Consider the following 144,179-nt stretch of genomic DNA (forward strand, 5'->3'; position numbering starts at 1 on the left):
GACATTGAATTGACAAGATAAAGAATATCCCATTACCATAAGTATATATCATGCTGCCATTTATAGAGTCCCTCCTGTTCTTAAACTGTCAATTATAAATCTGTTCCTTATTTCTATAATTTTAGCATTTAAATGGTGTTATGTGAATTGAATCATATGGCATTTATCTTATTTGGATAAATTATTTTACTCAACTCAGTGTGTTTCTGTGGAGAAATGTGTATATTATTACATACACCAGTACACCAGTAGTTTGTTCCTTTTATTGCTGAGTAGTATTCCATTACATGGGTGTACCACAATTTGTTTAGTCATTCACCTGTTGAAGTACACCTGTGTTTTTTTTAATTTTAGGCAATTGCAAATAAAGTTGTTGTAAACATTCATGTACAGATTTGTTCTGTGAATATAATTTTTCATACATTTAGAGAAAATATGCAGGAATGAAATTGCTGGGATTTATAGTAGTTGAATGTTTGATTTATTAATAAAGTATCAAATTGTTTTCCAAAGGGGCTACAATATTTTACATTCCCAACAATACAATATGAATCTTTGTATCTTTGTTTTCAATTACTTTTGTCTTTCTTTTTCTAGTATTTTGAAATGGGATCCTAGACTACTAGTTGAGAAAATTTTTGGCTTTTATATTTATGTATTTAGTGCTATAAATTCCCCTGTCAGTACTGTATTGACTGTATTCCACACATATTTATGTGATAGATTTCAATTTCTGTTTATTTAGTTTTTTTACAAATATGTTGTTTAGTTTTCAAGTGGTTAGATACTTTCTTGTCCTTTCTATTATTGATTTCTGGTTTCATTACATCATGAACAGAGACACTGTATTTATGACTTTGCTTCAATTTGTAGGAGACTTTTATTTTGTTTGTGACTCAGGATATGTGAGTTGTATACCAAGGACAGTTAAGAAGAAAGTATAATCTTTGGTTGTTAGGCAGAGTGTTCTGAAAATATCACTTAGACCCTATTGTTAGACAGAATTGTTGAGTTCTTCTGAATCCTTACATATTTACTTATATATTTATTTTGTCTAGCTGTTCTACCAGTTATTGAAACGGGTGTCAAGGTCTCTCTCCAGCAAGAATTGTGAATTTGTGGCTATTTCCTCTTTCAGTTTTACTGATTTTTGCTTTTCATCCTTACGACTTGGTTGTTTGGTAACCATACATTTAGTATTGCTCCAATCTATTTGGTGAATTAACCCTTTTATCATTCTGAGATGTACCTTTCTGTCTCACAGATTTGTATTTATTTCAATATTTGTTTTTCTGATATTTATATAACCTCTCTTGATTTTTTTCACTAATGTTTTTATGTTCTATCTTTTATCATCCTTTTATTTTCAACCTACCTCTATTATACTTGAAGTCAATTTCTTTTGAAAGCGTGGAATTGACTCATGGTTTTTATCCCAACTTGTCAATATCTGTCTTTATTTAGGACATATAGACAATTTGTGTTTAATGTATATAGTTATTGATATGATAAATCTAACTGCAACATTTAAGTTTTTGTATATATTTTTCTGCTTTACCTCCATTTTCTTGGGATTATCTTAAAATATTGATAATTGTTTTGATTTATCATATGTAATTTATCTACATTGACTATAAATGTAGAGTTATGGTAAATCTACAGTAGTTTTAGTGTATTTTCAGGATAGTCTTTTTAGTGTTGCTGTAGTTATTATATTATGCATGTATGTATTCACACACACACACACACACACACACACACACACACAATCACCATATTCTCCTGGAATTACCAACTAAAAAAAATACAGAGTTCTTTTCATATTCATTTCTCCTTTATTTATAATAAAATCACCTTAAATATATTGAACACTATTATCAGGATGTATAGTTTTTACTCATCAAACATAATTTAGGAACTCAAGTAGGAAAATGTTTTGTATTTACCCACAAATTACACCTCTTACTGTTCTTTCTGCTTCTGTGACTTCTAAGATTCTTTCTCAGAAATTCTTTTATTTTCCTAGTTTAGCAAACTTCCTTTAGCCCATTTTTCAGGGTCAGTTGTCTAGTGACAAATTATCCTACTTTTCCTTCAAGTGAGAGAGATTATCTTCATTCTCTTTTCCTTCCCTTCCAGAGACTTATTTTAATTGGATCAGTATTCTGAGTTTAAAGGGTTTTGTCGTTGTTGTTGTTTTTTTATTTCTTTCTTTTCTTTTTTACACTTGAAAAAATGTTTGCTTTTCCTTGCTGACATTCCTAGTTTCTAGAAAGAAACTGCCTGTCATTTAAATTATTTCCTTCCAATCTATTTGATGAAGTAACATAAAATATTCTTCCTATCATGCTTCTTTCAAGATTTCTTTTCTTTCTTTACACTGTGTGGGATTTACTCAAATTCTTAATAGATTAAAAAGAAAATAGTGGAATTTTTTGACCAATTTTTCAAGTTTTTAGTTGTTTTTTTCAAATTCTTTTTCAGCTCTGCCGTCTTTTGTTTCTTCTTCAGAACTCTGAAATTATAAATGTAAGAAACTTTTCTTAAAATCCTATAATCTGACAGCATCTTCCCCAGTCTACATTCTCTCTGCTGTTCAGATTGGGTAACTGTTATTCTAAGATTAGTTTCTCCCCACTTGCCTTTTGTTGTTGAGCTGGGTCTTGGAGTTTTCATTTTGCTTTTGTATTTTACAGTTCCAAAGAATCCCTTTAGTTCTTCATAACATTTATTTGTGGCTGAGACTTTCTGTATTCTCATTCATTTGCATCATGTTCATAATTGCTCTTGAAGCATTTTTATGATGCTTACTTTAAAATCTTAATAATTCTAACATTTTGGTCACCTTTTTTGAGTCTATTAATGATCTTGTTGGACTGAGTAGCCATTGTTCTTGATTCTTGGTTATTTCTTATTGAAATACAGACATTTTTCACTCTGTTAGGAGCATGACTCTTGAGTCCTCTGTTAATGTGGACCCTGTTGCTGCTACTGAAGACAATAGTACACATTTCCCACTAGGTCCCCTTCTTCATAGGGAAATCCCTGCATCTGAGAAAGGGTGGGAGGAGAATTCCCCTTCCCCGCTCCTAGGCATCCACAGGGGCTCGCTGGCTGGAGAGATAGTGTTGCCCTTTTTATTACCCACTTTGTAGCCTCTGATACTTTTACAGAGTGCATGGAGAGTGACCTGGTTATCACACTTCCTCTGATGTCATTCAGGAAGGGAGAGGAACCAGCTCCTCCCCTCACTATCAAGCAGGGATGGAAATCCAGGATCCCCATGAGATCTTCTCAGACATGTCAGGGAAGGAGAGGTTCATTACCACGGCTGGAAATGGGAATTCTAGCCTCCCTATTCTAAAGTCTCTGGTATTATACCAGTGGAGTTGGGGTGACGCTATAACCTGAAACATGCAGTAAGTATAGGTACCCAACTTAACCTTTGCTAACGTAGATGGGATGGGGGAGGCTACAGTTTTTTTTTTTTTTTTTTTTTGGCAGTAGTTTTTTCAGTATTTTTTGATGAGAATAACTATTATGTCAAGTTTTCTGTCATTTTAGTGCTGAAAGCTTTTCAGTCTTTTGGTTAAAGACAGTAGAATTTGGTTGTATTTTGTTTGTTCATTTGTTTGTTTGCTTTAATCAGGAAGTCCAGATTATTACCTTCTTTTTCTCTAATTCTGAAATATAATGAATCAAAGAGAAAATCCAAGAAACTCACCATGGAACCATATCTTAGTTCCAGAGTTCCCTACACTGATTTTCTCTCTCCATTTTTAACATCATTTCTTGTTTGTTTGTGTGCATGTGTTAGAGTGTGTGTGTGTGTGTGTGTGTGTGTGTGTGTGTGTGTGTGTTCAGGGGTTTCAATTGTATTCGTTTGCAAGGATAAGGAAACTGCTCTATTTTCATGAAAGCAGAGGTTCAGTATGATATTTTTATAATAATAAATTACCTTTCACTCTAAGTATACATTTTTATGAAGGTAAAGTATTCACTGCCTTTTTTCCTTAAAAATCAAGATGCCTCTTAAGTCTTACTTTGTTCCCTTCATATTTTTTTTATTGGTACTAGGGGTTGAATCAGGAGCACTTAACCATTGAGCCATATCCCCAACCCTTTTTTATATTTAGTTTTCAGATAGCATCTCTCTTAGTCGCTTTGGGCTTTGCTAAGTTGTTAAGGCTGGCTTTGAACTCATGATCCTCCTGCCTCATCTTCCTAAGCCTCTAGGATTATAGGCATGCACCACAGTGCCTGGCCCTTTATATCTGCTGACAGAACTTAGAGGAAACATACACTCTGTAGCACTACTACTTCTATTTAGATGTATTACTAAAAATGCATGTACTCAAAATATTAAATTTGATATTGAGATCTTTAGCTTTCTTGATTTGTTTTTTAAAAGCAGTTCCAAATTCGTCAACTCTCCAAAGCCTATGGGTTCTTTTTAACCAGAAATTCCAAAACGATGATTTTTTCAATATGTTAAAGCACATGCCCTTTATTGAATCACTGCTGAACCATCATTCCAAATATCAACACTAGTGATATTAATTTTAAAATGCTTATGTCATATAGTCATGTAAATAGGTGATACCGTGGTCCAATTATTCCAAATTTATTTTCTCTAAATTTATTATTTTATTATTTCATCTCAAAAAACAATCATTTATTGGTATTAATGTTATAGGCTGTAATTTGAGCTTGCAATATTTTTTAAAAATTTGAAGAAATGCTCAGCTTCCTGGAGTAATCACTGATGGCTGTCTAAACAGAGGCTTGGTCCTGTCTAAATCAAAAGTTTACTTTTCAGGAAGTAGAGGCTCAGTGTTCATTTACTTTTTAAGGTGTTTCTTCACTCTTTAGAGTGGCAGTTGAGCTAGTGAGCAGTGCATGGGCTTTGAAATCTGATAGGTCAATATATAAAACCCTTTCCTGTTATTAACTTAACACTTTATGTTTTTGTCTATAAAATGAAGGAGAACAGTATTTTTGTTGTCTAATGGAGACAGAAGCAAACTACTGAGCAGGTAATAAAAATCAGTCAGTGATTATTATTAAACTGAGATTGAAAAAAGTAGTGTGGTAAATCTATTTTATAGATTTATAGAAATTTGAGTTCTCCAAAAGAATCTCTGGCATTAAAAAAAAAAAAAAAAATTCTCTTCAATAGCAATTTATGAGGAAATATTTAAAATGCATAAATAACTATGATACATAATAGTAAATAAGTTTTATAGGAAGGTTCAAAATAATGTGCTTTAAAAGATAAAGGAAGAGGGGGACAGTTGTCAAGGTGGTACAGGCCTGTATTCCCAGCACTCTGAAGTCTGAGAGGATCCAAGTTTAAGGCCAGTCTGGGCAACTTAGTGAGACCCTGTCTCAAAATATAAAATAAAAAGGGTTAAGTTGCTGGGTGCAGTGACACATGTCTGTAATCTCAGTTTCTTGAAAGGCTGAGGCAGGAGAATTACAATTTCCAAATCAATCACAGTAATTTAGAGAGGCCCTAAGCAACTTAGTGAGACCCTGTCTCAAAAAAAAAAAAAAAAAAAAATTCAAACAGGCTGGAGATGTGACTCAGTAGTTAAGCACCCTTGGGTTCAATCCCTGGCAACAACAACAACAACCAAAAAAAAACCAGGCTGAGGGAAACTGAGTAGTAAGTGCCTACCCTAATCCCGAGTACCATGAAAATAAAATAACAGCCTAAAAATAAATAATTAAGTACATATGAAAACATAAATAGGACTGGGGATGTAGCTTACTGGTGAAATGTTCCTAGATTCCATCTCCCACACACCCAAAAAATAAATTAAGTAAAGGAAAGAAAAGAAAAGAAAGGACAAAATAAGACAGGACAAGATAAAGGAAGAAATATCACACTTCTTATTAAGCTTAGGGAGATTTCGAGAAAAAGTGACATATGAACTTGGCTTTAAAGGCTTAAAATTTTATAATGTATTCCTGACAGATGTCTTTTCCATTTCATTCTGTTAAGAATGAGAAGTTATGTGTACAAATATTTTAAGAGTATGTTCAATTAACAATGAATGCATTGACTTAATTAGAACACAAGTAACATGGATTGTTATGAAGATCTCTAACGATAAATGGGTCTAGATCATTTTACTGCTTCTTTAGTAGTTCAGGGAGACATTTTATGGATTTTATAGCAGGACTATACCTAATAATTTATGATATTTCATCTAGATTGGCATGTATTATACATTAAAAGGGTGATAAAATAGGGAGAAGGAGCTAAGATAAAACAAAACAAAACAAAAATCCCATACATAAATACATAGAATATTTCACAACCTCTGAAGAGGAATTATCAAAAAAGAGTAAAAACTAATCATAATAAAAATGTTAACTTATAAAAACAAAACAAAACTACCTTTAAGGATGAGTCTCACATCTGTATCTTTATCACTAACCTTTTTGTGGAATGTTACTCCTACATTTCTGAATGCTGAAATGCTGATGAACTTCTTGACAAAGAAATCATCTTCCTTGGCAAGCTTTTTTAGTGTTCTGTACATGGAATTACTCATTAATTAATTCATTGTTTTATTCAATAAACCATTAGTGATTCACTTTTTCTGGATATTTTGTTTGTGGATGAGAGGACAAAGATGAATAAGACATGAAACTTGTCCTCCAAAATAACATACCCTAGAAGTGTCTATGTATATGATCAAAATATAAATTAAAAATCAGCGTGAGAGGGTTAATCAAAATGTAAATTAAAAAACAGTGTGAAGGGGTTAATGAATTCTTACAAGTTGGTCAATGTCTGTATACTGCTTCTCATTCACTGCAATGTAGCAAGCCCGTAAATAATGCATATTCTTTTTCCCTAATATTTTCTTTTACAATGAGATCTAAGTTTTTTATGTTCAGAGTCTTTACTGTAAATGCAAACTAAGTGGAATAAATGTTTAAGAATATGATATATATTATTATGTTAAAGAATTACTTCTTTAATTAAAGGTGTTCAATCATAAATTGTTCACTATTAGAAATGGAGAGATGTGGGGCTGGGGAGATAGCTCAGCTGGTAGAGTGCTTGCCTTGCAAGCACAAAGCCCTGAGTTCGATCCCCAGTACTGAAAAAAAAAAAAAAAAAAAGAAATGGAGAGATGTTAAAGGAAAAATAATGGTGCATAGTATCACTGAGTATTTTTCAATCAAAATACAATGCTTGCCACTTTGTTACTTCATTCAACAAAAGTTTATTTGGTCCCTAGCCACATCAAACTTATTTTGAATAAAGCGAGGTAAAATAAGTCTTTTAAAATGATGCATTTGAAGTCTCTTGTCACACAGTCTGTGATATACTGCATCTATTTTGGAGTAGGCAGAATTCTAAGGTCTCAAGGTTCCCATGCCCTCTTAAGCAAGCCCTATAAAGTTCTTCCTTTTTAGTGTAGGTGGAGCATTAGATGTAATGGAGCATCACTTCCAGGATTAGTTTACTAATCCTAATAAATTTATTTATCCTAAATAAATTGACTTGAAGTCAACCAAAAGGAACTTAAATCTGGGTATATCAAATTTAATTGGAACAAGTCTTTAAGAACAAAATATGAGAAATATTCTGCTTTTCATATCAAAGATGAGATGAAGTGTCAGGTTTTGAGAGAAAGAAATCACATGGAAAGGACCTGAGTGTGGCCCTTGAGGGCCAAGAGCAGACCCTAGTCGAAACAAGGGCCTCAGTCAGATACCAACCAGAAAATGAGTTGTGCCAAAAACTAGTGAGGTTTGGAGAGAGATCCCTAAGCCCTAGGTAACACTGCAGCCCTGGCTGATACCTAACTAAGGTGCATCTCAGTGACATCCTCAGCAGAGGATCCAGCTAATGCATCATCTTGAAGTCACTCATGACCAGCTCAGGAGTGAGTTATAAATGAAGATTATGTTACAGGTCCTACCATCTTTGAGGGAGATGGGAAATATAAGCAGAAGGCTAGTGGGAGACTGTGGCAGGAGTTATGGGATAAATCCCCCACCCCCAAATCTGGTTTCATATGTAAAGTTTTAGTCCCCAGATCTGATTATTTGAAGATAGGGTCTCCTAAAGAAGCAATCGCATTAAAATGAAGTTATCGGGCAAACCCTAACCCACTTGACTGATGTTCTGATAAGAAGAAGGGATAGCACACAGACACAGCAGGCAGATGGAATAACACAAGGAGAAGATGACCATCCATAGGCCAAGGAAGGAAGTCTCAGAAGAAACCAACCCTCCTTACACCTTAATCTTGGACTACTAGCCTCCAAAACTCTGAAAAAATAAATTCTGTAATTAAGGGCAACTTGTCTACTCTTAAGGCAGTTCTAGAAAACAGGGAATAAGATAGATATTGATTGGACAAATATAATAGGATATAGGATTTGACACTCATAAGACCCTGAGTAAATACATCAAAACTGTCTGTCCATACTTTCACATAAGCAGAAACAACTGAAGAACTGCTCACAGCCTAAGAATAGAGGCCTCTGTGGTTCCCATTTTCTTCTGTTCTGAATTTTTGCCCATTGCAGATGAATTTTATTTTTATACTAATTTTCATGAGTCATTTATTTTGGCATTTTACTGGATGTAAGAGACTGTGTCTTGCTCCCCAGAAAGCCTATCATCATATATTATTCAAATACTGCAGCAGAACTTAGATGATTGGGTTTGGAAACAGAAAAATTCTTTGTTTGAAATATACTACAGCTACTGTTTCAGACTAGCTAAGAAAATGACATATTTCACTTCTTTCTTAAAAAAAAAAAAAGGATCCTATCATTTTAATAGTTCTTTATAAGCTTAGAGATAAGGTCTTTCAGTATCCAGTTTTTTAAATGCTCTTTCAGGATTTCATCTGGCCTACACAAGTTCTCATGCCCTTAAAAGGAAAGAGAAACTCCTTGAAATATATTTTCTACCTATGAGATTTGTATTCAAAATGGAAAATATTTTCTTGATTTATTCCTGTGGTTTGAAGCTAAAACAATGGTTCCGCTGTAAAGGAACTTAAAGAGTGAGGTCTATGTTGAGAGAAAAATAGCTGAGAAATGAAAAATCACACTCCAGGTGCAAAGTTGGGAGATTTTGAAAATCTTTTGAGGTGGGTGGATACACACATATTTCTGCTTATATGTGTACTACTGGTAATGATATTAAATGTTTCTTATATTTAACGCCATGAGACATTTAAAGTTAGAGACTCTGATATTGCAAGAGGAAGCAGATTTCTTCAATTAAAGGAAGCTCATTATCAAAATGTGCAACAGGGCCTTAAATTGGAAAGTTTAGAATAAGGCATTAATCTATAATATTTACTTCATTTCAAAGTAGGAATTCATAATTTAAAAAAAAAAAATAGAAACCAAGAACTGCTTATATGACCTCAAACCCTTTTATTATTAGCAGCAGTACATACAGAAAGGACCAAAGACCAGAGAGGATTTCTTTGGATAGAGCCATTACTGTTTCAACCTCATCCTACCTTCACACACACAGTGTTTTAGAAGTCCCCTGTAATTGCAGAGTAGAAAGTCACAGCTTAATATTTAACTGGACTTTAAGGACAAGTCAAAAGATGAATCCAAGGGAAATGACATGGGACCTGTGGTAGAAATTTCAGTCCAGAGACAATTTTTTAAGACCTAAGAGAACCTCAGGGGGCTAAGTAGTAGAACCCTGGGAATAGAGGTTGGAAATTACTAGTACTGATCAATTTAAGAAGTGATCATTCTCACATAAGGAAAGTCAACTTTGGAGACACTTAGCCAGAAAAAACTCCAGCAAATTCACAAAAGTGTTCCCATGTGATGATCAGGCTTTAAATATTTGCAAGACGCAGAGAAAGTAAAATTCCTTAACACTGATTTACTTGCTACAACAATGGAAAGATCAGAAAAAAGGATTTAAAAGCTAGGGAAGGAAGAATAATGACATGTGTGAGAGAGAAAGGACCACAGTTCTTGTCCCATTGCAAGAAGCTGTTGGTGCCAACCAGGTCTCTGATTGCAGAACAACAGAGAGAGAAAATTATTGAACTTGAAAATGTAGCTGAAGTTCTGGTTGTTACATGGAACTACATTTTTTAACCACTTCATTGAGACTGTATTTGCAGTCTTAAGTGATTGTAACCTTTTTTTTTCTGGATCAAGAATGATGAGAAAATTCACAGGACTTCCTGGGTTTGTGTGCAGAGACAGAGAAATGGTTGTGCCCACTGTCAGGGATCAAAAACTGAGCCACAAAAATCAAGTGGCTTTTATGATTTGAGTCCTGCTTCTTTTACAGGTTCATAGGAAAGTAAAGAAGAACAGGCAACAATTTAAGCAGCTACACAGTCAGGCTCCACTGAAAATCATCTGTCCTTGAGATTTCAAAATGAGCAGCAGCTCATTTTCAATTCCTGTGGTGGTTAGATGGTCAGAAGGGAATGTGCCCTGCTCAGTGACACCATGGCCCCAGATGTTCCGCTGTTGTTTCTGAACCTGCTTTCTCTCTAATGCATTTTATACTCATTCTGTTGGCTGATTCAGGGCACCTGTGTTGTCTGCTATCTTGTTTGCTCCTTCTCTGTAAGTACCTCTGTGCTGTGTACTCCGTGTTGTGAGTCAGCCTCTCTCAAACCCTCCGAAACCCAGGATTTGATGGGCAACCCAGTCACAGTCACAATTTACAGCGGCCACTGTGACAAGAATCCTCCCCCTCTAACTCAGTTTATGTGCTGCTGTTATATCCAAAGTTTCCCAAACTCATTTTAATTTTAAACTCTTTTTACTTTCTTAAACATTATGTAGGTTCTTAAAGATCTTTTGTGTACATAGGTTACATACATGGGTAGTTATTGAATTAGATAGTAAAACTGAAATTTAAAAAACATATTGAAAAGAATAATAATCTTCTGTGTGTAAACATACTAGTATGTTTTTATGAAATAGAACTATAATTTCCAGAACAACGTATTGAGAAAGAAGAGAGGCTTCATGCAATGTTTTTCAAGTCTCTGTAATTGTTTGGATTCTCATCCCACTTCTGCATTCAATCAGTTGGAATACACTGTTAGAAAATCTAGCCTCTCACAGACGTGATGTTGGAAATGTTGGAAATGAAAGGACCTCACCAACCTGTTGAAAGTGTTAAATTTAGGTCCTTGGACTAAAAATTTATCTAATCAGCTTTAGAGAGGGATCAGGACCATGTGTTTCAAAGCATAGCAATATGCATAAAGACATTTTTGGGTTCCTATCCTCATGGTGACTCTCAGAAGTTTAAAAGTCCACAGCATACAGCACATGTGTATTATGATAATTGGAGTCCAATGTACCCAGTTGTATGTATGTAACATGTACATATGTTACCTATAATAGGCATTTACATATACAAATATATTTTTGTGCACATGTAAAATACCTGTGTACACAAAAAATGTATTTGAAGACTGTCAAAGCCTACTGTATTATTACAGTGATTATATAGGATATATAATTACATTAATTGTGTACCTATATACTTATTTTTACAGTTTTAAAAATAGATATTGTACAATTATATAAACCATAGGCAACATTCACTCTGCCCTTGATAGGAGAGCAAACAGAATAGCGAACAGTTTTAGAAGACTGAAGATTTAAATTTGACTGTAGATCAATGATACGGTCCTAATGATAAAAAATGTAAGTTTTCTTGTCCTGCCCCTTCAAGTCTCATTGTCAAGTTCTTTGTCAATTTTTTAAAGTGGTAGAACTGGGGTCCACAGTACCTCAAGCTCCTATCAGTTCAAACACTTAATCACTTCATAAATCAAATAAAGAGTGTACCTCACAGAACAGGCAATTTGGGTGCAGGTTAATTTAACAGTGCTAAGTCTCCTTTCTCAGATTCTTATCTAGTGATGATGTATGATAATATATTGATTAACTCGATAAAGCTTTTTTGGTTAAAACCAATGTAATGCTTTAACCAAAAGATGTAGATCTCTCTGGAGAAACTAAAATAGTATTCTCAGTTAAGGTGTTTTATGATTCTAAAATTGCGTAAAATTTAATCTTGGGTATTCTTTCCTTGCCTGGTCATACCACAGACCTTTTGCCTAAGCATGACATGGCCTTGGCTTATGCCAGGTTTGTAGGTAACCATAGCTCTCTGCAAGCCTTGTCACCTGCTTAGAGTTGTGAGTGTTATTTTCAGACAGTGACTTCTGGTTCTGAGAAATGCTTTTTTTCTGTTCTGTTAATACTTGACAGCTTTGCTTCCTTGTGCCAGGGAACTAGTCAAGTACTTTTTTCTCTTATGTCTTTAGCATGTGACCCAGGCAACAGAGCTGCCATTCCATGCTGAAAGTTTAAGGCACCGAAATCTGATCCTGTCTGGCCTCAGGGATTTTTCAGGTAACTGTGGTATTAAGTGCCCTTCCCACTTTCCTTTCAGAAACTGACAGCCAATAAGGAAAAGGCTTAAGGGGGAAGGCTGACATTTTGGAAACAACCAATTGAACCGTCATAAAAGAGAGAACTTAAAGATAATTTTCAGCACAACTTTCTATGACAGGCAAACTTTGAGGAACTTTTCTTGCCAGATGCCAAGAAAGGAGTTTAGATTTGGTGTCATCCACATGAGGATAAGCTAGATGTCTCATAAGGAAAAAAAAAAAAAAAATGAAAACAAGATATATGTAAATCAGTGCTTGGAAAATAAATCCAGAATATGCTACTCAGTGAAACTTGTCAGACAGAGAAAAAATCACAGGGATAAGTTGTAAAGTTAACTCTAAATCGTTATACCAATGATTATTTAATTAGGTCAAGAGCATTTTTGCTTATTTTCAACATGAAATTTTTTCTATGATTGGAATTCATAATTTATTTTTAGCTTGATGCCTTTGCAAAAATATACTTCATGCTGCTTTCATTATTCTATTTTTTGATACTTGAAAAATAGAGACATTGACATCATTTTAAATGAAAAAATAAAAGGCATTTTACTCTTTGATTATGCAACTTCTCTTGTGCATTCCAAACTTGTGTTATGTATAAAACTTCTGTTTGGCACCAATGAAAGGTTCACACTTCGTATACACAATAGAGGTCAACACATCTTATACCCTTTTCGAGGTGCAGATCAGACCATTGTACTGCTTATGAGTATTTCTGAAAGAAATTCTGAAAGATCTGGAGGTTTTGTTTGGCAAAGAATTGAGCAAGAAATCTCTGGGGTTTCCTCTCAGGAGTTTTCCTGAAGGAAAACATCTCTGTTTGTGTATGTGACATTTGAAAATGGAAGTCAAACATTAAATCTTTTGTAAGGGCCACATTCTTCTTTGTCTGGATTTGACCATATTCATGACATCTGAAGAACAATATGGACATTAGGTATATTTTAGAAAAAGATCAATACCAGCGTATTGCCTTAATGTAATAAAAACATTCTTTAGGCAACATGATAATTAATGTTCTACTTTATATTAATAGAATAATAGCTATCATTTATTGAATTTTTACCATGCTCTAGTAAAAATCCTTTAATTCCCACAACAAAACCGAGGTCCCACTTTTCCATTTCTGAACCTTCTCAATTAAATAACAAGAAAAATACTCCTAACTCTTTTGGACAACCACACAAATTTAATATGTTATAGGTACAAATAACCAAGTACACAATCTCATATGATGAAAATGAAATGATACAGTGAGACTATCAACAATAACTATAATTATTGGATTATCTTGTAGTTATATTTGTACTTGAAGCTTATATGAATCATTGAACTGCTGGCTACTAGTCTCAGTATAGTCACACATCACATCAAAATAGTGATCTTAATCATTTTTACAATGAAATAAATTGCCCCATATTTCTTTCTTAGTTTAATCTTTTAGTAATTTTAATACTACTCAGATGTAGGAACTACTTTAAGGGAAGTACTTATTACCTAAATAAATTATGACATGTTGATAGAAGTGTAAGTAGAAACAGGATAGATTATTTTTACCAATGGATATTAAGCAATCGATAACTTTTGCCTATGTTTACTAAGGGTTGATAATATACAGCTAGGTATGTTGAAGACTTTTTGACATATAAATACAAATATGTACTGTGCATGTACATCCAACAAATATTTATACAGTCTCCTAAATGCAAAATAGGTCACTGCATACTTGGTTTTATATTTGACCCATGATATGAACAGTGGAGCATTCATTGAAAATCCTGCCATTATGGTTTGGAGAAACAAAGCAACTTAACACATGGTTGCCACACTCAGGGAGATAAAAAGAAACTTTCTAGTAGAGATTTACTTTAGCGCATTGTCCCATGACAGGAAACTTTGAACATTTAGAATTGCATGAATGTAGAATTAAATGCCTTTGAGGCAGCTAGCTTTTTACCACTGAATTTATTCATTCTTTGATTCATTTTGTTCTTTCAACAAAATTCCACATGAACGCCTGTAATTAGAGCACTGTCTTTTATGCCAGTGAAACCAGGAGAAACATAAACTGACGTGTCACCTTGGTCCAGCTGCTGTTCACTTTCTGGGAAAGAGTATAATGCTGTGGGAAGAACATGGCTTTGGAATCCAACAGATTTAAGTTCAAATCCTGGTTGCTCCATATTGTACCTGTGTCCTTTGACCATTTTACTCCTTGAAGTTTTATGACCTTTGCAATGAGATCATAATTTGTGGAGTTAGTGTTTTTGAGAGAGAAAACTGAGTGCCTTGTTCCCATTAAAAAAAAAAAGGACTATTGTGATGGCCAACAGGAAGTCAGGAAGTCCCACCTGTGACAAAATATGCAACCGGTACTGGGTGTACCTGCTTTCCCTTATGTCCTATTCTATTTCTTACCCACTCCTCTTTCTCATACATACTAACTTAAATAAGTCAAAAGGTTATTTTGAATTATAGAGTAACATTGGCTAAATCTCATCCCTTTTATTTCTGTTTTTTATCTTTTTAAAAAATTCTTTCCCTCTTGTGCTCATACAGACACATTCTGTGTTGTAAATCATGCAACTTCTGTTTGAGGATCTCCTTTTGATCTAGTGTACTTTAGACTATATATATATTTTATATCTATGTTTCCTACCCTACCTTTTCTTGACTTTAAGTCCTTCTTTAGTGAACTGAATATAGCAACTGACAACAATTCTGAATTTCAAATTAAACTTTTATGGAACTTGAGTTTGTAAGGAAAATTTAGAGGTCACATTCACTGTCATGTCTGTAACACATGTTTTTCTGCCTATTTGTGCAACTCTCCATGTACCAAATTTATACTTATAAGTAGAGGTGTTAAAACCATGGAATAATAAAACAGTACACGCAAATCACACAACCGTTCAATCAGTATTTGGCATACAATAAGTATCTTTAAAAACTACCTATTACTAAAAATCAACACTAATTAAACACTGACCATGACTTCACATACACAAGCATATTAATCAACTGTATATTTTATTTCAACTGTTGCAACAATTGCATGAGATAATCCTTATTTATAAACCGATTAAAGAGATTAGGAAACTGAGACCAACAAAGGTCAAGACAGTAAAACTAGTGTAAGTGGAATAAAATAATTAAATGCAGAATTCATTTTAAAAGTGAGCAAACTTTCTGCTTAGATCAGCTGCTTCTAGGCATTTTGCAAAGATTGATGTCACTCTTCTAGCTTTACTTATTGAAAAATGACATTTGATTTTGAAGTTTTAAAGAAGTCTGGTCTCAATAAGAAGTATGTTGTGTGCAAGAGTGTTCATGAATGGCTCAGAATGCTTTTCACGGCCCCTATTCCATCTAAAATTAGGACCTGGGAAACATCCAAAACATAAACTTCATGTAAGGGGTCTTTAGGCTGCTGAGACCATTCCTGCTTCCACATCCCAGTAACCCGGTAACTCTTTGTGTCTCTTTCATGTATTTGGGGAGGTTGTAAAGAAGTCTGATATGCAGCCAGCATGGCAAAGCACTCCAGGAAGACAGGTGAACTGAACCAAAATCTGGAACAGATAGTAGATAGTAAAACTCCATCATAAACTTTCAAAGTGTAGGCTCTGCTGAAGAATATTCTCCATAAAACAATCAAAACTCTCCACAAAGGGTAAATAGTATATATAAAGGAGATATTTTGCTTTCGAGCATTTCTTATAACATCAGGATTTTTTTGAACACATGGGAATATGTTTGTAATATAAATTAAAAAGCAGAGTGAGAGCCTTTCTGATCAGAACAAGCTCCAAGTCCCGGAGCCAGCGCGGCGTACTCCAGCCCGCAAGCAGCTTCAGGGACCAGGATAGGGCAGCCAGAGACTTCCCCAAGCAGCCTGGACCCCTGTGGTGGGAGGCACCTTTCAAGGCTAGCTTCTCGGAACAGACCGCCCAGTGAAAGCCTTTCTACATAGAGCCAGCAACAAGTCCCCGAGCCAACGGAGAGCTTCAATTTGCAAGCAGCCTCTGGGATCAGGGCAGGGCAGCCAGAGACCTCTCCAGGCGGCTCTGCTGACTCCAGCCACAGGCTCTTTCCACTGGGCAATCCAAGATGGCGGCCTAGAGGGTGACTGCATCTTCAGTCGCTCCAGAACCCAGGACTCAAGAAGGGGAGGCATTGAGAGACTTGGACAAAAATAGAGTGACGGAGTGAGTCTCCCCCACTGGGCGAAACTTGGCCTGGGCAGCAGGCACAGATAGGGGTGGCTTATCGGAGCAGGGCAGGGCAGCTAGAGTCTTCCCCAGGTAGCCTTCCACACTCTGGCAGTGGGCTCCTCGCACACAGCCAGCTGCACGGTGCAGGCCCCAGTGAGAGCTGTTTCGCACAGAGCCAACTCCAAACCCTGGAACCAGTAGGGGGCTAGGAGCAGCTTTCTTCGGATGCACTGCATTATCAAGTTCCTCCAAGACATCAGGCTACTGAAGGCTGGGAGGTGATACACTGGAAATCAACCGGGACACTATAAGCCAACAGAGGAAATCTGCAATATCTCAGAGTCCCACTGATATCTGACCAATATGAGAAAACAAGGCAAGAAAATGTCCCAAACAAACCTAGATACTACATCAATAAAACCCAATGACAGCACAGCAGAAGAAATGTCAGAAAGGGAGTTCAGAATGTAAATAATTAAAACAATCAGGGAGGCAAATGAGGAGATGAAAGAGCAAATGCAGACATTGAAGGAGGAGATGAAAGAGCAAATGCAGGCATTAAATGATCGCACCAATCAACAGTTAAAAGAACAAATACGGGAAGCAAGAGGTCATTTCAATAAAGAGTTAGAGATACTGAAAAAAAAAAACAAACTGAAATACTTGAAATGAAGGAAACAATAAACCAAGTTAAAAACTCCATAGAAAGCATAACCAATAGGATAGAACACCTGGAAGACAGAACCTCAGACATTGAAGACAAATTATTTAATCTTGAAAACAAAGTTGGCCAAACAGAGAAGATGGTAAGAAATCATGAACAGAATCTACAAGAATTATGGGATATCATGAAAAGGCCAAATTTAAGAATTATTGGGATTGAGGAAGGCTTAGAGAAAGAAACCAAAGGAATGAACAATCTATTCAATGAAATGATATCAGAAAATTTCCCAAATCTGAAGAATGAAATGGAAAACCAAGTACAAAAGGCTTATAGGACTCCAAATACACAAAATTACAACAGACCCACACCAAGGCACATTATTATGAAAATACCTAACATACAAAATAAAGACAGAATTTTAAAGGCTGCGAGAGAAAAGAATCAAATTACATTCAGAGGGAAACCAATAAGAATATCAGCAGTTTTCTCAATCCAGACCCTAAAAGCTAGAAGGGCCTGGAACAACATTTACCAAGCCCTGAAAGAAAATGGATGCCAACCAAGAATCTTATACCCAGCAAAACTTACCTTCAAATTTGACGATGAAATAAGATCCTTCCATGATAAACAAAAGCTAAAGGAATTTACAAAAAGAAAGCCAGAATTACAGAACATTCTCAGCAAAATATTCCATGAGGAAGAGATGAAAAACAACGATGCAAATCAGCAACAGGAGGCGCTAGCCTAAAGGAATAGCCAAATAAAGGAGAAACCAAATGATGTCAAAAAACAAATATGAGTCAATTGACTGGGAATACAAATCATATCACAATAATAACCCTGAATGTTAATGGCCTGAATTCATCAATCAAAAGACATAGACTGGCAGATTGGATTAAAAAGAAAAATCCAACATTGTTGCCTGCAAGAGACTCATCTCATAGAAAGAGATACCCATAGACTAAAGGTGAAAGGTGGGAAAAAACATACCATGCACACGGACACAGCAAAAAAACTGAAGTATCCATCCTCATTTCAGATAATGTGGACTTCAAGCCAAAACTAGTCAGAAGGGATAAAGAAGGACATTACATGCTGCTTAAGGGAAGCATAAATCAGCAAGACATAACAATCATAGATATCTAGGCCCCGAACATTGGCTCATCCACGTACATCAAACAAATCCTTCTCAATTCCAGAAATCAAATAGACCACAACACAATAATACTAGGCAATTTTAACATACCTCTCTCACCACTGGATAGATCGTCCAAACAAAAATTGAATAAAGAAACCATAGATCTCAATAACACAATCAACAATTTAGACTTAACAGACATATATAGAATATACCATCCAACAAAGAATGAATACACTTTCTTCTCAGCCGCACATGGATCCTTCTCTAAAATAGACCATATTTTAAACCACAAAGCTACTGTTAGCAAATACAAGAAGATAGAGATACTACCTTGTACTCTATTAGATCATAATGGATTGAAATTAGATAAATGACAGAATTAAAAACAGAAACTTCTCCAATACATGGAGATTAAATAATACACTATTATATGATGAATGGATAACAGAAGACATCAGGAGGGAAATAAAAAAATTCTTAGAAGTAAACGAGAACAAAGACACATCATATCAAAATCTCTGGGACACTATGAAAGCAGTACTTAGAGGAACATTTATTTCATGGGGCGCATTCAAAAAAAGAAGTAGAAATCAACAAATAAACGACTTAACTCTACAGCTCAAAGTGCTAGAAAAAGAAGAGCAGACCAATACCAAAAGTAGTAGAAGACAGGAAATAGTTAAAATCAGAGCCGAAATCAACGAAATCAAAACAAAAGAAACAACTGGAAAAATTAACAAAATAAACAGTTGGTTCTTTGAAAAAATAAATAAAATTGATAAACCCTTAGCCACACTAACAAAGAGAAAGAGGGAGAAAACTCAAATTACTAAAATTCGGAATGAACAAGGAAACATCACAACAGACACGAGTGAAATACAAAACATAATTAGAAGCTATTTCGAAAATCTATACTCCAACAAAACAGAAAACCTCGAACACATCAACAAATTTCTAGAGACATATGAATTACCTAAACTGAACGAGGAGGACATACACAACTTAAATAAACCAATTTCAAGCAATGAAATAGAAGAGGTCATCAAAAGACTACCAACAAAGAAAGTCCGGGACCAGATGGGTTCTCAGCCGAGTTCCTCAAAACCTTTAAAGAAGAGCTCATTCCAATACTCCTCAAACTATTCCATGAAATAGAAGAGAAGGGAACCCTCCCAAACTCATTCTATGAAGCCAATATCACCCTGATACCTAAACCAGACAGAGACACATCAAGGAAAGAAAATTTCAGACCAATATCCTTAATGAACATCGATGCAAATATTCTCAACAAAATGTTAGCAAATTGCATACAAATATATATTAAAAAGATAGTGCACCACGATCAAGTGGGTTTTATCCCAGGGATGCAAGGTTGGTTCAACATTCGGAAATCAATAAATGAAATTCACCATATCAACAGACTTAAAGTTAAGAATCACATGATTATTTCAATAGATGCAGAAAAAGCATTTGATAAAATACAGCATCCCTTCATGCTCAAAACTCTAGAAAAAATTGGGGTAGTGGGAACATTCCTTAATATTATAAAGGCCATCTACACTAAGCCCATGGCCAATATCATTCTAAATGGTGAAAAACTGAAAGCGTTCCCCCTAAAAACTGGAACAAGGCAGGGATGCCCTCTTTCACCACTTCTATTCAACATCGTCCTTGAGACTCTAGCCAGAGCAATTAGACAAACCAAAGAAATTAAAGGGATACGAATAGGAAAAGAACTCAAACTATCCCTGTTCGCTGATGACATGATTATATATTTAGAGGAACCTGGAAATTCCACCAGAAAACTTTTAGAACTCACAAGTGAATTCAGTAAAGTAGCAGGTTACAAGATCAATGCTCATAAATCCAATGCATTTTTATACATAAGTGATGAATCTTCAGAACGAGAAATTAGGAAATCTACACCATTCACAATAGCATCGAAAAAAATAAAATACTTGGGAATCAATCTCACAAAAGAGGTGAAGGACCTCTACAATGAGAACTACAGAACACTAAAGAAAGAAATTAAAGAAAACCTTAGAAGATGGAAAGATCTCTTATGTTCCTGGATAGGCAGAATTAATATTGTCAAAATGACCATACTATCTAAAGTGCTATACAGATTCAATGCAATTCCAATTAAAATCCCAATGATGTACCTTGCAGAAATAGAGCAAGCAATTATGAAATTCATCTGAAAGAATAAAAAACCTAGAATAGCTAAAGCAATCCTCAGTAGAAAGAGCGAAGCAGGGGGTATTGCAATACCAGATCTTCAACTCTACTACAAAGCAATAGTAACAAAAGCGGCATGGTATTGGTACCGAAATAGACAGGTAGATCAATCGTACAGAATAGAGGACATGGACACAAACCCAAATAAATACAATTTTCTCATACTAGACAAAGGTTCCAACAATATGCAATGGAGAAAAGATAGCCTCTTCAACAAATGGTGCTGGGAAAACTGGAAAACCATATCCAACAGAATGAAATTAAACCCCTATCTCTCACCCTACACAAAACTCAACTCAAAATGGATCAAGGACCTCGGAATCAGACCAGAGACCCTGCATCTTATAGAAGAAAAAGTAGGTCCAAATCTTCAACTTGTTGGCTTAGGATCAGACTTCCTTAACAAGACTCCCATAGCACAAGAAATAAAAGCAAGAATCAACAACTGGGATAGATTCAAACTAAAAAGCTTTCTCTCAGCAAAGGAAACTATCAGCAATGTGAAGAGAGAGCCTACAGAGTGGGAGAATATCTTTGCCAACCATACTTCAGATAGAGTGCTAATTTCCAGAATCTATAAAGAACTCAAAAAACTCTACACGAAGAATACAAATAATCCAATCAACAAATGGGCTAAGGAAACGAACAGACACTTCACAGAAGAAGATGTACAAGCAATCAACAGATATATGAAAAAATGTTCAACATCCCTAGTAATAAGGGAAATGCAAATCAAAACTACCCTAAGATTTCATCTCACCCCAATTAGAATGGCGATTATCAAGAACACAAGCAACAATAGGTGTTGGCGAGGATGTGGGGAAAAAGGAACACTCATACATTGCTGGTGGGTTTGCAAATTAGTGCAGCCACTCTGGAAAGCAGTGTGGAGATTCCTCAGAAAGCTTGGAATGGAAACACCATTTGACCCAGCTATCCCACTCCTTGGCCTATACCCAAAGGACTTAAAATCAGTATACTACAGAGATACAGTCACGTCAATGTTCATTGCTGCTCAATTCACCATAGCCAGATTGTGGAACCAACCTAGATGCCCTTCAGTTGATGAATGGATAAAGAAACTGTGGCATATATATACAATGGAATATTACTCCGCAATGAAGAATGATAAAATTATGGCATTTGCAGGCGAATGGATGAAATTGGAGAATATCATGCTAAGTGAGATAAGCCAATCTCAAAAAACTAAAGGACAAATGATCTCGCTGATAAGCGGATGAGTACATATAATGGGGGGTGGGAGGGGTTAGCATTAGGTTTAGGGTTAGGTTTAGGTTTAGGGATAAGGAGTGTGGTAAGAATGAAGGAAAGAAGGACTGTATAGAGGGAAAAGAGGGGTGGGAGGGTTGGGAGGGGTGGGGGGAAGGGAAAAAAAATAATGAATCAAACATCATTGCCCTATGTAAATGTATGATTACACAAATGGTATGCCTTGACTGTATGTACAAATAGAGAAACAACATGTATCCCATTTGTATATAATAATAATAAAAAAAGAGTAAAATAAATAAATAAATAAATAAAGCAAAGAGGATACCACTACAAAAGAATTATCACATATTATCACACAAGGAGAGAATTTCTAGAGAAATTCCATAAAAATTACACACTCAGACTACAAATTGGGCAGCCCTTCTCTTTCTGTGCTCTCCTCTTGTGCTCTGAAGAATCAAGAGGACATGTGATATGAATTGGGAAAAACAGCACTATGATACACCAAGATGATCAGCATAAGGACTGAGGATGATGCCCTCTGAAACTTTAAATAATGAACAAAGACAAGAACCCATAAACCTAGAATGCAAAAACTCACTCCAAGTTTCCTGTTTCCTGTTCTGATAAATATTGGAAGACTGAGCTTGAAACAAACAGTGGTACTGTAGAATAACACTGCTAATTCTATGCTGTCCCAGTGACAAGTATGACTAGACAACCAGCAAATACCAAAGAATTCAGAAAACTAAAACTGTTAAGGGGCCAATCCCTCCAATTGGACAAGGAACCCCATACTTTAACTGGTGCCCTGCATTAACATGCCCACTTATTCTGCTGAGTCCCATATTTCACTTCATACTTATCACTATGATATAATCTTTGCATTCTTATTTTTTTACTGCAAAAAAATGGGTCATAACCATTAATCATGTAATTATACTTATTGCATGGTGCAATACTGTTCCTGAGCTGGTTAAAAGGTGTGCAGAGCAGCAGTGTATTCACCAGTGGCATGTGGAAGCTCATTTGTCTTCTTGTGCACTGCCAGCAGAAGCCTAGTATTCTCACCCAGGGACATTGTCAGTGTATTCCCAAAACCAACTTGTGTGGTTTGTTTGGAGTGCTGCAATACTAAGGGTAAACACATCTTATATACATGGTGCTGTGTCCAACAGTGCAACAGATAATGAAACCAAGGGTAGAGGTGCAGAATCTTCAGACACAGAGGATTACTTTTTTCAGTTCATACTTCACAACACTGTAGTAAATCTTCTCAAGTGTAATATTTCGACTGTAATTCATAAATCAAGAACAACTGACGTGGTTTTCTTTTCCAGACTGGAAAAAATGATCACTAAACTCTCATGAAGAAAAGGTGTGCATGGATTTGGACTACTCTGTTTGAAGGTATATTCATGAGTATCCATGCATCCTAATTTTGTACCAAAAACAATTTGGTAATAAATGATTTTAAGTAATATTGTCACATTCAAAAATAAAAAGCTTTAGATAATGATAGCACCTCACATTTTTGCCAAAAAAAAGACATAAAATCTGCAATTATTATGTGGTGAAATGTGTTATTACCTATCAGGTACTCTAATGTGTCCAGGAATCTTTTGTTGTATGTCCTCAGTACAAAAGACATCTATGTCTGAGTGCCCCAACTCAAGGAAATTTTGTGGAGTTTTGCTATTAATGGCAGTGACATTTTTTTGAGGTACAGCAATAATTTAAACTAAAGAAACACTTAGTTCTGTAGAAGAGAAAAAGTAATCATCATGCCTGTTCTTTCTTTTTGAGATCATAAATGTAATAGAATCTTGTCTAAGGAAGTGTATTGCCAAGGGTCCTTTTTCTTCCTTCCCTTTGTATTCAAATTTGTGGTTCTGGAACTACTCACAAATTAGCAGGGTATGTTCAATATTTGAAGATGAGAAAAACACTTTTATGTTAAATCATTTCTATTACTATTATATTAATATTTATTTTGTTCTTGCCAATTGTGGTATGGGTACTGTGGAGTTCAATACTGATTCTATACATTGGCAACTTGCAAAATTTTGAGTGCCAGATTTCTAAATAATTTTATATTTATAAAAATTATTAAAATGTTTTAAAAAAAGTTAGAATTTCTGTTGTAATCAAATAATTTTGAACTAATAGTTTGGTTTTATTAATGATTATTTGGTTTTAATTCAATATTAAGTAATAGTTTAAAATATTTTAGATGAAAAATATATTTCTAGCAGTTTATAGAAAAGTAATGTTAATTTTCAATGTTTATTTTGATTTAAATTTTTGCCAAACACAAATTTTTACAATTAAAATGCAGTTGCATTTTAATTTTTAATTATTTAGATCTGAGACTTTCCCACAAAGGACCATACATTAAATATTTGTGGCTTTGAGAGCGACACATAGTCTCTGCTGCATATTATTTTGTATTTCATAAAGAGTGGTGGAAGCCATTCTTAGCTTACAAACACGCAGGTCATGGGTCGGCCTTGTTCTGATAGCCAGAGTCCATTGACTTCTGCTTTAGGTCATTTACCATAAATACAATGTACAATGTATGATCATCCTGATTTGAAAATAAAATCACTGGTTTTAATGAAGGCAAGGCCACTCTAAACATTACTGGTTCACAAACAAACCCAGACTTGGATACACATAGTAAAAAATATATAGTAGTCTGACATTTTTACCAACTTCAGTTACATAAAAACAGTAGAGCAACTTTTTGTAAGTTGTGTTTCTGAAGTTGTACTTGATATGGTAAAAGTATGGAATATGTAACATTTGACGGTTTGCTAAATGAAATATAACTCTTAAATATTTACATATATGGTGTGGGTCTACTTTATATCCTTGCCTTGGATATGAAAAGTAATAAGGGAGAATTGAAGCCAATGAGTTCAAGAGATAAAATGAGTATATAAGAAGAAATGTTCAATAGAGCAAATAAGTCCAAATAACAAAAGAAGTATAATTAACAGTCTCAGAGAGATTTGAGATCATATTACATCCATAATACAAGAGGCTCCTATGGAAAAATACTCAGGGCAAGTTAAAATTAATCATGAAGATTTTTAAAATGCTAAATGGATTCATAATGCTATGACCTTCCAAGCTTTTGTAAACTGAAACAATATAGAACTTCTTGCTCCTTTGATTCCCTAATACCATGTACTTAATGCTGGCTGTATTATTATTCATAATGCTTCATCAGCTATATAGCTTCCAGTGACTTTCCAAAAGCTGTTTACTATGCTTTGTTTATATTTTAGGGTACGCAGGAAAATGTGAATAATTTAAAATCTGACCTTGTTAAAAATTCCTATTTAGGATTTTGTAGTGAAAATTCACCATAGTTAGCTTATCTTTCCACCATATCTTCTCATAAACTTTTTGAGTCAGCATCATATTTCTACAATGTAATGTTTGGCCTATATGAGGGCCCTGTGGATGGAGTGAGAAGAAAGTTTCCATTCACACAAAGGATTCTTGTAACTCATCTGTTAGGGCTTAAGATTGGCTTGGGGGAGTATGACATAACCACATAGACTCAAAATGAAAGATGTCAACCAGAGTGGCCCACTGACATTGTGGAACAATGTAGAGCTGGTAGGCAAGCCCATGCCTGGAAACTGCATTACAGGTAGTGCAGGGTCTTTGGACAGGAGAGGGTCACCCTATTGGATGCCTCTGGTGGGAGTGCACAGGGTCAAGGCTACCTGTTACTACCATTGCCACTCCCAGGTGTTATAGATCAGAGATAGCACTGAGGTCAGGGCATCAATTGGTGAGAACTGTTGCACAGACCTAGAGATATGGTTGAAGTCCAAGATCCATTAGGGTACCATTATTAACCCAGAGTCCTGGATTTGTCCTGTGTCCAATGGGAGTGAGTGTCCCAAGAAGTCAGCATGGTATCACCATTCCCATTGTGCTATTTCAAACAAAGCAGTGGACTGTGATTTATCTAGTGTTCCAGATGGTGGAAGTAATCCACTCACCACCCTACCTTTCTGGAACAGAATTTGAGATTCTTTTCCACAACGAGGCTTATAAATGTCCTGGCTCAGGTTTGAGATGCTCCACCTAAGAGGAATCCACATGGACCACTTCCATGCTGGGGGAACCCAGAAATTTCAATAAATCGTGCCAATGTAACACTGTATAGAGTTTTCTAAAGTTCAGGACTGAGGGAGACAGGTCCCAACTCCTTGGGTCTAAATCCAGTATTACCTTCAAGTGATTCTCAAAGTCTTTCTTTTTTTTTTTTTTTTAAACAATCCTTGGAATGGACAATTAAAGCTCTGAACTCATAATTTATCACTGTCTCCAAGTTTTCCAAAAGAAAACCAGGCCCCCTTTTGATACTATAGTAGTTCCTATTTTCAAGGAATAAGAAATTTTGATGAAATTAAACCTCACAGAAATGTAGAAGTTGCTGGGAAAATGGTGATCTGAAATAGGGACCAGAAGGAGCAGAGAAATAGACTCTGACTAATTTTCCTCAAGTGCTAGCATAGATGGACAAATCAAAATATTTAGGAAAAGCTAATAAGCCCACCATTTCCAACTGCCACAGTGGAACCATGAAGGGGTGCCATAAAGAGTACTGTGATAACCTCTTGTCTCTAGGTCTCTGGGTCTATGTCCGAGCATGTGGTAGTGAACTTAGTGCTCTTATTAGTCATCATGACTCCCAGTCAGAAAGACTAGCTGAGCAAGGAGAAGAGAGGGAAGACAAGCTGGAATTGAAGAGGCACCACTGAGGCTGTCCAGCATCTTTGATCACAATGTCTTTCTGAGACACATGTTGCTGCCTCACCTTTACATTCCACGTGTAGTGGAAGTTCTTTTTTGACCAAATCTCACCTAGAAATTTAAAGGAAGAATATATTGGAAAATGTAGACCTGACTTAATGACATCAAAACAATGCAGTCCAGCTTCCTTGTACAGGCTGAAAGCAATGAGTATATGATTATATATATTTTTTCTCATTCTATTGCCTCTAAATGTTATCTTTTGCTTGTTCTTTTTGGAATATTATTGGAGACTTTCACCTTATATATTATCCTTCCCTGGGAAGAGAGAGTTTATTTCCTTCAAAAACTGTGAGAAAAATTTTTGCCAAAGGACTTGCAAGTGTGTCTCTGAACCAGTCACCATGTCTAACGAAGTGAAATATTCCTTTTGGACTAGAGGAATTGGTACACACTGTTGTAGGTGGCAGTAAGATCAATTGTATCCAAACATCAGGAACATCAATATGTTTGTATAGAAAGATTTTGCATTATCTATGTACTCAAATTGACTTAGAACTGAAGATAAGAAGTACTAGGTTGTGACACTAACTGAAGAAAAATTTTCAATGCTTATGAAAGATGTATTCTTCCATTCAAAGGAGAAATTAAGTAGCATGCAAGGTTAGTGTAAACAAATGAACAAAACATAAATGGATATATCTTGATGAGATTTGGGGACGTCAAACATAAAAATCAAACATAAAATTTCAAACCAGGGAAAAATAAAATGCCTATGTAGAGAAGAAGATGAGATTGTTATCAAAAGTCCAAATGACTATATCTGATGTTAGTAAAAATGGAAGCAATCTTAAAAGATTTGAGAATTTTTAGCACACTCCCTAACTAAAATTCATACACAAAGGCAATATAAAGATAATTTTGGATATGCAAGGTATGAAAAAACTACCTTCCATTGTTGTACGCAAAATGAATTACTCCAGGATGTGGTCCAGCAAGATGAAATGGATTAAAGTAAGGAGATATGGAATAAATGAAATAGTGCTGAAATGAGGTTAAATTAAAAAATTATTGAATTACTTACAAGTAATTCATTAATTATGAATAAGTAATTGGTAATTATTAAAATATATAAAAGATTTTTTGTAATAGTTCTCAGGACCTGTGTTAGATAAAATGGAGAGAATTGGTTCATTACTGTAGCCATGCTATTTGATTCAAAATAATTGTGTTACTTCCAGTGTGACATCATAAAACACAGTAGCAAAGACATCTAGAGTAGGCCTTGACTATTTTTCTCTAAAACTTCAACAAATTCATCCATTTTTCCCTGAGAAAGGAGTGGTTAAAATGGAATCCCTTACCCTAATTGTTACCTACTGCTGATTGAAAGATTATGCAAATAGAGGGTCCACACAGAGGCAATGTATGTGAAGGGGTTCTATAGCATAGTATTAGTGCTTTATTCCTTCTTAATTCACTAGTAATCAGTTAATTTTTTTTTTTAATGTAGTTAATGTTTCTTCAGTTTCCTGTAATTGGGTGTAGCAAACATTTAGAATGAATTTAACCCAGAGAGTTTAATTCTAATAAATGATCAGCCTCCCTTACCCCTTTTCTCTTATTATCTAAAAGAATGTGTTTACAGTCAAGTGGAAAAATATGGCATATAAACACAAAATGAGAAATAAAATGCAGAGTCAGGCATGGAAATGGTTAAAAGAGTGTTACAGTGTATGCTACAGGGATGGACACTTGCAAATTGTAGTTAGAGCTCTTTTTTTTAAATTCTCAATATTAACATTCATGATTTGTGAGACTCAGCAAGTGTTGACTTTAAAAGTACAATCAGGACAGGGATAGAATAAATATAATTCACTTCACTCCCTCCCTGCCCTCAGTGAATACTCAAACAAGATACTTTCATGCTTCTAAAATGGACAGCAGTGACTTATTTCTGTATTAGTAGGTTTCACATCTTCTGTATCTTTTGTCTTCATTAGGTCACAATAACTCTAGTTGTTTCAAGTAAGGCCTTTGCCAAGATCTATTGTTGCTTCAATAAAAGCAGGGAAAGTCTTCTATGTCTAATTTAAGAACATGAATTTTATGTTTTTAGTTAGTTTTCCCTGTGGTATATTCAATAAAACTAGCTAAGCTACCACCTTTAAAATTTTTCCTTAAAAAAAAAGGCAGAAAGAAAACACACACACACACACACACACACACACACACACACACACACCAAGAAATAATAAAAAAAAACCAAAAACCATTTGTATATAACTCTTCAATATAAATCTTTGGAATGAAGTTAGAAAGAGAAACAACAATGAAGAATTTTAAGTGTGTAAATATTTACAGTTAAATCTGGATCTTGGGAGATAGTACATAGGTGATATACTTTATTATATTGAAAAAATAATAATATAAACTCTTAATGATATACTTTTTGAAATGTGTTATTTTTCACATCTTATTCATGTCACCTGGAGTAAAGCAAATTTCTTCTGTTCTTTACCTTATTATGACAGTACATAAAAGAGGGTTGTTTTTTTTTTTTTCAAATGTCTACAAGAAACCATGCAGTGCCATGATTCCCACACTGTCTGCTACTTTTGGCTACAGAATTATGTTAAAAGAAAATAACTTGTTGTGTTGAATCACCAATCACTTATCATTAAAATTAAATTATGAAGTCTATTATTTTATCCATATAATACTATACATAAGCTAATTGTAGCAAACAACTGTAGTTTGTACATTATAAACCAGAAATTTTGGAGTTCTGGAGTATCATATTAAAGAATTTGATGAACTCTTTAAAAAGGAATGGATAAAGAAACTGTGGTATATATATATATATAATGGAATATTGTTCAGCCATATAGAAGAATAATATTATGGCATTTGCAGATGAATGGATGGAATTGTAGAATATCATTCTAAGTGAAATAAGACAATCCCAAAAAACCAAAAGCCAAATGTTTTCCCTGATAAGTGGATGATGATACATAATGGGGGTGGAGGAGTGGGGAGTAAGAGAAGAATGGAGGAACTTTAGATTACGTAGAGGTAAATGAGAGGGGGAAGAGAGGGTATGAAAGATGGTGGAATGAGACAGACATCATTACCCTATGTATATGTATGATTACACAAATGATATGAACCTACATCACACACAACCATAGAAATGAAAAGCTGTACCCGATTTGTGTACAATAAATCAAAATGCAGTCTGTAAAAATAAAAAAATAAAAAAGGATATGTCATATTTAAAACTAAAAAAGGAGGAGGACCTGAAATATTCATCTTCCTGAGGGACAAAATTCTGCTGGACACCTGGCAAATACCTCTTAGAACAGCAAAGCAGCTCGCTATTACATGTCACACTCTGTTGAGTTCCTAAAACAACTGTATTCTCAAGTCCGTGTTTCTCTGTCTTAGTTATCTATTGCTATGTAACAAATGGTCTCAAACTTAGTGGCTCCAAACAATGACAGTTCATTATTTCTCATAGGTCTTTGAGTTGGGTAGGTGTTCAGCTAGGTGGTCCCTCTGATGATCTCACCCAGGAACCTCCTCATATGAAGACATCAGGAAGATGTCCAGGGTTGGAGAATCTTCCTAACCCCACTGACATATCTAAGCCCTTGCTACCGGCTATTAGTTGGCTTGACTCCCTTTCCACTGTCATCATTTAGGAGTCTAGTGAGCCATTATGCATAGGCAAAGGAGGAAGCTAGGGAAAATTCTGAGGCCTAGTATTTAGAATCCATTCAGTGTCGCTTACCCCATTATATTAGTCAAAACAAGTCACACGTCCAGTTTAAGTTCAATAAATGGGAAAGTAAACACCATCTTGCAATAGAAGGAGCTACAAAATAATGCAGCAACGTATTTCAAACTACAGTCATTCTTTCTCTCTTCCTCTATTTTTTTCTTTTCAGTTTTATTTGCTTATTAACAACAGCAAAATACTGACTTTAGTGTAATGTGAGGGTTAGCAAACTTTTGAATCAAGGATTAGATAGGAAAAATTGAAATTTTAAGAAACCTTAAGGTCTTTGTTATAACTACTCAACTCTACCGCTATAGCATAAAAATTGTGTTACAATAAAAAAGTATTTATAAAAACAGTCGCTGAATTTGATGATGGATAGTTTGCTGCCTTCCAGTTTCAAAGTTTGAATTATATCCCCTAAAAGAGAAATTCTAATGTCCAACACCTCAAATTGTCATCATATTTAGAAATACGGTCATTGCAGATCTAGCTAGTAAAAATGAGGTAATACTGAAATAAGATGGGTTGCTAATCCATTGTGACTGGTTCCATTATAGTAAGATGGCCAGGTAAAGACACAGAGATGAAGGGAGAGGTGATGGAGGTAGAACCTGGAGAGATGCAGCTGCTTCCAGAGAATGCCAAAGATTGCCAGCAACCCACCAGATGCTACAATTATTGAAAGGTTCTTGCAGTGGTACTGGAGATTGTTCTTGCTGACACACTGATGTCAGATTTCTGCTTCCAGAACTGTAAGACAATATATTTATACTGTTTTAATAACAGTATACTGTTTTTACCCAGTTTGTGATACTTTATTACAACAGCCTTGGGATACTAATAGGATAATACTGATGAATTAAAAAATTAATTTATTGTTTTACCTCCCTGCCTACTGTATTTCCTCATTGCTTTTGAATTCCAAGAAATACCCACCTTCCTGAAAATACAGTGAATTACAAGTTTTGAACCTTTCGTTCCCTGACATCAATGATGAGTATGTGTCAGGCTTTGCTAGTTGATGGTATCCAATATGATGACATTATTTCTACTCAAGAGTCCATAAGTGATCCTTATTAGGATATTTTATACTTCCTACTAAACGTTTCTATTTTCATAGAAATCATGAATACATTTATTTCAAACAATATTTCTCAATTTACTTGATTTTTGTAGTTGCATACTTTTTTTTTAAATCCATAACCAAGTTTTATCTGGAACATCAGCATTTTAAAAGTAAGTCTGGCAGTTTTGAAGCTGGTATGGGAAACCTGGAGCTTTTATCTATTAAATTCTTCCTGATTTGTGTTTTCTTGTCTCTTAGAGACTTGACAATGAATCCCAGCATCTTGTAGAACAGAGTGGAAAACTGATGTTGTAAAAGGAGGATTACTGTAGAGATTTCAGGAAATGACTGAGAGGATTTAGGGATACTGGAGATAATTTCAAGTTGCCAGAGCTCATTTGATGCATGATTATACAACTCAAGTATGAATGTAAGAAAACTTGACCAAGTCTTTTATTTAATTGAATGTATAAACATACACCAGATTAAGTACAAAGAATGAAAAGAAAGGTGCTTCTTTCATAATTAACTGGATGTCATGTGTATCCACCCATTTCTCTAATGAGACATGTGAATTTCAACAATGGCTGTCAAAGTACCAAGAGGCAGAATTGGGCAAAATTCTCCAGCAGCAGGCATGCTCCTGGCAATACTTGCACAGCAATGTGCCCAGTTGAAAACCCAGTTCATTGTTTCAACTGCTGGCAATATGCTCTCATGGAATGTGCTCAATAGTTTAGCATTTATTTGGAATGTAGACATGCTATTTTTAATCAAAATTTTGGAAAATACTTCACAGAGCCATGGCTATTAAGTGCTCAGAATAAAAAAAAGTCTATTGTGTTTAATGATATTAGAACAAATTCAGTCAGATAAACTAAAATTAATGATGTTACACATTCTTCCACAAATAAAAAGATCACCGATCAACACAAAGTTATTTAATTATATAATAACCTTTTTATTGCACTAAGTGAGAAGGGAAGAAATGCATATAATTATGAAACAACCTAATTTATAAAAATCATTGTATGTTAACTATTTAATCAAATTCATGACTTCCTTTGCTTTCATATAGTTCTATTAGCCCTGATGACCAAACTATTTATAATTTTTTATAATTTAAATTTGTATTATTTCTATCCTATTTTCTAGTCATCCCCCTTCGTTTCTAAAGTTCTCTTTTGCACATTACTATTCTTTTATTGATCAGGAATTTGAGGAACCATGGAAAGAGTTAGGCATAGACCATGTAGGCAGACATGCAGACACCTGTGAAATGTCTTCTAGGGCTTCTCATTTGACTAGAATAATCTCTATTTTAAGCAAGGTAATTGGAGATGAGAGAAAGTGGAGAAAAATATCATAGATGAATCCAGTTTATAATTATAATGAAACAAGTCAATTAAACAAATTGATTCTTACTGAAATCTTTCTATCTACTAAAAATACAAAAATGGTTTCATTTCATTCTTTAGGAATACAAAATTCATGCAAGTAGCTTTCTAGGAGTCTGATTTTGCTATTTCTTAGGTGAACTTTTCTTTATTAAGAAAACAGGATAAATCCACAGAGTCCTGCACTGATTGGGGGTGCCCTGCCTTTGGGATTGCAGGGTGTCCTGGCACACCACCTAGGAAGCCTCAATGTTCTTAGGAATCACTGTTCCAAACAAAGGCAGAGGTGTTTGGGATGACACATCATGCATACATTTTATCACACTGCCCAGATTTCATCCTTCCTATTCCTTGGTGTATCCTTTGACTCCCCACAAGGCAAAAGTTTGTGTTGTTCTGGTGCTTAAGGTTTTTGCATAGGAGCTGTCTGCCATAGATCCAATGGACTTTGACTCCTGGTCCTGAAGTGGCCTTTCTGTGGCTCTCTTTTGCTTTGTCTTCTGTTGCATTTAGTAAAATAACTTGGAGCAGACAGAACATAAAGTTTTCATGTTCTCCGACTGTCCTAAGAAGCATGCCCTCTTAAATAGGGATAAAGTTAGTGTTGTTCAAGACACCAAAAAAAATCAACATACACATTTCTAGAAAGCCACCCGGACCTAAGTCTTTTCTATATTGATTATCATAGCACAGCATTGTTAGTAGAAATTGAGACTCTGCAGGCCATAGTCAATCATTCTAATATCGTCTTAAAATCCCCTCATGTGACTTTCCTTTCCAGCAGTATGACAAATGAGACCCCCTACCCTGTCCCTCTCTAAAATTAAGTAATCACAGATGGTTATAAGCATTCAGTTTTATTTAGGGCTGGAGAATGCAATCTCATGTTGTGACAGGTATAATTTGACTTCTTTTGTTGCTATATTTCAATAAAACTGTAAATACTTTAAATTGAATTTTTATAAAATCTTGACAATGTATGTCACTAGTGCCATTATTCATAAATTCTATAGCATTCTGTTTTATGACACTAAACAGAATAGCAATATTTTTTTTTCATTGTTAAATGGTAACAAAATATTTCTAAACATCTTTAAGATTTTATCTACCTGTCTTCACTTAAAGTATGGACAGGTTATATATTACTCTTTAAACTAAAGAATAACGTATTCTCTGCAACATACAAAAACCAAATTGAATTGAAATTGACTTTTCCTCTTTTCCTAGAAATAATAGCTGTAAAAAAGAGACCATCATCAAAACTAATTTGCAGAAATGTGGTTCTTTGATGGTGTAAATGCATGGAATATATTAAAGAAATCTAATTGAATTTTTAAAGACCACTTTCAAAACTCAGATCAGGTATTTTTATATTAAATATACAAAGAACTTCTGAACAGGTAAAGGAATCAGGGTGAGACACAATAATACAAATCTTAAAGATTTAAAGAACTCGCATTCTTTTGAAGGAAGGAGAAGATTTTGGAATCATAAGTACTTATTAAAATGTATACAAATTCTATCAAAAGGAGTGCTAAAAATCTTCAAAGTCAGCATATTCACTCCTGATCCCCTAAGAAATGGGAATACTGGGAATGAGTATTACATAAGGATCATAGTGACCTGAGTACTATTCCAGAGTCTGTACTGGTGATCCTTTTTTATCTCCCCAAAGTGATATCCCTGTCTATAAAGATGGAAAACATGGAGTCCTGATAACTGTACCGTTGAAAATAACCAACACTACTGGATTAAAATATTAACAACAATTACATCAACAAAAGGTCACTAAAACCTCTGAAATAAATTATCTGGAGTTCAGAAGTGAAGAGGTGAAATATCAGATAGGTAAGCTTCCTTTGTCTCTGATTTTGCGTTCATGGGTCTTAGAAATTCAACGATCTTGAAATTCAATTTTGATGGACATGCAAGATTGTGGAAACAAGAAAAAAAGAATTTCTGCTCCATTCAAAGATGAAGAACAAGCCAGTGGTCCCCTTTCAAAGTTGGAACCTCAAAGGGTCATAGGTTCAGTACAAGAAGCCTTAGAGGTAAAGCCATTCTGAGGAGGGGAAAGTAAGGGCACTGTGAAATTTTCTATTTAGCTTTCATACTAGTGTTGAAACAAATAAACTTCAACCAAAAAGAACACAAGTACAAGAGAAGACAGAAAAATCTATACAAATAGAAATTGCCAAACTTGGTGATGGGAATAAATCTATATACAAGATAGCACTAATTCTTTCAAGCTGGGTAGAGAACTATTACTATAAGAAGAAATAAAATTTATAGATGAAATATTAAAAGAAATGAAGAGTTTAATTACTAATGAAGGTCTAACTATCTAAATGTAAATGACCTCTATATTGTAGCCTGAGTAAAAAAAAATTAATGAGACTTTAAGGGAAAAAATGAGAAATCTATCATCAAGCAACATAATGTATCTAATATATATACATATACACAACACACAGATATACATGATATATATAATAAATATGTAACATAATTATTGAATGTATGATATATATGATTATGTGTATAGAATTATGAAATGATCATACTAAAATTTAAAAAACAGGTATCATCCAAATATTGAAGATCACATATGTAGTGATAAATGCATACCAATGTTTATAGCAGTACAATGCACAATAGCCAAATGTTGGAACCAGTCCAGGTGCCTTTCAGCAGATGAATGGATAAAGAAAATGTATTATATATACAGAATGAAGTTTTAATCAACCTTATCTAAAGAATGAAATCATATCATTTGATGGTAAATAGGTAAGACTGGAGAATAGCATGTTAAGTGAAACAATTCAGACTTAGAAAGTCAAAGGTCATATGTGGAAGTTAGAGAAAAAGAAAAAAAAAAGGAATAAAAAGAGGATCTCACAAAAATAGAAAGGAGACCAATACAGTAGAGGAAGGGAATCAAGAGGGTGCATGAATGGGGCACATCAGGAAGTACTGAGGAAATAGATCTACCAAATTAAGCTATGTTCATGAATACCACAATGAATCCCACATATATACATAAGAGAAGTGAGATCAGTAGAGAATATCAGGCAGATTAGGGGAAAGAGGAGGGAAGGGATGGGAGGGTACTGGGGAATGAGATGTATCAAATTATGGTATGTGCCTGTGTGAATATGGCAAAATGAATTCCACCATTACATATAATTATAATGTTGTGGGGTGCAACTTAAGAACAGATGGATCACCACTGAGAAGTCCAAATTTGAGTCCTTCTTAAGTTGGCCAACTGACTGTCTCACACAATGACCCAAAAATGACTATTGGAGAACTACCCCGACCATAGGGTTGCAGGGGTTTTTATACCATAAATTAGTACATCAATCATAAGTGTCTGTTGCTATGATTCAAAATTACAAACTAACATCATGGGATCTGAAATCATTAGCAGACGGGAAAGTGGGTCAAAATGACCTTACTTAGGTACAAATTAAGAATGGTTACTAACATCTAAACAATCACTGCTGACATCACTGATGAACTGGTACATTGTTTAGGAAACTAGGAATCAAAAAGAGAACAATTTTTCATTATACAAGAATTGCCATTTTGTCATTTTGTATTGCCAAAAAAGTCATGCTAAGCATAAGTGGTAGGGCATTCCCATGGGAGAAGCATTTCCTACATAACATGGAGTCTCAAGGTAAAATGGAGTCTGTTTAGTCATTGCCCATATAGCCTGGCCTATAATATTTCCATGGAGTCAAATATGTCAACCTGTCACAAAAATACACCAATTAAAAAATACTGATCAAAGTGCATTAATGTTAGAAATGATTAACAAAAAGAAAACTGGAAAATATATTCAGTGGGGGGGCAAAAAGCTCTTCAGGCAATTCATGAGTCAAAGAAGTAATAATAATCAAAGATAAAAAACATTTAGAACTAGATCATAAACTTTTTTAACTCAGAAGTACACAATTCATGCCTTCAGCTATTATTTCTTACAGTGACATTTCATGCAATAGTTGACCCATTTTGCTGGCTACAGTGCTGTCAGAGTATTCTTTCTATCCCTACATGCCCTTTTTCTCCAATAACAGTTGAATAGCCATCAAAAAATTGCACACTACACACAGATAACACAACATATTAATGAAATGATTTGTTGCATCTTAAATGTTACATGTTATATAAATTATATGCATTATGATACAAAATTATGTTATAAATTATATAATATATAATATTGTATATAATTATTTTATAAATAAATTATACAATATAAAATATACTATACATATATAACATATTACACACAGGATAGTTTATATTACATATTATATACTACCTATTCTATGTTCTGTATCATATATATGCATTATGTGTTTATTCTTTCTCAGGAATTTAGAGACAAATAGCATTTTTAAAATAACAGTTACTATATGACAGTACTATAGGTATGTATGTGATTCCATAACATTCTTTACTCCCCTCAATTATTATGATGGTAATTGTGTTTTCAATTGTTATCTGCAATAAGAATAATCATCTCTCTGTCTCTCTTGCTACCTTCTACCTTCCATAAAACATTTGAATTTCTTACAAAAAAATAAGTGTGACACTAAAGAATAAGCTAAATAAAGGGATGGAATGTAGGTAAGCTAAGGGCAAGCTGAATATGAAGAAATGTTTTCAGAGTGCTTAGATCAATTGCTAGAGCTTCATCACATATTTCTCTCTTTACTTACATAAAACATAGATTTTGGAGAAGTGAAGATTTCCCCCAATTTTTAGCATGGAATAAATGTCTAATGATGTTGCTACACTGTGTTCAAAGTATAATAAATTAGACTCACAGCATTTGGTCAAATAAGAAATCTCAACTATTTTTGTGCTTTGTAGAGGGCAGGGTATAAGAATGGCTTTTCTAAAATTCCAGACATTTCTTCTAACAGTAAAATTCCATAGCACCTATGGCTGTTATACAGAGGAAGAGGAATGATCCATCTTCTTTCTGGGTATTCTGTAGGAACTTCGTATTCCCAGTGCAGGTGGGTGATGAAATGCACAGGAAAACATTTATACCAACATTCTAAAACCCTAAACTCAGATAATGTTCAACTTTGCTGGCACTTAGGGTAAGGATTATCAGAGGCACTCTAATATGAAGCACAGATCACATGTCTGTGTGTGAAGACATTCTGAGGGAAGAGTATATGGTCTTTCACATGGAGCTTAGTTTCACTCATACATAGGGCACTTTCAGCAAGACGTGAAATGACATACTCTAGACTGTGGGGAAAAAGTAACATTCAAAATGGTTATAGAAGGTAACTTTATAAGCCAGAAAAAAATTAAAAATGGATATAATTTTTACATTGTGGGATCCCTGATATTATTAAATTATGTTGTTATTCATCAAACTCCCAATGAATGAAGCCAGTTCTAGGTCACTGGCAAGTTGCTGTATGGTGCCAGTGCTTAGCCTCATTAACTTCTTATCCAAAAGGATTCATTCTACAAATACCTTGGGTCCCTGAAGAGACAGCTCTGAGAGTTTTCATGGAACTACTTCTAGCTTCAATTTCACCCATCATTTCACATTTTCTTTCTCTTTTTCTCTAAAGCGAGGCTCCACCTTGGATAGCTTTGTTTTATGTAATGTGTCGTATAACTGGCTTCTGTGCATGTCGGCACTGTCAAAACATAAACCAACAAAATCACTTAACCACTGAAGAAAAGATATGACTTCAGTAAAGAAAGGTTCATATCTTATGAGGGTGGTTAGTATGACACCAGAAATTTCCATACGGGTCCTTGACATACTGGAGGGGATACTGATCACCTCCAAGGCTAAATTAATTTAGGCCTTTTGGTTTTGTACCGTCATCAAATACTGCAATTGATTTTGACAGCTTCTGTGGTAAATTTAATTAATTTTCTATTATTTATCCCTACTCCCTGATAAAGGCAGACATCCATATCTGTCTTGTTTATCATCAAATTGATAAAGATACAGAATAGATAATTCATAAAAATATTTGTTGAGTGAATAAACTAATGATCTAATATTGTTTTCCATCCTCTGGTAATGACTTTGATGAGTCAATATTCCTCTAGAATTTTTATTCCCTAGGGTTCAATATAAGAGTTCAGGATATTTATATAGTACAGAAGTAATGTGTCTTGATCTGAAATTACAGTCAACTGAAACCAATCATTTCTTAGAATTTTGTCTCATAAACTGTCAAGTCTTATTTTTCTCCTTAGACCCTTGTGTATTTTAAAAACATAAATTATGATCATTCTATGTTATATTATCTTATGGTATCATTATTATATTTTTAATATTATTTGATTCATTTTGAATCCAATACTGTCATTCAAATATAAATCCTCTTTCTCAGCTTTTTTGTATTTATCCAAGTTAAAAGTATGTGTTGAATGAGTTAGAATTGAGTGCAGTTGACAAAATGAGCAATAAAAGTCACTTTATAGTTAGCCATCTGTTCCTTAGCACTACTCCAACACAGGTATTAAGCTATTAGAAATTTGCGTAAAGCATGCTCATTCCCTCCACATTTACCCATGCTAGCCCAAGCACCTCAGTAGATAGTTTGATAACTATATTTCTAGATTCTAGATTTGGGACATTAAAGACTACTTACTGAAGTAAATAGGAGAGTGCAGTCTGATTAATTAGATTATTCAATTTTAGATAAAATTTTAAAAATTATTGATGACAATGATGTGAAGATTATCATCTTTCTAGTAAATCAATAATTATGCCATAAAATAGCATTTCATGTTAAAGCATTAATTCTCTTCTATCTAAAATCTGTATAGCATAATAAGTATTTTCTACTTAGGTCTGCGTAGCACCTCATGCACCTCCAATTCAACTAACATTTATCTATATGTCCTCATGTGTTTTATAAATTTCTTTTCTCTTATAAATGGGAATTGTATTTGGATGACTGAACAATTAAAAGAATCATACTTTCTTTATACTTCTAAGTATACTCTAAATAAACCTTGTGATCCTGCCATATTAAAAAAATCTTTTTATTTAAGTAGTTCCATTGACTGAAATGTGTCCATGTGTCTCTCCAATTTTTTCTTCTTCCCAATTTTTATAGTGAAAATTATATTGTAGTTTTGTTTTCTTTTACCCATTGGCCTCATACTCTTTTAATGTCTTGTTTTGGAATCACAGAGCCTTTTAAAGATGACTGTGCCTGTCCTGGAGCACATGTTCAACTCTTTCCAGAGGATCATTGGAAGTAGTGTGTTGTAATGAAATGTGAGTGTATCCCCTTCTTTTGGGGACTATTGTATTATCACATATCTCCATTACCTGCATCTTTTGGTTGGTTGCAAGCACATTGGCTGAAGCCAGAAGGGAAAATATTTCTGTGACTAATTTCCCTGGTTGATCTTTGTCCAAAATTAGTGTTATAGACATAAAATTTCTATTTCCTTACTGCCTGCTTCCCATTCTCCTTCTAGAATTTGATGCTACATTGGTTTCAGTTACAGAAAGAACATCATTGATAAATTCTTAAGTGTTTTACAAATTATTATGCTATACAATGGCAAATGGATAAAGTTTGGGTAAAGGCTTTAATTTTGGCATTAGTTTGGTCTCATTTAAATAGAAAGTGATAAAACCAATAAAGTTGTTATTCTTTCCGAGTTCAGGAACTCTTGGGGATCAAATCTATTTAAACATCAGTTCATTTGGTAGTATGTTTGTCTTCTGCTTCATGTATATTAAATATCAGAAATGTCAGAAACTCTTAGGATATGTATCAACTAATTAAAATAATAAAAGTAATGGAAAAATAAGAATTTTTGGTTGCAGTGATGAAGGTAATCAAGACAGATTAATGAGGTGAATGATAATTCTCTTACAGAAAAGAATGAATTTTCATTTCCAGAAAATGAAGAGGATATGCCTACTGAGAACATAAGTAAGAAAAATCAACTATTGAAAAGTGAATGTGAGGAATATTTTTTCCTATCAGATAATGAACTAGATCTTAGTGATGAGAATAATAATGACTATATTACTGATGCAAAGAAAACACAATTAGATTTAAAAACAGGGCATCAAATGGCTTTCTTATGAAAGGAAAAATCCATGTATTCTTAAGGAGGAAAATAGCAAAATAGGAAAACCTAAGAGTAAAAGAAATACAAAGAATCTATAACAAAATCTTGAGAGGAATATTGATATTTTAAAAAGCATTGTTATTATTATTGGTATCAGGTATAGAATTATTATGATTAAAAAATTCCTTTGCAATATCAGCTCAAATTTTCATTACTAATCTCAAATACATATATGTATGTATAAATAAATCATATAGTTAAGAAAAAGCTTGTTAAATAAACTCACTACTAATATTTAAGTCTTCAAAGCATCTACTAATCTTTTTGAAAAATTATTTAATATATATCTAATTTACCTAAATTGAGAATCCTTTATTCTAAAAGAGTGCCATACAGAGTTAGCATACTTTTTAAAGCTGAACATATGCTATTTAAAAAGAAGTTCCAAAGTATAATATTTTCTTAAATATGAGTCAGTGTCAAATATAAAGAGAAAAGAGAGACTAATTTTCCTTCTCTTTTTCAGGAAGACAGGAGAAAGGATTTCTATTCTTATGCATTGCAAGCATTAGTGTTTTTACTTTCATTGACTCCTTGTTTAATAAAGACAGCTAGTGAGAAAATAGAAAATAAGTTAAACACTTTCCTGCATTTTAAGAAGGTGGATATCAAAAAGTTCAACAGAGATACAACTTGGATTTCAAAGCTGGTGTTACATTCAGAATATTGAAGGGTTTTGATAAGATCTGGAAGAGCTTCCATTTCCAGACCAGCTGCCAGTCTATAAAAAGCCTAAAGCCAAAGCTGAAAAATCATTCTCCAAGTTTTTGAGGAATCTTGGTTTGTGGTATTTTGGGAGTGCAGCTCTCGTACTCCCTTACTCAAAGCAAAGTCCAACATTAATGCACAAATCCTCCCATCAAAGCAGGGTTGAGTCAGACCCCCATTTAGGGAAGAGGGTGTTGGGAAACAAGTTAACCCACACAAGGGGATAGAACAGCTGCTGTATCTACTGATCAGTTTAGTTCTTTCTTTTTATACAAAAGGGGAAAAAAGACAACATGAAAGTAACAGGGAGGCTATTGGAGAGGAAGCAACAGAGGGTAATGGGGGAAAAATAATCTGTTATTTGTCTAGACAAACATGCCACAATGAAACTTGTTCAGTTAAAATGCACAACTAGTAATTGTTTTTAAAAAGATGAATGGGCAAAGGATGTGCTATTTAAAGTGAATAAAAAACAGTACAAATTAGAAGGATTATTAGAAGCAAAAGAAAAATCATTGGAAAGATTAAGGACACAGATGAATAGAAATTTAAAAGAAGATATTAATTCTATGTTGTCAGCAGGATAATACTTTTATAAATTAAAATACTGATGAATTGAAAAATAAAAAAAATAAGACCTACAAAAGGAAATGAAGAAAATCCACCAGAGTATATGAAGAGAAAAAATCTGAGAATATGAGACATGAAAAACAAAACAAAACAAAATAATTCTGAGAGCTAAGCAGAAAGACTGGTATTCAAACTGCATGACTCTAAGCATGATTTGGTTAGATATTTATTCAACAAAATTATACATATTAATTATGTCATGCTTTTCTGAGAGCTGAAAAGAGAAAGAAAACCCCTAAAGAGGCTGGTGGGGAAAAGTAAACTACATATACAAAGATGCAGGTATCATAATGGCACTGGCCTTCTTGTCAGCACACTGGATGTTAGAAAGAGTGCAGTGAAGATTTTGAGGAATTCAGAGATGTCAGAAGCCATCGCTGGCAGTAAAGGCTAGTATTCTGTGTCTGGGGTTGAAAGTGAAGCAGGTGGGAGCCAAACTTTTTTTGAATTCTGCCAGACTGTGCATGTGCTTCGTGTGGGTTAAGTGGATGAGTGTGCTCACCGTGCTCCCCCCCAGAAGGTATTAACAAGTAAGGTTTCCAGATCAGCTTTTCAATATATGAATAGAAACATGAATCTTTTAATAGACACTGAGATTCAAGGTTTTTCATGATCTGGACTCTGTTTCTTATTCCAACTGACAACTTTTAAAATTTTTTTTCAGTTTCCAAAGCATGCATTACTCTCTGACCCCTCCACATGTTTGTACCTGAGATCCCTTTTCCTTTCCACCTCTGGGCCTCTCCTCATCTCATAGCTCAACACTCAGTTGACAATCATCCTTCCCGAGATTTTTAGATGTTGCTGGTTTGAGTCAAGAGCTTGCTTTGGGGGCACTGGGGCATATTTCTATTCCAGGGTAGGAAATGCTAGTTTTGATTATGTGAGGGCAAGCACATGTATTAGACATATCTACAATTATAGTGACTAGAAACTTCTTAGGCCTTACTGGTTCAAAATAAATGTTTAGTGGGTGAATATATGAGGAAGGGGCTGGCCTGTTATTTGGAGCTGACAGATCATTGAGAAAATGTACTAAAACATCAGGCTCTTGAGATAGGCTTTATCCAGTTCAGTTCTCTTTATAGTCTATAATACTTGGAATAGATTTCAAACATAAGGAATTACAAAATAAAACAGAAAAGATTTTAAAAAATAATGATAGAACAATATTATACAATATTTAACTTCAATAAGAAAATATATGGCTAGTTATGTCCTTTGGATTGAATATCAACTTTGTTTTGGCTCAGCCAGGAACTATTGAGAACACTTAGCCATTGTCTCTGTTCTAGTGTGATAGAACTTCTCTTTTCAGGTTCGCCTGCCCCTCCACTGTGAGAACTGTATTGCTTTTGTTCCACCAAATCATCTCTGGCGGATGCAAGTCTCTTATTTTTATTTGCTGGTCATTCTCTTTCTTTAATAATGATATTACTTGCTGTTTTCTTTAATTATTTTGGTTTAAAATTGATTTTTACCAAGATTAGAATCTTTCAATAATGCAAATTTCTAACTGAAAATCTAAGCTTAAATCTGCAATTTATATGTCTGTGTTCTGTTAGGGACCTTTCATAAATAGGAGGGTCATTTGGCCCAAATACAACATCCACAGGACCTCAAATTTAAGGTTGGTCTCTTCTTTAATAAAAACATTCTAATTATCTAGAGGATAATGAAATTCCATTGTACTTTGTCTTTTGTGTGTATTAAGTGCATGATTATATAAACATAAATGTTTAAAATATTCTATGGGTTTTATATCTCTTTTATTTTTTTAAACTAACAGAACACTAAGAATTGAACATGTTTTCTTAACTGTAAAAAGGTCTTCTGTGTTCCCACAGATGTACTTTCTGCTCTAAGAGATATCTCTTACTTAGAAAATTTGGAGAAAGTTATATCCTATTCTTCTAAATTGAAAATGCAACTTCTTACTTGTATTTGACTTTTCTGAAAAAGCTTTGTACTTAAGAAGTGTTGCTACAATCTTTGTATGAATCCCCAAAATCTCAGTTTAGGAATAACTGAAGGGTTTCCTGATTGATCACTTTATGTCCACATACTATTTTGATGATTTCCTCAGGTTGCTTCTTTATTTCTCTATCATTTTATTCGTTTGTGCTACTGTTACTTCTGATACTCCTAACATTTTTTTATTTCTACTCCTGAGGAAATTGGGCCTGATCAACATACATTTTCCTTATTTTTCATTTTTATATTTTAATTGTGCTTTAACCCCTCCTTTTTTAGTCTTACCAATTTACTTGGACAAATCATTTGGATTTATTTTCTCTTCTCTATTGTGACTATAATAACACATCTACTGAACTTAATCTCAAGATGTATCAGGAATGGTTCAAATCACTTTCTAGTCAACATCATTTGCCCTAGGGACAATCTCTCAGTTTTGGTATATAGTACCTGAAAATGAAAACATAGACACTCTCTGTATTCAACTTGGTGATGGCTGTTTCTCTCTACATTTTCATCCCACATTTGCCGTTTACCTATGTTAGTGAATATATAGTAAAAACAGTATGTAGGCTTGTTTTTTCCTTTGGTTCACTGTCCCTCCTAGCCTGATGCCCTGTTGTGTAGTGCTAGGTTTTTCCTCTTGGGGAACAGCATTCCCAATCCAGTGTTGATGATGGTAGCACAGGATGGAAGTGGTACAAATCACTGGCTCCGTGGGGCTATCAGGTCTGCACTTGACTACTTAGACTTATGTGATAAAGAAACTTTTATCTTGTATAAAAAACTGTTATTTTTGTCTCTTAATATAATAACTAAATTGGTACCCTAACATATAGTTGATAAATATCCTTGTAGGTAAATCTTTTAAATATGCATGTTTATCAAGATAAATTGGAAGAAGTATAATTACTACTTTAATACAAAGTCTATTAAGTTTTCTGTGGTTTGGCAGTGGTGAATTTTATTTAGACTTCCAAAATGGGCCAACTTTCTAAATGAATCCAAGTTATGAAAAGCTTGCAAATGAAATTTGAACTACTGTTTGTGATATTGGATGGAGTCTATTGAGATTCAGAAAAAAAGTGAAGGTATTCAGACTATACGCCCAGCTTTAGAACACACTAAGCATTAGGAGAAGCAAAGTGGTAATTCTTTGGAAGTACCATTGGCTCACCAAGAATAATTTGTATGAGGCAAACCTTATTTAGCATATTAAACTCTTTGCATTTTAAAATAAGTAACACATATTTTGCAGCTTCATTGTTCAATTAACAGTTCTTCAAAATTCTAGACATTCATTTATATATTGTTTAACTTCAATGAAGATGCGATTGCTGTTTGTGAGAGTAATATGGTAGATGCAGCATACTTGATTTAGCCACATGAATCACAATGGCACATAAGTGATTTTATTTTACCTGGATAACATAGTATATGTTTCAACAACTTACATGATGATGACTTAGAGGTTTTACTACATAGGATGCCCTGATTTGGATGTGCATTATCACCCAAAAACTCACCTGTGAGACATTCAAAAATGTTCAGAGATGAAATGATTAGATTATGAGGGCTATAACCTAATTGGTGGAATAATCCATTTGAATGGATTAACTAGGTGCTAACTATAGGTGAATAGGGTGTAGCTGGAGGAAGTAGGTAACTGGGGACATGCTTTTGGGCTTTATTTTGTCCCTGGTGAACTCTCTCTGCTTCCTGTCATATCCTGAACTGCTTTCCTCCACCACACCCTTCTATCTTCATGTTCTGCCCTACCTCAGGCCCAGAGCAATGGAGTTGGTTGACCATGAACTAAACCTTTTAAACTGTGAGTCAAAACAGACTCCTCCTTCTCAAAAGAAAGGTGTATGTGGGGGGAAATCTCATGAAAATTAAAAGATCAGTAGAGTAGAGGAACAGGACTAAGGGAGAGAGGAGTGGAGGGAAAGGGGAAACACCAGGGAATGATATTGGCCAGATTATATTATATTTTGTGCATGTAGAAATATGTAACAGTAAATCCCACCATCTTTGTACAACTATAATGGGCCAATAAAAATATGGAAAAATAAATAAGCAAACAAACAAAAATTTGTCCTTCTCTAAGTCATTAGACTTAGAAAATTTTGGTCACAGCAACACAAAAACTGAATAAAATTTGAAATCTACAAACATGTTTAATTTGACTCTATGAAGTTGTTTAATTTTAATCTACAAAACTGTTTAGGGGATAGAGAATGTGCTAGAAGACTGAGAGTGTCCCTCAAACCATCCCAAATTTCAATGATTTGCTAAAAATATTCATAAGATTCAGCCTATATGTACTCACTGGTATTATTTATTATGGAAAAAGGATACAAATAAAGTCCACAGATGAAATTTATATGAAGCAAATTCCTGATAAACCAGTTTGAAGAACCTTTTCCTAATGGTGTCACATGAGGCATTCCTAATTGTTTCAGCAATTTATGTGATAATTTGTGTGAAGTATTGTCTATCAGGGAAACTCATTAAGTACTAATTACCCAGGGGTTTTATTAGCTATTGGTCACATAAGCACCTTTAGCTTAGCATGTACCAAAATTCCAGATTTCCAGCAAGAAAGCAGTGATCAGCATAAAACTTTTGTTTGCATTAACAGTTTAGGCGGGGTGAACTATTAGAGTTCTGAGAATGGTGGTAACCTCCCAAAAATCCAAGTTCCCAAACGCAAGCTAAACCCTGACAATCCAATCAGGGTTATCTAAGGATAGAACTCCCAGACCTAAGGTGTTAGATCTTTTTTTTTTTTTTTCCTTCACAGAGTATATAGAAAATGACAATGTATTTGTACTTCTTTATTATAATGATCATTTAAATTTGCATTCTATTGTCTCTTTGACTTGATTTGTCTTCAATGCATATAGAATCCTAAGCAACATTATCACAGGGATTTCCATTTGGTAGAAATACAATAAGATTTTAAGCAAGTGAATGAATAAATAAGAAAATTAATTTGATTAACATTACTTTTAAAACAGATTTTCATAAGTTTTAAAGACAAAAGTTCCTTTGTGAAGAGAAATTAGACTTGTCCTGTAGGGCTGTCTTTAAACTTAAACTAAGTTCAAAGGATCAAAATTATCACTTGATATAAAAGAAGACTTTCTAAGTGAGAGATCTCTGCAGACCCAAGCCTATTACAGAGTTCAAACAGACAATCCGTGTTAGACTGGATGATGTAGCTTTTATGTGGGCTGGTTGATTGTTAGGTTGGATTATATTGCCCTTAAAGTTTATTCTGATACCAAAATTTGTGGCAACCTTTGATCTCTTCACTTTATGTGCTGGCCAAATGAGTTTGAGGACAGGGCAAGGAAAGGTTGGGATGTAGTAAGAATATACAACCTAAATACCTGCAAGAGATTTTTTTCCCTAACGGAGCACAGAAAATTAATTTTAAAATATTTTGAACAAGTCATTGGTCAACTAATGTATTAAAATTCATGATAAGTGGTTTCAAGATGGTGGACTAGAGGGCGCCTGCATTTCATGTTGCTCCAGGACGCAGGATTCAAAAGAGGAGAGATAGTGAGAGACTTGGGACCAACTCAAAGCCGCCGGGTGAGTCTCTCCCGTTGGGGAGGCGTCCCAGATGGGGCGGTAGCACCAGAACGCAGGGAACTTTGTGAAGTAGACTTGCCCAGCAAGACGCCCCTCCCCTGTCGCTGGAGGGGTAAACACAGACAACTGGGATCATCGTAGAGGAGGCGGCTCAGCACAGTGCTTGGACTCGGAGCAACCACTGGGGCTCCAGGCGGCTGCCTGAGGAGGAGCTGTGTGGTGAGCTGTTTGGACTCAGAACGACCGCTTCTGAACACCAGGGGGTTGCCCGGAGGAAGAAGAGGAGCGCGGCAGGTCGCTTGGTCTAGGAGTGACTGCATCAGAGCCACAGGCAGTTGCCAGAGGAGGAGGTGAATGGTGAGTTGTTTGGTCTCTGAGTGACTGCTCCTGAACACCCGGGGGGCTACCCCGAGGAGGAGGAAGAACAGGGCGGGTCACTTGGACTCGGAGTGACTGCCTAGGGCTACGGGCGGTTGGCGGGAGGAGGAGATGCAAAGTGAGTTGCTTGGACTCCTAGTGACTGCATTGGACACCGGGCGGCTGTCCGGAGGAAGAGGTGTGTGGTGGGTCTCTGGGTCTCGAAGCTATTGTACAGGGCTCCAGGTGGCAGATCAGAGGAGGGGCTGCATACACAGGCGACTAGGTGCAGAGCAGTGTCCCAGGACCAGCTTCTTGCTGGAAGAGCGGCACAGAGACATGCCTAGGGGCGGAGCGAAGTTTCCAGGACTGTGGGCAGATTGTCTGAGGAGAGGCAGCCTAAGGAAACTCGTCTGCGAAGGGTGAGGCTCCCAGGCCCAGGAGGTAAGTCTGGGCCCCTGGGAACATTGCAGAGGAAGACAGCCCAGCCCAGGTGGTAGTGGTAGATTGAGGGGAACCTCTAGGAGGGGAACTGACCAGCGAGACCTCCCAACTGGGTGAGTCTTCCCTGCCGGGTGAGGTTTTCCACAAGAACAGTAAAACCAGAGACACAGGCTCAAACAGGCGTTGCCTCAGCCCGCAGCCTAGTTCCCCTTTGGATGACCATTGGTCAACAAGTGGAGGCACCTCTGCCCACTATCAGGGAATATACCCCACCTGAGGGTCACCAACCCTAGAGAGGCAGTTTCCTTGTGGAGCACCACATTATCAACTTCCTCCAAGACTTCAGGCTACTGAAGGCTAAGAGGGGATATACTAGCAATCTTCAGGGATATTATAAGTCAATAGAGGAAGTCTGCAATATCTTAATGACCCACTGATTCCTGAGCAATATGAGAAAACAAGGGAAGAAAATGCCCCAAACAAATCTAGATGTTACATCAATAAAATCCAACGACAGCATGGCAGAAGAAATGACAGAAAGGGAGTTCAGAATGTACATAATTAAAATGATCAGGTATGCAAACGATGAGATGAAAGAGCAAATGCAGACATTGAATGATGAGATGAAAGAGCAAATGCAGGCATTGAATGAACGCACCAATCAACAGTTAAAAGAGCAAATACAGGAAGCAAAAGACCATTTCAATAAAGAGCTAGACATATTGAAAAAAAAAAAACCAAACAGAAATTCTTGAAATGAAGGAAACAATAAACCAAATTAAGAACTCCATAGAAAGCATAACCAATAGGATAGAACACCTGGAAGACAGAACCACAGATATTGAAGACAAAATATTTAACCTTGAAAACAAAGTTGAACAAACAGAGAAGATGGTAATAAATCATGAACAGAATCTACAAGAATTATGGGATATCATGAAAAGGCCAAATTTGAGAATTATTGGGATTGAGGAAGGCTTAGAGAAACAAACCAAAGGAATGAACAATCTATTCAATGAAATAATACCAGAAAATTTCCCAAATCTGAAGAACGAAATGGAAAAGCAAGTTCAAGAGGCTTATAGGACTCCAAATACACAAAATTACAACAGACCCACACCAAGGCACATTATAATGAAAATACCGAACATGCAAAATAAGACAGAATTTTAAAGGCTGTGAGATAAAAGAACCAAATTACATTCAGGGGGAAACCAATACGGATATCAGCAGGTTTTTCAATCCAGACCCTAAAAGCTAGAAGGGCCTGGAACAACATTTTTCAAGCTCTGAAAGAAAATGGATGCCAACCAAGAATCTTATACCAGCAAAACTTACCTTCAATTTTGACGATGAAATAAAATCATTCCATGATAAACAAAAGCTAAAAGAATTTACAAAAAGAAAGCCAGCATTACAGAACATTCTCAGCAAAATATTCCATGAGGAAGAGATGAAAAACAAAGAAGCAAATCAGCAAAGGGAGGAATTATCCTAAAGGAATTGTCAAATAAAGGAGGAAACAAGTCGTGTCAAAAAAATAAATAAATAAATAAAATTTTAAAAAATGAATCAAGTGATCGGGAATACAAATCATATCTCAGTAATAACTCTAAATGTTAATGGCCTGAATTCATCAATCAAAAGACATAGACTGGCAGATTGGATTAAAAAGAAAGATCCAACAATATGTTGCCTGCAAGAGACTCACCTCATAGAAAGAGATACCCATCAACTAAAGGTGACAAGATGGGGAAAAACATACCATGCACATGGACTCAGCAAAAAAGCTGGAGTATCCATCCTCATTTCAGATAATGTGGACTCCAAGCCAAAGTTAGTCAGAAGGGATAAAGAAGGACATTTCATAATGCTTAAGGGAAGCATAAATCGGCAAGATATAACAATCATAAACATCTATGCCCCAAACAGTGGCTCATCCATGTATGTCAAACAAATCCTTCTCAATTTCAGAAACCAAATAGACCATAATACAATAATACTAGGTGATTTTAACATGTCTCTCTCACCACAGGAGATCTTCTAAAAAAAAATTGAACAAAGAAACCATAGATCTCAATAACACAATCAATAATTTAGACTTATCAGACATTTATAGAATATGCCATCCAACCAAGAGTAAATACACTTTCTTCTCAGCAGCACATGGATCCTTCTCTAAAATAGACCATATATTATGCCACAAAGCTAATGTTAGCAAATACAAGAAGATAAAGACACTACTTTGTATTCTATCACATCATAATGGATTGAAGTTAAAAATAAATGAAAGAGTAAAAAACAGAAACTACTCCAACACCTGGAGATTAAACAATATGCTATTATATGATGAATGGATAACAGAAGATATTAGGAAGGAAATTAAAGAAATTCTTAGAGGTAAATGAGAACAAACAAACATCATATCAAAATCTCTGGGACACTATGAAAGCAGTACTTAGAGGAACATTTATTTCATGGAGTGCATTTAATAAAAGAAGTAAAACTCAACAAATAAATGACCTAACACTACAGCTCAAAGCCCTAGAAAAAGAAGAACAGACCTACACCAAAAGTAGTAGAAGACAGGAAATAGTTAAACTCAGAGCTGAAATCAACGAAATTGAAACAAAAGAAACAATACAAAAAATTGACAAAATAAATAGTTGGTTCTTCGAAAAAATAAACAAAATTGATAAACCTTTAGCCACACTAACAAAGAGAAGACGAGAGAAAACCCAAGTCACTAAAATTCAGAATGAACAAGGAAATATCACAACAGACACGACTGAAATACAAAACATAATTAGAAGCTATTTTGAAAATCTATACTCCAATAAAAGAAAATTTCGAAGACATCAACAGGTTTCTAGAGATATATGAATTGCCTAAACTGAACGAGGAGGACATACACAATTTAAATAGACCAATTTCAAGTAATGAAATAGAAGAAGTCATCAAAAGCCTATCAACAAAGAAAAGTCCTGGACCAGATGGGTTCTCAGACAACTTCTACAAAATCTTTAAAGAAGAGCTCATTCCAATACTTCTCAAAGTATTCCATAAAATAAAAGAGGAGGGAACCCTCCCAAACTCATTCTATGAAGCCAATATTACCCTGATACCTAAACCAGACAGAGACACATCGAGGAAAGAAAATTTCAGACCAATATCCTTAATGAACATCGATGCAAAAATTCTCAACAAAATTTTAGCAAATCACATACAAAAACATATTAAAAAGATAGTGCACCACGATCAAGTGAGTTTCATTCCAGGGATGCAAGGTTGGTTCAACATCAGGAAATCAATAAATGTAATTCACCATATCAATAGACTTAAAGTCAAGAATCACATGATTATTTCAATAGATGCAGAAAAAGCATTTGATAAAATACAGCATCCCTTCATGCTCAAAACACTAGAAAAAATAGGGATAGTTGGGAACATTCCTTAATATTGTAAAGGCCATCTATGCTAAGCCCATGGCTAATATCATTCTAAATGGTGAAAAACTGAAAGCATTCCCCCTAAAAACTGGAACAAGGCAGGGATGCCCTCTTTCACCACTTCTTTTCAATATCGTCCTTGAAACTCTAGCCAGAGCAATTAGACAGACCAAAGAAATTAAAGGGATACGAATAGGAAAAGAAGAACTCAAACTATCCTTATTTGCTGATGATATGTTATATACTTAGAGGAACCAGGAAATTCCACCAGAAAACTTTGAGATCTCATAAGTGAATTCAGTAAAGTAACGGGATGTGAGATCAATTCACATAAATCTAAGGCACTTTTATACGTAAGTGACGAATCTTCAGAAAGAGAAATTAGGAAATCTACACCATTCACAATAGCATCGAAAAAAATAAAATACTTGAGAATCAATCTCACAAAGGAGGTGAAAGACCTCTACAATGAGAACTACAGAACACTAAAGAAAGAAATTAAAGAAAACCTTAGAAGATGGAAAGATCTCCCATGTTCTTGGATAGGAAGAATTAATATTGTCAAAATGACCATACTACCAAAAGTTCTATACAGATTCAATGCAATTCCAATTAAAATCCCAATGATGTACCTTACAGAAATAGAGCAAGCAATTATGAAATTCATCTGGAAGAATAAAAAACCCAGAATAGCTAAAGCAATCCTTGGCAGAAAGAGTGAAGCAGGGGGTATCGCAATACCAGATCTTCAACTCTACTACAAAGCAATAGTAACAAAAACAGCATGGTATTGGTACCAAAATAGAAAGGTGGATCAATGGTACAATAGAGGATACGGACACAAACGCAAATAAATACAATTTTCTCATACTAGACAAAGGGGCCAAAAATATTCAATGGAGAAAAGATAGCCTCCTCAACAAATGGTGCTGGGAGAAATGGAAATCCAAATGCAACAGAATGAAAATAAACCCTATCTCTCATCATGCACGAAACTAAACTCAATATGGATTAAGGACCTCAGAATCAGACCAGAGACCTTGCATCTTATAGAAGAAAAAGTAGGTCCAGAGCTTCAACATGTCGGCTTAGGACCAGACTTCCTCAACAGGACTCCCATAGCACAAGAAATAAAAGCAAGAATCAATAACTGGGATAAATTCAAACTAAGAAGCTTTCTCTCAGCAAAGGAAACTATCAGCAATGTGAAGAAAGAGCCTATAGAGTGGGAGAAAATCTTTGCCAATCATACTTCAGATAGAGCACTAATCTCCAGAATCTATAAAGAACTCAAAAAACTCTACACCAAGTATGCAAATAATCCAATCAACAAATGGGCTAAGGAAATGAATAGATACTTCACAGAAGAAGATCTACAAGCAATCAACAAACATATGGAAAATGTTCAACATCTCTAGTAGTAAGAGAAATGCAAATCAAAACCACCTAAGATTCCATCTCACCCCAATTAGAATGGCGATTATCAAGAATACAAGCAACAACAGGTGTTGGCGAGGATGTGGGGAGAAAGGTACACTCATACATTGCTGGTGGGGCTGCAAACTAGTGCAGCCACTCTGGAAAGCAGTGTGGAGACTCCTTAGAAAACTTGGAATGGAACCACCATTTGACCCAGCTATCCCACTCCTTGGCCTATACCCAAAGAACTTAAAATCAGCATATTACAGAGATACAGCCACATCAATGTTCATAGCTGCTCAGTTCACAATAGCCAGATTGTGGAACCAACCTAGATGCCCTTCAGTTGATGAATGGATAAAGAAAATGTGGTATATATATACAATGGAATATTACTCAGCCATAAAGAATGATAAAATTATGGCATTTGTAGGCAAATGGATGAAATTGGAGAATATCATGCTAAGTGAGATAAGCCAATCTCAAAAAACCAAAGGATGAATGATATCGCTAATAAGTGGATGATGACACATAATGGGGGTGGGAGGGGTTAGTGTTAGGGTTAGAATTAGGGTTAGGGAGGGGGGCAGGAATGGAGGAAGGAAGGACTCTATAGAGGGAAAAGAGGTGTGGGAGGGGTGGGAGGGAAGGGAAAAAATAACAGAATGAATCAAACCACATTACCCTATGTAAATTTATGATTACACAAATGGTATGCCTTTACGCCATGTACAGAGAAACAACATGTATCCCATTTGTTTACAATAAAAAAAAAAGACAATGCAGTGAAAAATAAAAAAAAATAAAATAAAAATTCATGATAAGTCATTAAGACTGGTAGAAATCAGTGTAAGGGAAAATTTTTTGATGGTGGTACTGATCTGTTATGCATCAAGAAAATGATGCGACTTAAAATTCTCCACTGCAACTGGACCAACCACCACCAGAATGACTTGTTCATGCAGCTGATGACTTCCTTTCCTGCTGGCTTCTTGCAGAAAGGCTCAGTTCTTTGCCCATGGGTATCTCTGTGGTGTTGGCTTCTCCCAGAAGGAGTAACCTAAGAGAGATGGCAGGCAGGAAGCCACAAAGTTTTCTATGATATCATCTCAGAATTCACACATAGTCACTTTTATCATATTAAAGGTTTTAGAATGGAATAACTAAGTCCAGTCCAGTCTCAGAGGGAGAAAATGAGACATTCCTCACTAATTCTGACAAAAGATGGCAATAGTTTTACTTATAAAATTTAGGATACTACTATAGATAAAGAGCAGCCATAAAGAAGAATAATATTATGGCAGTTGCAGATAAATGGATGGAATTGGAGAATATTATGCTAAGTGAAATAAGCCAATCCCAAAAAACCAAAGGCCAAATGTTTTCCCTGATAAGTAGATGATGATATATATAATGGGGGTGGGGAGGTGGGGAGTGAGAGAAGAATGAAGGATCTTTAGATTAAGTAGAGGGAAATGAGAGGGAGAGAGACTTGAAAAATGGTGGAATGAGACAGACATCATTACCCTATATACATGTATGTTTACTCGAATGGTGTGAATCTACATCATGCACAACCATAGAAACAAAATGATATACCCCATTTGTGTACAATGAATCAAAATGCAGTCTGTAAAAAATAAAAAAGTAAAAAAAATTTTTAAAAAGACTCATTTAATATTATAGGAAGAAAGGAGGATGCTTTTCATGGAAATGCAGTTTAATTTCTATGTCTGAAGGAGGAAGAAGTAAAACAAACTGTAAAGAGTAAAGAGAGAAGGAAAAAACAAGTCAAAAATAACAAATTATAGTCACAAAGTTAGGTGTTTAAAGTTAAGCAGGCAGAGCACTACTTCCATGTTCCCGGTTCATTCAGGTCAAACAGGGTGAAGTCAAGGATTGTAGCATGGAGTCTAGCCTAAATGCCTAGAAATGGAAAGATTGAGGCTAGAAAAAATAGGAATAGTAAGAACCCACCTCAACATTGTAAAGGCTATCTATGCTAACCCCACAGCCAACATCATTCTTAATGGAGAAAAACTGACAGCATTCTTTCTAAAAACTGAAACAAGCCAGGGATACTCTCTTTCAACACCTCTCTTCAACATCATCCTTGAAACACTAGCCGGAGCAATTAGACAGACCAAAGAAATTAAAGGAATACAAATAGGAAAAGAAGAACTCAACCTATCACTATTTGCTGATGACATGATTCTATATTCAGAGGATCCAAAAAATTTCACTAGAAAACTTCTAGAACTAATAAATGAATTCAGCAAAGTAGCAGGACATAAAATCAATACCCATAAATCTAAAGCATTTCTATTCATAAGTGATGAATCCTCTGAAAGAGAAATTAGGAAAACCACTACATTCATATTGTCCTCTAAAAAAAAAAAAAAATTGGGAATCAATCTAACAAAAGAGGTGAAAGACCTCTACGATGAAAACTACAGAATACAGAAGAAAGAAATTTAAGAAAACCTTAGAAGATGGAAAGATCTCTCATGTTTGTGGGTAGGCAGAATTAATATTGTCAAAATGGCCATTCTACCAAAGTTCTATAAAGATTCCATGCAATTTTGCTTAAAATCCCAATGACTTTCCTCATAGAAATAGAGAAAGCAATCATGAACTTCATCTGAAAGAACAAGAGACCTTGAATAGCCAAAACAATCCTGAGCAGAAAAAGTGAAGCAGGAGGTATCACAATACCAGACTTTACACTACAGCGTAATAGTAACAAAAATGGAGTGGTATGGGCACCACAGTAGACAGGCAGACCAATGGTACAGAATAGAAGACATAGAGATGAACCCACATAAATACAGTCACCTCATATTAGACAAAGGAGCCAAAAACATACAATGGAGAAAAGATAGCCTGTTCAACAAATGGTGCTGGGAAAACTGGAAATCCATATGCAGTAAAATGAAATTAAAACTCTATCTCTCACCCTGCACAAAACTCAACTCAAAGTGGATCAAGGACTTAGGAATTAGACCAGAGACCCTGCATTAAATAGAATACAAAGTAGGCCTGAATCTTCATCATGTTGGTTTAGGATCAGACTTTCTTAACAAGACTCCCAAAGTACAAGAAATCAAAGCAAGAATCAATAAATGGGATGGACTCAAACTAAAAGCTTTTTATCAGCAAAAGATACAATCAATAATGTGAAGAAAGACACTACAGAGTGGGAGAAAATTTTTTCCACAAGTGCTTCAGATAGAGCACTTATTCCCAAAATTTATAAAGAACTTATAAAACTTTACACCAAAAATACAAAGAACCCAATCAATAAATGGGCCAAGGAACTGGACAGACACTTTACATAAGAAGACATATAGGCAATTAATAAATATATGAAAAAGTGTTCAACATCTCTAGTAATTAGAGAAATGCAAATTAAAACAACTCTAAGATTTCATCTTACTCCAATCAGAATGGTTATTCTCAAGAACACAAACAATATTAGATGTTGGTGTGGATGTGGGGGAAAAAGCACAGTTTTACATTGCTGGTGGAGTTGCAAATTGGTGCAGTCACTCTGAAAAGCAGTGTGGAAAACTTGGAATGGACCCAGTGTCAGAAAACTTGGAATGGACCCATCTTTTGACGCAGTTATCCCACTCTTCGGTTTATACCTGAAGAACTTAAAATTAGCATACCACAGTAACACAGCCGTATCAATGTTTATAGCAGCTCAGTTCACAATAGCTAGATTGTGGAACCAACCTAGATGCCCGTCAACAGATGAATGGATAAAGAAACTGTGGTATATATACATAATGGAATATTATTCAGCCATAAAGAAGAATAATATTATGGCATTTGCAAATAAATGGATGGAAGTGGAGAATATTGGAAGTAAAAGAAACCAATCCCAAAAAACCAAAGACCAATTGTTTGCCCTGATATGCGGATGATGATATATAATGGGGGTAGGGCGGTGGGGAGTGAGAGAAGAATGGAGGACCTGTAGATTAAGTAGAGGGAAATGAGAGGGAGAGGGGGTATGAAAGATGGTGGAATGAGACAGACATCATTACTCTATTTACATGTATGATTACTTGAATGGTATGAATCTACTTTGTGCACAACCATAGAAACAAAATGATGTACCCCATTTGTGTACAATGAATCAAAATGCAGTCTGTAAAAAAATTTTAAAAAATAATAATTAAAAAAAGATTCATCTAACATTATAGGAAGAAAGGAGAATGTTTTTCATGGAAATGCAGTTTAATTTCTATGTCTGAAGCAGGAAGAAGTAAAATGATCTGTGAAGAGTAAAGAGAGAAGGAGAAAACAAGTGAAAATAACAAATTATAGTCACAAAGTTTGGTATTTAAAGTTAAGCAGGCAGAGCACTACTTCCATGTTCCCGGTTCATTCAGGTCAAACAGGGTGAAGTCAAGGGTTGTAGCATGGAGTCTAGCCTAAATGCCTAGAAATGGAAAGATTGAGGCTAACGTCCCAGGTAGAAATACAACGTTAATTATTCCTTGCTTTTTTTCTCTGGGCTTTTGTCTATTTTGCCCAGGAACCTGATAGGATATCTCTTAGTTTTTCTTCTATTTCCTTTCTTTTGTTTGGAAAACAGAAATCAACTCTGAACAGCTTAATTAAAGACAACTTTCCAAACCTGATTTATGGTGTATTATAAAATCAACAGTTAACTCACCAGATCCCAGGAAATATAAGAACCACAATAATGATACCATGCACTGAGTCGGGTTTGAATAATTTTCCACAGAAGCAGGGTTTGAAATGACTTCCTTCATAGAATTGATTTTGGGAAAGAGAGAGGTACTCATGACCCACACACAGATAATGGAGGAAGGAAGTTCCACAGATTGTGAAGGCAGAAAGCATTCACAAAGTAGCAAGACATGAGAGCATGGCACACACAGGAACCCTCAGGTCCTCAACACTGACTAGAATCTCAGGTGTGTGGGGGACAAGAGGTACCACCTGAGAAGGAAAGGGAGGTGGGAGTCAGACATTAAAGGACTTGGACATCATCCTGAGGATTTATGCTGAAAATGATAGGAACTTACTAATACTATGATTTCTATATTGTGATGGAAATCTACACAGTATATTCTATTTTATTAAGTGTTTTGTAACATAAAGTGCTGTCTAAAATAACAGATAAGCAGTTTGAAGTTCTCTGTTTCCACAAAAACAATTAATTTAAAAAATGTATACTCTTGCTGAAGCTGAGAAATAATAAATGAAAATGCAGTCTGTAAAAAATTAAAAAATAAAAGGGTAGAATAATGACCAAGGTATCAAAACTGATTGATTTTACTACAGGGATGGTGGAAAATATCCATGTTTTGTATAAAGTCACTCCTGTCATTAAAAAAAAAAAAAAAAAAAACAGCAGAAATATAGTCTGTAATTCAATTGTTCACCAGGTTTGAAATCAAAAGATACTTGATTATTTTAAAATTTAAAAACCTCAATAATAATTATTTTAAAATATCTCCTAAATCAAATTCACATATAATGTGAGAAAATGTGCCCTTACCAAGGGTAAAATGTACAACAAAACTAATTTTTATTCCAAAAATGCTATCACTCTACGACACCTCTGGAATTCAAATCTAAACAACAGTTGCTTTGCTGAGCACAATGGTGCACACCTATCAACTACCGAGGACACATAGACAGGAGGATGCCAAAAGTTCAAAGTCAGCTTTAGCAATTTAGTGAGACTCTTGTCTGAAAATAAAAAAATTAAAAGGGCTGGGGATGTAGCTCAGTGACAAAGTACCCCTGGGTTCAATACCCAGTATCGAAAAAGGTAAAAATAAAAATAAAAACATAAAGGAGAAATTGCACCAATATACGTATTTCCTGATTCCTAAATTTCAAAGGTAGGAACTCATTGCACTTAACTAGCATACAGTTACTAGGCCCTTTAACAGATTCACAGGAGGAAAGAGTAGTCTAAAAACAATGGTTCAAGTCACACGTTAACCCTAACAGTTTGTTGGGAGAGGCTTAGTGCTGCTTGTCATAGGTCTGAGACTAGAAGTTGCTTGGAGCTCAGTTTATTGAGTCCTCTGTTCTGCTTTGGAGAGCAGTAAAAAGCAAATTATAAACTAAGAGATGTATGGTTCTAATCCCAAATTTGGGGAACTCTTGAGTCTAGGCAGTCACAGAATATTTTATAATTCAGGCTGATTTATAAAAACGCCCATGGGAGTAGGCAATATCAATCTCCTCTGTCACACCATGTAGCCATGAGAAGTAACATAGGGAGACTTTCTGGATGCTTCAAAGTCCATAGGCTTAAACAATGATGCAGGGAAGGGTGAACAGAGAGAGATGCGAGACTTCCTACAACCAATGCCAGTGAACTTTGAGGCTATTATAAATACAAAATAGATAGGAGCATATTTATAATCTAAATTGATGAAGCATGTGGCCATCGTATCATATTTTAACGCTTTTTCAGGTGGCATATAAACAAAAAGGTGAACACTGATTTAATGGGTAAAAATGTTTTTCAAGTAAGAAATAAAAATCCAAAAGACTGTGAGGAGAGCGGGATTTTGGCAAATGCAGCTGACATTATTTTCTGTGCTAATCATGTTGTTCTTACTCGTGTTTTAGGTGAGGAAGAGAATTAACATCTGTTTTCTTCTTTATATATACTTAAAGGCCTGCATGAGGCCTGTTGTGAACTCAAGGAAGGTAGTCGGTTATAATTTAAGGCTCAAGTATAATGAAAAAGGGAGAAATTATAATTAAGAAAATCACTTCAAGTCACTATGGAGCCTATTCCTAATGACTATATAACTGCTGTAACCGCTGAATTTCCTCCTTATATTTCTACATTATTGCAGGAGGCCTGCAACATTAGGGGAACTTGCACCTGAATGAAACTGCTGAATCAGTTGGGCTAGTCTAATAGCACATTTAGCGAGTTGAACAACTGCCAAAATACTTTAGTTCCTAAGGAAAAGCATAGATATTCATTTTAGTCAGAGTCTTTGAGCACAAATGAATTGCAGACTTTAGGATCATTGTTGGGATTTCAGGTCAGAGACGAAAATTAAATTAGAATTTTCAATTATGATATCAGATAATACAGACCAAAGGAACAATTTTCTTTTGAATAATCCTGATACCTACTTCCATCCTCTATTTGGGGTTCAATTTAACAAACACCTGTCTATTGTACAAGATATTTAATTAGACACAGTGGAAGATATGGAGATAAAAATATTTCATCTTAGCCCAGCAGGAACCAAGTCATTTATATTACTTAGCCAAGAAATTCACCTTTCTTGTAGGTGATAAGGGCAGGACTCCAATTCGAATCAGAGTCCAAAAGTAACAATAGACAGCTGCTATCATTTGAATGCTAAATACTCTTCAATGGTCCATGTGTTAAAGGTTTCTTCCTCAGGACTGACCTACTTGGAGGTGGTGGGAGGTGAGACCTTCTGGAAGATTCTTAGTTCACTGGAGACATACTCTCAAAGAGAATGGAGGGACCCATCTCCTCCCTGCCTTCTTTGCCTCTTTTCTTCGTGGCTTACAATACGAGCAGTTTACTCTGTCATGTGCTTCCAACCATTGCCATTTGGTGTAGCTTCAAAAGATCCAAAGCAATGGGTTTTGCCTGATGTTAGACTGGAGCCTACAAAATTTTGAGCCAAAATAAACCTTTCTTTTTTGTAATTTAATTGTCACAGATATTTCATTATAGAAATTAAAAAGTGAATAATAGAACAACTAATATCTGTCAGTGGAGAAATCAATTATATATGGATGCATCTTAATAAGTAAGAATTCATTAGATAGGTATTTAGTTAGAATTCATTATCCTAACTCTCCTAATTGATGAAATTTATGAGGAATGTGAATAGTATATAATCTGTTTATGGCAGAGCTATTATTATTTATATTTCAATAATAAACTTCCTATATATTCCATGTATAACTACAAAGTTTTATGTAATTCTTTGATCACAATGGATTTTTTTTTGCCTCCATTCCCATTTGACTTACATACCATGTGAACACTGAATATTGAAATGAGTAAAATCAATAATTTAGGTAAGTAAATTTTGGGAAGTTTTGAGGGAATCATTAGACAAATGATGAATTCTAGAGAATCCCTTGAAACTCTATGCAAAATTGTTTTACCCCCCCAAAATGAATATATGTATACATGTATATGTATATATATACACATATTTGGAATGACCCTAACTATATCTTATCTTCTGCTATTGTGTTATTAACAGTCTCTAGCTATCCTGCTGGGAGTTTTGAACTAAGTACTTAAAATTATAGAATCAGAATGCCAACTATAATCTAATTTTGAGCCCCTTCAGTTTAATTTTCATTATATTTCATCATAAAATGTAGACATTACAAAGAATCACTGCTAGAAGAGAAAAGAGTATAAATAAGATATTCTGATTTCCATTCATTGTGCTCTTACTACAAGTGTGGACAGTTTGCTTCACCATGGTTACCAATAAAATTATTCATGCCACCCACACACATATGGATGCCTCTACTTATAGTCTGTGACTCAGAGAGTTGGATCTTCATGAATGACAAAATACCTCATATGCTTTTATTATGTTCTTCATCTCCAAACTAATATATAATATGCTTAACATATTAGGCATATATTTCTTTATTTGTGTGTATGTATCTTTCTTACATAAAATTAATCAATGACAATGTGACTCACTGAAAAATCAACTGTTCTTAATATGTAAAACAGTTATGACACACACTATTTATTTTCAAACATTTCAGTAGTAAACAAATAGCACTAACACAGCAACTATACTATATATATATATACTATATATATTATATATTTGTGAAAATAACAACATTGAATCAACATGGACATTAAAACATAGGCAATAAACATAGTTTATGCTTATTAAACATTAAATAATATAAATGATGATTCTGTCAGAGTAGGTCTTCCATTTACATTTTTAATGTCTTGGTAGAATTTCCAACTATTCGTCAAAGTCCAGTGTCCCACTTCCATACTTATCAAATTGTCCCTAGGTATGTGGTTGACACCTAGAATGTATTGCGTGATCTCACTTGAAGTGAGGTATGACTGACCAAACTCTTCAGTATGAAGAATATTAATTGCATATGTCATGTGCTCTTTGGTTTGGAGCTTTTGATTCCTAGATACATCTGTCACACATTCTCTTTCCTCTTTCTGTTTGTAGGAATGTATTTGAGGCAATGTTAAGCTTCTAGCCTGGAGAAGCTGACAATTCTGTAGGTGAAACTGGAAAAACATAGGATAGAAACCTGGTTGACTGTTAAAGTGGAGCTGAGATTCCCTGATGATCCTGGCCGTTCACCTAAATGTTGCTGTTGAAAAGAGGAAAAGAAATAAATAATTTTTGGTGGTTTCTGTACTTTTAGGTCATACTATAGCAGTTTGTCACTCTACATAAAGTATGTGTGAAAGCTCCCTATTTAAGTCCCAGTTTAAATAAGAATATTAGGTGAGATGGTCTGCAAAGTCTCTTCCAAACCTAATAATATTCCATGGAATTGATGATTTTACTCTGACATGTTAATGTGAAGAAGTCGTAAAGGAAACCCTGGAAGAGAATAACTTTAATGAAGCAGTTGTCATACAAATATGATGGAAAGAAATTACAAATTTTAAAAGTACAATGAAGGTAAACATTTATATGGTGTTGATTGACTCCAGTTCATTAATATTCCTTTAACTGAGAAGAAGAATTTCTGCAGAGACTACAGGGAGACAGCTTCAAATTAGTGTTAATCACCACCCTTTTCCCTAGTGCAATAGAAAATTGACATGTGGAACTTTGGAGAACTTAGGGGAGAGAGAAAAGACAGCATGAGTGCAGAGCTTATGCCATGATTCAAGAATGGGAATTTCTGGGACTGTCAAAAATGTGAAAATAGAATCAAAAGTGTTGTGACTTGTGCTTTTGAGCCAGATAATCCACATAGGCACATCAATGACAACACTTACTGGCGATGATGTGACATTGAGCAAGTTGCTCAACCTCTCCAAATCTCTGTTACCAAATCTCATTGGTAAGATGGGTCTGTAAACAGAATCCACTTCACAGTACTGCTGTAAAGATTAATAGAGACACAGTATACTAAACAGTCTGACAATGGTGATACTAAATATATGCTGCTTCTTTTGTTATAATAAATATTGTTGTCATTAATAGTACAAATTTTATTAAACATTTTCCAAGATACTTTTTCCCCAAATCTTGTAGAAAATAAACCCCAAGTAAGAAGGGGTTTGCAATTGACTTGATGAAACAAGAATTAGAAACATAAATGAATTTACAATTAAACAAAAAGTTATATGTGACAGTATAGAGATGAGATGCAGTAAGTATTCAAAAGGAGGAGAGGGCATTGTGAAGTGGAATCATCTCTTTGGAGAAAATAAAATTGAAAACCTCCGATGAGAATAATGAAGGCTTGAGGCTTCCTATGTGTTGAATATTATTATAAGTACTTTATGAACAATGCTTCCTAATGCTCACAATAATCTTGGTCATATGCAATTTTATGATCTTTATTTTTAAGTTAAAAAAATGAGGAAGAGAAACCTTAAATAATTTGTCCAAAGTTACAGGGGATGAAATGAAAGCTCTTGGGGTAATGGACACACTAGGGTCAGATGGCTGAACCGTGAAGTTGCACTGAGGTCTCAGAAAGGACAAATCAATAAATGAAAAAGCCGCCAAATTCTAGTTGGTGAAGAAACTTCACAATATCAAGGAAGAAAAATGTGAGTATGGCTTACATATAAATCAGAAAGGAAACATTTTATTGGAGCAGCTTATATTTTGACAGTAACTGGAAAAAATGTGGGTACTCAGTAATAAAATCCATATGAATTTACATAAAGAAAATTATACTTTAATATAAATATATGGCATTTTATAGAAACATGGAAACTGTATTTTAATCATTAATTGGTATCATTTGTTTATAAAATTATATTAATGTAGTTCTCTTCTTAGGAAGTTCTAGGCCTTTCAGAATGTGTGAAGAATCAGCCCAGTAAAATAACAAGTAAGAGTCCTACTCTTCAGCAAAAATGACATTAAAATATTTCCCTCTTTTCAGGCAATAGTCCCTTTAAAAGAATTTTTCTACATGAGTAGTATAAAATGAAAAATGCAAGAACTGTATTTGAAGAAAAATTGATAAGCTAAAAAAATATTACACAAGTTTGATGTCAAGTATTTGCTGGTATAATGAAATGCTGATCAGAAAATTTCCTTACTTTAAACTCAAGTTAATTTTATAAATCAAACACACTCTCAAGAGAAAGGCAATAGCACCCTGTGTCATTCTTTAGCAATAGTTTTACAGTTGAATACTTAAAACAATGAGTCTTGGCATCCAGAAAAGGGCTTAAACACTCACACTTTTCTTTTAAAAGCTAAACCAGATGACAGCTGAGCCGTACTAATTCTGCTGACTTTCCCTCTGAGAAGTATTTTGGACTGAAAGAGGTCTATGCCCTCTGATGTCCTTTATATGCTACATGAATAATGTAAAAATTATATCTTGTTTAAATTTTTTCTCAAATAATGGTTCTGAAAATTTACAAAAGATTGTAAATTTGTGTTTGGTAAATAGATTAGAAATACAATCATTTAAAAAATAAATCTGGTTATGTTGACATGGTGAATGCCATTTTATAAATATAAATCAAAATGCTTTATCATAGTTTCAGAGTGGAACTTATTATATATCATCAAATCTCTGTCAGTTTAAACAACAATATATTGAAGATGATAAATTAACAATGCTCATATTCTTACTGGATTAGTTTTCATAAATATCAAGCTAACACATCAGCACTCATCAGTTTCTTAAAATTTACTTTTCCTGCTGCTTTTACATTGGAATTTAAGTCTTATTACTTATCATCCTGCTATTTATTTTTAAAAAGTCTTTATTTTTGGGTAGAGATGGATTAATTTATTCAGGAATTATGTTGGGTTCTAGTCCATAGAACTGAACAAGAGGTTATAATCCCCACCAAAATGAGATTTAGAATCTACTGTGAATGTTCTTCAAAATAATAATGCCTTAAAAAATCAATCCTAAAACAACTGAAGGTATCGTAAAGAAGGTGTATTTTGAATAGACTGTAACGTAAGTTTTTCCAAGTCAGTTTTTTTGGTTTATTTAAAAAACCAAAAACTTTGTTTTGTTTCTTTCTTCTTTTTCCTTTTTTCTTTCTTTCTTTTTTTTTTTTTTTGAAACAAGGTCTTGCTGTGTTGCTCAGATCCTGATCTCCTACGTAGGCTCAAGCAATCCTCCCATCTCAGCCAAAGTCAGTTTTATACTATATTTTCAAAAAGGTTTAACACAGATGTATGATTAGTGTTTTTTTTATTTCATGGTATTATTTATTTTTATTTAATCTTTGAACTAGAAAATTAAGGTTACTTCCTACTCTGATTTGATTTTCTGTGAAGTGGCTGAATACAAAGGGGCCCAGAAAGACAGAAATGTTGACAGGGAGGTTATTTGAGTTTAGTCTAGAATTCATAAGTCTTATTGAGATTTATGAAATGCACATATAAATGCTGAATTCTCATATCCAAGAGTAAGGGCTCAGGAAAGTCCTTATCACTCATAAAAAACATCAATCATGTATTTTACTGCTTATAGATGTTTCTATTCACATCAGTCCAAACAATGGAGAAATGCAGGCAAACTGAACTTAAATTGTGAATCAATTTCAATAATTTTAGGTTGCTCCATTCTAAAGTGCATGAGTCTTTCTTTAAAACATTCACTTTCTAAAAATTCAAATTTAATCCAAATGTTCAGTATTTGAGAAAGGACTATTTTCTTGTCTTGATATACTTTTTGAGAGAATTTACTTTATTCATGGAAAAAGTTGATTTGTGTAGAAAGGAGAGAATAGCTGAGGACCATAATGGCTTCCAAAGTGGCTTGGGGGATTTACTAGCAGTGGGATCCCCTTCATTACTACCTAAGTTATCAGCAGAATTTCCAGGCAGAATTCATCTTCTTTTTATTTTTTGATCCCAGGGTTATCACTATTTCACATTTTCCTGTTGCCCTGTCTTTCCATCATTCTGCTATCCACACAGCTATCCTGAAATTTAATGACCTTTATCATTCTCCAATTAAGTTATGTGAGGTGGGACTCTAACCCAATTAACATATATCATGGGAAGAGTACTTTATATATTTCAAACACGGCTAACATTCTCCCTTTCCACATTGATTCATAGCCTAGCAGTCAGCAAGTCTTAAGGAGTATTCTCCAGAGATCTATTTATCTTTTTTCCCTATCAAAGATGCTAACAATTTTTTCATTCACCTAATTAGAATTATAAGATGATAATATGTTTTATTGCTCAAGACTGCTTTTCTATAAAGAAATAGGGCAGTTTTGTCATGATTTTTCTCCCAACCTTTGGGGAAGTTGTATTGATTTTGAAAAGAATTTAATAAACTTTTCCCCTTAGCTCGATTATAAAAATCTGGAAATTTGTTATTATGAGTACAAGTGTTTGTTTCATACATATGTAAAAATGCTGAATTTTAATTACCTTCAAATGTAAAATATTAATAGCCTATGTAAAAATATTAAATATCTGTGAATAGTTCAATTAAAATAAAATGAAATGTTTAGTACATATTGAATTTATAGATAAATATGTGGAGACTGATCAGTTGTCAAATGATGATGGTGGTAAGTCATCCATATGAGAGGATTTATTGTCCATAGTCTTAAAAATAATTTAAGTTCACTTAAGTGATAGTGACATATATTTTAATAAATCATATTTTCAAATTGTAAAGAACCAAAGATATATTCTGTTTATAACTTAAAACTTAAGAGTCCCCCCAAACTGTTGATTGAATAAAACCAACTATGTCACTCACTCTTAAAGGAATCCTGATGAAAATGAAATAACTTTTGTTTTCTTTTAGGTTTACCATTATTGATCTAAAATATTTTTCTTGGCAAGGATGCTTTCTGTAAATGTACTTAGTACTGCTGTACTGTGCTTTTCCAGGGGTGCACCATTTAAGTGCTATCATAGAAAGTCTTGTAAGAAGTAATCTTAGGATTGAGCATCGTGCAGGCTCTGATATCTACCTCCGTCCCTCCTCCGCTAATTATGAGGCTGAGGGCACAGAATCTGCTGTGTCACATAATAGATATACATTAGAATAAGTACCTGGTCCAGCTACATAATTGTCTGGGTCTACTATAAAATGAAAGTGTGGGCTTTTGTCCAAAAAAAAAAAAAAAACAGGAAAAACTTTTTTTTTTTCATTTCTTCTATTTGCCTATTGTGGAGTTGTAAAAATTCTATATAAGGTGACACTGCATCCATCACAGGAAAATTGGAGAAGAAATCCACACCCTCACAGGTGCATGGAGCCCTACTCTAAAACCTGTTACACCAACTTCAACTCTGCCTGTTTTTAGGCCCAACCTTTAGTGAGTGGAGAGTGACAGCAATTTCTGGATGACAGCCCACTGCAGCTGGCCAAGAACCCATGCTAGGGAGATGGTGAGAGGTGAGTTAAATACAAACTGTGCTACTGGTCTCTGAATCATGCTCCAGTGAATGCTTATAATTATTAGGGATTTTATGATAGAAACCTCAGAGCCTTAGGTCCCAAGAGGAGGACCTTTATGAGTATCAGACCCTGATCCAGTATATTATTTGAACATCCATGAAGTAGGTCTGGTGACTACATAATTTATTATCCAAACAAGGACAATTTTGATAATGTAAAAGCAACTTTTAATAACCTTTCTAGGACAAGAAGCATAAACCAGCTTGAATTAGGATAACTGCGATCGATTGTCACCTTGCTAAAAGTAAAATTGAGAATTAAAAAATAAATTGACTTTAAAAATTAGAAGTTAGAAATGTTTATTGTATTTATTTAAATACCTCAAGCAATACTTTCCTGAATTCCATCTCCACTACAAACAACAAAATATAAATAAAATAGAATTACATTGAGGATATAATTTTAATCTTCTAAAATAAAAACTAAAAACAAAAAATAATTAGAAACTCCTAGGTATTGCAAGTTCAGGTGTGGGATTGACTTAAATATTAACTTAAGAAAATTATTCCTGATTTTTTTTTTTTGTTAATTCTCTTTATTTTACTCATCCTTTCATCCGGAGGCAGGTTTTATGATAGATACTGTAGTTATGATATCTAGAACAGTGACCTTTTCTACTACCAATATCTTAGGCACTTCCAGAACAAAAAGGTCTTTCTAAATGTCCCAGAAACTTCTCCTTGAATTCCATTCACCAGAATTGGATCACAGTTCTAAGACAATTGCCTTCACAGGAATCTGGATCAACTTTAAGCTGTGAAGACCATCCCTAGACATGGTAGTAGGACTGGTACATGGACTCCATTGAAAATTGTGTATCTTGAAGAAAACCATAATTTTACTGACAGAATCACTATATTAGAGAAAGGTAAGCAGTGTAAAAAGTAAAATTGTTAACAAATAATATGCATTATTTCTGAGTGAACAGAGAAGGTCCAGAGATCACACACTGCATGGATACAAGTATAGGAAGAGTCAAGCTAGACAGAGCCAGTTTTCAGAAAAATTAAGGCTTCTTACTATAAATTTTAGAGCCCCTTTAGATTTTTACGTCTGCTATTCTCATTATACGCCCAGCAAACAAAGGAATCAACTATACAGAAATTCCTGAAATACTTCAAATATATGCACTCTTTTATTTTGTGTAACCTCCCAAGTTCTTAGCATTGAATATATATTCCATATACTTCAAATGAATGAAGAATGAAAGTATTATTAGATCTAGAAAGTGTCATTACATTTTGATAAAAGTTAATGAATGAATGAACATTTTAAACTTAATGTGTCTCCAAAATTGTTTAAAATATATAAAGTAAAATTGATAAATCTTGCAGGGAGAAAATGTTGTTATTTTATCACTGCAGTGATTGAGTCCCCCAAAATATATCTACAGGATTCAATGTAATTAAGATTCTAGAAAATACTTATCTTTCTAAAATGTATATACATAGAATATTTTTCTCAAGTTGTAGGTTGTCTTTTTCAGTTTTTAAAATCATTTTCTTTACTATAGAAAATTTAGTTTGCTATAGTCTTTATGTATGTATGTATGCATATATTTATTTATTTTTGCTTTTGTTGTCTGAACTTTTGGTGTGATACCCAAAAAAATCATTGCCAAGGTCAATGCTAAGGAGTTTTCCCTTTGTGCTTTCTCTCAGAAATTTTAGTTTTATGTCTTATGTTTAGGTATTTTAATACATTTTTAAGTTGATTTTGTGGCATGGTACAAAATTAGGATTCGATTGCATTCTTTTGCATGTGGAAATCCAGTTTTTCCAGCACCATTTTTAATTTATTATATACTATGTATATATGTATATGTGTGTGTGTGTGTGTGTGTGTGTGTGTGTATCCTCTTCATGCCTTTGTCAAAAATTAATTGACCTTATGTCAACTACATATGTGATAAGTGTTTAATATCCAAAATTTATAAATTACTTTTACAACTTTATACAAAAAAACTACAAAAGAAACAAATCCATAAAAAAAATCAAACAAATAAGAAAACCAAAACCCAAATAATTCAAATGAAAATTGTGCAAAAGACCTGAACAGATATATTTTTAAAAGAAGATATGCAAGTGGCCAATGTGCATATGAAAAGATGGTCAACATCACAATTCATCAAGGAAAAGCAAATCAAAATCACTAAAAGATATCACTTCACTTAAAAAAAAGATAAGAGAAAACAATTTTTGTAAAGGGTATAGATAAAACCCTTTGGTAGGAACGTTGAATGGTGAAGTCATTGTGGGGATCAGTGTGGAAGTTTCTAAAAATTTTTATAATAGAACTACCATATAACCCAGCAATTCCTTCCCTGCATAGACACAAAGAAGTTGAAATATTCATCTCATAAAGATATCTATACTCCTGTGTTCATTTCAGCATTGTTCACAATAGCCACAATGCAAACAACCAACGTGTCTGTTGATGGACAAATTTATAAAAGAAATGTGGTTTGCGTATGTGTGTATGCATGATTATTTCTCAGCTCTCAAAGATCTTCCATTTTTGATGTATCATAGATAGACTTCAAGGATCTTGTGCTAAGTGAAATAAGTCACAAAATGAGAAACATGAAAAAATATTTTATGATCTCCTTACATAGAATTTGTTTTAAAAAGCAAAAGGAATAAGATACAGAGATGGAGACTGAAATAATAATTACTGGGGGCAGAAGAAGTAAAGGAGGAAAATGTGAACTTATAGTTGAAAGAATATAAAGAAGCAAATGTGTAGGATGAACAAATCTATCAATCTAATGTATATCTATGATAAGTACAGTTAAAACTGTATTGTATTAGGGTTTTGCTAGATAAATAGAATTTAGCTGTCTGTCACAAAAATGTGTAATTATAGATGATCATTGATATGTTCATTTTCTTTAAAATAGTAATCATTCACTACTGTGTATATCCTGTAACATCATACTGTAAACCTCAAATATACCTCATAAAATTCATTTTAAGAATATATAAAATGAAACACATATGAGAAAGCAAAGAACCAAGAATATTCAAGACACTTCAGGAAAAGAGTAAGGTGAAGTGACTTGCCTATGAGATATCAAGATTTACATGCATAAGATTAAGAAATGTTTTTTTTTTAAATTAACCAATGTGACTTACTGGAATTCTGATTTTTGACAAGGGTGGTATTGAAAACTTCTATGTACAGCAAGAATCTTTTTATGAAACAATTCTGGGATAATTCATTGTTCTTATATGGAATAGAAATAAAATTGAGAGCTTATTGCACTCCATATGCAAAAACCTATTCAATATATAATAAGGACATCAAGACAAACCTTTGAAATGCTTAAAAGAAAAATAAGAAAAAGGTCTTTATACTTTAGGAATTGGAAAGAATTCTTTCAATGAGCAACAAAATAACCTATCATAAAATTTTGATGAGTTGTTCTACTTAAAATTTTTAAATAACTTTTTACAAGGGGCTCTATGAAGAAATGGGGAATGTATTTTCAATACTTATTTCCCAGAATGAAGAAAGGACTCTTACAAATAAACATGATGAATACAATAAACATGAAGAATACAATCAATGGAAAAAGGGGATTAAGAACTAAACATATATTTTACTAAGCAGAAAATGTAAAATGGTGAGTAAACCTAAAAAACGTGTCAGTCTCATTTGTGATCAAAAAATTAAAATGAGATATAGCATTTGCTCACTTTAAGATATTCAAAATTAGGTGAAATATTTTTTTCACACAATAGATTAACTTATGTTTATAGTCTGGCAATGCCAAGCTGGAGAGAATGTTAATTGACTCTTACATACTACTGATTGAAGTAAAAATTGGTTTAACTACCTGCAAAGCACATTTAGTACTAATACGATACTGATTTTCACTTTCACTTATAAATTAGAATATCTACAACCCTTATAAGAATAGTTCCATATGTGTGATTCTCTAAAATATAAGTTCCAGGAAAACAGGCAAATTTTTTATATTGAAATAATGCCTGGCATCTATAAGAAGTTTAATAAATATTTGAATTGAAGAATGAGAAAAACAACTACATTGTCTCTTCTCAGAAGAATCAAGTATGGTGTGTTCGGGGAATGGAATAAATATTAAAATACAAATTAATAATTACAAAATGCTATTTTGTTGAAAAAACGATTTTGAATTAAAATAAGTCTCAAAAAGTTGTGTATGTTATTTTCAGGCTGGAACTCAAAAAGAAAAAAGAAATATATTTTAGGAAAAAATATATATGATAAAACTATTTTTAAAACTTTAAATGATGAGAAACAAAGGGGAGACAGAGAAAAGAGGGTGGAAACATATATGTAAATAAGAGTGTTGGAAATATTCCAGTTATTAAGTCTGGATGAAGGTGTTGGAGGAAAGTCATATTTTTGTATGCATTTTAATCATACCTATTAAATATCCCTTTGAATGTATTAGTTGTACCATTAAAAACAAAAGAAACACAATTTTAATAAACAAATGATGAAGGCCCTTTTAAAAACACAGATGATTCTGCATTTGAAACCTTTAAAGAAAACTTATAAAATCTCTTTGTAATTGTAGAGTCAGCCAATTATAGATCTGGCACAGGAACAGTTTCTCACAAGCTAACTTGGTATAATTTTAAAAAATAAACACCTTCTAAATTGGTATATTAATAATTAGAATTTTGTAAGAAGTATTTTTAAACTGGAATTTAAAAACTAAATGGAGTAAAGCCCACTAATTTGGAATTGGCAACTCTTTCAAAGTAAAACAGGCTAATTTACCTTTGCGCTATTCCAAATGAATTGGTGCATAAAACAAAATCGTTGTGTTAAAATGGAAAGTTTTTAAAAAGATTTTTGTGTTTTCAGATGTTCAAACTTTTATAGATATGAAAGTTTCTGTTATAACTCTAAATAACCATCCTTCAATTCACACACTGAAGTCATACATTCATTAGAACTATATCAGGGAACCTTATTTATTATGAGATGACTTCTCCAGGATCTTAAATTTATGGAAACTTAACTGTTTACAAAATATTCACAAGTTTGATTTTCCAATAACTTTAGTTACCTCTTCTTTGTGGTTAAAAAAAGGATGGTTTATTAAAAATGACCCCTTTAAAAGATTAGAAGTTAAAAAAAAAAAAAAAAAAGTTGAATGTTTGGAAGATAAACACAAAATATCCCTTCTTCTAAATTCTGCACCCCATTCTGACTGGGATTCTATATAATATGTCTTGACCTAATCCAAAAATAACCATAGAAAGGACAATTGAAATGTTCCAGATGGATAAGAATGACAGTAAGTGGGTAATTAGGCTAATATGTTTAATGTTCTGAGAAGAAAACACATGGAGAAAGACTTCTACTCCCAGGAACATAAGTAGCTTCAGTGTTAAAATACTTACTGAAAGACATGTTAAATAGTTCTCCTCAGTGGAAAAAAAATTAAATATTTTGTGTTTAGACACTTCAAGTAAATAGTATTTAAGAAATTATATTTAAGAGTATATTGATTATAGCCATAAATTCATATACTTTTGAGTAGATCAATTCTTGACCATGATCCATGCAAAATTACCAGTTGAGATGGTATTATTCTATTAAAAATGCTAGCAAACTCAAGTAAAACTGATTTATTCAAGAGAATTATTCATTTAATTTTCACCATTTAGTATTTATGTTCCTTTTCCATTCATTTATTCATTTCATCTTTATTCATTTATGCATTTATCAAATATTCATTTAAATGAGTTTCATTATAACTACAGAAACTGTAGGGTGAGATTTGCAATGAATTTATTCTTTAAATAGGTTTATTTTTGCAAAATCCTGTAAGCAGATAAAGGCTGCTTGACCTATCATCTTCAGATTTCTTTAAATTTTTACATTTCCTTCTTGGTTTGGATGTTTTCCTTGGTCTTCATGAAATTGCCTGAAGTCACCTTTAGTAATTTATTTAATATTTGATAGATCAAATAATTACTTATCCAATGAATATGTTATACACTGTTATAGATTTTATATAATAGTCATTGAGGAAAAATTACCATTCGACAAACAAACTATTTCACACTAGATAATATAATAATTTGAGTGTTTTCCCTTGTTTAAAACTATTTGTACTTCACTAACATGGTAATTTAAAATTTCTTCCATTTTATGGTTTTTATCTATTTTCGTTCCACTAAAACTAAACTTGTTATTTACAAAAATATAAGCTAATTACGTTTTACATTGCAAGTGAAGCTGTTATTATTATTTGTTTATTTAATGATGAGTGTGTACCTAGTCTTGCTAGTCTGATGGAGCCTGAAATACTGATTTCCTCTGTGCTTTGGTTTGGCCATATGGCTTCTGTCGGGGTTCGCGGACCCCAACCTAGCCTGGCACTGAGCCGGGGCGGCCTGGTTTGCAACATTTCAGGGACTTCAATATGGCGCCTGGCACTGAGCTGGGGTGGCCTGGTTTGCAACAAATAGCTGACACTGCTTAAGGAAGTTGACCTGATTGGACGAGGTGACTCGTGCTCGCTGCGTGCTCTCTTCATGCCCCTAGTGTATTCTATATAGTAATCATGCTCTCCCCACATGCTCTGTAACCTGATTGGCTCTCCCCACATGCTCTGTAACCTGATTGGCTCATGATTCATATATAAGGACCGTGACTTCCTTGTTAGGAGAATGAAGAGAACAAGGAGAACAATAAAGAGCTCTGACGAACAACCAGTGTGTCGTGTCTCTCTCTGCAGGCAGAGGGAACGCGATAAGTGGTGCCGAAACCCGGGAAGTAACAAACCAGCAGCAACTACCTAGGTAAGTTTTAGAGATTAATGTTGTAAATAATAAAATAGGAGTGATAAAGGCAGCCTTAAAGTTCGCGGTAAAGCGACTATCAGGATACACGGAAGGTGGTCCGGGGACACGCGGAATGCGGTCCGGTTAAAGTCAGGACACACGGAAGGTGGTCCGGGGACACACGGAACGCGGTCCAATTAAAGTGAAAGTAGGCACGCGGAAGGCGGTCGTTATAAGCTAGAGCATGGGTTCAGAAGCGTCCAGAGTTCGCATGGAGGGGCATCTAAGAGCTCTATTAAAGGCTAATGGAGCACCTTTAAAGGTTTCCTCAGCTAGGAAGTTTTTAAAAACTGTAGAAGACAAAGCCCCTTGGTTTTTAGATAAGGGATTGTTAAATCAAGAGAAACTATTACAAGAGACAGAAAAAGGCCCCCCTCCTGATCCCTTCCACGCAGCTCCATGGCCACCTAGGGAGGGAACACCCGTGTCCTTGAAGCAGTCCTCCCCCTAGGCAGAGATCTCAGCAGCTCCATTCCTCAAAAGTAGTAAGAAATAATGTTTTGTGATTTTCTGCATTCAAACCTAACCTGATTTCTCAACCAGGAAGAAAAAGGGTTAAAAAATCCTGGGTGATCCTCCCTCCCCCCCTGCCTGGCCTTGCTGAAGCCTGCATTGGAATGTAGGCTGCAGCAGTCTCAGCGGGAAAGGGAGGTAACCTGAAGATAAGAAAAAAAAAGAAAGAAGAAAGGGTGTCTGTTTTAAACTTCTGGACTGCTACACAAAACTAACTCATTCTCTAGGATTCTTGCTTTGTTTTGTTTTTCTCTACTGCTGTATTTTTGAGCTCATAATTTTCATCCTGCATACCTAGGTTAATGATTTTTTTTTCTTTTTGATCAGTTCTATTTTTTATTCAACTAGAGTTTTTGAACATCTGTTACATTGCAATGGAGATTCACCTATAAAGTTACAAGGCCTTTGATTTTGTGTTATTTGTATGTCGTGCTGTCTGGTGTCATGTTTTGTCTGTATCAAAACTGAGCGCTCCTAAAATTAAAATTTATAAATGGATCCAAATACTTTTTATTCACATGATTTAAAAAGGTTCAATTCAAATTGGGTAAACTAATAAAAGTAAAATGTCTTTAAAAATAACTTGCAAGTCTCTAAGTGGTCAAACTAATGGAATGTTGATGTTAAACAATGTCTAATATCAATTGTTTCTAGGACTTTTCTTCAACAGGAAAGAGACAGAAAATACTGGTCAGGACACTTGTCTGCTTTCTTGGTTTTTACAGAATAAGTGAATTAGAGTTAACATGTATGGGATTACTCAAATGTGTTTGTTGGTGACATCTGATTAATTTGCAAAATTAAAATGCTCATTGTTAAATAACATCAAGTACTCTTAACTCCTCAAATTCCATGGGGTATCATACTTAAACATTATTGGTGTTTTCATAGGTCAGTAAGAAAAAAGGGTTTAAACTTGCTTTGTGTCATCACTAAACTAAAAACAAGGTTACTAAGAGTTATGTCTTAACAAGTACAATTCTATATACAAAGGGTTCTAAAGGTTTCAACTGTGTTTCAGTTAGAGTACTATAAACAACAAAGTATTTTATCTTGTTAAAATGCTGTAACTTATCTAAATTCAAAAATTTCATAAAAGTTGTTTCAGAATGTAAACAAAAAGGGGTCAACAGATAGGAAAGAGAGAATAAAAGGTTCTAGGTTTGGAAATATATTTAATAAAAAGGAAAAGAAAATGTTTCTGGGTAAGAAAGTGCCTGTGTGATGGAATACATGAGGGTCTAAGTAAGTGCTAAGAAAGTCTGTGTGTAAGTAAAGGGCAAGTTTCAACAAGTCTGTGTGTAACTAACTTGGTTGTGTGTATGTGAAACAGCTAAAGCTATTTAAGGTTTTTCCTAAGGTGAAATACTAATGTTCTAATATAAGCCAAAGTTTAATCTATATGGTAAAATGACATGGAAAATAATAAGGATTTCTCAGAAACACTAATTTACTCTTAACTTTGTGTCTATTAAGTTTTATTCTTTAAAACAATTAGTCTTAAAAATTGGGGTTTATACAATTATGGTTAAACAACTGTTAAGAGTATTGTACTATGTTACAGAGTCTAAATTTTTCTTTAAAAACTAAATTTGGTAAGAAAAAAGTGTCAAGGTAATTGTAAAATGGTTTCTAGTTGTATATTAAATGTATTCATATTTTCCAAGTATACAAGTTTTAAAGCAGGGTATTTATCAAGCTGTTATTCTCCAAACTTCTCTCTCAATGTTGGAATGCTTCTAGGTTCTCACGAGCAGTCTTAATGCCTATTCTTACCTTCCTACCAGTCCCAGTCTCTGTTACAGATACAGAACTACCAGTACTATTATCAAGAAACAAAAGAGATTTTGGCATCACAACAGCTGTGATCACTGCCATTGCAGCCTCTGCAGCAGCAGCCACAACCGCAGCAGCTGCGTTGACAACTACAATACAGACAACAACTACAGTTAATCATTTGGCAGAAAACACTGCCACTGCCTTACAGACTCAAGAGACCTTAAATCAACATTTAAGAACAGGCATCCTCCTAGTAAATCAAAGAGTGGACTTATTACAAGAACAAGTGGACTTGTTACAAGAACTTATGGGTCTGGGATGTGTTCTTTCTTTAAGAGCAGTTTGTGTTGCCCCTATCACTTTTTATAATGATAGCCATGCAGCTATGTTGTCTAGAAATCTTTCTCACTATCTTACTTGTACTTGGTCATATGGGTTTAACAATTTAACCCCTCAACTAAGAGCTGAAATTATGAGAGTCAATACCACCAGGGTAAATGTGGCACCTGTATCTGAAATGGTCAAATGGTTCTCTACTGCTCTAGGTTTTGTAAAACAATGGGCAGGCCTTGGCTCCCTAGGACTAATATTTTAGGTGTTTTATATCTCATTTGCTTAATTTATCAATTATGAGCACCCAACAGAGAGATCAAATCATCCTTCAACAAGTCATGACAGCCTTAGAGGCCGGCAGTTCCCCTCAAGTATGGCTGAGTATGCTGGACCGGTAGTCAACGACGGGTAATGTAGGAGGTGGCCATGTACCAACCTAAGACAGAAGCTGTAGCATGCTCTACAGTCTTTGATGACGGGTAAGGACATGTGCTGAACCCCTCAACCTAAGACAGGCACGGTCTCAAGCCTTTTCTTTTAATAAAAGAAAGGGGGAGCTGTCGGGGTTCGCGGACCCCACGCTAGCCTGGCACTGAGCCGGGGCGGCCTGGTTTGCAACATTTCAGGGACTTCAATATGGCGCCTGGCACTGAGCTGGGGTGGCCTGGTTTGCAACATTTCAGGGACTTCAATATGGCACCTGGCACTGAGCCGGGGCGGCCTGGTTTGCAACAAACAGCTGACACTGCTTAAGGAAGTTGACCTGATTGGACGAGGTGACTCGTGCTCGCTGCGTGCTCTCTTCATGCCCCTAGTGTATTCTATATAGTAATCATGCTCTCCCCACATGCTCTGTAACCTGATTGGCTCATGATTCATATATAAGGACCGTGACTTCCTTGTTAGGAGAATGAAGAGAACAAGGAGAACAATAAAGAGCTCTGACGAACAACCAGTGTGTCGTGTCTCTCTCTGCGGGCAGAGGGAACGCGATAGGCTTCCCTGTTCTAAAATTGAGCATTTTCCCACATGTATCAACCAAAGGAGAGGAAGAGAGAGAGAGACACACACATACAGACACAGTTACAGAGACAGAGATACAGCGATTTTTCTTAACTGTTCATGTCTTAAATTTAATGCTCAGTAGTCACTTAATAGATGACTCTTGTTTCTTGCTTTATTTCCCTCCAGCCTCATCATTCCTGTGCTCTTATTTTCTGTATCTCTCTCTGCTGGTTTCTTTTATCTTATTTTAGCACTCTTTTGTGGTTTACCTATTTTGGTTTCTTGCCTAGTTTTAGTTTTTCACACCTTCTCTGGAAACCTGCAGTCAGAGTTCCTCACTCAGATACTCTGGTCTTACAGAAGAAAGACCAGGCAGACTACTTTCAACCCAGAGTGATTTTTTTTTCCTCCCAACTCTTCTTGTAACAGTTGTTGAGATGATATATATATATATATATATATATATATATATATATACACACACACATGTTAACCTCCCTTAGATTAACTTATATACACCATAAAGGAGGAGCACCAATATATACTATATAGCTAGTGCTTGCCTTGTGCGCATGAGACCGTGGGTTCAATGCTCTTTGATCATTTCAGTACTGGACTTTCTGTCAGTATTTTTATGTGTCAGGCTTCATGTTAAAGATGTCAGAAAGACAGTATAAGATGTGGAGGTAGCAGGGAATCCTCACTCTTGCCTTTGAGTTGTGATTTTTACTTGAGGGCATAAATACATAGGTAATCTTTATACTGCTAATAGCAATTTATAGGAATATGAAAAATGATGAAGAAAAATGAGTTCAGTATAGCAGCCAGATAAGGAGTTGAACACAAAATTCCATTTGCCATAAATTGATCTGCAAAAATTTGGAAGAACATTGCTGAGACATATACAACCAGTGCCAGAGCTGTTTCTAAAATTTAGGGGAAAATGTAAGAGCAGTCTCCACCTGCGTAAGGTATACTCTGGTGAATATCATAAGTCACTTTCTAAACAAGTATACTTGGAAGCAACTTGCAAGTGCATTGCCCATTGATTATTTATTTATTTTTTCCCTGAAACTCATGTTCAACTATTTTCTATAGGAATATTTTAAGGGTATGCCACTTGTCATTTTTAAATTGTGAGTTTAGCAATGGACAGGCTTTATTATAAATAATAATAATTCTTATGTAAGTAATAAACAGTAACCTTTTCTTGAGTTGAAATCTTTGTACTGTCAGTTGTCAACGGTAGAGAAAACTTCTCAGGAAAGCTGTCTACTCTGGCTGCTGTGGACTAATGAGAATGTTAGGCAGTGGCAGAGAGTGTGTGGAGAGGTTTGAGCCAGTCTCTTTAGAAATTGTGTTTTGCTGGTTTTGTTTTGTTCATAGAGAATCAATTATATATAAACTCTCACATACATAAACATATATACCTTGTATTTTGTTCTTAGTTATAGTTTCTTAGATGAACTCATCTGCCACCTACTTGGGGCCATTTTGCTTTATAAACTTTTTATTCTTTTTCAGTTACAGTATAAATTCCATGCACATTTATGAGGACAGCTCAACAGAAACCACAGAGCCTATATCCAGATTTAGCAGTGTCTGGAATGTATATCCTCTACTTTAACAATTGACTCTGAAGAAGTGACATTGTTTTTTCAGTATCTTTATGCCTTTACATCTGTTGTTCATTCGCTTAGAAGTTCCATCCCACCCTTGATGGGTAGATTCACTCTCTATATCACCTCACATGCTGCCTTGTACAATAAGCTTCTCTGTATAGTTAGTTCCCAAAGTTAGAACACTTTCTTTCATTGTTTTAATGATTTTGTTCACATCTTTAATTTTTTTTTTTTTTTTGTACAATATAATTGTACCAAGATCGTGGCTACAAGAATCAGACAAACTGAGATCCATCCATGACTCAGCAAGTCCACAAGTTCCAGAACATGACCTTGGCCAAGCTGTGTGAGCTCTCTGGCTTTTAATTTTATAAAAAGAGAGGTAATACTAGCAGGTTACAAATGGTTGATTATTTTTTGCTTTGGTCGTTATATGTAAAGAATGGAGAAATCACTCTCCTGTTCTACAACAAGAAAAAGCAAAATAAATTAAAACTGATGACTCTTCTTGGACCCAACAGAAAAAAGAGATTTTCTTGGACCCAATAGAGAACTAAGGTTGCAAAGTCCTACCTTGAACTCTGGAGAGACAGGCTTTACTACAGTCAGAAACCAGAACTGCTTACCTGGAGCAGAAGTCTTGGAAGCAATACGCTGGAAAGAACACTTAAATGGTACCTTGAATTGGAACAGGCTGAGAATAGACTTGTGTGAGCACGAGGAGAAACTCCAGATTCAGCAGACATGGGGGACCTTCACATTTTTTAGGCTTTACATGCAAGAACTCTTCTGAGTTCTCACAGGTGAGTGAACACAATGAGACTCCTTCATGGCAATGGCAGTGGGAGGGAAAGAAAAATAATTGTGAAATATTCTAGAGGTGTCTCCATAAAAAACAACCATACTCAAAGGTTGAAGACTCAGCAATGATTTATTCTACTGGAGGAAAGGAATTCTTCTCTCTCCTGCTTCTGAAAGCTTAAGGGAAAGCAAGGGGAGAGTCAAATGAGTTTCAAAGAAATAGATTGTGACACTGCAGTCAAGGAAGGGTAGAAGGAAGAAAATAAAAGTCAATGAAACCAACAAATAATCTACATCACTGGAGAAACACTGGTGAAAGTCACAACTTTCAAATACAGGTACTATAAAGCAATGAGATTTAATCAGATTGTAGGAGGTTCTCCATCTCTCACCTTTATCATCCAAGTAGACTTTAGTATGACAATGAATTATAACTGCAAGAGCTACCAGTCACAGAATCTTTAAAAGGAGCAGTACCTTAAAAAGCTCACGGTCACGAGATATGATAAAATCAAAGGCATTAGAGAAATGTGAAGTTTCTAGCACTACGAACTATAGTAACCATAGCATAACTAGTAGCCATATTATCATAATTATCATTAATCCTCACAGTAAAGGCCTATTGTTCTGCCTGCACTATTGTCCAGTGCAATATGTGTAGCCTTAAACAACAACAACAAAAAATTGCAGTGCTAAACAGCAAGAATACCATAATCTAAAGAGATATAGCAATCATCAGAACCTGACCCAGGTTTGGCTTAGATATTGGAATTATCAGTTTATTTTAAATTACTGTGTTTAATATATTAAGGACTCTAATAAGAGTAGGTAACATTCAAGAACAGATGGTTAAGTAGAGATGGATAATCAAAGTAGGAAACAAAAGGAAATGCTAGAAATCAAAAATAATATAGCAAAAATAAAGAATGCTTTTTGATGAGCTCGTTAGTGGGACTTAACCCATTTCAGGAAATATGCTGTGAACTTTAAAATGGGTCAATTGATGTGTTCCTATAAGAAGGAAAGACAAAAGTAGAACAGAATATCTGCAAATGGTGGGACAAGGTCAAAAGACAGTAGTTGGAATTCAAGAAGGAAGAGAAAGGGCTAATGGAGCAAAGAAACTTTTAAAGAGACATTGGTTAAGAACTTTCCAAAATTAGTATCATCAAACTACAAATTCATATTCGGGCTCCTTGGCAGACACCTGTAATCCCAGGTGCTCTGGAAGCTGAGGCAGGAGGAATTGGAGTTCAAAGCCCGCCTCAGCAAAAGCGAGGCACTAAGTAACTCAGTGAGACCCTGCCCCTGAGTTCAATCCCTGGTACCAAAAAAACAAACAACAACAACAAAATCCCTATAGATTCAGGTATTTCAGAGAAAAGCAATCAAGATAAATAACCAAGTTGAGGGAGGGATTCCATATCAAGGAATATCATATTAGAAATGCAGAAAACCAAGGACAAAATCTCAAAAGAAAAGGAGGAGCTGGAAACACAACCTCTAGAGGCACAAGGATAAGAATTAGAGTTTTGTATCAGAAAACATGGAAGCTATACGTAGAATGAAATATTTAATATGTTGAAGAACAAAATTCCTACTAACGTAGAGTTATATATTTGGTAACACTAGTCTTCAAATGTGAAGGATAAGTACAATTCCTTAGACAACAAAAGTGAAAAAAAAAAAAGGGGGCAGGGAAGAGATTAATTATCAGTAGCTTTTCCCTGCAGACAGAGAGAAGATGCTGTATCAGAAATGTGAATTTACACAGAGAAAGAAACTTACAATACCTCGGCAGGCAAACTATGAAGGTAAAAATAAAAAAATTAAAAAAATTTTTTAATTGATCTCAAATGTAATTATTTGTTTTAGAATATAATTATTTTTTCATGAAATTATAAATTATTTACAATAGTAACCACAATGTTGCATATTATTACAGTGTTAGTGTAGGTCAAACAAATGCTAAATAAGGTCACAAGGACAGAAGGGAGGAATTGAGCATACTCTGTATAGTGTACCTACATTACAACAGGAACTAGTATAGAGTTATTTAAGGTTGAATTTAGATTAGTTTACATTTTATATTATAAATTCTAGAGTGCAACTCAAATTTTTTAAGAAGTGCAATTTATATACTAAGTAAGGAGATAAATAAAATCATTAAAATGCTCAATTAAAACCACAGAAGGAGCTGGGCATGGTGGTGCACACCTGTAATCCCAGTGGCTGGGAAGGCTGAGACAGAAGAATCCTGAGGTGAAAACCAGAGAGACTCTGAGCAACTCATCAAGACCCTGTCTCTAAATAAGGTATAAAAAAGGAACTTGGAATGTGGCTCCATGGTCATGTGCCCCTGAGTTCGATCCACAGCACCAAACAACAAAAACAACAACAACAAAAAACAAAAACGACAGAAAACGAAAAAAAAAAAAAAAAACAAAAAAACTAGAAGTCAGAATGATAGTGTAACAAGTGTAGTAGGTATCAATACGACTACATATATAATCCAATTGTATGTGGAGTATACCAACTAGAGTTAGAAGTTTTCAGAATGGATAAAAAATAAAGCCCAGCTATTTACTGTATACAAGAAACTCATTTTAAACATACAAGAACCCATACATTAAAACTAAAAAGATACAGTAAGATATAAAAGCTTACAAATAAAAGAAAACTCGAGTAAGAATAATAATTTCAGAAAAAGACTTCAGAAAGGGGATATTGGGCTGGGACTGTAGCTCTGTGCACAGCACTTGCCTTGCATGTGTGAAGCACTGGATTTGATCCTCAGCACCATATAATATTAAATAAGTAAAGATATCGTACCCACATATGACTAAAAAAATACTTAAAAAAAAAAGAAAGGACATATTACCAGAGCTAAAGGGCTTTATATATTGATAAAATGGATCAGTTCTTCAAAAGATATAATCCTAAATGTGTATTCTTCAAAGACAACATTGAAATACATGAGATAAAAATTGAAAGAGCTAAAGAGAAATAAAGCAATCAAGCTACTACTATAGTTGTTGACTTCAACAACTCCAATAATAATCGACCATTCCATCAGGCAGGAAATCAAAATACAGTTGAACCTAACAGCATTACCGGTTAACTTGATCTAGTGGACAATTTTAGAATATTGCATCTACAATAACAGTATATAAATTAATTCTATTCCCATATGGGACATTCTATGAGACTGACCAAATTCAAACCATAATAAACACTTCAACAAACACAAAATAACAGAATTCCTACAAAGTATATTTTCATACTATAATGGAATTAAAGTAGAAATCCATAGCATAAAAATAGCTGCAATCTCTCCAAACATCGGAAAATTAAGCAACATATTTTTATATAAGCCATGGATCAAATAAGAGGTTCCAAGAGAAACTTAAAAATATTTTTAAATAAGTGAAAGAGAAAGTAAAATTAACAATATCCTCAAAATATACTAAAAACCATGCATATGAAGCCTATGGCATTGGATGAGTATATTGGAAAAGAAAAAAGATCTAAAATCAATTATCCAATTTTTCCCTTTGGAAACCAGGGAAAGAAGAACAATTTAAGTCTAAAGCAAGCAGAAGAAAAATAATAAAAGTTATAACAGAAATCAATGTAATTAAATTGAAACAGGAAATCAATAAAGAAAATAAATGAAACCAAAGCTGGTTCTTTAGAGAGATCAATAAAACTGGCTTACATGTAGTGAGGCTAACCTAGTTAAAATGAGAGAGGATACAAATGGCCAATATTTAAAATGAAGGATGATTCATTACTAATCCTATGGATATTAAAAATGTAAAAATCTATGACCACAAAGTTGATATCAGATGAAATGCACCAATTCCTTTAAGGAAACAAACTACCAAAACTCATAAAAGAAGCAATAGACAACCTGAAAAAAATATTTATTTATTTCTACATAATATATGTATGAGTGTGAATGTAATAAAATATAATATAATAATGTCAAATAATAACCTTCAAAAAAAGAATGCATGAAGCCTGGTATTATAGTACATACTTCTCTCAGCTACTCAGCAAGAGGAGGCAGGAGGTTTCTAAGTTCAAGTCCAGCCTGGATGACTTTTTGAAACCTGTCTCAAAATAAAATTAAAGGGGCTAAACATATAGCTAGGGCTTGTCTTGTGCTCATGAGACCATGGGTTCAATCCTCAGTACTGTAAACAAATAAATAAACCAACAAAAAGAAGGCACCAAACCCAGATAGGTTCACTGATAAATACTACCAAACATTTAAGGGGAAAATACTATCCCTTCTCTCCAATTTTTCCTAGAAATTAGAAGCAGAAGGAGCACATCCTAACCAATGCCATCAGGACAATTTTAGTGTAATATAAAAACTAGCAAAGACATTACAAGAAAAGAAAATTACAAACCGATATCTCTCATGAGTATAGATGTAAGTGTTAGCAAATGGAATCCAACAATGTATAATAGGACCACAGTTGCATGATATATCTCACGGATGCAATGCTGGTTCAATCGTTGAAAATCTACCCCATCAGAAGACTATAGAAGAAAAAACATGATTATATTAATCACTGCAGAAAAAGAATCTGACGGAAGTGAATATTCATTTATGAAAAAACTCTTAGCAAACCAGAATTAGGGGAGTTTTCCTCAATTCAATAAAAGAACATCTACTAAAAATGAATAACAAGCTTAAAAGTAAAATGTAGATACATTAAAATTTTAGAATATAATGTATGAGAAAATCTGTGTGACCTTGGGTTTTATGTGAGTTTTATATATAACATTAAAAGTTTAATGTCTTTCATATGAAAGAAAATTTTAGAAATTGGGTTTTATTAAAATTAAAAACAACTGCATTCAAATAAATTAAAACTGTTAAGAGCATAAAAAGCAAGCCACAGAGATGGTGACAGTTTTTGTCAGAGTTATATCTGATAAAGGGCTACTATCCCAAAATATACAAAGAACTCCAAACTCAACAGTAAGAAAACAAATATATTTAAAAATAAGAAAAATATCTGAAAAGACACCTTACTACAAACCATGCACAGAAAACAATGGATCCTATGAAGATGCTCATCAAAGTATGTCATTATAAAATTGCAAATCAAAATGACAATGTTATCCTACTACACACCTATTAAAATGACTAAACTTCCCAAATCTGATAAAATTCTGTATCAGAATGGGAGACAGTGAATAGATAAATGGTCAGCAGAGGGTTAGAATTGTGGAGGGAAGTGTTAATTACTGAAGCATGGAAATATTTTTAAAGGCTCTGGAAATATTATATGTGAGATTGTAATGATGACTGATACTTGAACAAAATATACATTTGCAGAAGCATTTGTTAAAATCCAGAAATTCAGAGTACAAAGAGTGAACCTTAATGTAGGAAAAACTTTAAAAATCATTTGTGAATCCAAAGGATGCAGGGATACAATGCAGAACGTGACGAAATAACGTAAGACCATTTTTCTGAAGATGAGGGAGACATGCTGACCTAAGCAATTTCAGAAATGAGTGGACTTTTTAAAATCTAAACACAAAAATAATTAAATTTCAGAAGTTTAATCTGGATGGTAAAGCCATTTCTCACAGGGGTACAGGTTGAGAGTCCTGATACTGCATGCATGTACACCTCATATACATACAATGAAGCAAAAAGATGGAAGATGGTGGGGACAAGGCTTCTCAGTGTTTGAAAAGGAGGTTATTGATGGACCATGGAAAAAGCCTAGAATGATCCATGTGGTGATGGACTAAGAGTTGAAAATAACAATATAAACTCATGCTTAATATGGACACCAGTGTTTACCTATGGATAACTGGTAGACATGCATGTATACAGGGGCTAGTGATCATTCATGCCTTCTTGATTTGCTAGCTGAGAGCCTAGAAGCTTTCCAGGACCTAGAACAATCCAGGACCAGCAAACACAAGCAGTGCTAGACTTGGTCTTAATACAGTTCTGCAAAAATAGAATCAGGGTTCCTCGAACAAATGATTGATTCTAGGATGAAGGCCGGGAGTATGCAAGATGAGTTTGCAGTGTCTTGTAGTGCTTTACAGTAAAGATTGCATAGAACAAAAATGAGGTAAAGGAGAAGTCATACCTTCTGCCAGTTTTCAAACTGGAATATCCATCTTGTCCTTGTGCTGGGACTGAAATGTGTGCAATATAGATTTTCTGGTTCTGAGGCCTTTGGGTTTGGACCGCAATTTACACCATCAGTTTTACTGATGCTCAGGCTTTCAGAGTTGGGTTAGAACTGTATCACTGGCTCTCTTGGGTCACTGGCTTACAGACTGCCAATCAAAGGACTTATCAGTCTCCATAATTACAGGATTCAGTTCATTAGAATAGTAGTCTCTCTATATAGTTAGGGTTCTTCAGGAGTTCTCGGTAGAAATAGAAAGAGCTCCCAACTCTCTCTCTTTGTCTCTCTCCCCCCAAATATATACATATAATGTGTATAAGGTTTCTTCAGAGAAACAGAATGGATTTCTGTTTCTGCCTAAAATATGTTAATACACATTCTAACATGTTAAGGGGAAATCTGGGAATTCCCTCTTTCCTTTATTTGACATTTGTTTTTTAATCTAAAATTATTTAAAATAAGAATTTTACTTTTTAAAATCAAATGTAGTAATGGTTGATCTAATTCTTCACAGGTTTGTGGCACAGGTTGTATGGAGCTAATATGTACGAAGTTCTTAGAACAATGCAAGTACAAAGTAAATGTCAGTAATGCCATTTATTATTAATCTATCATGAATGTGTATTTTGTCAATTTTTCATGAGATTACAATCTTCTAATCTCTGTCTGAGTCTTATTATTTATTTTGTTATCTCTGGGGATTGATATTATTTCTGCATATGACAGGCTTTGGAAATTTAAGAAAAAAGTGGGTGAATTATTCAATGACTATTTGTGGAGGATGTATTCTGTGCTTTATACTAATTTATTACAGAAAAAGACAAAGAAACAGAAACTTCTTTTAAGGAACCTACAACTTATCCAGCAAAGCATTTTTAGGTTTCTATCCTTTATCTGACTCTTACCTGTCTTTGAACTTTATACTCGATTTTTCTCCAAATGGAGCTAATATCATAAATTCACAAGTTAACCAGATAATAAACAGAAAGATACAGAAGTGAGAATGTGGTGTTCATCATGTACATAACTCTTCCAATTACTTAGACAAACTCCTTCCAGGCAGAAATATTCTTAACCAAAGGATTTCAAGTCACAAAGGTTGATTTGATTTTGTAAACTGTGTGCTTTTAGCAAGTTTCTTAACCTCTCTGTTTTCAGCTCATCCCATTTATAGATAAAGATAAATGCATATTATTGTGAAAAATAGACTAGGCATATGCAGGAACTAAAGTGAGTAATGTGAGCTTAGTAAATAATAACTGAGGTTTATGCAGTAATGTCTTCAAGAAAAATTTATTTATATTTTTTTTATCTTGAGCCACGAGTGTTGAAGAAAAAGTTTATCACTGAATGGATGGGGTATTATTGAGAAGATCCTAAAATATCTTATTCTGGTATTATATTCAATAAGTAGCACTAAATTGCTTTTTCACTACAAGGGATTTTCCGTGGTTTTTCCTCCATCCTCCTATCTCAAATAGGAGTTTTAGTTTTGCATCTAAAACAAGTATTATATACCTTACAAAATACTTTTTTAAACTGCACTTGAGTTAAAAACATCTGAGAACACCAGTATACTTGTTTGTGAACTTTCACTTCCAGTAATAATTTCATTTCTTGCTTATGCATTATTCAGTAATCATGAAGGTTCTTTATCCCACCTTTAGTGTTCCATTCTTCTTGTGACTACGTCCTTCCTGTCCATCTGTAGACTATGCAGATGCTTCACCATCATCTGTCATAGCCAAGTTTGTTTCTGAAGTTTATTTCCTGTCTATTTGGGTTTTCTTGTGCATAGTACTTCTTTTATGGTGTTGTTTTCAAGAACTGTGTATTCCTTTCCCTCACAGGTTGAATAACATCCTTAGGCACAAAAATGATTACCTGTCCCAATTGGCCTCATTCCTGAGAACACCCACCTTTCTAATGAATTCTATTTTTGCCAAACCTGCTGCAAAACATTTTGTTTCTTTTTGTAATCATTCGGTTTTTTAAAAATTTTTATTTGTTCTTATTAGTTACACATGACAGTAGAATGTATTTTGACATACATATATGGAATGCAACTTCTCATTCTTCTGGTTGTTCATGATGTAGAATTACACTGGTCATATAGTCATGCACATGGATACTAATGTCCAGTTCCTTCTACTATCTTTCCTATTCCCATTCCTCCTCCCTTCCCTTCCGTACCCTTTGTCTAATCCTAAGTACTTCTATTCTTCCCTACCCCTCCCCGCTATTGTGAGTTAGCATTCACATGTCAGAGAGAATACCCAGCCTTTGTTTTGGGGGGAATTGACTTATTTCACTTAGTATGATAGTCTCCAGTTCCATCCATTTACCACCAAATGCCATAATTTAATTCTTCCTTGAGGCTGAATAATATTCCATTGTGTGTATGTATCTTATTTTTTTTATCCATTCATTTGCTGAAGAGCATCTGGGCTAGTTCCATAGTTTAGCTACTGTGAATTCAGCTGCGATAAACATAGATGTAACTGCATCACTATGATATGCCGATTTTAAGTCCTTTGGGTATATACCAAGTAGTGGGATAACTGGGTCAAATGGTGATTCCATTCCAAGTTTTCTGAGAAATCTCCATACTGATTTCCAAAGTAGTTGAACCAATTTGCACTTACACAAGCAATGTATGAGTGTACCTTTTTCCCAACATCCCTACCAACATATATTTTTGCTTGTGCTTTTGATAATTGCCATTCTGACTGGAGTGAGAAGGAATCCTGGTGTAGTTTTTTTTTTTTTTATTGTAAACAAATGGGATACATGTTGTTTCTCTGTTTGTACATGGCGTAAAGGCATACCATATGTGTAATCATAAATTTACATGGGGTAATGTTGTTTGATTCATTGTTATTTTTTCCCTTCCCCCCCACACCTCCTATCCCTCTTTTCCCTCTATACAGTCCTTCCTTCCTCCATTCTTGGCACCCTCCCTAACCCTAAATCTAACCCTAACACTAACCCCTCCCACTCCCCATTATGTGTCATCATCCACTTATTAGCGATATCATTCGTCCTTTGGTTTTTTGAGATTGGCTTATCTCACTTAGCATGATATTCTCCAATTTCATCCATTTGCCTGCAAATGCCATAATTTTATCATTCTTTGTGACTGAGGAATATTCCATTGTATATATATACCACAGATTCTTTATCCATTCATCAATTGAAGGACATCTAGGTTGGTTCCACAATCTGGCTATTCTGAATTGAGCAGCTATGAACATTGATGTGGCTGTATCTCTGTAATATGCTCATTTTAAGTCCTTTGGGTATAGGCCAAGGAGTGGGATAGCTGGGTCAAATGGTGGTTCCATTCTAAGTTTTCTAAGGAATCTCCACACTGCTTTTCCAGAGTGGCTGCACTAATTTGCAGCCCCACCAGCAATGTATGAATGCACCTTTCTCCCCACATCCTCGCCAACACCTGTTGTTGCTTGTATTCTTGATAATCGCCATTCTAATTGGGGTGAGATGGAATCTTAGGGTGGTTTTGATATGCATTTCTCTTATTACTAGAGATGTTGAACATTTTTTCATATGTTTGTTGATTGCTTGTAGATCTTCTTCTTTGAAGTGTCTATTCATTTCCTTAGCCCATTTGTCGATCGGATTATTTGCATTCTTTTTTTTTTTGTTTCTTTTTTTATTTTATTTTATTGTAAACAAATGGGATACATGTTGTTTCTCTGTTTGTACACGGCCTAAAGGCATACCATTTATGTAATCATAAATTTACATAGGGTAATGCTGTTTGATTCATTCTGTTACTTTTTCCCTTCCCCCCGACCCCTCCCACCCCTCTTTTCCCTCTATACAGTCCTTCCTTCCTCCATTCTTGCCCCCCTCCCTAACCCTAACTCTAACCCTAACACTAACCCCTCCCACCCCCCATTATGTGTCATCATAAACTTATTAGCGATATCATTTGTCCTTTGTTTTTTTGAGACTGGCTCATCTCACTTAGCATGATATTCTCCAATTTCATCCATTTGCCTGCAAATGTCATAATTTTATCATTCTTTATGTTTGAGTATTGCATTCTTGATGTAGAGTTTTTTGAGTTCTATATAGATTCTGGAGATTAGTACTCTATCTGAAGTATGATTGGCAAAGATTTTCTCCCACTCTGTAGGCTCTTTCTTCGCATTGCTGATAGTTTCCTTTGCTGAGAGAAAGCTTTTCAGTTTGAATCTATCCCAGTTGTTGATTCTTGCTTTTATTTCTTGTGCTATGGGAGTCCTGTTGAGGAAGTCTGGTCCTAAGCCGACATGTTGAAGATCTGGACCTACTTTTTCTTCTGTAATCTGCAGGGTCTCTGGTCTGATTCTGAGGTCCTTAATCCATTTTGAGTTTGGTTTCGTGCATGATGAGAGATAGGGTTTATTTTCATTCTGTGGCATATGGATTTCCAGTTTTGCCAGTACCATTTGTTGAAGAGGCTATCTTTTCTCCATTGAATATTTTTGGCCCCTTTGTCTAGTATGAGAAAATTGTATTTATTTGGGTTTGTGTCTGTGTCCTCTATTCTGTACCATTGATGTACCTTTCTATTTTGGTACCAATACCATGCATTTTTTGTTACTATTGCTTTGTAGTAGAGTTGAAGATCTGGTATTGTGATAACCCTTGCTTCACTCTTTCTGCTAAGGATTGCTTTAGCTATTCTGGGTTTTTTATTCTTCCAGATGAATTTCATAATTGCTTGCTCTATTTCTGCAAGGTACATCATTGGGATTTTCATTGGAATTGCATTGAATCTGTATAGCACTTTTGGTAGTATGGCCATTTTGACAATATTAATTCTTCCTATCCAAGAACATGGGAGATCTTTCCATCTTCTAAGGTTTTCTTTAATTTCTTTCTTTAGTGTTCTGTAGTTCTCATTGTAGAGATCTTTAACCTCTTTTGTGAGATTGATTCCCAAGTATTTTATTTTTTTCGATGCTATTGTAAATGGGGCAGTTTTCCTAATTTCTCTTTCTGAAGATTCATCACTTATGTATAAAAATGCCTTAGATTTATGTGCATTGATCTTATATCCTGCTACTTTACTGAATTCACTTGTGAGTTCTAAAAGTTTTCTGGTGGAATTTCCTGGTTCCTGTAAGTATACAATCATATCATCAGCAAATAGGAATAGTTTGAGTTCTTCTTTTCCTATTCGTATCCCTTTAATTTCTTTGGTCTGTCTAATTGCTCTGGCTAGAGTTTCAAGGATGATATTGAAAAGAAGTGGTGATAGAAGGCATCCCTGCCTTGTTCCATTTTTTAGGGGGAATGCTTTCAGTTTTTCACCATTTAGAATGATATTAGCCATGGGCTTAGCATAGATGACCTTTACAATGTTAATTTTTTCTAGTGTTTTGAGCATGAAGGGGTGCTGTATTTTATCAAATGCTTTTTCCGCATCTATTGAAATAATCATGTGATTGTTGACTTTAAGTCTATTGATATGGTGAATTACATTTATTGATTTCCTGATGTTGAACCAACCTTGCATCCCTGGGATGAAACTCACTTGATCATGGTGCACTATCTTTTTAATATGTTTTTGTATGCGATTTGCTAACATTTTGTTGAGAATTTTTGCATCGATGTTCATTAAGGATATTGGTCTGAAATTTTCTTTCCTCGATGTGTCTCTGTGTGGTTTAGGTATCAGGGTGATATTGGATTCATAGAATGAATTTGGGAGGGTTCCCTCCTCTTCTATTTTATGGAATACTTTGAGAAGTATTGGAGTGAGCTCTTCTTTAAAGGTTTTGTAGAACTCGGCTGAGAACCCATCTGGTCCTGGACTTTTCTTTATTGGTAGTCTTTTGATGACTTCTTCTATTTCATTACTTGAAATTGGTCTACTTAAATTGTATATGTCCTCCTCTTTCAGTTTAGGCAATTCATATGTCTCTAGAAACCTGTTGATGTCTTTGAAATTTTCTATTTTGTTGGAATATAGATTTTCAAAATAGCTTCTAATTATGTTTTGTATTCCAATTGTGTCTGTTGTGATATTTCCTTGTTCATTCTGAATTTTAGTGATTTGGGTTTTCTCTCATCTTCTCTTTGTTAGTGTGGCTAAAGGTTTATCAATTTTGTTTATTTTTTCGAAGAACCAACTATTTATTTTGTCAATTTTTTGTATTATTTCTTTTGTTTCAATTTCATTGATTTGAGCTCTGAGTTTAACTATTTCCTGTCTTCTACTACTTTTGGTGTTGGTCTGTTCTTCTTTTTCTAGGGTTTTGAGCTGTAGTGTTAGGTTGTTTATTTGTTGAGTTTTACTTCCTTTATTAAATGCGCTCCATGAAATAAATGTTCCTCTAAGTACTGCTTTCATAGTGTCCCAGAGATTTTGATATGATGTTTCTTTGTTCTCATTTACCTCTAAGAATTTTTTATTTCTTTCCTAATATCTTCTGTTATCCATTCATCATACAATAGCGTATTATTTAATCTCCAGGTGTTGGAGTAATTTCTGTTTTTTATTCTGTCATTTATTTCTAATTTCAATCCATTATGATCTGATAGAATACAAGGTAGTGTCTTTATCTTCTTGTATTTGCTAACATTAGCTTTGTGGCATAATATATGGTCTATTTTAGAGAAGGATCCATGTGCTGCTGAGAAGAAAGTGTATTTGCTCTTGGTTGGATGGTATATTCTATAAATGTTTGTTAAGTCTAAATTATTGATTGTGTTATTGAGATCTATGGTTTCTTTATTCAATTTTTGTTTGGAAGATCTGTCCAGTGGTGAGAGAGGCGTGTTAAAATCACCTAGTATTATTGTGTTATGGTCTATTTGGTTTCTGAAATTGAGAAGGATTTGTTTCACATACATGGATGAGCCACTGTTTGGGGCATAGATGTTTATGATTGTTATATCTTGCCGATTTATGCTTCCCTTAAGCAGTATGAAATGTCCTTCTTTATCCCTTCTGACTAACTTTGGCTTGAAGTCCACGTTATCTGAAATGAGTATGGATACTCCAGCTTTTTTGCTGAGTCCATGTGCATGGTATGTTTTTCCCCATCCTTTCACCTTTAGTCTATGGGTATCTCTTTCTATGAGGTGAGTCTCTTGCAGGCAACATATTGTTGGATCTTTCTTTTTAATCCAATCTGCCAGTCTATGTCTTTTGATTGATGAATTCAGGCCATTAACATTTAGAGTTATTACTGAGATATGATTTGTATTCCCGGTCATTTGGTTCATTTTTTTAAATTTTATTTATTTATTTATTTTTTTGACACGACTTGTTTCCTCCTTTATTTGACAATTCCTTTAGGATAATTCTTCCCTTTGCTGATTTGCTTCTTTGTTTTTCATCTCTTCCTCATGGAATATTTTGCTGAGAATGTTCTGTAATGCTGGCTTTCTTTTTGTAAATTCTTTTAGCTTTTGTTTATCATGGAATGATTTTATTTCATCGTCAAAATTGAAGGTAAGTTTTGCTGGTATAAGATTCTTGGTTGGCATCCATTTTCTTTCAGGCCTTGAAAAATGTTGTTCCAGGCCCTTCTAGCTTTTAGGGTCTGGATTGAAAAATCTGCTGATATCCATATTGGTTTCCCCCTGAATGTAATTTGGTTCTTTTATCTCACAACCTTTAAAATTCTGTCTTTATTTTGTATGTTAGGTATTTTCATTATAATGTGCCTTGTTTGTGGGTCTGTTGTAATTTTGTGTATTTGGAGTCCTATAAGCCTCTTGAACTTGATTTTCCATTTCGTTCTTCAGATTTGGGAAATTTTCTGATATTATTTCATTGAATAGATTGTTCATTCCTTTGGTTTGTTTCTCTAAGCCTTCCTCAATCCCAATAATTCTTAAATTTGGCCTTTTCATGATATCCCATAGTTCTTGGAGATTCTGTTCATGATTTCTTACCATCTTCTCTGTTTGTTCAACTTTGTTTTCAAGATTAAATATTTTGTCTTCAATATCTGAGGTTCTGTCTTCCAGGTGTTCTATCCTATTGGTTATGCTTTCTATGGAGTCTTAGTTTGGTTTGTTTCCTTCATTTCAAGGATTTCTGTTTGTTTGTTTTTTTTTTCAATATATCTAACTCTTTATTGAAATGGTCTTTTGCTTCCTGTATTTGCTCTTTTAACTGTTGATTGGTGTGATCATTCAATGCCTGCATTTGCTCTTTCATCTCATTGTTTGCTTCCCTGATCATTTTAATTATGTACATTCTGAACTCCCTTTCTGTCATTTCTTCGGCCATGCTGTCATTGGATTTTATTGATGTAACATCTAGATTTGTTTGGGGCATTTTCTTCCTTTGTTTTGTTATATTGTTCAGGTCTCAGTGGACCACTAAGATATTGCAGATTTCCTCTATTGACTTATAATGTCCCTGAAGATTTCTAGTATATCCTCTCTTAGCCTTCAGTAGCCTGAAGTCTTGGAGGAAATTGATAATGTGGTGCTCCACAAGGAAGCTGCCTCTCTAGGGGTGGTGACCTTCAGGTGGAGTATACTCCCTGATAGTGGGCCGAGGTGCCTCCACTTGTTGACCAATGGTCATCCAAAGGGGAACTAGGTTGCGGACTGAGGCAAGGCCCGTTTGGGCCTTTGTCTCTGTTTTTACCGTCCTTGTGGGAAAACCTCACCTGGCAAGGAAGACTCACCTGGTGGGGCGGTCTCACTGGTCAGTTGCCCTCCTAGAGGTTACCCTCAATCTACAACTACCGCCTGGGCTGGGCTGCCTTCCTCTGCAACGTTCCCAGGGGCCCGGACCTACCTCCTGGGCCTGGGAGCCTCACCCTTTGCAGATGAGTCTCCTTAGGCTGCCTCTCCTCAGATAATCTGCCCGCAGTCCTGGAAACTTCGCTCTGCCCTAAGCGTGTCTCTGTGCGGCTCTTCCATCAAGAAGCCGCCTAGGTCATGGGACCCTGCTCTGTACCTAATCACCTCCTATGTGGCCCCTCCTCTGAGCAGCCCCCAGGAGCCCCGTACAGTCGCTCCAAGTCCCAGCGACCTGCCACACGCCTCTTCCCCCGGACAGCCGCCCGGTATTCCGACGCAGTCACTAGGAGTCCAAGCAACTCGCTTCGCATCTCCTCCTCCTGCCAACCACCTGTAGCCCTAGGCAGTCACTCTGAGTCCAAGTGACCCACCCCATTCCTCCTCCTCCTCAGGGTAGCCCCCCGGGTGTTCAGGAGCGATCGCTCGGAGACCAAGCGACCCACCACGCTCCTCCTCCGGGCAGGCCCCCGGTGTTCAGGAGCGGTCGCTTTGAGTTCAAACAACTCATCACTCGCCTCCTCCTCTGAGCAGCCACACGGAGCTCTGATGTAGTCACTCCTAGTCCAAGTGACCCACCACGCTCCTCCTCTTTCTCTGGGCAGCCCCCCGGTGTTCAGAAGCGGTCGCTCTGATTCTAAACAGCTTGCCGCGCAGCTCCTGGTCTGGCAACCGCCTGTAACTCTGGTGCAGTCACTCCGAGACCAAGGGACCCGTCATGCTCCTCCTCCTCCTCTTCCAGGCAGGCCCCGGTGTTCAAGAGTGGTTGCTCTGAGTCCAAACAGTTCGCCACGCAGCTTCTCCTCTGGACAGCCGCCCGGAGCCCCAGTGGTTGCTCCGAGTCCAAGAGCTGTGCTGAGCGGCCTCCTCTACGATGCTCCCAGTTGTCTGAGTTTGCTGCTCCAGCGGGGGGGAGGGGTGTCTCGCCGGGCAACTCTACTTCACAAAGTTCCCTGCGTTCTGGGACTACCGCCCCATCTGGGATGCCTCTCAGACTGGAGAGACTCACCTGGCAGCTTTGAGTTGGTCCCAAGTCTCTCACTATCTCCTCTTTTGAATCCTGTGTCCTGGAGCAACATGAAATGCAGCCACCCTCTAGTCTGCCATCTTGAAACCCCTCTCCTGGTGTAGTTTTAATTTGCATTTCTCTATTTGCTAGAGATGTTGAACCCTTTTTCATATATTTGTTGACCATTGATATTTCTTCTTCTGTGAAGTGTCTGTTCAGTTCCTTTGCCCATTTATTTATTGGGCTATTTGTTACTTTGGTGTTAAGTTTTTTGAGTATTTTATATATCCTGGAGATTAATGCTCTCTGAGGTGCAGGTGATAAAGATTTTCTTCCATTCTGTAGGCCCTCTCCACATTTTTGATTATTTCCTTTGCTGTGAATATTTTTACTTTGATTTTATCTCATTTGTTGATTATTGATTTTTACTTCTTTTGCTTTAGAAGTCTTGTTAAGGAAGTCTGGTCCTAAACTGACATGATGAAAATTTGGGTCTACTTTTTCTTTTATTAGGTGCAAGGTCTCTGTTCTAGTGCCTAAGTCCTTGATCCACTTTGAGTTGATTTTTGTGCAGGGTGAGAGATAGGGGTTTAATATCATTTTGCTACATATGGATTTCCCATTTACCCAGCACCATTTTTTGAAGAGGTTATCTTTTCTCCAATGTATATTTTGGTACTTTGTCTAGTATGAGATAACTGCATAACATGGGTTTGTCTCTATGTCCTCTATTCTATACCATTGGTCTTCATGTCTGCTTTTGTGCCACTACCATGCTGTTTTTGTTACTATAACTCTGTAGTATAGTTTCAGGTCTGGTAGTGTGATGCCTTCTTCTTCTCTCTTCTTGCTAAGGATTGCTTTGATTATTCTTGGTCTCTTATTTTTCCAAATGAATTTCATGATTGCCTTTTCTATTTCTATAAAGAATGTCATTGAGATTTTAATAGGGTCATTGAGTTTTATTAAAGCATCCTTTAAAAATCTTAGTTGTCACTCTACCTCTACTATCCTTCCTTCTAATTATTATGTTTTTGGTAATTGTCAACAGCATGCTCAATGATGTTCAAAAACCTTTTAAACAGAAAATACAATTTGATTCATAAAATTCTGATATTTAGCTGGGAGAACTGTCAGCAAGTTTTCACATCCTCAAGGAAGCAGCTCTATTTTAGTGCTTGAGTCAGATTCAAGAAAATTTTAGTTCCCAGTAGTTCTCTGTTTCTCCATTTGAGGATGATCATCTATCAGATGTGAAATAATAAATTGAAATCAGCCAAGCCTTTAGATTCTTTGCATGAATTTGAAATATGAGTGGAGATAATTATTTGCATTGATGCAGGGAGTGAAGATTAAAGTGCTGAGATTTTGTTTTATCACATGCCGCTAAGCAGCAGCTCTTTGGCGTCTTTGCTGGGGATTTTCCAGGTAGCTCAGGTAAAACAGCAAAATTCAATGAAAAAAATTCCTCCAGCTCACATCTAAGTAGAAGGGTGCGTGGAAAGGCAGGAAAGACACTTATCATGTTGAAAGGACCAATTTAGCACTGAAGGTTGCTAATGGGGCCTGCAAAATGAGTCACAATTTATAAGCATTCCTGGCAGAGGGTTGAAGGTTTTACAGTCTGGAGAACTGGGGGCCATGGGGCTGTGTCTTAATTTAAGGGGAAATAGCCAAGATTTAGTATCATTCCTCTTTTCTTGTCAAAAAGTAGCTTTACTTTTACCCCTGTGGAGTTGATGTGCATGCATGTTAGGCTCAACTTGGTGACATAAAAAATTCCAGAAGCCTCATGAACACCCCTGAGGTGGGTGCCTGCCCTGAGGGAGCTTGGGCTGGTCTGATTGTGTCACAGAGTTGAACCTACCTGACATGGTGTTTTTAGAGGTCAGTCCACTGCTGGTCTCACATGGCTACACAGACTCCTGGGAATATAAACCAAGTCTTCAGTGAAAAAACTTAGAGAAAGGTTTGGAATTATAAATGAGGCATTTTCTTCTTTTCTTCTTCTCTTATTTAGAATTTAAAAAAAGAGAGTGAGAGAGAGAGGGAGAGAGATTTCATTTATATCTCTTATTACGACATAGTATAAAACAAAAAGTTACTATTAATTGAGTGCCTTCTGTGACTTAGGGACATTTTAATGTTTCACATGCATTATTCCATAATAATGGAAAAAATGTTATGCTCATATTAAGCAAGATTTCTGAGGTCAAGCCATATATATATATTTGAGACCACTCAATTGCTATGCAGTGATAACTGGATTTGAACCCATGTTTCTAACTCTAAAGTTTGGACCCTTCACCAGCCCTTTACTTTATTAAAACCTAAATTCAGAACAGCTAGGCCTGCTCAAGAAGTAGACAACCTTTAAACTTTAGCAGCTTAAGCACAATGTTTTGTTATTCACTTTGCATTTCAAAATATGCTCTACCAGAATATAAAGAGAAGAATATTTCTGCATCCTCATTCTCTTTACCTGCCTTAAACATTGGCACAATTGAAACAATTAGGGTGATCACTGCTTCACACAGAATGAAGAGTGAAGACCATCAGGAGCAGACATTCTATTGGTACTTCAAAGACCACATCAGTGTCTGGCTCTGGGGACTCTGACTCAGCATAAGTGATATTTGAAATGGATGATTTTGTGTTTGCTCCCTTTCCTGGCTCTTATAGTATTCTCTCTCTGTTCTGACATAGACTGGGAAGACTTCAATATTAAAAAAACAAAAACAAACAAAAAAAAAAAACACAAAACATGAAAAATAACAATAAACAGTGGTTATTGTTTTAAAACAACCATAGTGAACTTCCTCCCTTTCACCTTTATAAGTTCAATCTGTTTAAGAATCAATGAAATACCCCTAAATCGTAACTATAAATAAAATTCCAAACCACTCATGGCTTGAGATTCTGTTCCAATCTTTAAATCTTCTCATCCCCGTCTTTATCAGTTTTGCTTCTTTCTAATGAAATACCTTCTCCGGTCTCTTCTGTCTTCTTTGAGAATATTCAAACCAGCTTTCCTACCAGCAAATCACAGTATTCACTAACAGATTGAAGTGTCTCTCCAGCAGTGGAAGGAGAACTGGGTGGTGGAAACAAAGAGCACACAGTGCAGTGCAAGTGGTATTGCTGGTCACCATCAATTGAAGAAAAGCTGGATGATGTTTGCTGAGAGAAGCAACATGGGGTAGAGATGAAGAGAGGAACCTGCAGAAGAACCAATGAAAGCAATGTGTTCCCAAGAGTGTTAGAGCACAATCAGTGAGAGGTTGGTATTGGGAGTCAGGCAGCCTGGGTTCAGCGTCAGAATTGTACTCTCTGACTTGAGGTCTTGGATATGTTGTTACACTTTCATAAGCTTGGTTTTCTCATTGATAAAATTAGGATTATAACAATATCTACACCCACATGTTGTGAGCATTGAGTTAACAATCATAAAATCGTCACTCAACAGGGGTCTAAGAGGTCCCTCCAAGGAGGCAATGGGACCTCAACTTGACCTAGGTGAGTTTCTGACTTAGGCAGCTGAAAAGAAATTCAGGACCTGTTGAAAACCAGGCACGAATCAATCATTTACTAACAGAGCACGAAGGCTGGGTGCAAGCACCCCTCACCTCTCAGAGAAAACGAAGTTGAACATTCTGACTTTATATATGTAGGATTTCCTGGGAAGAAATATGCAGATCCTCAGGCAAGATTTTATGAAAATCAAATCTCATGTCAATCATTTGATATTTGGGTTCAGACATTTCTTGGATAGGCAGTCTAACCATAAATCAGTTGTGGGCACAATGTGCAAATTTTTGAATCTGGTAATATTTAAATCATGTGTTTGTTCCAGTTGATCAACTACAACCATACACTAGATGTTCTGTTCATCCAACTAAAGAGACAAGCAAGGTTGCTACTCTAGATTCAAGTCTCCATCTAGTAAGGCTCTGTGTTAGGTTTTTGTTGCTGTGATTGAAACATCTGACCAGAAAAACTTAAAGGAAAAATTTATTTTGGAACATGGTTTCTGAGGTTCAATCCAAGATTGGCCAACTCCATTTTGGAGGGTCCAAGGTAGGGCAAAACAAGGAAGTGAAAGGGTATGGTGGAGGGAAGCTATTCCGTGCATGTTAACCAGAAAGCAGAGAAAGTAGAGGGAGAGATGCAGGGAATATGCCCCCTTCCTGACCTACTCCCATGTGACCAGCCTTCCCCAACCATGCCCCTTTTGCCCACAGATGCCACCACATCAGTCTATTTTAACTGTGACAGGCTGATTAGGTTATAGCTCTTATAATCCAGTCATTTCACCTTGGACTATATCTGCATTAATATAGGAACTTTGGGGAGATGCCTATATCCAAACTGGAACAGGGTCTCTTTTTCACTCTTACCAAGAACCTACCTATCTCAAAATGATAAACAAAGTGTGAAGTACCAAATAAGCGGTAGCCGTAAGGAGTTAAGGAAGAATCCCTGTGAAAGCGGATGGTTTGTATCTTACTTATCATTATGACTGGCACATAGTAGGACATAGTAGACTTCAGTAAATGGCTTAATGAAGGAATCATCTTCTGCACAGCGGTTTAAGGAACAGAAAACAAAAACCCAATATATTCCCCCAAATTCATGTTGATGCCTTAAGCCTAATGTGATGGTATTTGAAATTGGAGCCTTGGGAAAACAATTAGATTTAGATGAGTTCATAGGGTAGGACACTGTGAGTAGATTAATGTCTATAAGAAGAGATACCAGAACATGTCTCTCTTTCTGTCTCTCTTCCCATATGGGGAAACAGTGAAAAGGCTCTCTCTAAGCCACAAAGAGAGGCCTTACTAAAAACCAGGTATTCCAAGAGCTCGATCTTGGTCTTCCATCCTCCAGAACCATGAGAGAAATGTTTGCTGTTTAAGCTATTTAGTCTATGGTATTTTATTATAGCAGCCAAATGATTAGTACGAGAAGAAACAATAAATCACTTGTGTGTGAGGGACAAGTTTAAAGTGCAATGTATTTCTTTCCACATTTTATAGCTAGAAAGGGGTGGTCCCTGTCCATTAATTGCTAGTAGTAGATTTTGATGCCTACATGACCTGTACTTTCTTAGGGATTCTTCTCTCAGTTCCTAGGAATGTTTGGCCTCAGGGTGAAGTTTATGTCAGGTGTAAGAGATTTCAATGGGAACAACTAGATTGTTCTAATTCATGGTACTCTTTGTGATATCTTCTAAATCAGTGGATTCTAAGAAAATGGATATTTTAAGCTATGTCTAACTTTAAACTGTCTCATTGGCCACTTGAGATATTTTCAGCAGGAGATTTTGTATTTGGAGGGTAGAGGGAATGGGCCAATTTCCCATTAGCTCAGTTGCTGATATCTGGGAGCAACTTACTGTTTTAAAAATATGTGCTCTTACCCATGGCATTTCTCACAGTCAGTGCTGCCCTCCAGGAAAGATAAGGTATTTTAGTTCCTTGACTCACTCACAAAAATGGTGAGCATTAGATTACATTTAAAGTATTGCATTGATCCAACCAATAACTCCAGCATTTTACTGTAGGGTATTCACATATAATTTTAAGTACGAATTACTTCTGTCTAATTATGACTCTAATTATCTTTTTATACACTGGGTCAGTTCATTAAAACTGTGCCATTTGGAGAATATTCTTTTATCTTCTTCAGTATCTCCATTGTCACAACCTTTTCTGCCAAATGCTATTGTCACATGCTAAATTGAGGTTTGCCTACAGTTTTCAACTGACTCTTTTATACATTTAGACACGTCTTCAGCCTAAGTGCATTTGCTGCACTTTGAGAAATCTTTAAAGACTTTAAGAAAATAATTGAAGCTATTACTAGCAATACTAAAGTGCATTTCAACACTATTGAAAAATGTAAATCTTTACTTCAAGCCTTAAAAGCTTTTTCGCTCTTCCTTACAAGAAAACCACATGGCTAAGTTTGTTCATCTATCCTAAAGTAATCTTAGAGGTAAGAAATGTTATAGTGAGAAGATTTGTTTGGTCTCAACATTTGTATAAGAGGAGGTGTGAGGAGAAGAAGAAGGAACAAAGGAATAATTTTGAAAAAATCACATCTAATTTTATTATTACTCTTTGTATGGAGTTCAATTGTATCCTCCAAATGGACATGCCTACATCCTGACCCAAGAACCTATGAATGTGACTTTAATTGTAAAAAAGAGTCTTTACGGATGTAATTAAGTTAAGAATCTTGAGAGGAGTCCATCCTTGACTACATCATTGACTTGGCCCTAACTCCAATGCAAGTATCCTTATAAAACAGGAGACAGACACACACCAGAAGGTCACAGGGAAAAGGCAGAGAAAGGAAAGGAGCAACACACAGTTGAACATGATAAGGATGTGGCCAACCCCCAGGAGCTGGAAGAAGTAAGGGTCCCTTCTGGAGCCTTTCAAGAAAGCTCAGCTCTGCTGATGCCTTGATTTCAGACTTCTGGCCTCCAGTACTATGACAGAATGACTTCCTCTTGTTTTAAACCACCATGTATCATTGGTTATGGCTCCACAGGTAACAAATGCACTGGTTAAATAAGAAGTATTCAAAGCATTCTTATAGGTCATATTTATCTCTTGGGGCTGACTTTTTAAATCTAGGTAAGCATGTGAAAATGTAATCTTCAATATTTTCGTATTAAAGAGTTTGGAGAATCTTTGAGGAATAAATGATAAATTTTATTTTTTGCATTTTAGCATGCACATCTATTATCTATTTTGGGTCTAACAGAAAACAATAAATTACTTCAGGAGATTAACTTAATAGTTATTTAGGAATGTGCTACTATTACTCCATTTGTATGGCACTTTTCACATGTAAAAGATCATTTGTTAAATCTAGAAAGAAAGTCTAGACGAAAATTGTCTATTTGATTGATGATAAAGCTGAGGTTTCTTTTCATTCATTTACTGATAATTAATTTATTGAATTCCTGCTATATACCATCCTATGGGTAGAAATACAGCAGAGAATACATAAACATATATCCTTTTCCCTGTGAATCTTACATGCCACTGCAGATAGAGAGGAGGAACTTTCAGTAAACATAATAACAAACTACATACTATGTTAAAGAATGTTAAGCATAAAATGTGCAGTCTTAGAAGGGTAAGAATTTAAGTAGGATGGTCAAATCTCTGCAAAGTATTTAAGAAAGGTGAGAAAGAACCATGAAGAAGTATTGGGGAGTTCCTCTCCAGATGTGATGAACAATCCATGTTGAAGCTGTGCTTGGTCACTCAAGAATCAAACAGGCTATGAGAGCAAGCAGGAGGCAGTAGATGAAGTCAAAGAGGTAATGATTTCCAGATACATAAGTTCTTTAAAATTAGAGGTTTTGACTTGTTTTCATCAATGAAGTGCAAAATATTGGAGGAGTAAAACCAATGTAAGATCTGATTTGTGACCCTAAAGAAACATTCTCTGCAGTGCAGAAATAGATGACAAGTACACCAAGGTAGGATCAGGAAAATCAGGAGGGTATTGGCATTGGTCTTAGTGTGGGTTATTGGTATAAGGGTGGAGCATGGAAGGTGGTGAGAAGTGGTAAAGTCAAACTCTGATGGCTGGATTAGATTTAAGGAGTGTATTGTAAACTTTAAAAACTTCACGTTTTCTAGATATCTTAAAACCCTGCTCAGGGGACCAGGAGCACAAGTATGAAAAGGCTGGTCCCTGACAACTTTCCCATCTTACTCTTCATTTGACTGTGACCTAGTGACATTTGGATGAAGTAGTAAAATATTTTTTTTCACACTTTGTATCTGTGCCCTCTACTCTGATGCCCAATCAGGTACTTGCTCATGGGTCCCCACTTTCTCAACTCCCCAAATCTGGTCAAGCCTGCTCCCTGGGAGGTCCTCTCCATGTGGTTTGATATACCTGCCATCTCTAACACTTGAAAAGATACTATTTATAATAAATTTAAATAATAAATAGTATTATTTTCATATACCTTGCTAAGCATGATTTCTATGGCTATGTTGGAATGATGATCCTTAAAGATCCCACAAGCAAAGCTTACTCTCTAACTCACAGAATAAAAAGGAGAAAGGGGAACTGCAGATGACTCCAAGTTTTCTTAACCTAATCAGAAAAAACAAAACGTTCAATAACTGGGATTGGGAAGACAATAGATAAAATAGATTTGGAGGGGTACAATAATGGATATACTAATTTCAGGTATATATTTGACATCCAGAATGTAGAGTAGGTAGTCAGAGATATACTGTACTGAAATTGAGGGGAGGAATTCATGGTAGAGATATATATTTACAGGGCATTAGCATTAAAGCAATATTTAAAAACATGCAACTGAATAAGATCATCAATGAATAACATAAACAGAGAACTTCAGAGGTCTATGGGTCACTCCAAAGTTTAATCATAGTGATAGAAGGCCAAGGTTTTGTGGTTTCAGGAAGCCAATGTTTTAAAAAAATAAAGACTCTTAATAAAGAAGAGAGATCAATGTGATAAATGACATGTCAACTATTATGATAGTAATTAACTGAGTATCGAAATTGGTGAGGTAAAATCATTGCTGATTACAAGGATAAATTTGGAGGAGTGGTAGGGTGAAATTAATATTGACAGAATTACAGTGGGCAGAGGGAAAGTGGAAAGAAAAAATACCAACAATTCTTTCAAGGAATTTAGTTGTGAAAGAGAGCAGAAAAATAGAAACCTGATTAAAGGAGTGGTTGTGTCCAGTTATTTTTTTTTAAGTTCAACAAATTAATAGGATGATTTCTCATAGGAATAATCCAACAGAAAGAGCACAGGATAATGTAGGACTGAAATGAGGAGGCTGTAATGATTTTCTAGAGTAGATGAGAAGGAATGAACTTTAGAGGATTAAGTGTAATGGTTGGCACTAAGTGGAACTATAATCACTTCGACTCCTATAACAGCTGGGAGGCAACTATATGGGTTTTGAAGACAGCAGGTACAAACTGTAAGGCTGGAAATTTCCTTCTGATTGTTTTGGTATTCTCACTGAAGTAGAAACTAATATTATCATTTGAGGATGAAAATGGATCAGGGGTTATTGGAAGATTGAGGAGAAAACAAGATGTGAAATTCATCAAGAAGTGTGACAGTAAATAAAGGAAGCGTGCATGACGATTATTATTATGCAGTGTCAGAACTACACGTGAAGCACCTGACCATAAATTTGAAATGAGACCAGGCAGCGTGCTTCTTTAGCCCTGTTCAGTTCTATGAGAGCAGGTAGCTGTAAGTGAAAAATTCCTACCCCAGGATCCCACCTCACACCGAATGTCACATCTCATCTGTACCTTGCAATTCATCGAAGTTCCTCTGTGATTCCTTTCATTTTGTTTTCAACAACTTTGCCACTGTTGGCCAGTTATTTTGTAGATGGTCCCTCAGATTGAGTCTCTTAAATGTTTGCTTAGGATGAGATTGAAGTTATTTATTTTTGACAAGAAAACCACAGAAGTAATGTTTTACTCCTGTAGGTTCATCACATTAGAGGTGCATAGTATGAACACGATATATTACTAAAGCTGTTGATTTTGATCTCTTGCTTCAGATGCTATCTGCCAGTTTTCTCCACTGAAAAGTTTCCACCTTTATAAGTAGTAAGTACCATGTGTGAGGAGTCTTCACCAAGACCCCACTTTTCAAAAATTTGCTCACTGATTTTAGTATCATTCAATGGTTCTTGCCTACAAACAGCTGAGAATAACCAAAACAATACTGAGCAAGAAGAACAAAGCTCAAGGCATCATGAAACCCAATTTCAAATTATACTGCAGAGTCATAGTAACAAAACAGCATGGTACTGGCATAAAAACAAACATGGAGAACAATGGAATAGAATTGAGAAAAATCCACAAAGCTGTAGTCATTGAATTTTGAACAAAGTTGCCAAAAACCTACAATGGAGAAAAGACAGTCTCTTAAAAATATGACACTGGGAAGACTGGATATCTCTATGGAGAAGAATGAAACTAGATCCTTATGTCCACCCTGTACAAAAATGAAATCAAAATGCATCAAATCTAGGTGTAATGGCAGACTTCTTGCAACTGTTGGAAGAAAACATTGAGGACACACTTCACCATGTAGGGAAAGGCAACAACTTCCTGAACAGGACTCCTATAGCTTGGGGTGGAGACAGGGGGAAGCAAGAATCAGTAAATGGGGTAAGATCGAATTAAAAATCTATGCAAAGCTAAGGAAACAACAATGTGGAGATCCATACTACAAAATGGGAGAAAGAATTTGTGGGCTACTCTTCTGATTATTATCTGGAATATATAAAGAACTAAATAAAATAAAATAAAATAAAACCCCAATTCCCCAGATTACTCATTTAATAAATGGGCAAATGAGCTGAAGACACTTCTCAAAAGAAAAACAAATGATCAACAATTATAAAAATGTTCAACATCATTAGCCATTTTAGAAATACAAATCACAATTATATCAAGGTTTATTTTTATTCCAGTCAGAATGGTAACTATCAAGAATAAAATAAAAAGGAGATATACTGCAAAAAGAAATGATACAAATTATGTTATATGAATGTACAAATATGTAATTACAAAGTCCCTTATTATGTATAATCATAACACACCCTTAAAATCTTATTTCAAAAATACAAAGTAAGAATAAGTTCGAAGATGTAAGAATAAAAGAAACTCTTATGCACTGATGGCTAGAATGAAAATTAGTATACCCACTATTAAAATCAGTATGGAAATTCCTCTAACAACTGAAAAGAGAACCACCCTGTGCTCCACTTGTACCACTTCTTACTATTTGTTCAAAGTAATTAAAGTCAACATACTTTAGAGACACACATATACCGGTATCTATTGCAAAACAATTCACAAAAGCCTAGTTGTGAAATCAGTCAAGGTGTCCATCAGCAGAGTAATGAATAAAGGAAATATGGAATTTATAAATAATGCAATTTCATTTAGCTGATGATAATTTGTGGTCCTAGTAATGTCAATTGTCTATTTCCAGTGTCTCTTCCATATTTATCAGTTGAAATCCCACTATAAGGAACAGCTGCCACTTTTCCATTTGGTTGTTTAATCAATTGATTATATCAGAATGATCTCTTTTATTTATATCATTATGTAAAACATAATCAAATGTATTTATTTATGATGCTACTCAAATGGTTCCACTTTTGGCCACTAAGAGCTTGTTCAGGTTGTTTCTGTATTATTCATTCCAAAGAACCTTTCTGAACACTTCCTTACTTTCTGGAACTACATTCCGACTTCATGTATGTTTCCTGCCCCAGTCACAGAATCAGCTATTTCTTTAAGAATCACTCATTTGTTTCATAGGTAAATGGTGTTAAGAATCCAAAATCTGAATTCTGGTTGTGCTATTGCTTGGACTCTCTTGATTGACAGAGGTAAGGAAATATATCTATGCATAACACCTCTATATTTTTGCATATATTGATCTGTGTGTATGTATAAAACCAAGAGTTCACCCTGTTACCTTTGATTCTGATTTAAAGCTGCAGGGTTTACTTTAAGGCTTCTCCCTTTGAATATTTGTAACTCCTTTCTCCCACAGTGGGAAACTTACCTCTCATTATCTAAAATGTATTTAATTATTTGCTTAATCCTATTATTCTCCCAAAGTAATTTTAGAATTGTTAATCCACATCCCTGGGGGGCTGTACTCAGTAAAATGTAGCATTTTGCATAGTTCTTTTTGTACTTGGCCTTGCAATACACAATTGAAATGTTGTTTTCCAAAGTTATAAGGTTAAGTTCTTTTATTCCCAATTAATTTTGATTATGCTAAATATTTCTATTACAACTAAATTTATATGTTACTATCTGTATTCCATTGTTTTCCCATGTCCTGATTGATTTAAATTATTTACGTATTGTTTAAGGATGTGAAATATGTTCCTGGTTCAATGTTGTGGCCATATAGAAAGGTATGCTCAAAGAAATTCCACACTCTCTTTATTGCTAATACCCTATCACATTTACCCAGTTCTTCCTGTGTTTTGATAATCAATGTTTCTGGTTTATTCTTCCTGTATCTCTTTTATACAAATAAATAGAAAATGTTTTCATAAGTTTTATTTTTATATTAATGCACAGAGTTGCACTTTGCTTTTTTGATTAATACATATCAAAGATGACATCATATCAATGCATAGAAAAAAATTCTTATTTTACAGCATCATGTTCTGTCCTGTGAGATATCATATCTTATTCAAACATCTCTTATTTATGGGTATTTAGAGAAGACCTACTTGGTACACTGGTGTTTCCATTTTCCTAGGTGAGACAGTCTGTGTAACTTACACGACTGTGGCAGGTTATAATTTTGCTCCTTTTCCAAGTAGGAAGATTATACCTCCCCATCTCTTGATATAAAGAGTGGTCATGACTTTTTTTTTGACCATATATGGAAACTGGTGCTTTCCAAGGAGAAGTTTTAAGAAACAACATATGGTATCCCATGTCACTTTGTCCTTCTGCCACAAGATCAGCAATTTCTTTGATAGGGTTTGCTCGGTCAGACAGGAATCTTTAACAAAGAATGTGGGATGAAGGTGAGGCAAGACACAGTGGTTATGTAATGTGATCAAGAAAAAAACCTTTGTGGTCATATGGCACAAAGATTTCAGCATTATACACCAACACAGTATAATTTTGCTTAATTGTTTTGAAATAGAAGGATAACACCCACATATTATTTAAGGAAATTAATAGAATCCATGTCTTCAGTATCAGTCTGCTCACGCTACCATGACAAGACATCACAGACTGGTAGCCTACACTATAAAAATTTACTTCTTGCAGTTCTAGAGGTTCGAAATCCAAGATGTTGGCAGGATTTGTTTCTGGTGAGGCCTTTCTTTCTGGTTTGTAGATGGTTGGCTTCAATTGTTTCCTCAAATGGCATTTCCTTTGTGCATGTTGACAGATAGACAGACAGACCAAGAGAACTGGTCTCTTTATTTTTTCATAAGAACAGTTGTTCTATCATAATTGGTCTTTGCTTTTATAATGTCATTTAACTCTATCTTCTGAAAGACCCTATTATCAAAAATTGTCATATTGGTGGTTAGGGCTTCCACATGCAAATTTTGGAGGACACAATTTGTTCTATAACATCTCCTCACCAGGAATTAATTTTTTGAAGAATTTAACACTTGTATTTTTAAAGTATAATAAACAGAACTTTCAATTTGAAATATTAGATTATCATATCTAATATTACATAATATTTATTTTAAAATTCATTAGGAATTATGTTGTTGATAATACACGTTAAAGTTTCTCTGCAATATTGCTCTTGAATTATTTTCTTTACATTAAGAAATTGCCTTAGATGAATATGATTTTGGTAATTCAATAATGCAAATCTTCAAAGTGGTAATCAATACATAATTTTACTTATAATAACTTTTATCTATTCTTAACAATATAAGAATTAGTTTTGTCTTTACTTTTTTTTCAAGTAAAAATCAGAATAAAACAATAATTCCGGTAGTTATTCACTTGTACAATCTTGGTCAACGTAACCAGCTTCTTTCCAGGATACAATATGAATGCCAAATAAGAATGTATGTGCATACAGAGAAGGGTACAAAAATGCTCAAAGGAGTATTTTAAATAGCTGTCCAAAGTGAAAAGTACTCAAATCTTCATCAATGGTGAATGAGGTGAACAAAATCTATACAAAGGCTTATTAATCATCAATAAAAAGGAAAAAAATATCAATAGTTAATACAACATGGATCAACTCCAGAAGTTTTTGCTAAGTAAAGAAGCTATATACAAAATAACGGGTATTGTATGATTCTATGTGTGTGAAATGTTCATATATGAAATAGTCAAATCTATCCTGTTGCAAAGCAAATTAGTGGTTGTCTGGCACTGGTGTGTGTGTGGTGGGTCTGTGGGAGGTAAGACAGTAACTTCAAATTGGGATGAAAAAATGTTCTAGCTAGATTGTGCTTCTGGTTGCACTACTTTGTGTATTTACTAAAAGTCATTGAATTGAGTTAATTACATGGTATGCAAATCATATTCTATGTTGTAGGTCAACTACTGACCTCCAAATGTAAATAGATTCTAATTCCTTGGAATTGAATGCAACCATACATGGCAAGTGGAAATTTGCAGTTGCTATTAAGTTATCAAGCTTGAGATGGGGAGATTGTCCTAAACTCATCAGGTGATCCCTTATGAGAGGAACAGGAAATTTTGTTAACAGAAGTAGAGAAGGTAATGTGACAATGAAAGCAGAAATGGAGTGATGTATTTGTAAGCTTTGGAATGCCAGCAGTTACCAGAAGTTGGAAGAAGCAAGAAACAGATCCTCCCTTGAACACCTGGAAGGAGCCAGCCCTGCTGACATCTTGACTCTATGGTATTGGAGAAGAATAGACACATAGACTGATAGAACAGAACAGAGGACCAAGAAAAAGATGAACACAGATATGCCCAAGAAGTAAGTACATGACAAAAATACAAAAGCAATTCAATATAAGTAAGATCTTCTTTCTCAAAGTGGACATCCATCCGCAGAAAAGAATCTTCAGCATAGTTCTCACACCTTACACAGATTCTTAAACTTAAGTACATAATGTGAAACTAAAATTTCCATAGCAACCAAAGGAGAAATGTCTGAGGTTTATACTAAACAAAACATTCTTGGTTTATGCACCAAAATAACAATTCATAAATGGAGATATAAATGAATTTCACTTCATCAAAACTGGAACTTTTTTTCTGCACAGATCTTGTTAATAGGATGAAAAAGTGAGTTTCAGAATGAGCTAAAGTATTGGAAAATCACATATGCAAACTAAAACTCAACAGAAAAAAATTAAAAATCTAATTATAAAATGGACAAAAGACATGAAGAGATATTTCACTAAAATTATTGTACAGGATGAAAAAAGGACATAAAAACTGTTCAACATCTTTAGCCATTAGAAAAAAGAAAATTAAAATCATCATTAGATATCACTATATAGTTATCAGAAAGATTAAAGTAAACCACATTGACAACATGCAGTGCTAACAAGGATGAAAAAATGGACCTTTCATGTATTATTAAGGGAATGCAAAATGGTATAGCCACTATGGAAAACAATTTGACAGTTTTTTTTTTTTTTTTTTTTTTTTTTTTAATGCAAGTACATTTAACTTAGCACTTTCATTCTTGGGCATTTATCTGAGAGAAGTGAGTACATTGTTTTAGTCAGCTTTTTTGCCACTGTGATTAAAATACCTGACAAGAACAATTTTAAAGAAAGAAAAGTTTATTTGGGGGCTCATGGTTTGAGAGGTCTCAGTCCACAGGAGGCTGGCTTCATTCCTTGGGGTTCAAGGTGAGGCAGAACATCAAGGAAGAAGAGTGTAGAGAGAGAAGCAGGTCACATGATGATCAGAAAGCAGAGATAGAGAGACTTCACTTACCAGATACAAAATATATATCCCAAAGGCATGCCCCCAATGCCCACCTTCTCCAGCTATACCCGATCAGCCTTCAGTTACCACTCAGTTAATCCCATAGGAGATTAATTCACTGATTGGGTTAAGACTCTCACGACTCAATCGTTTCTCCTCTTAACCTTCTTGCATTGTCTCACCTGTGAGCTTGTGGGGAACACCTCACATCCAAATCATAACATCAGTTCACAAAACAAACAACAACAAAAACCAAAACCCATGTACAGGGATATTTGTATCAGCTTTATTTTTAATAGTCCCAAATTAAAAACAACCTAGATATCTTTGACTTGTTGTCTGATTTTAGAAGAACCCAAACCCTGTTATAGAACCATACCCTGAATTGTCACTCAGCAATAGAAGGAATTATGAGTACACACAACAACCTCAATACATACCCAGAAAATTAGATTGAGAAACTCGAAAGGTTACATGACGTATGATTCTACTTCGAAGTGAAAAAACTTACAGAATTATAATTATTATATCATCATAATTATAGAAAAGGTCCAAAAATTAACAGTTGCCAGTAGGTAAAGAGTGAAGATGGGGGTTGTAGCTATGTAAGGACAACATAAGGGATCCTTGTAGTGATAGAACTCTTCTGAACCTGGACTGTGTCATGGTCAATATTCTGGTTGTTATACTATTTGGCAGTTCTGCAAGAAGTTACCAAAGGAGAAAGAGATACAAAGTAAGTATATGAAATGTTCCTCTAATATCCCTATATTTACAATTGAACCTATAATTATCTCAAAGTAAAAAGTTCAATCAAAAAGTTACTGAAAAGAAAAGAATAAAGGAACAAATCAGAAGATGGGAAAAGTTATTTGTACTTTATATATTTAATAAAGTTCTACTAGAGATATTTAACAAGCTCCTACATACCAGTGATGCAAAGTACATCTGCATCAAGTAAAATAATTGGCAATTTATGGACTTTATTCTCTGGTTTTAGTCAAATAGAGTTAAACATAATTTTTGAATCATTGAAAATTAAGAAGCACTTCATCACATATCTTTTTGATCAAGATAGAAATAAAGAAGAGATTACAGTCCTTTTGAAAGCAATGAATAGTGACATATCTCATTGCCACAATTTTGAGTCATAGCAAAATCTATATGCATAGGAAAATGTATAATGTAAGTACTTTCATTGGTAAGTAGCATGACTAAAAATAAATTACCAGTTAAAATATTTAAAAATAAAGCCAAAGGAAAAAAGGAAGAAAAAGGTTCATAAGAATAAAACAAGTTAATAAAGCAGGAAAGAAAAAAACTACAGCACAAAATTTGGGTGAGTATGATGTTTTTTGTTTTTTGCTTTTATTTTTTTTCCTTTGAAGAGATGAAGAAAGAACTAGGGAGGCAGTTCAGTGGTACAGTGCATGCCTTTCACATGTGAGCCTCTGGGTTTCATTCACAGTATGCACCACACTATCTAAATATGTAATTTGAAAAGATGAAGAAAATCAATCAACATCATCTTGAGGAAAAAAGTAAGTGATAGAAACAATATAGTTTAGGCCAAAGAAAGACATATTCCAAAGTACAATGAAAATATTATGTTTAAATTTTCAAACACCAAATTGAAAGCTTAAAGAAAATGGTGATTTTTCTCTGACATTTGAACCACTAAAATATACCTATGAAGCTGAAGGAAACTTTATAAATAACCTTAAAAAGTAAGATGATTAAAAATCAAATATAAAACAGGCTCTTGCAACCAAGTTTCACAACAGAGTTCTATCTCACAAACAATGGAATTTGAGAACTTCAAATGCTCTTTAGCATATTTCCAATAATAAAAAAGATGGATATCAACTAATAAATTTTGTAAGAACGAAAAGGGTAGCATCAATAAATATAATCTCACATATATATATAGAAATGTAATCTTAAGTTTTTGTTTTCTATTTTATTGTATTGTTATTATTTCTTCACTCTTTTGATTAAAGGATATTTTGTCCAAATTCCATCCCTAGGGGTCATTACTAGTATAAAGTAAATATATTGATTTTGATATTCATTATGAATTCAGCCATGTTATAATATTTTCCTATTTCAATGTTGATATTTTATGGGTTTCTATTTCAAAACAATCTATAAAAAGAACTTCAAACATCTTATTGAAGGATCCAAAACAATATTTAAAAATAGAAAATAAATAATTTTTCCAAGTGGGAAGAATATATAGTGAAACATCAATGTTCTCAAAATTAACAAATAATATAATTTCAGCTTAGAAAGCAACATTTTTTTATTTTAAGATTTGAAATTCAATTGAATGTTACTACATTTTAGCTGGAAAATTAGGGATAGAACAGTAAATTTAAGAGGTATGTTTTAGTAAATGTGTGATTATATGTTAAAGCCATTCTAATCAAAACAACATGATACACAAAATGAACCACAAAGATACAGGAATAGAATCTTAAAATATATTATACTGTATATAAGATTTTATTGATAATGTCAAACTTTAGATTTAACAGTTTAATTAAGTCTGAACAGACTCTCCCACAGAAAATCAAATAAGATCTGTCATATTTCATATTTAAAAGTGAATTCTAGAGAAATATATTTAAGTTAGTGAACATTTTTGATGACTACATATAAAATCTAGGAATGAGAAAATTATTAGGAAAGAAACTATCTACGTATACAAAACTTGGTTATGTATTTTAATTTCAGAATTTTTCTCAATGAGATTAAATGTTGATATTCTAATAATCTCTCAAGGGCCAATGTAAAACTTTTTAATCAGTGGAAGCCCTTCCTTAGGGACAGGTCCTGGGCCTTTGAATGAACCCCTTGCTCTAGATCTCTGCCCAGACAACTTCCTTGGGAACAGTGTCATTATGCCCTTGTTTCTCCTTGCTTTGGGCTACCCTTGGCAGGCTGAGACATTAGAGGGACTCCTGGACCCTAGCACTTTTGTTGGCCTTTTCTTAGACATTGTAATGAGGCTAGTCTCTGACTGCTTTTATGCTAGCGCAATCTTTGGAGATCTGCGTTTCAGTTTCCTTGGTATAAAAGAACTTCCACTTGCAACAACATTTAAGGGGAGATGGCAAAATGAATTATGGTTCTAGGCAACACCAGGAAGAACTTGGAGCAACTCAAATACACAGAGTCTTGCCCACCCTAGTGAAAACCTCTGTTGACAGTAAACAATGATTCTATTTTAAATCAATGTTTAAAATTTGTTCTAATTTGTTGTACATGACAGAATGCACTTATACATTTTGATAATTCATACATAAATGGAGTGTAATTTCTCATTTTTCTGATTATACATATTGTAGGATCACATGGGTCATGCAGTCCTATATGTGCATGAGGTAATAATGTCAGTTTAATGATTCTTGTTTTAAATAAATAAGTGAAGACTTGTGGAACCCTGGGATCACTCATCTCTATCCAAGTCACAAGATAAACTTTAATTATCATAATACAGTGAAGTTCTTTCTCTCACGTAAACGCCCTTGTTGTTTTTGGTTTTGTTTTCCCTCATGGTGTGTCTCAGTGAGTTCCTGCACTAGTGAATGTTTTCATGTATGGAAAGTAAATTAATTCAGTGGCCACTAACTTAAATACTATAGCCTCTTTTTCTGTTCCCCTTTAAATACTGACACCCATGTTAAAACTGACAGTTTGTAAGGATCTCAGTATGCTATGAATCAGTTTCAGACAGATATGCTACCAATTATGTTTGAAAATTTTTCTCTTTGCAAAACAAATTCTAACAGTATAATATACTGCTTTTTTAAATAATTCTAAAACAGGGAATCATTTAGTAAATTTTCACTAAAATTCAGTGCCAGAACACTTACTGCTTTCTTACACCAGTCAGAAATATACTAATCGAGAGTATATTCCCTTTGGTGGCAACTGATGCAATATTCACTGCAGAATTTACTTTTTTCTATATTAAAAATCCTATTTTGGATGCTTGATAGTATTTATTCTTTTATGTCTTTCTAGTGTTTGAATGTTGTTTCATTGTAAATGTTGCTGTGTAGTTTGTTTAATGTGTGAGGATACCTTAAAACTTCATGGATAGCAGATGGAGCTTAAAACTTATATGAGGAATAAATATATTTATTTTTTTGTCTTTCATTGCAAGACTATGTGCCATTTGGACTGAAGTTACAAGCACAACAACTGGCTTGATTATAAAAACTGTGATCTTGATATGGCCTACCAAAGAAGGTATATGAATCTGACTAAAATTGATGCAGTGCCTAAAAAAAAATGTCCTTTACTCTATGTCCTTTACTTCTAGGGATTAATTTTATCTGTCCTTTTTAGACTGCATAAGTGCTCAGGTGGCATGGCTTACCATTCGAGCAAGTACATAAGGGGTGTGTAGGTGTGTGTGTTTTTGTGTGGGTGTGTGTGTCATACTCCTTTAAATATTAAAAAATTTAAAGTGATGTTAAATATTTGAAACTGAAACACAATTTTGACTCATATATATGACATATATATGAGACATACATATGCTTGAAAGAGAGATTCATATCAACATTTTTAGAAATGGATGGAAATGGAATTTCTATTGATGTGGAAGAAATCTAATTTAGCATGAGTATATTTGCTTCTTACTAAGAGTTCATATTTTTTAAATTATTAATTAACATTGGTATACTTTCTAGTTTTAAATGATCTTTATTTATTTCCTACCTTATTATTTGTTATGTTTATTTTACCTGTAGTTTTGTCTTCTCATTTCCCAATATCATTTACTACATTATTCAAATGTTATGTGCTGGGGGAAAGTTCTGTAATCCATAATTAAATGACATATAGTAAAAAAATGGAAAGACTTGGTTATTCATGGACTACACTCTCAAATAGTTGACTAAAATCCCTAGTTTAGCACTTGATTCTTACATTCGATTACTAAATAATGCACAACACTTTATTAATAATGACAGTTTCCGAGTCTTTTTTTTTTTTATTTGACAAAACAAAGGCTTTTCAAAGTTAGATTTTTATTCAGTAATGGACTGAAAACTTGCCTTTCTTATTCTCTGGCAGTTATTGACCTTTCTTGCAAGAGATTATTAGCTAAAGGTCACCGCCTTTTTATTTTGTTACCTTAAAGCTAAAGAATTTATTATCTCATCCTTAATACTATGGCAGATCATTTTCTTCATGGACTGTGTAGTACATAAATAATGCAAGATTTAAAGTCTTAGAATTCCTTTATCAGCAGATAGCAAAGTACTTTAAAAAATTCTTTCCTGGCTTGAGGTAACAGCCACTTTTATGCTGAATCTACTCAAGCCTTTGTGAACTGCATCTATATGGGAGATAAGCCAGCGACCCTGGGTAAATCTGAGGACAGACGTGCCACAGATTGAATCCACTCTCCATAAAACTCACTAGTGAAGATAACTGATGGAAATGTGACTTTGGTGTTAAAGATTACAATTTGGATGACTTTACCTTCTTTAGTTCCCTTACTGGTTTTCTGCCATGACAGGAAAGAAAGAAATTAGAAAATAGAAATGGAGCTACATAGTAAGAATGGGAAGAGAAATAATACTATGGTGATGCTCGGGAGAAAAATTTTTGCAATTGGAAACAGAATAACCACATTTGCTTTCCTTAGTACAGTTTATATAAAAAAGGTGATAGGAATGTCCTGATTGAAAGAAATATAACACATTTCTCAAATGCTACAAATTCTATTACCATCCTGAGGAGGAGAAATAAAAGTCAATATTCTATATTTCAAAACTACATGTACTGCCAAATAATAGTGTGGCAAATTCTGACCTGCTTTAAAATGGTTATCAACAGAAGGTTCAAAAGATCAGCAGTTCTGCCACTAGAAATTCAGAGGCCTAATTAAACATATTTATGTATTCTAAAAACCACTTTTATTTTTAAAGCCCTATTAAGAACTGACTTATGCATTTGATTCCCAAACCTCCCTAGTTTTGACAGATGTTAAACTGCTATAACCCAAGAAAAAAAAATCTTCAATTAACCTGGATCATTTTCTGCATTAAATATCTGAATGCCAAAATAATTCCCTTAGCTAGTATTGAGTAAAAATAATAAAAAGAACAAAATTTCAGTGTGAAGTAGTACTATTAAATATCCTACATATACAATATGATGTTTATATATATTCAAATGCAACTAAAATTGTTTAATAAAAATTTTAGTTATGTGACCTTACTTCTGTGCATTTCAGCTCTTTACTGTGGATCCAAGTAATAAAATGATAGAAAACAGCTGACAACTTTTTCAAAAATTTTCAACAAATGTTAAAAACCACAATGACAGTCAGAGGAGTTGTGATTGAAAAAAATATATTCTGCCAACTAAATAGATGTATTTTAAAATATTTTTATATTCTCTTTATTTCTAAAGATTTTTTTAGAGTTGAGGTAATATGGATTCACCAAAGTTCCAGCTGAAATTAGGAATAGTTCTGGTCTTTTTATCTGGTTAACTAATTTGGCATTCTCACTTTAAAATAAAGGACTCTAAAACCAGAATAATTCACCTCTCCATAACTATTAGTATCAGCAATAAGAATTTTAAGTGTCTCTACATTTTCTACCATGAAGTGTCAGATGTATATGATATTTTAAATAATTTAAAATGAGATAACTAAATTGACATTATGGAGACAAAATGCTGCAAAGGCAGTCTGAAATTAATTTTTGGAAATTATTTTAAATACAAGAAAGTTGAGTAACATATATTTAGTACTTAGTGTAGGAAGATGAGATCTGGGCAATAAATAAAACAGGTAAAAGATGAATACAGCAGATAAAGAATTAGTTCAATAGAGGCAGAAAAATAAAATATGTAATAAGTTGAGATTAAATAGGAGGTAAATATACAAGTAATGTGTCAAAGGAATTTTTTGAGCAAGATGAAATTTGAGAAAGACAAAATGTTTATGTAGTTTTAAGTAATTTTGTGAAATTGACAAGCTGGGAATTTTAACATGCAGGCATATGATGATACATTGCAGTGGAATATAATCTAGGGTAAAAAGGATGTACACAAATACAGGTTTTATGGTTTGAAAAAATATGTTTGTGAGTTTAGTTAAACATGGATGTACCATTCCCATAGTATAATGAAACATCTGCTGGGCCCCTTTCAAATGTATATCAATGTTTACTTCACATATTACTAACAAAATAGAACATATCTCCTCTTCTGTGAAAGAAATATATACTGAGAGCTGTTGAGAAGAAAGATGAAAAAGCATGGTCTTCTCTGTAAATATGTTCTTAAGCATTTGCAGAAGCAGATCATTGACGGTGCAGAAGTTTTCCCAGCCTATCATGTAAACAGCACTTAAAACTTTGTAAATTTCAGCTCAGTGGCGCAATAGCCCAAAAAGTCTTGGAGCTGTGATGGTGTGTTCTGTAAATACCTGGTTAGGGAATTAGAGTTGCAGATTATTGATTTGATTATTGATGCCAAGTAGCCGTTACTGTTTATCAGGGAATTAAATATCCTATCATAAAAACTATTTATAGAACATAGTGATAACTTATGAATAGAATTAATGGCATAATCACTTTCCAAACTATTTGGTTTATTTTTATTTTTTTGATATCTCTTCCATTTTTTTCCATGTCTAAATTTAAGTATGCTTAACTGTAACAGTCTATAGACTACAAATTTTCATGCAAATATTCAATAAACAAAGAAACTCAAGTCTATCAAGATAATAAAAAGTGTTTATTATTCTGTGTCTTTATTGATTATAATCCTGGTAGTAATTTTGGATGTTATTGTGATATGAAATAATTTAAAATAATTCCTTTTGATTTTTTTTCAGAAAATTTGTCTTAAAATTAATAAAATTTGTCTTTAAATTAATAAATTAATTTAGTCTTATATTTTATGTATTGGTTGAGAGTTTAGCATGTTTTCCTGTTGAAGGCACCCATAACTTTTATTTAACTTTGTTTAGATGGATTTTTAAAAATTGTTTTGTTCATAGTTGCAATTTTATCTGTCAAAGCAGATCTAATTTATTTAGACAAAAAATCATTTAACAAAAACCCATTCTATTTAGAAGAAATCTTGTAATATTGGAAGCAAAATTAAGATATGTATTTTTGTAAAATGCTCATTTAGAATGACATTTGTTATTTTTATCAGTGTTCTTTTAAAATCCATATTTAGGATGTGTACAAGCTCTGAATCAGATCATGTTTAGTGTATTAGTTTTTAAAATAACTCTAATAAAAAAATTTTAATCAAAAATTTGTGTTACATGAGATGACTGGAACATTTTCCAGCAATGTTTCATATTCAAAACTACATCTGTAATGGAAAAACAGTATGAAATGTTCTCAGAAAGCTAAAAATAGAACCACTATATATTCAAGTACCCCACAACTGAGTATATATCCAAAGGAACTCAAATCATTATATCAAAGGCATAGATGAATGAATAAAGAGAATATTTTATAGACATAAAATGAAGTATTATTCAGACACAAAAAAGAATAAAAATAAAAAGAATCCTGTCATTTTTGGCAACACAAATAGAATAAGAGGACAATGTGTGAAGTGAAATAAGCTAGGCCCACAAGGTCCTGTATCTTCTTGCTCTTATATAGAAATTTAAAATGTCAAGTTCATAGCAGTAAAGTACAGAATAGTGGTCATTATAATTTAGGAAGGGTGGGTGGTGGAGAAGTTACATAGAGGAATAATTTCTAATGCTCCACAGCAAGGTAAAGTGAATACAGTACACAATAATTTTTATATGTTTTATAAGGAACTAAAAGACTTTGCAATTTCTCAGCAAGAAGAATTGATAAGTGATTAAGACAGAAATGTTAATTACTTTGATTTGATCATTGCAGACAAGTATGTATTGATTTTTCACACTGTATCCCATAAATATGTACCATTATTATATATCAATAAAATTACACAAAAGGAAAATAAATGACATTTCTAAATTAAAGAAAATTTAAATATATTTATGAAACACCTTTCTAAGTATTGAATATTGATAATATTTGCACATGTTCTACTTGGATTGGTACTTGATGGATAAGTGTCCATCCTTTCATTTATGTCTTTTATTAATTCTTGAACTATAAAGTATTTCAAAGGGAAATATCTGAATATTTTGTTGTCTATTGTTACTTTGAGGAAAAACTTCAAAACTTGCATAGGGTGTGACAATGTGAATTCCTTCAACTCCCTCCTACTTTCCAGCTTCCCTTTCTTCTTTACAGGCCCATCACGAAATCTGTGCAAAACCAGTAGGTCCAAGAACCTAGTATGCTCTCCCTCATGTCACTGTGTCTCTTCCTGGAATAATCTATATTCAGGTTTTCTAGTGAAAAATTGCTCCCAGGTATGCTAGGTACTGATATTTCAAAGTGATTGTCTCACAATTCCTGCCCTCAAAGGCTTTACTATTGTTTCAGGGCTCTGCCCAGTCATTTTTTTGAAATCTTTCTTCACATTTTAAGATAAAGTGGAGTACATCTTCTGACTCTTACAGCTCCTTTCCCAAGCCTTCATTGTAGCCATAAACTCTGTCACTCTGCAGGGAGGTAACCTGTTGATATTATAGCATCCTTATTCTTTTGTGAGATTTAAGAAAAGGACCATTGTATTCTCTTCTTTATCCCTGATTGAGCTTATTGTACTTAACAAAAGTTAGTGAACAGATTATAATAAAACACCAAATTTAAAGCTGAAGCAAGTTCCCAAGGAAAATGTATGGTAGGCCTACACGTAAAGCATTGTTTTATTTTGTTCTATTTTATATGCACTGATATGGCTGTTTTATGTATTCTTAAGTATTTTTATGCTAGATTTGATACAGAATGAGAAGTCATGGAGAAATGTGATAGGACCAGTAATATGATCTAATGGCAATAAACTAGGGAATGCTTAACAAGGCCTGTGTGTTCATATTCTTTGGTGACCCTATTACTTCACAGATAAGAAAGCTCTGGGCACAGGGAGCACACCTGTCACCTGAGCATCTTATGATCTGCTTCAGGGAAGATGAGTGGGAGGAAGGTCAGAGTAACCTTGCTTCTGCTGCTTTCTCAAGTTTCTTAAGGCTAAAACATTCAGTATGATGTGGGGCCATATTTGGGGGCAGTGAGTCTAAAATATATATACCTCTAAAACCAAAAATATCATTCATATGATATTACTTAGTTATTATTTATTTAAATCCATGTTTAGTATTTCTTTTTTTCTTCATTTTAAACTATATCTTCCTGATTTTAATTTGTGATGTTTTGTTATTTCTGGCTACAGAATTTTCTCTAGGATCAAATATGCTGATGAAATTTATCTTTGTTTTGGCTTGCCTTTGTAAGGAAAATCCCACGGAACCACGCTGGACATGGGAAATCACATAAGGGAGTTTATTAAGCAAACAGAGTGGATCCCTGCAGGGTAAGAGAGGAAAAGAGAAAGGAAAGAGAAAGGGCGCGCACTAGAGAGAGTGGAAAGCCAGGAGGATAGAGAAAAGTGAGGAGGACAGACAGAAGATGGGAAAAGATGGCAGGGAAGATATAGTAAACAGTTGAATTCGGCAGTGCTAACAGGGGACCAATATCTGAGAAGGATACTTGCAAGCTGACTGACGAAACAATAGCTAGCTAGGATGTTCACAGATTGACAAGTGGTTGGGAGGTGGGGAAAATGACTGCAACAGAATGGGTGGGGGAGCAGCTTTATACATTACATTCCCCCATTTCTTTTTTTATAAGAAAATCTTTTGCTCTCCAGTTCTTTCCGAAGCTTTCTCTCTCCTTCCTGCCTAAGTGACTGGGGCTGGTTTTGCAGGTGAGATGTAAAAAGTCCATTCTCCTTCCAGACTTCCAAAGGCAGATGGTTTTCATGGACTTCATTTCCTTGATTTGACTGATCTCCTATTTCTACACTAACTGCCTGTCCCCAATTCTGACTTCATTTACCCCTCTAATTCTAGGAACTCCTTCACTGCTGTAGGGAAAGGGGGTGATGACAGATCTGGCTTCTTCGAGCTGGAAAGGGGCAGCGTGGGGCAAGCAGTTTGGCATTCCCTTTTTAGAAATTGGGTCAATTGAGGGATCCAAGGTAGAAGTCCGGTTGGGGAAGAGCAGGTTGTAAAGGCATCTGGGGATGGATGCTTCTATGAGAGAAGAACAAAAAGACATGAGTATGGAAATGAGATTGATACAATATAAATGTTGCAGAATCTGGAACATGCCAATGCGTATCATAAAGATGACAGAAGTCAATAATTCTTCACCAGAGGGTGGAAGAACTGAGAAGTTGTTCCCATAACAAGGCCTAGCAAAGGCTAGAGAGGACAAGGTCTTTATTTGGGAACTTTAACATTGTCCAGGTTATCAGGAATGTAAACACAACATTTAGTAGAGATCTCTATACTTCTGTTACTAGCAAACATAGATTAAGCCTATCTGTGTCTGTAGACCTTAAACTGACTAAAACTTCTGACTCTGGCAGTTTCTCTTGATAGTTATCAGGCACATTTGCCTAAGAATCTCTCTTTTGTAGCTTTTAGTCTTTATTCTAGTGGGCTAACACAAGTGTACATTTTAAGTTACATTTGAGTATTATTTCTTTTAAATGCCCAAGAATGGCTATATTTTAGTTTTAACTGTTTTGCTAGGTGTTTAAGATCAAGTTGGTCAAAGTGACCTGTTCCTGTCTGTTAAAGAATCAGCTGATCCCACAGGGGTCAGTCATAGAGAACTTAAGAGAAGCTTCTTGGCTCCATAGTGCCATTGGTTAGGCAGGGTCTTCTTGATGAGGTGGTTCCCTTGGAAGCATTAGCGGTGTCTCCCTTTTTCCATGACCCTCCTCTGCAGCAGGTGCACTGAGTGGCTTTTCCACTAGTGGCCTCATCAATCTCCTTGGTCAGGAGGTTGTGTGACCCAGAGTTGCAAAGCTCCTTGCAGAAGTCCTCTTGTTCCCTGGGTTCAGGCTGACTTTGAGGGCAAGACCCAAATATGGACTTTTCTTGACCTCTGTATTTAATCTCAATCTCTAAGTTTGATCTTAACCATCAAGCAAGTCAGTCACAAAGTAAGAGTACTGGACTTTAGCTTCAAAGTCTATAACTTTACAGTTATTTACCCCCTTTTATCTAATTGGGGTTTACATTATATGGTGTTCGCTCTTGAAGCAGTACTTCTGCAAAATATTAATCAGGCAACAATTAGAGTTTGCAAGGAAAATACAAAATGGAATCACCAACAATAAGACATTCAGTTTGTGCAATAGCTATCTTGAATTTTGGCTGAGTTCCCATTTGAGATCACAGTAATCTTTACAACAAACATCAGACTTTTGAACACAACTTTAAATGAGTTAAAGTCTGGCTTACTTTGGAGCCATTCTGACGTGCAGCAGGGTTGTGAGGCAGAGCCTTATCTCAGGTAAGGTGGGGCTTTTAGCTCTATTCTCTGATGGAAATGAAGATCTAAAGAGTTATATAAGCAATCTGTAAGAAGTTTACATATATGGACTCCTGAGTTGATATGAACGTTAGTTAACACAATTTAACATTATATCTAAAACATGAATTAAAGAAAGGCTGAGAGAGCTTTTAAGTTTCCTTTTGTGTGGCAAAGTGGTAAAATGCTTCATGCTTAACCTTTAAATAAATCAGGCTCTCAATAACTTTTAGAAATACATTTAACAAATTTTACATATACCCTATTGATGACAGGTCCTATAATAGAACATTAAATGATAGGTTTACCATTACAGACAAGCTTAATTTGTAGAATAGCAACTTGATAAATTTCCAGGCTTGTATACCTGGAAAATATGAACACATTTAATATACAAATAATAATGTTTTTAAGTATGCTACTCCATGGAATAACTTTGTAAATTAATTAGATGCCTCTAACAAACACATTTGAGTAATCCCATACATGTCAACTCTAATTCACTCATCTTATTGTAGAAAAATCAAGATATCAGACAAGTGTACCAACAGTATTTGCCATCTCTTTCCTGTTGAAGAAAAGTCCTAAAAGAATTGATGTTAGACATTTTATAAACATCAACATATTATTAGTTTGACCACCTAGAGACTTGTGAGTTAATTTTAAAGACATTTTACTTCTATTAGTTTACCCAATTTAAATTGAACCTTTTTAAATCTCATGAATTAAAAATATTTGGATTCATTTTTAAAATTTTAATTTTTATGCACACTTATATTTAACACAAAAGCAAAGGCCTTGTAATGCTTATCTCTATTGCAATGTAACGGATGTTCAAAAATAACTCTAGAGTTGGATAAAAAGAACTGATCAAAAATCATTAACCTAGATATGTAGGATCAAAATTGTGAGTTCAAAAATATAGCATTTAAAAAAAACAAAAGTCCTAGAAGAAAAATGATAATGGTCATTAATTATAGCATGAGAAAATGAGAAGGAGAGAAAAGGTGAAGGGGAGAAAAGTATTTTGAGTTGTAACCCAGGAGAAATTTAAAATGGACACATTTTTTTTCCTTTGGGTTTGAGACTGGTATCCCACTGCCCCTTCCTCCATTTACATTTCAATGTAAACCTTGACTGAGATCTGAATCTGAAAGGGGCTAAAATGTTCTAGCAGAAACTTGATGCTTAGGTCCTTTTAACCCTTTGTCCTGGTTAGTAATTAATTTAGGTTTGGATGCAGAAAATTGTCAAACAATTATCTCCCACTGCTTGTGGGGAATGGGACTGCTTATATTACATGGGGAAGCAGGGGAAGACGGAGAAGCAGAGTCTGGAGGCGCTTGAGCCTGCAGGAAGAGCTAAGAAGCAAGAAAGAAGAGACTTGAAGATAAGGAATCCCTTTCCATCTGCCCGCTCACTCACAGAAGCTCTGTGCTATTACACAAACAGATTTTGATGGCTTTAAGTACCGGGGGATTGGGCGAAGAGTTCCCAGGGTGGAATCTGCCAGATTGGAGGACCCAGATTTCATGGTGGGGACTGATACAGCCGAGTCTGTGGCCAGGGCGTCCCAAGGCCAGAGTACTGGGCTGGAGATGAGGGGCAACACATTGATTGTGTTGTCATAGAAGCACCAATGTGTGTGCCAGGCAAAAGCTGAGAAGGGATGAGACTATACCCTGAGAGAGTCTCCATCATAAAATCAGGAATCCACCTGGCAGATAAGACCAACTATAGGGGCCAGTCATAACTATAAAAGTTGTGACTGGGGGTACCCCCACCCCTCAGCCACCTCGAGGATATAAAGCGGCCTAGGGGAACCGGCCTAAAGGACTCACCAACCTGAAGTCCCGTGATGAATGCAGAGCAGAGTGTCCAGGCAGAATGGAAGATGGGGCCATGTCCAGGGGGCACTGGGGCATAGATGGAGTTCTACTTGGGACAGTGGAAGGACCCATCCCAAGTCATGGCACCAATGTAAGGAAAATCCCACAGAACCATGCCGGACATGGGAAATCACATAAGGGAGTTTATTAAGCAAACAGAGTGGATCCCTGCAGGGTAAGAGAGGAAAAGAGAAAGGAAAGAGAAAGGGCGCGCACTAGAGAGAGTGGAAAGCCAGGAGGATAGAGAAAAGTGAGGAGGACAGTCAGAAGGATGGGAAAAGATGGCGGGGAAGCTATAGTAAACAGTTGAATTCCGCCGGGCTAACGGGGACCAATATCTGAGAAGGATACTTGCAAGCTGACTGATGTGAACCAATAGCTAGCTAGGATGTTCACAGATTGACAAGTGGTTGGGAGGCGGGGAAAATGACTGCAACGGAATGGGCAGGGGAGCAGCTTTGTACATTATAGCCTTAATGTTTAAAATGTCATTATTAACTACTTATTAAATGTATTTAATTACACAAACATATAAATGTGTGTAACTGTATATAAGTATTTGTAAAGTATGACAATAGTTTCTGATCCTATTTGTATAATATTATGAATTATACGTGTGGAAACATGATTCACATTGGCAACACAATCTCAAGTACATTTCTGCTCAATTTCCTAATTATTATGAACAATTTATTTTCTTCCACATGTACATTTTTCTCAATTTGTTTTATCAGTAGCAAATAGTTTTAACTTAAAGACTGAGAATTTTAACTAATTTGCTATATTTTCCACAATGTTGTTAGATATTACATCTGGAAAACTATTTTCATAAACTTCATTTCAATAATTTCTGAATTAGTTAAAAAACTGAATCATTAGTAAAATTTCTGGTTTTCTATTTAAATCTGATGCTTTTATTTGTTTAATAACTGATATAAGTTGACTGAAGTTATTTTTCCTGAATTAGATCACTAACAACTATGACTTCACTTTTCTGGATGCACAAGAAAGCATGGACTACACTTAAAAATAAAACAATTATTTAATCTAAAGTAAAAATCATTCTATCTAGCCATCTATTCCTATGCATTTTCTACAGCTACCAGAATTTAATTGTAAGATTCAAAGCTTCTTTTCAATATCAACTATATTATTAGAATATGCTGATGCTTTTTCAGCAAATTCTTGCTTTCTAGTTTCATATGGTCATTGAATTCATGTAGTTAACCTTGAAAACAGAAAGTCCTGCCACTTTTTTGCATTCATCACCAAATTTGGAAACTTAAAAGCTGGTATTTTAAGCAAAAAAGCTTTTTTTCATTAACTAACTTCTGAAACAGTTTATTGCAAGGCATTTTGGAATGTATTGCTAAGTTATTCAATAATAAGACTTACACAATGTGATAAATAACAAACCATTATATCAAGTGCATTCTCTCTAAATTCTTTTATGGGAAAGTTCGGTCTTTATTTTATACACATTTCATATATATCTGCTCACATTTTCCATTGAATTTATCAAGGAATAACCCTGCAGCTTGAGTATCTTATAGACCATGGCTAAGTTTGAACTCTCTGCTAAACTAAATGATTATCACAAGTAGCACTAACCTAGGTGAGTTAATTTGTACATATTCTCTGATCAGTTAATCTAACATAGGCTCTCTTTAAAACAGGTGTTCAATTATTTTGTGTTTGAAAAAGGTCAGGGAAAGACAGGTTGTCATTGGTCGGCTATCAAATTTAGCCAAGTATCACAGCTAGAAGTCTCCATTCTGCGTGTTTCATAGACATTATTGAATGAAACCATGAGTGAAGTTATTCGTGCATGTTGATAGTCTACCAACCCCCTGCTGGCTTATATTAATGCCACTATTAATAAGACTATCAATTAAAAATATCCAGGACAAACAATAATGCATGGAATGCCAAAGAACCATAAATTTGTTTCTCTTGGGAAAACTGGGACCCATTGTCCCTACCTAATAGAGACCCAATATTTTAAAAATAGTTTGAATGATATTAGAGTCATTTTATATAACTACAGGACTATTAAATTTAAAAACAAATTCTATGATTATCAGTGAGCTTGCTTAAGGATCACTGGTGCCATAAAGCAAAAGAAAAAAAAAATTTGTTTTCAGAACCTGTAAAATTAAGACAAACCTAATATACATAAAATCATTATACTCTCTTGAGCTAGGAGCTCTTTTTTCAGAATAAATACTTTCTGGTAGCCTGCAAATATTTCAATTTAATGTGGTAATCTTTATCCATTTTTCTCAGAAGACAGTGTTCAAAATAACCAATTAATAAATGAACAGATAAATAAGAGCTAGAAGTTATTCTCCATGGTACCTGCCTCCATATCTCCTCTTATTCTATTTTTATATTTATGCAAATACAACTATTCATGTAAATTAATTTTGAGTACAAGGGAAGAGTCTGAATAATTTCAGCAAGACAAATCTCACAGGGATTGAGGTAACACCCAAACCTAGATTTTTCTCCTAACAGAAATAAAGATTTTCTGCTTTCTTTGTGTAATGTATACAGTTTCTCTTCCTTAATATGCATTTGAAAGAGAAAGGTACTCTTCTCCTCACCTATATGCTCTCAAAAACATTTTTAAAAAAACAGTGTAAGTTCAGATTTTCTTACGTTATTTTCAGTGTGTGTGAAAAGAAATTGATCATCACATTATGTTTACAAAGAAAACAAGTTTAAAATGGAATACAGTTCATCATGAAAAACAATATAGTGATGTCAGATTAATAAAATTATAGAATAATGATAGTTTTTCATACGGTTAGAATAACATCCTGCAAGTTTGAGCCTGTGTGCATGTTATCTGTAAAGAAATGTCTTGTGCAATATTACTCAATAGATAAATTACACAAATTCAATCAGATTGAAAAATAACAAGAATTTCTTCTTTTTTAGACAGAGCAGCTTATATATATATAATAAGTAATGAACACAATACTTCATCCCCAGGAACAAGAGTAATACAGGGACAGCTAAGCATGGACAATGCTCTGATCCATCTTAGTATCTGTAGTGGAATTGAATTTTAGGCAAAATGTAGAATAAAGCCTCTACATATTATAAGGTAACATAAGAAAGAAAGAAAAAATTAGAAAATACTGGCCATTGTTCAAGCAGAATGCATATACTATACAAGATAATCAAAATGATCTGAAATAATAAAATATAATTAATTCTCATCTCTAATCTCTAATGTCAATAAAATTAAGACAATGTTTAAGGATAAAAATCAAACCAATGGTAGGGCTATGAAGATTTGTTTAAACTTCTAAAAGAATAAAAATTATCTTACTAGATTATTTTAACTAGGCAAGAGAGATATTGCAGGCTGTTATGTTCTAAATGTTTGTGTCTCCCCAAAATTTTCATGGTTGAAAGCTTAAAACCCAAAGTGATTGTATCAGGAGGTGAGACCTCTGGGAATTGATTATGTCATAAGAATGGAGTCTTGAAATCGAAATCAATGTCTGTATAAAAATGATATCATTCCAAGTTTTCTGAAATCTCCATACTGCTTTCCAGAATGGCTGCACCAATTTGCAACTCCACCAGCAATGTAAAAGTGTGTCTTTTCCCCCACATCCAGGCCAACACCTATTATTTCTTGTTTTCTTGATAATAGGCCATTCTAATTGGAATAAGATGAAATCTTAGGGTGGTTTTAATTTGCATTTCTCTGATTACTAGAGATGTTGAACACTTTTTCATATATTTGTTAATCTCCTGTATATCTTCTGTAAATTGTCTGTCCAGTTCCTTGATGCATTTATTGACTGGGTTTGGTGTAAAGGTTTTTAAGTTTTTTATAAATTTTGGAGATTAGTGCTCTATCTGAAGTGCATGTGGAAAAGATTTTCTCCCACTCTGTAGGCTCTCTTTTCACATTATTGATTGTATCCTTTGCTGAGAAAAAGCTTTTTAGTTTGAATCCATCTCACCTTTATTAATTCTTGCTTTGATTTCTTGTGCTTTGGGATTCTTGTTAAGAAAGTCTGATCCTAAGCCAACATGATGAAGATTTGGGCCTACTGCATCTTCTGTTTGGTGCGGGATCTCTGGTCTAATTCCTAGGTCCTTGATCCATGAATGATGAATGGGGCCTTTCCCAGATGGTGAGTCTACTGGCACTAGATATGGGACTTTCCATTTTCCATTTTGAGTTGAGTTTTGTGCAAGGTGAGAGAGAAATGATTAATTTCATTTTACTGCATATGAATTTCCAGTTTTCCCAGCACCATTTGTTGAACAGGCTATCCACCTTTTGACCCACTTATCCCACTCCTCAGTTTATACCCAAAGGATGTAAAATTAGCATATTACAGTAACGCAGCCGCGTCAATGTTTATAGCAGCTCAATTCACAATAACTAGATTGTGGAACCAACCTAGATGCCCTTCAACAGATGAATGGTAAAGAATAGAATATTATTCAGTCATAAAGAAGCATAGAAGTATGGCATTTGCAGGTAAATGGATGGAGTTGGAGAATATCATACTAAGTGACATAAGCCAATCCCAAAAAACCAAAGGCTGAATGTTTTCCCTGATAAGTGGGTGATGATACATAATGGGGGTGGGAGGGTGGGAAGTAAGAGAAGAATGGAGGAACTTTAGATTATGTCGAGGGAAATGAGAGGGGAAGGGGGAGGGAGTACGAAAGATGGTGGAATGAGACAAACATCATTACCCTATGTACATGTGTGATTACACAAATCGTGTGACTCTACATGGAGTACAACCATAGAAACAAAAAGTTGTACCCTATGTGTGTACAATGAATCAAAATGTAGTCTGGAAAAAAAAAGTGATCCCAGAAAACTAACTCACCCCTTGAACTAAGTGAAAACACAGAAAGAAGATGGCATACATGAATGATGAATGGGGCCTTTCCCAGATGGTGAGTCTACTGGCACTAGATATGGGACTTTCCATTTTCCAGAACTGTTATTTATAGGCTACCAGTCTATAATATTTTTTCAATAGCAGACCAAAATGGATGAAGCAGAAAGTTAGTACCAAGACTCAAGAGTTACTCCTACAACAGATACCCAAAAATGTGGATGTAGCTTTGGAATTAAGTTATGGTCATGGCTAGACCACTTTTGAAGTGCATGATAAATAAAGCTGACATTGCAATTAACTGATTGTTGTTCTCAAGTCTGATGGGAACTCAAAAGTAGAGGAAGGGAGTTGTAAACCAATCTTAGCAAATACTTGAATGATACTAAACAGAATGTTGGAAGAATTATGGATGACAAAAGCCATTCTGATGAAGTCTCAAATGGAAATGGGGAAGGAGCATGTTATTGGACAACTTTAAACTTTTTTACAAAGTAGCAAAGAATGTGGTTGAATTGAATTTGTTTCCTAGTGTTTTGTGAAACGTAGAAATTGCAAATGATGAAATAGGATATGAAGTTTAGGAAATTTTTATGTAACGTCTTGGAGGAGTGGTCTGCCTTATGTCGATAATTTATAGTAAAATATACGAAGATAGAAGTCTTTTAAATAAAAAAAAAAGAATTGTTAAGCAAACAGAAACCAAAATTTATAAAGGTTTAGAAATCCTTAGCCTATCCTCCAGGGAAACAATGAGAAAATTTGTTTCAGATAACAGCAAGAATATAGCCATAGCAGTTCAATAATATTAATATGGATTGGTCATCTCAATGAGAGTCCTGTGCTATTCACACGATAATTGGGAGATAAGGCAGCCATGTTAACATAAACCAGGACTTACTGTACAAGACAGTAGATGAACAATTTTGAAGGCATTTCAGAAGACATTAGGGCTATCAATGCCACCTAAGACTCAGAGTACTAAAGTCCTAAGGAAGCTCAATACCACCCAGAATACCTCCTTTAGAGCAATATCTATTGAAATAGGGAGGGCAGAGCTTCCTCTGTGACTCCATACTACTAGAGCAACTGGTGTGTAACTTCCAGGAGAGCTTCAGGTACATGACTGTAACCATGAAAGCTGTGGTGTTCTATGCCCAGCAAAGCTGTGTGGGTCTGAAAGACAGGACCTTGTCCCAGGTGACCAGAGAGTAGAGCATCAGGCCACAAGAAATATTATTGAACTTGTATGTTTTGGACTTGTTCAAGACTTATTACTCCTTTCTTCTTTCCTGTTTCTTCCATCTGAAATAGAAATGTCTGCCCTATGCCTATCCTATCATTGAATCTTGAGAACACAACTTGTTTGATTTCACATGTTTATATTTGGAGAGGAAATACATTTCAGGATGAATCATACCTTGATTCTCACCCATATGTGGATTCAAAGAATATTTAGATTAGACTCTGGTTTTAGACTTTTGAGTTGATGCTAGAACAAATGAAGATTTTGAAGCTTTTGGAATGGATTGAATGTATTTTTCATGTAAGAAGAATGTGAATTTAGGAAGAGCAGGGGGAAATGCTTATATGGACTGAATGTCTGCCCCTGAGTCTGCCCTTTTTCAAAATTCATATGTTCAAGTCCAAATGCTCAAGGTGATGGTACAAGTAGGTGAGGCCTTGGGAGTTGACTGGGTCATGAGGGTGGAGCTTTTCTGACTGGGATTAATGTTCTTAAACAAGAAATCTCAGAACCTGGTTCACCCTTTTCATCATGTGAGGCTATAATAAGAAACCACAAGCTATAAGCCGGGAAACGGTTCCTCAAGTGACACTAAATCTTCTGGTGCTTTGATCTTGGACTTTCTAGCCTTCAGAACTGAACTGCAAGAAATACATTTTTGCTGATTATAAGCTAGCTACTTATCTATGGTATTTGGTTATCACAGTACAAATGCACAGGAGTCTGATAAACTCAAAATATCAGTAACTCAGTCTACAGAAAGAAGAGTGTCTCAAAAAGTTGTCACACACACACACACACATCACAAAAAGTTTGAAAGAACTACATTAACTAAAGCTCCACCAGGTCACTCTAAGTGGGATCCAGGTTGTTCAAAATGTCAAAAGTATTCTGGAAGTTTAATTTTCCATATATAGGAACAAGACAGAGAAATTTATTTTGATCCCAAGAAGGATCAGTCATTTAGAAGTAGCCAAGGAAGGTGTTAGTAAAGGAAGGACATTTTAGAGTTGGAACAAAGAGTCATAACAAACCATTGACAGAGGAGTTACTTTCAGGACATAGAAGAGAACCCATTCAAGGGACATTCCATATACTCATAGTGGGGGAACCTGGGAATATTTGTCTAACAGAATTACAGAATTACTTTCAATAAGTTATCGTTATGCATCTCTCATATGTACAAGCATCCAGATCAAGAGTAATCTTCTAAGATTCTGAATTGCAAGTCTTATGACATGATATAAAATAACTGGCAGGGGTCTTAGGATGAGTGAATGTATTTTTCATAAAGAACAAATGAAAATAATTATGGTATACAGTGGTCTGTGACAGGATGCAAAAATTTCCCCAGTTCTGTACCCCTTAATCTATTCATAAAATCTGACCTGTAACATTTTATCAATCTCACCTGTGACTTATGCTTAGCCATGTAATTATTCTGACCATTTAGAAAAATATATAGCTGGGTGCAGTGGTGCATACCTGTAATCCCAGTGACTGGGAGACTGTGTCTGAGGATTATAAGTTTGAGATCAGTCTCAGCAATTTAACAAGGACCTAAGTAACTTAGCAAGACCCTGTCTCAAAATAAAATAAAATAAAACATAAAAGGGACTGATCAGTGTTTGAGCACCCTAGGTTCAATATCCAATAACAAAAAGAAGAAATATATATTTATATATGTTTTACATATATTTATTAATGTATCATATAGATATATAAACATATATAAAATATTATATTAATATATATTATAGAAATAGAGGTTGGAAAATAAGTGGCATATGATCTTCTTCTTTTACATCTGCCTTTACTATAATAGTATGCTTCAGTTAACCTGTTGTAGGGAAGTGTGAAGAATATGGGAAAGAGTTGATCAACTCAACCCTAAACCTATAGCCAGACTGACTGATCTATATATGTTTAAATCCCTAACCTAGAGTTGGCTAACTCTCTCTCTGAAGTCTCAGATCGGTTGTGAGCAAAATATACTGAGCCTGTATCTCTGTGTTTTAAACTCAGAAACTTAATGATTTATTATTGCATGATGCTAAGTTTTTACATTTATGCATGATGCAATTGTGGCAATAGATCACTGACATTGAAATAAATAATGTTGGAAATAATTTTTTGGATTAGGAAGCATATATAAGAGTCTCCAAATTTGTCAAACTAGTAAGAAGCAGAACTAAGAATAAAACCAACATGATCTTATTCCCAAAATAATTTTCTTACCACTACACATGTGGGCAATCTCTTAAAATCTTTTTTGATTCTAAGATTTTGACTAAATAATTATTTCCTAGATATTCTTAAAATAATTTTGGAAGTAGCTAAACTCTTCAATTTTATTTTTATTTTGAATTTAAATTCCTTTTAATCTAATTTTCTTCTAATTCTTCTTTAAATAATTTTCATTATTTCTTGACTTCGTTATGGGGTGCAACTTAAGAACAGACCAATAACTAATGAGAAGTCCAAATTTGAGACTCTTTATTAAGCTGGCCAGCTGACTGTCTCACACAATGCCTCAAAAAATGGTTATTGGGAGAATAGTCCCGACCACAGGGTTGTAGGGGTTCTTATAAAAAAATCACATCAATCATAAGTGTCTGTTGCTATGATTCGAAATTACAAACTAACATCATGAGATCATCGACAGAGGGGGAAGTGGGTCAAACTGACCCTTACCTAAGTACAAACTAAAGAATGGTTGCTAACATCCACACAATTACTGTTTACATGGTACATTGGTTAAGAGCAATAGGAATCAAGAGAGTAATTCTTTACTACATAGGAGTTGCCATTGTATATTATTAAACATGTCACACCAAGTAACTGATGATGGGTACAGAGGCAGGGTGTTCCCATAGGAGAAGCTTATTTCCTACATAACATGGAATCTCAGAGCAAAATGGAGTCTGTTTAGTCATTTCCCTTAGAGTCTGGCCTATAACATTCTCATGGAGCCAGATCTGTGAGCCCATCACATTCCCCACTGCTTTTTTGTACATAATCAAATGATTGATTCATTAGTAGTGTAAGAGAAAAAACATGTTTAACATTTTTTCAGTCTTATCTTTAGATGGTGGTTGGGGTCTCTGAGGACTGTCCATTTTTCTGTTGTCTTCACTCAGATGTGATGAGTCCATGTTGTGAGTATGGTCCCTTCCATTTTAGCTGGGTGTTAGTCCTTTCTGGAACAGTTTGATGTAGACATAGTCTTCTGACTGAAATGAGTGTTGGAAATCAGTGGTCTCTTAGGGCTGGTTCTCTCATAAGTTGAACCTGTTAGAGAGACTTAACAACAGGTTAGAACAGGAGCAGGTTCTTGGTAAGGGTGGAGGAAGGGCTCTGGAAGCATTAACATTTTAATCTCTCAGAGGTCATTTGCCTCCAACTTTCTGGACCCAAACTGGCTTTTATTTTTGTGATTTAACCCAATCTACCTATCTATATTGACTGTCTTTTAAAATTTTTATTATTACCCCTCTAATTTTAGGGACCTTTTACTGCTGTAAGGAAAAAGGGTGATGACCGCTCTTGCTGCTTTGAGCTGAGAGGGAGCGATGTGGGGTGGGGCAAGCAGTAAAAAATTCCTTTTTAGAAACTGGATATTTCTAGAAGTAAAAGTCCAGTTTTATGAAAGAAACAAAAAACCATGAGTACAAAATAAATAGCATCTGGAACATGTCAATGAATATCATGAAGCTGATAGAAATTAATAATCTCTTACCAGGAGGTGGAAGAGCTGAGAGGTTGTTCCCATAAAAAGACCTAACAAAGTCTAACAAGGCTGGAGAGGATAAGGCCTCAATTGTAAATGTTAACACTGTCAGAGTTATCAGAAATGTAAGCACAACATTTAGTTAAGTTACTTAATGTCACTTGATTTTTGTAAAATATCTTTTTACTGGCATGATCTTTTTATTTAGTAGAGATCCCTTTATTTTTGTTACTTAGGGCTAGAGAATCATACTAGCAAACATAATTAAATCTACCTATATCAGAGGTTAGGATGATCTTCAGGCCTTAAACTGACTGAAAACTTATAACTCTGGCAATTTCTCTTGATAGTTAACAGGTATTTTTGTCTATATTTTTTGCTACCTCTAGTTTTACTTAAAATGTCCAGGAATGACTGTGTTTTAGTTTTAACTGTTTTTGCTAGGTGTTTAAGATCAAGCTGGTCAAATTGACTTTGTTCTTATCTGCTGTTAAGAGTCAGCTGACTTCCCACAGGGGTCACTCTTGGAGAACTTGAGAGCAACTTCTTAGCTCCTTTAGAGTCATTCACCTAGTAGGGTCTCCTTGATGAGGTGGCTTCCTTTGGAAGCATTAGGGATGTCTCCCTTTCCCAAGGACCCTCCTCTGCAGTAGGTACACTGATTGTTTTCTCATCCTCTAGTGGTCACATCAGTCTCCCTGATCAGAAGGTTGTGTAGCCCAGAGTTGTAAAGCTCCTTAGAGAAGTTCTCTTGTTCCCTGGGTTTTTGCTGACTCTGAGGGCAAGAGCCAAATATTGATTCTCTTGACCCCTTCATTTTAATCTCATTCTTAAAGTTTTGATCTTAAATATCTAGCAAGTCAGTTTCACCGGTCATACAGTAAGAGCATTGGGTTTTAACTTCAATGTCTATGACTTTATAGTTATTTACCAACTTTTATTAAACTGGGGTCTATGTTATCTGTCCTATAGGTGATGACTTATTATCTCAAATTAATTTAGATTGTTCTTGAAGCAGTACATCTGTAAAACATTAATCAGTCAACAGTTACAGAGTTTATAAGGAAAATACAAAATGGAATTAACAACAGTAAAAACATATTTAGTTGTGTAATAGCTATCTTAAATTTTGACTGAGCTATATATTATATTTCCTGTTTGAGATTACAGTAATTTTACAACAAAAAATTAATCTTTTGAATATAACTTTATTTTTTTTTCTTTTTTTTATTTTATTTATTTATTTTTTATTATAAAATTGTAAACAAATGGGATACATGTTGTTTCTCTGTCTGTACATGGCGTAAAGGCATACCATTTGTGTAATCATAAATCTACATAGGGTAATGTTGTTTGATTCATTCTGCCATTTTTTCCCTTCCCCCCCTCCCCTCCCACCCTTCCCCTCCATCTATACAGTCCTTCCTTCCTCCATTCCTGCCCCCCTCCCTAAACCCAACTCCAACCCCAACACTAACCCTTCCCACCCCCCATTATGTGTCATCATCCACTTATTAGCGATATCATTCTTCCTTTGGTTTTTGAGATTGGCTTATCTCACTTAGCATGATATTCTCCAGTTTCATCCATTTGCCTGCAAATGCCATAATTTTATCGTTCTTTATGGCTGAGTAATATTCCATTGTATATATATACCACATTTTCTTTATCCATTCATCAATTGAAGGACATCTAGGTTGGTTCCACAATCTGGCTATTGTGAACTGAGCAGCTATGAACATTGATGAGGCTGTATCTCTGTAATATGCTGATTTTAAGTCCTTTGGGTATAGGCCAAGGAGTGGGATAGCTGGGTCAAATGGTGTTTCCATTCCAAGTTTTCTAAGGAATCTCCACACTGCTTTCCAGAGTGGCTGCACTAATTTGCAGCCCCACCAGCAATGTAAGAGTGTACCTTTCTCCCCACATCCTCGCCAACACCTGTTGTTGCTTGTATTCTTGATAATTGCCATTCTAATCGGGGTGAGATGGAATCTTAGGGTGGTTTTGATTTGCATTTCTCTTATTACTAGAGATGTTGAACATTTTTCCATATGTTTGTTGATTGCTTGTATATCTTCTTCTGTGAAGTGTCTATTCATTTCCTTAGCCCATTTGTCGATTGGATTATTTACATTCTTGGTGTAGAGTTTTTTGAGTTCTTTATAGATTCTGGAGATTAGCGCTCTATCTGAAGTATGATTGGCAAAGATTTTCTCCCACTCTGTAGGCTCTTTCTTTGCATTGCTGATAGTTTCCTTTGCTGAGAGAAAGCTTCTTAGTTTGAATCTATCCCAGTTATTAATTCTTGCTTTTATTTCTTGTGCTATGGGAGTCCTGTTGAGGAAGTCTGGTCCTAAGCCGACATGTTGAAGCTCTGGACCTACTTTTTCTTCTATAAGATGCAAGGTCTCTGGTCTGATTCCGAGATCCTTAATCCATTTTGAGTTTAGTTTCATGCATGGTGAGAGATATGGGTTTAGTTTCATTCTGTTGCATATGGATTTCCAATTCTCCCAGCACCATTTGTTGAAGAGGCTATCTTTTCTCCATTGCATATTGTTGGAACCTTTGTCTAGTATGAGAAAATTGTATTTATTTGGGTTTGTGTCCGTGTCCTCTATTCTGTACCATTGATCCACCTTTCTATTTTGGTACCAATACCATGCTGTTTTTGTTACTATTGCTTTGTAGTAGAGTTGAAGATCTGGTATTGCGATACCCCTGCTTCACTCTTTCTGCCAAGGATTGCTTTAGCTATTCTGGGTTTTTTATTCTTCCAGATGAATTTCATAATTGCTTGCTCTATTTCTGTAAGGTACATCATTGGGATTTTAATTGGAATTGCATTGAATCTGTATAGCACTTTTGGTAGTATGGCCATTTTGACAATATTAATTCTTCCTATCCAAGAACAAGGGAGATCTTTCCATCTTCTAAGGTTTTCTTGAATTTCTTTCTTTAGTGTTCTGTAGTTCTCATTGTAGAGGTCTTTCACCTCTTTTGTGAGATTGATTCCCAAATACTTTATTTTTTTCGAAGCTATTGTGAATGGGGTAGTTTTCCTAATTTCTCTTTCTGAAGATTCATCGCTTATATATAAAAATGCCTTCAATTTATGTGCATTGATCTTATATCCCGCTACTTTACTGAATTCACTTATGAGATCTAAAAGTTTTCTGGTGGAATTTCCTGGTTCCTCTAAGTATACCATCATATCATCAGCAAATAGGGATAGTTTGAACGAAAGAAACAATACAAAAAATTGACAAAATAAATAGTTGGTTCTTCGAAAAAATAAACAAAATTGATAAACCTTTAGCCACACTAACAAAGAGAAGACGAGAGAAAACCCAAATCACTAAAATTCGGAATGAACAAGGAAATATCACAACAGACACGACCGAAATACAAAACATAATTAGAAGCTATTTTGAAAATCTATACTCCAACAAAATAGAAAATTTCGAAGACATCAACAGGTTTCTAGAGACATATGAATTGCCTAAACTGAACGAGGAGGACATACACAACCTAAATAAACCAATTTCAAGTAATGAAATAGAAGAAGTCATCAAAAGCCTACCAACAAAGAAAAGTCCAGGACCAGATGGGTTCTCAGCCGAGTTCTACAAAACTTTTAAAGAAGAACTCATTCCAATACTTTTCAAACTATTCCAGAAAATAGAAGAGGAGGGAACTCTCCCAAACTCATTCTATGAAGCCAATATTACCCTGATTCCTAAACCAGACAGAGACACATTGAGGAAAGAAAATTTCAGACCAATATCCTTAATGAACATCGATGCAAAAATTCTAAACAAAATTTTAGCAAATCGCATACAAAAACATATTAAAAAGATAGTGCACCATGATCAAGTGGGTTTCATCCCAGGGATGCAAGGTTGGTTCAACATCAGAAAATCAATAAATGTCATTCACCATATCAATAGACTTAAAGTCAAGAATCACATGATTATTTCGATAGATGCAGAAAAAGCATTTGATAAAATACAGCACCCCTTCATGCTCAAAACACTAGAAAAAATAGGGATAGTGGGAACATTCCTTAACATTGTAAAGGCCATCTACGCTAAACCCATTGCTAATATCATTCTAAATGGTGAAAAACTGAAAGCATTCCCTCTAAAAACTGGAACAAGGCAGGGATGCCCTCTTTCACCACTTCTATTCAATATCGTCCTTGAAACTCTAGCCAGAGCAATTAGACAGACCAAAGAAATTAAAGGGATATGAATATAACTTTAAACGAACTGCAGTCTGATTTATTTTGGAGCCACTGTAACATGTAGTAAGGTGGGAGGCAGAACCTTATCTCAGGTAAGGCAGGGCTCTTTATAAATATATGAATGTTAGTTAACACAGTATGATATTTCACCTAAAGAATGAATCAAAGAAAGCTGAGAGAGCTTTTAATTTTCCTTTTGTGTAGTAAAGTGGCAAAATATTTTTCCTGCTTCATGATATTAACTTTTAAACAGATCAGACTCTCATTACCTTTTAGAAATACATTTACATTTTTATCACAGTGCAGAAGGTAACATATGTTCAAGTCCAGTTACAGAACACTTAATGATATAAATAAATCCCCAATAAAATTTCTTATTCTGATAAGTTTAAAATTACCATTACAACTTTAGGTGGAAAACACCAGCTTGATAAAATGTTCTTTTAAACCTTTTAAAGACTTGTATACCTGCAAGATATGAACACATTTAATATACAAATAAGAATAATAGAATCATAATTACATTAATGTTTTTATATTAACCATGTTTAACTTTTAAAGAAAATTTAGACTTTGTAATATAGTACAATACTCTAACAGTTGCTGTTTAACCAGAGTTGTATAAACCCCCAATTTTTAAGACTAGTTGCTCTAGAGAATAAAACTTAGCAGACACAATGTTAAGAGTAAATTAATATTTTAAGAAGTATTGGTCAAAGACTGTGGAACCAACCTAGATGTCCTTCAATTGATGAATGGATAAGGAAACTGTGGTATATATATACAATGCAATATTGCTGAGCTATAAAGAATAATAAAATTATGGCATTTGCAGGCAAATGGATGAAATTGGAGAATACCATGCTAAGTGAGATAAGTCAATCTCAAAAAACCAAAGGACAAATGATCTCACTGATAAGCAGATGATGGGGAGTGGCAGGGGGGCAAGAATGGAAGAAAGAGGGACTGTATAGAGGGAAAAGAGGGGTGGGAGGGGTGGGGGGGAGAAAAAAATAAAAGAATGAATCAAAGAACATTACCCTATGTAAATGTATGATTACGCAAATGGTATGCTGTTACTCCATGTACGAACAGAAACAACATGTATCCCATTTGTTTACAATAAAAATAAATTAAAATTTAAAAAAAGAAGTATTGGTCATTTCAGCATATAGACTGAACTTTGGTTTATATCAGTACATTAATTTTGACCTTAGGAAAAACCTTGAATAGTTTTAACTGTTGTGTTACTTACTTATACGTGTAAACCTTTTAAAATTTACTCTTAATATACACTTTTTTAATCTCTTTATTAGACCCTCTTGCTGTTTACTTAGCTGTATTATGGCTTTATTTGATCACATAAAGACATTTTTATCTAGAAACATTTTTATTAAATATATTTTTATATTTAAAACCTTGTAATGTTTTAATCTGTTGATCCCCTTTTTAAAATTTATATTTTGAAACAACCCTTATAAATTTCTGAATTCAGATAAATTACTCCATTTTAATCCAATGAAATACTTTGTTACTTATAGAACTCTATTTAAATATAGTTGAAACTTTTGGACCCTTTATATAGAATAATACCTGTTAAGACTTTTAGTAATCATGTTTTTAGTGATAACACAAAGTATATTTAAACTCTTTTTTAATTTACCAATTTATGAAAACACCAAAAATGTTTTAAGTATGTTACCCTGTGGAATTTAAGGAGTTAAGAGTACTTGATGTTATATTTAACAGTTAACATTTTAACTTTTTAAACGAATCAGATGTCTCTAACAAACACATCCACGATCAATCCCATATATGTTAAATCTAATTAAGTTATTTTTTTAAAGCCAAGATATCAGAGAATTGTATTGAGCCGTATCAGTCATTTCTTTCTTGTTGAAGAAAAACCTAGAAACACTGGATATTAGACATTTTATAAAACTAACATTTTATTTATTTTTTGACCACCTGGAAACAAAACTGTATTAGTAACTTGAAAGCCATTTTTTTGTTTACCCAATTTAAAAACCTTTTAAATTATGTAAACCAAAAGCATTTGGATCCATTTTTTAAAATTTTAATTTATGAGCTTACTTGTCAACTTTGGTACCAAATATATGTAGACATGACAATACACCAGTGTACATATACATAAAATAAACAGAAGGATGAAGACCTTATAACTTATTTTTTAAAACCCATTAGATTGAGAGTTAATCCTTGTAAACTGGCCTCTGAATGAAACAGAGCATTAAGAAAACTTTATATTTGGATAAAATAGGTCTGATTAAAAATTAACCTAGGTACACCAGATCAAAATTATGAACTTAAAAACAATAGAATTTTAAAAGTCTTTTTGGCCTCCATCCTGAGATAAAACGGAATTAAGAGAATAACTTAATAACTCCTTCCGGAAGGAGTTTCCCGAAGAGACAGCAAGGGAGCTGCTTCCATTGGTCTCCTTGGGAGAGCCCCCTCAGGTTGGGGTCTTGCTCTAAACCGGTTTTTCTGGTCTCTTGGATAGCAGTCATCAAAATATTAGCCTGGCATTTTGGTGGACCAAGTCCAATAGTTGGAAGTTCCTATTGGCAGCTGTTTACATTTTAATGTACATGTTTTCAGCAAACATGGCTAAAAACATTTTAACCATTTTTTTTTACCCAAATTTGACTATAAAACTTTTGATCAGGATGTTCAGGTTGCCCAAAGACAATTTGGTGGACCCCTGAGGGGGCCATCTGACCTTGAAAGTGGGTCATTCTCTCTCCCAGAATTTAGAGAGAGAAAAGACATCCAGCGGGTTCCGTAGTCACTGGCTCTCTTCTGGAATTCCTGGAAATTAGTTAACATGCTCTGGAGGGGAGTACATGACTGACATGAGGGAGGCTGACCCATGCTTACACTTAAAGGCAACAAAAAAACAGAAAAGGACAAACAAACACAGA

This window comes from Sciurus carolinensis, chromosome 9, assembly GCF_902686445.1.
Source record: "Sciurus carolinensis chromosome 9, mSciCar1.2, whole genome shotgun sequence".
NCBI lineage: Eukaryota > Metazoa > Chordata > Mammalia > Rodentia > Sciuridae > Sciurus > Sciurus carolinensis.